Raw genomic sequence first — 144,179 nt, 5'->3', positions numbered from 1 at the left:
TACGCCAACAACGAGGTGAGCCTGGACGAGGTGGACATCTACGGCTTCGACTACGACTACACGCTGGCTCTGTACTCCAACGCTCTCGACATCATGATCTACAACACGGCAAAGGACTTTCTCGTCGAGCACTTCAAGGTGCGTTCCTTCGTCGCGCCGCACTGTCATTACAGCTGTTTTATGTTCACGCGAGTTCACAGATTATTTATTTTCCTCTGCTGACAGTACCCTGAAGGACTCCGCAGATATGACTACATTTCCAACTTTGCCACTCGAGGTCTTCACTACGACATCCAAAAGGTTGATTATTTAAAACTTGTAACAAAGAGAAAGTCTTTACATTTTGCTCTAAATAAATGATGAAAAGTCGTTGTTTCTTTTTTAAAAACAGGGTCTTCTGATGAAGATTGATGCCTTCCATTACATCCAGCCAGGAACTGTGTATCGGTGAGTTCCCAGGTTCCACAGCCACGTAGCCCCATGGTTCTTAAAGCGGAACCAGACCAGAAGTTCCTAATAATGCTGTTTTTTTGGTGTGTATCTGCGTCATTACCTTGTTTATGAAGCCCTGAAGGTTCCAAACAAACAGTTCAGCCACTGCTGAGAACGTTGTGTTTTATTGTAATCTCGGGGCTCAACGAGATCACTGAAAATCCTGTAATAGTTACGTAACCAGCGGTTCTCCTGAACAACCGATCGTCCTGCTCCGGGCACTAGTCCGGGCACATCCGGTTGCGTACATTGAACCGCAGAAGAAGAATAACGTCCGTTGTGGAGGTGTTTCACGAGCAACAGTGTCTTCTGACTCTGGGTCTGACTCTGGTTTAAAGTCGTCAAAGGGACTGCGGCGGGGAGTCGTGAAGAAGCTATTTTTAAACACTGTTAAAACAATGTTTTGATAATGAGGAGCAGTGCATCCACCGTTCCAGAGGGGGGCGCTGCGCTTCTGAGAACGGATGTGCTGGATAGTACTGGCCAATCACAAGACTCTGTCTTCTGGGGGTGAAAGTTCACTCTGAAATCTCGCAGAAGAAAAACACCGTCAGAAAAGAGGATTTCTATCAGCTCGTTTACAGCAACTAGGAGGTTTTTGACCATAAAAACAAGTTAATATATGTAAGTAGACCTCCATAACTAACATTTATGTGCAACAGGACCACTCTATGTGACCTTTAATTGCATGCTACTTTCACTTTATTCAGCTTTTGGTTTAACGTCACTGCCAATGAAAGCAAAGAAAAACCCACTTATATTTGTCGTCTCGTTTGATTTTTACCAGCGGGCTGAGTCCACTCTCGGACGAGGAGGTCCTTCAGCTCTACGGGGGAACGTTCCACGTCCCCCTGCAGCAGGACAGTGGCTTCTATGGGAAGGTGAGGACGGTGTTTTTCTTCACTAGCAGAGTATATCTACACTACCGTTCAAAAGTTTGGGGTCACCTATACAATTTTTGTTGTGTTTTCCATTAAAAGTCACACTTTTATTCATCAAAAGAGTTTCAAAATGAATAGAAAATATAGTCAAGACATTGACAAGATTAGAAATAATGATTTTTATTCCAAATAATCATGTTGCCCTTTCGTCAAAGAACCAGCAAAGCTGTTTCAGCTGTGCTAACATCATTGCACAAGGGTTTTCTAATCATCCAATAGTCTTCTAACACGATTAGCAAACACAATGTACCATTAGAACACTGGAAATGTGCCTCTATACACCTATGTACATATTCCATTAAAAACCAGACGTTTGCAGCTAGAATAGTCGTTTACCACATGAACAATGTATTTCTGATTCATTTAATGTTATATTCATTGTTATATTCATTCCTTCAAAAATAAGGACATTTCTAAATGACCCCAAACTTTTGATAAGTAGTGTACTATGGGATAAGTTAAATATTAGTAGCTGTGGATCTGGGCACACATACCCAGTACACAGTTACACTGGTTATTTGTAGCGCTGCTCTTTTCCTTTAATAAACTACAGTCAAACCGCTCCGGTTTGACTGTAGGCGCGCTAGCTGCGCTAAAAGGAGCTAATGCCGCTAACGGAGCTAACTCGTAAACGGTGCCTGGACTCCGGTGCCGCGGCACGCAAACGTTATGACGTTATGCGCGTCTTTTTCCGCTCAGTCGTCGTTGGAAAGGTGTCGTGCGTTAACGCGCGTTAACCTTTTGCCCTGCACTCGTTTTAACATCAATGTTTATTTTTTGGCCTCAGTAAAAACCTGGTCATGACATTGTTGCCTCAGTTAATCTGTGCTAATCTCATCGAGAAACACATCAGGATTTAATCTGTGCCCGTGTGTCGCTGCAATGTAGCGCGCGCTATTGCACAAGCCCTGATATGAGTGACTTATGTAATCTCATTTGTTTAATCGTGGCTATGAAAACAGAGCTTCTGCCCCCTTCAATGTTGACGACATGAACTCTGCATGCAGAGTATTATTGATGTTTCTTTTACCAGTTGTAAATCAGTTAAGAAAAGTAGAAACTGTAATGAGCATGCCATGTAATCTAATCGGGAAACAGTGTCGGGGTCAGATGTTTTGAGTTCGGTACATCAGGACTTTCTAAGTGTTTTCCTGCAACAGGAAGTTTGTTTGCGTCTTGAAGCTGTCTTATCAAAATAATCATGTGTGCCGGGTCTCTCTGTGGGCAGAGATCGCTGTGGAAATGGTTCAAATGTGATTAAGGAGTCATTTAGAAGAGCACAGAAGCCACAATGAAGCGAATTAACAGTCGATGCACTGCCTCGGAGGTGTTGACACGCAATAAAGCGCATTTTTCTTTCACAGGGTCCCAAAGTGAAGCAGTACATGGACATCTTCTCCATCCCCGAGATGACTTTAATGGCTGTGGCGAATGATTTCTTCATCACCAATGACATCGACTATGATCCAGTTCACCTCTTCAAAGATGTTTCTGTGAGTGTTCATTTAATACTACACACACACACCTTGTTTAGTTATGCTCTCATACTCAGAAACACACAGGCGGTCCAGTTTGTTCCTGTGGTTCTCACACACTGTGATATTTCTGCTGCAAGTCCAGGAATCTGCTGATCTGTGGGGAAAAAAAGAAACAACTCTCATCAGTGGAAGAAGGAACAATGGCTGCCTTTTCCCTCATGTTTTTGCAGAGGTTTCCAGTAACTGCTGCTCTGCACGCCGTCCGTTTCTTCGTCACAGATACAATGTTTCCAAAGATGTTTTTATCAAAAACACAGCATCGTTTTACAATTTAACCCTAAACTAGGACTTCTACCACACTTACATCAGTGTAAATATGTTTGTAAACTGTTCACTGATCAGTTTAAACATCTTCAATAATGATATTAATTTACTATTGCTTAAAAAAAACATACTAATAATTACGGATAGACCGAATATCGGCGCCGATATTCGGCATTTTGACGCGTATCGGCATCTGCCTTTTTTTTTCAAAGGCCGATAAGTACGGAGCCCCCGAAGTGACATGAGAAAAAAAAAAAATTGAAATCTCGAGTTTCAAATCTGGGAAAAAAAAATGTGATTTTTTTTTTTCCTTTTTCATTTTTTTGGGAATGAATTTTTTTTTTCAAATGTTCAATTATTTTTTTATTTTTTTCAGATGTTTTTGGGAAACTCGAGATCTCGACTTTGAAACTCGAGATCTCGAGTTTCCCAAAAAAATCTGAAAAAAAATACAATTGGAAAATTTGAATTTTTTTTTTTTAATGTTTTTGGGGAAACTCGAGATCTCCAGATTTTTTATTTCATTCCCAAAAATATGAAAAAGAAAAAAAAAATGAAAAAATTTTTTTCCAGATTTTTTTGGGAAACTCGAGATCTCATTTTTGAAACTCGAGATTTCAATTTTTTTATTTTTTTTTCTCATGTCACTTAGGGGGCTCCGTAGATAAGAGATTTATTTATTATATTATTTATTTATTTAATTTCAGTTTACTTCATAAGGGATGCTGCTGACCCTGCGAACTACCTGCACTTTTAGTTTTTGTTTCAACTTGAACAAATATAAGTGAAAGATAAAATAACATGGGAGCTATGGGAGCTTCCTGCACATTTTTGTTAGAATTTTAAAATAAAGATGTCTATTGTCTAAGATGATAAAAAAAAAAACTTTAACAAAAGCTGTTGAATAAAAATATGCTTTAAAGGCAATTAAACCTTTAAGTTAAATGTTGGTTTTTCTATTATTCAACATTTTGACGCCAATATTTTCACTTTTACTGGAAATGAATATCGGCTCCAAATATCGGTTATCGGCCTCCTTGACTACGAATAATCGGTATCGGACCTGAAAAAACAATATCGGTCTATCTCTACTAATAATAATGAGAATGCAATTTAAATAGCAGATTTAAACATGGTCTTAAACACTTTAAGATTCTACTCTGCTATACTGTGTAATGCATCAAGAAAATGGGGATGGGAATCGGTATCGGTCAGTATCTGTATCGGTTTGCTATTGGTGAAAATCACTGTATCGGATATCGAACGGATAAAAATATAAAATCCGATACAATCCAAAAATCCTACATATATATGGCATGCTTCACTATGCACAGATGTGACAAGAAGAGCAAAAGCATTTATTGCTGAGTCATGTTTGGGCTTTATTTCTTCTTTTTGTTGCACAGTTGGAGAATGATGTCTTAGCAATGACTCGGCACAAACGCGTCGCCATAGTTGGTTTAAAATTACTGCATCGGAATGATATCGGTATCGGAAGATACTCGAGTTTGTGATGTCGGTATCGGAAAATGTTGAGTACCACAGATCTGTAACAAATATCCCACGCTTGTTTTCTCCACAGGAAGCGATCGGCATGGTTCACATCAAAGGCTTCATGTACAAATGGGTCATGCAAGATCTGGGTAAGAAATCACGTTTCATTATTCAGTCACATCCCTGCAACACTTTAAAGCATTGGCTCTCAAAGTGCGGCCCGGGGGCCAATGGCGGCCCGCAAGAACATTTCTGGCGGCCCACAATCAATTACAGTTGATAGTTTTAATCCAGGAGCTACTGAGCTTGTTAAATGTTTATTGGACATTACTGGATACTAGGGCTGTGAATCCATGGGCGGCTCACGTTTCGATTCAATTCCGATTCTTAGGGTCACCATTCGATTCAAAATCGATTCTCGATTCAAACTATTTGATTCATATGATTCTTGATTCAAAAATTGATACGATGCATAGTGTGTTAAGGCAAATGATGGCATCAAAACAATAGAGTTTGTATAAGATAATGTGATAATGTGATCACACAACGGCAAACTTATGACAAAAATTTACATTTATTCATTCAAAACAAAAAAATAATTTTTTTTTCTTTTTTTTTTTTTTCAAAACCGATTTTTGAAGTTTATAAATCCATTCAGTATCGTGGATGATTAGAATCGCGATTCCTATGTGAATCGTTTTTTTTTCCCCCACCCCTACTGGATACAGACCAATAAGTGTAAACTGTAGAACTGCAATCTGGTCATTAAAATTATTACAAATGGGATTTCTTTCTGGGTTTTCTTCTGATTTTTTTTTCCTTTGGCGGCCCTCAGTCCAATGTTGGGTTCCTAAATTGGCCCTCAGGTATCAAAACTTCGAGAACCCCTGCTTCAAAGCCTTTCTAAGATTTCCTCCTGTCTGCTCATAGATAAGTACATCCTGAGAGGAGAGGAGACGGACGCCGTGTTGCACCGTTTGGCCAGTCAGGGAAAGAAACTCTTCCTCATCACCAACAGCCCGTTCAGCTTTGTGTAAGCGTCGTCGTATCCGTTTACCTCGCGTGTTCGCGACGAGAGCTCACGGTTTCGCGTTCCGTTATATCATCTGTGTGTTTTTGTTGCCCGTCTTCCAGCGATAAAGGAATGATACACATGGTGGGAAAAGGCTGGCGAGACTTCTTTGATGTTATCATCGTGCAGGCAGACAAACCTCATTTCTTCACCGATTGTATCAAGTGAGTAAAATATGTGGAAGCAATGTTTCCTTTTTGCGTCAAAACCAAAGTGATAAGCGCTGAACGAGTTCTTCTTCCTGGTTCCAGGCCTTTCAGACGCTTGGATGGCAACGGAGACCTTCGGTGGGATAAGATCAAGAGTTTGGACAAAGGACAGATCTACAAACAGGTCTGTGTTTTTTCAGTCAAGGCAGTGACGTCTACACAAAACAGCTGTGTTGTTACACGTTGTACTCTGAAGGGGTGGGAAAAATAATCGATTCTTCGATGCATCGCGATTCTCTCTAGAACGAATCCGAATCAATGTGGATAAGTTAAAGGGACACTGTGTAGTATTTATGGGTTTATATGACCCAAAATCCACTTTTTTATACATATTATGTGCTCCTGCATTGTCTAGTCGCTGTATAATAGTTTTTGTTTCATTTTCGTAGTGTTTCAAAAAGTCATGTAAAATAACATGGTCGCGGGCCGCGGTTGCATAGCCACTGTTAGCAGAGAGACGCCATGTTTCTACGGGAGCCTGTAAGGACAAACGCGAGAGAACAAATCAATCGTCTCTTTACTTGTAGCTGAAGTCCCGCCTCCTCTCTCTCCGCTTCGTCTGCTACGGCCGCGGTAGCTCCGCCCTCTCCCTCGCCTCACGAACCTCATCTGCTGACACGGAGAAAGACGACGAAGACGACATTTGACCAGCTGAGGACACCGTAGTGCTCAGGGAAGGGAGGGGGTGAGCAGAGGAGCAGTTCTTTGTTGTAAATTTCAGCCTCTCCTCTAGATGGCACTATAAACTACTTACTTCACCTTTAATAATCGGAATTAAAAAATAAAAAATAAAAAATGTCTTCGCCTGCTGCAACATTCTGTTCGCTTCGCTCGCTGCAAAGCCAGAGATTCCCCCGGTGTAATATAAGCCTAGCGGGTCGCCAGGCTTTGCGTTGCTTGTTTATTTATTTAAAATAGATTTTTTTATACACCTCAGCTTTTTCTATACCGGGGAACAAGAGCGCACGTTACCCCCATGTAACCCGCCCGGCGCACGCTTGTCCAGGTGCCGATTGAAACCCAAGTCACACCATCAAGTGCGTCATTATTACGGTTACGTCGTTCTTGTCAATAAAGATGTTATATTTAGGGATGCACCGATAATTCGGCGGTCGAAACAGAGCGAGTGGAACAGCGCCTGTTAAACGCTGGAAAGTCTCTGCGCAAAAGTGAAACTTGGCTGCGTGCGGCACAGATTATCAACTCCCCGCGACATTCACTTCACACCAGAGAACATTCTCTCTCTTTGAACAGTTAACTCAAGACATCAGCTCATCTGATGCATCTGTTATTCCCGTAATTGCAGCGTTAAAGCGTCTTCTTTCACAAAGATTAAGACCACGGAGTGAAAACGATGAAAAGTGCGCTCTGCTCTTCAAAATCTGTCACCGCTCAGTTTCGCTCGGATCACCTGCACTTCATCGCGACTGTACTCTATCCTCGTCATAAAGATCATTATTTTTATGTGGGGATAAAACGCGTAGAGAAATGATCCAGTCTGCTTTAGATCAAATCAAAATCAAATGAACGCTTGGAGACGCAGGAGCGACGAGAGGGAGAAGAGAACAGCGCAGGGGCGGTGCGCAGAAATAAAAGGGCTGTCTGCACCAGATGAGGCAGATGAGGGGGCACTACCACATTTATATTTATGTTGCTTTATCTTACTTTTAAATGAGTAGCAAAGTATTAAAGTAAAAAAAATTTGCATCGAGATGCATCGATAATCGGTTTAGAATCGAGTCGTTGACCTCTGAATCGTAATCGAATCGTATCGTGAGGTGCCGGGAGATTCCCACCCCTTGTACTCTGTGTGTACTCTGTGTGTACTCTGCGTGTACTCTGCGTGTACTCTGTGTGTACTCTGCGTGTACTCTGTGTGTACTCTGCGTACCTGAATGAACTCACCGCAGGAGCTTGTGGTTTGTGTGGTTTTGATTTTGTGTTGCAGGGAAACCTGGTTGACTTTCTCAAGCTGACAGGCTGGCGCGGGTCAAAGGTGCTTTACTTTGGAGATCACCTTTACAGTGACTTGGCCGTAAGTGTCAAAGAACTGTTTCTACAATGGTGGATGAATCTGCTGCTCTATGTATGTGTGTGAAGTGTGTTTAATACATTTCATCATTGGTAACTTCAGTGACAATTCCTCTTACTCATACATTTTTACCGATTTTACAAACTCATAAACACACACATGCACAGCGCTGCCAAATGCTCACTGTCTCCACCTATTGCACAATTCAGGAAATTTCCATTGTGGCACTCGGGTGTGGCCTGCAAAGAAAACATTTTGAACACCAGAGGGCAGCACAGGCTGTGTGTTATTTCAGTGTGTTTCAGACACGCGCGCCACGTGCAACACGTGCACAAACACATTCTCGGCTTAAAAACACAACCTATGTTAAAAGGACACAAAGTCTTGCAAATATACAGGAAACCCCAAGAAAAGATAAATGCAGAGTTTTATTTATTTTTTAAATGTTTGTTGGATGTGGAAACCAAAAGAGTGTTTAGTTCTGACTCAGCGCAGAGAGATTTCATGTGTTTGTATAATTCAAGCAGAGCACAAAGTTTATCATAAACCAACAGCAACACAGTCGGTCTGTCGTGTTCTCCAGTTTCAATCCTCAGACGCGTTAAAGGTGAATTAAATATTCAGTCTGAATGATTTTGCAGCACGAAGTTCACGAAGCTGTGGATAAAAACACTGTGTGTTAACATGAACTGAAGTAAACCTGGTTCCACTGCACCTTTATTTTGGAGTCCGATAACTCAAGTGGAACAAAAGAGGCTGCACTATCAGCGCTGTACGTCACGCTCGTGCAAACTTGTAAAAATCTGATTAAGAGCCTCGTGAGACCTGTATTCGTGTGGGCTTTTCCTGGGAAGATTTCACCTTCTTACAGTGTTAAAAAAAAAAACATGCTATGGTTAAGTCGACCAAAGCAATTTCACACTGTGTTGCAGGACCTGACGTTGCGTCACGGCTGGCGTACTGGGGCCATCGTACCCGAGCTGGAGTCGGAAACCAAAGTGGTTTGCACAGAGCGCTATGCGCTGAACCTCACCTGGCTTCAGGCTCTCACCGGCCTGATGGAGCAACTGCAGGTGAGGGTTTAATCCCAGCTGTGTTTAAATAACAAACACGACATGGCAAATAGAACGCTGGTGTTCAGGGTTATAAGAAAACACACATTGTTCATTGATCATTGTTAATAGACCTTGGTTTGTTCTTTGCGTTGTCCTCATTATTGTAGACACACCGAGACCCAGAGTCCAAACAAGTTTTTCAGGAATGGCAGAAAGAGCGAGAAGAACTCAGGTGAGTGTCCTCACCTCATCCAAGCCTCCTCCCAATGAACCCTGTGATCCTGCTGTCTGTTTTAGAACATAATGTACAGAGTTACCACAGGTCCTTTTATTTGGGAATTCACCCTAAATGGACATGGGGTCCTTGAAAGTGCAAGAATTTTGTCCATTTAAGAAGTTAAGTTGATATGTAGGTAAATATCTTCCTTGTTTGTGATGTTGCACCTACTGTTTCATGCATCCTGCATTCCGTACATGGCATACGTAGACCAGGCCTTAAACACTGTCCACTGTCACCATTGACGTGAGATTCCGTGCAGAACAACAAGCGACTAACGTTGAGCTAGAGCGAGCAAATGACGCGACGTCTGGGAAATGCAAATTCAAAGATCTCTGGCTCACCAAAGAAAATGACAAAGACTGAAGCCCAATTTATACTCCTGCGTAAAGGGCTCTACGTAGGTTTACGAAGAGCTGCTCTGTGTCGGCCACAGTGCGCACCGAGCGTCCACAGGCGGAGCTGATCACGGCCGACAACGTCGCTGCCAAACTATAAATACGTCACATCTTAATACACACGGCCACTGATATTCCGCTGCAACAACAGTCTTTCTCTCTAGGACGCCATTGCTCACTTTAGTCAAAAGCACAACAACCTTGCGTAGCGACCCCTACTGATCGGACAGGAAATCGCAGCGCGTATCCGTCACCGCGGCGAAGGCTCGAGGGGTCTCCGTGGTTACGGGCAGTCGAATTACGCAGCCGGAGAAGTATAATGTGGCCTTGACTTTGACCAAGATCCAAAGGTACAATCACTTGTCCAGATGCAGAGCGTGATGCAAATCAATAAAAGTGGTAAAAAAAAATGGTACCTTATTTCTGTACTTTAAAATGTTTTTTTCAGTTGTAAAACAAAGTCTACAGTTTTCTGTCAGTTTTTTTATTAAGAAGATTTAAAGGGACACTGTGTAGTATTTATGGGTTTATATAACCCAAAATCCACTTTTTTATACATATTATGTGCTCCTGCATTGTCTAGTCGCTGTATAATAGTTTTTGTTTCGTTTTCGTAGTGTTTCAAAAAGTCATGTAAAATGACATGGTCGCGGGCCGCGGTTGCATAGCCACTGTTAGCAGAGAGACGCCATGTTTCTACCGGAGCCTGTAAGGACATTCGCGAGAGAACAAATCAAGCGTCTCTTTACTTGTAGCTGAAGTCCCGCCTCCTCTCTCTCCGCTTCGTCTGCTACGGCCGCGGTAGCTCCGCCCTCTCCCTCACCTCACGAACCTCATCTGCTGACACGGAGAAAGACGACGAGGACGACATTTGACCGGCTGAGGACACCGTAGCGCTCAGGGAAGGGAGGGGGTGAGCAGAGGAGCAGTTCTTTGTTGTAAATTTCAGCCTCTCCTCTAGATGGCACTATAAACTACTTACTTCACCTTTAAGAACAGTAAATAATGTCATTTACATTACATGTCACGGCTCTCTCCGCGACTACGTGGGGCAACAAAAAAAGACATGCAAATTCAGCTACCAATGCTAGCAGCGCTCGTAGTTGCACTCGCAACACGCTCTCCCAGACATTTCAAGTCACAGAAAATTTGGCACCGATTTTTGTACCGTGTACAAAAAGTACCAGCTTTCAGTACCCAACCCTAGTGGGGAACCTGAGAGCAAATACTCCATTGTGTTACTTTAAATATCCAGTGACTCCAGAGTGCAATAAACTGAAGCCTCCTCCGCTCACTCCTCCCTAGACCAAGTGTGTCTACAGTTCCCTTTTGCATCCAGATAGGATGTGAACACAACCCTCTGCTTCCTCCCTCAACCCTCTCGGCTATTTCCTCCTCCTACTTTATTGGTTTACACATCTATGTGTCCATGCGATGGAAATACCTGGGAGCTGTTCTATTGTGGCACAGTGAGCTTCCGCTTACTCACCTTTGACCCAAATGTTTTTTTGTTTTTCTGTTCCAGGATAATGACAAAGAACCTGTTCAACACTCAGTTTGGCAGCATCTTCCGAACGTGTCACAACCCCACCTACTTCTCCAGGCGCCTGTGTCGCTTCTCGGACATCTACATGGCGTCGCTGAGCTGCCTCCTGAACTACGACCCCGCGTTCACCTTCTACCCGCGCCGCACGCCGCTGCAGCACGAGGCCCCCCTGTGGATGGACCAGCTCTGCACAGGCTGCAGGAAGACGCCGTTCCTGGAAGAGATGTCTCAGATACGATGAGAGCCGAGCTCTCGTCTGATACTGACTGATGGGGATTCAGAATGTTAGGCCTGATGAACACTTGAGCTATATGGAGGATCTTTTATTTTTCATGTGCCATTTTTAAGTCAAGATGGTGCAACTCTCTCAACTCTCTCTCTCTCTACACAGCAATGCTGCACTACAAAGTGATCCATTTACATAGGGCACTCACTAGAGGGTGCTATAGGTCTACTGTTACCCAAAGAGTGTGCAGTTCAGTTTTAAGGTGTTGTGGTACAAGACTGACATACTCTCTGGTTTTGCCTCAATGTATTATGGAATCGCTGAGCAATATTGAGCTGCAAACGCACAAATATAACAAATAAAAGAAATATGACAGAAATCTGTGCTCTCTTATTTACTCGTTTTTTATATATACACTGAACATGAACACAGAATTACTCATTTATACTTCGTATGACAGTGAAGTGTTTTTGTTGAATTATGAACAGAATTATTTCAGTCTGCTGCCAACACTGCAACAATATTAATGCTATGTTTCTTCTTTCTGTTCTTGGTGTAATACAGTCAAAATAATGCAATATATGTATGAACATTAAAGTAATAACTTGAGGTCCATAATTTAATACGGATATTTATGAGATATTGACTAAACACCATTAAATATTAAAATTTGATGGATTTCACTTTTAGTCTCGGGCACTGAGATAAATGTTTTCATCCAAACTGTTTCCATTATCTCCTACATTAAATGTTGCAATACAATATTCATGTAGTGAATTATGGGTTATTTTACTATATCTAATTTTGCATGACTGTATTTAAATAGCTGTGTCATGTTAGCAAGAATTTGGATTTGGGAATTATAAAATTATATATATATATATATATATATATACACACACACACATATATATATACTGTATTTATTTGTTATTGGTACTCGCAAAAGGACAAACACAGAAGTATCAAACAAGAAACAAAAATAACAACAACATATAGCACATATAAAAAAAAGAGTCTCATAGGGGTTTTATTTTAGATTGTGTTGTGGTATATGTACAGATCTGAAAAAGTTAAATATGGGCAATGTCTTTGCATAATTTGCTTTATGTAGTGTGTATACAACTTTGCCAAAAATGATGAGAAAATTTATTATATATTGTTCACTTCTGGAAAAAAAACCCTGAATTTTGAATATCAGAATATCAATATTGGAAAAAAAAGGAAAACAGCCCAAATAAATTAATTTTACTTTTAATTTTTAAATTTTGAATTTAAATTAATTGTGAAATTAGTCCGAATTCTGACCCCCCCCCCTCCTCCTCAGAATTCTGGCTCTTTTTTTGTTTGTTTTCAGTGTTGTTTACAGATGAGTTGATGGACGCCAAATCCAACATGGCCGACTTCCTATTTGGTCACAAAAGAAAAATCACGGAGGCACTTTAAAGTTAATTCAACAAACTCAGCGGACTTTCGTCAAAATTTAAGCAACATTGGAAAATGACAGAGCCGTGGAATAACGATGACAGTAATAAAAAATACATTTGAAGGTGAAGTAAGTAGTTTATAGTGCCATCTAGAGGAGAGGCTGAAATTTACAACAAAGATGTCATCTGTAAGCAGATGAGGTTCGTGAGGCGAGGGAGAGGGCGGAGCTACCGCGGCCGTAGCAGACGAAGCGGAGAGAGTGGAGGCGGGACTTCAGCTAAAGTAAAGAGACGCTTGATTTGTTCTCTCGCGTTTGTCCTTACAGGCTCCTGTAGAAACATGGCGTCTCTCTGCTAACAGTGGCTATGCAACCGCGGCCCGCGACCATGTTATTTTACATGACTTTTTGAAACACTACGAAAATGAAACAAAAACTATTATACAGCGACTAGACAATGCAGGAGCACATAATATGTATAAAAAAGTGGATTTTGGTTTCATATAAACCCATAAATACTACACAGTGTCCCTTTAAAGACAAACAATACTTTTTTTCTGCTCTGGCACTTTCGTGCTCGGGACCGTCTTCTTGCTAATTATTGACGGTTGTGTCGTGAACTGCAGTTGCTACACGAGCACGTTGGTTTACGGTCGCGTGGTTGCTAGGCTGCGCAGCATCCAGTCATTCAGTCATTCATTCATTCATTCATCACTGCCACACACACACACAGCAGTAGCAGCAGCAGCATCACAAACTCATCGCCGTGGAGCCTGAAGACAACACAGAAGGTAAATGTACTCTAACAATAACTCTTCACCGACTCTGTCTGAGGTTTAACGGCGTCACTTCTGTTCAAACCGCCGCAGAAAGAAGAAGAAAAGTGAGAGTTTTTTTAGGGCGAAGTTTTTGGTTCCGTAGAAGTTATATTTCTGGAAGACAAAAAAGGCGAATGTGCGCTTTCCTGCTTTGACTGACTGAGTGACGTGTGTGTGATGTTCAGGTGTCGAAAGTGTAAGATAGAAGATTTAAAGTTCAGACGATATTGTGATTTTTCAGAGACCAAAACCTGGTCCTAATGAGGCAGAATGAGGTTTCTGTGTAACCGGTTGATATTTGTATTGTATTGTATTGTGGTTAAGAATGTTAGTGTTAGACGTTTACTGGTTATGAGTCAGAGCAGAATTAACATCACTTTACCCACATTTAATTCATTCTATTCTATTTACCTTTTATATATATATATATATATATATATATATATAAATATATATGTGTGTGTGTGTGTATATATGTATATATATATATATATATATATATATATATATATGTGTGTGTGTGTATATATATGTATATATATATGTGTGTGTGTGTATATATATATGTATATATGTATGTGTATGTATATATGTATGTATATGTGTATATATGTATATGTATGTACATGTGTATATATGTATATGTATGTATATGTGTATATATATATGTATATGTGTATATATGTATATGTATGTATATGTGTACATATGTATATGTGTATATATGTATATGTATGTATGTATATGTGTACATATGTATATGTATGTACATGTGTATATATGTATATGTATGTACATGTGTATATATGTATATGTATGTACATGTGTATATATGTATATGTATGTATATGTGTATATATATGTTTATGTATGTATATGTGTATATATGTATATGTATGTATATGTGTATATATGTATATGTGTACATATGTATATGTATGTACATGTGTATATATGTATATGTATGTATATGTGTGTGTATATGTGTATATATATATGTATATGTGTGTATATATATATGTATATGTGTATATATATGTATATGTATGTATATGTGTATATATGTATATGTATGTATGTATATGTGTACATATGTATATGTATGTATACGTGTATAAATGTTTATGTATGTACATGTGTACATATGTATATGTATGTATATGTGTATATATATATGTATATGTGTATATATATATATATATATCAGGGATGTGAATCTTTAGGTGTCTCACGATTCGATCAACCGATTCTCGGTTAGAACGTTGATACGATTGATTTCGTTGATTTTAAATGCACTGATTCCAATGATGTAATCACACAAAGGCAAACAAACTGAAGACAAACGTTAACATTTATTCATTCAAAACAAATAAAAACCTACTTACTGTACTAAAAACAACTTGAAATAACATAAAAGCTTAGACGAGCTGCCTTCTTCTCCCATATATTGTTTATATTGTGATTCAGAACTTCGGATGATCAGAATCACCCCTAGTGTATATATACATATATATATATATGTAGTCTTAGTGTTAATATCTTTTTATAGTGTACTTTTCTTGTTAATGCATGGTTATTATTTATTATCCTTATCTTTACTGTCTTGCTGCTGTAACGCTGCGGGGCGAATAAAGGACTCTCTTATCTCTTATCTTATCTCTCTATAATATCTTGTAGTTGACGTCATACATGTAAGTCATACAATCAGAGGTATTTTATTGTCATTGCATATGAATATAAAAAAAGAGAAACGGTGTTAAAATGTACATATAAACTGTGGACGACAGGTCTTGGTCTCCAGTTACCTCACTACAACACAGGGTTTTACTACAACACTGTTGGAAGTAACTGTTTTATTCAAGCATTTAATATAAAATATGAAATTCAAGACATAATGGCAGATCTCGCTGTTTCCAGCTCCTGCAGCTTTACCTCCTGTCCCGTGACTGAAAGTAGTGGTTGTTGTTGTCGTTGTTGTTGTTTTTGTCGTCCTTTATCCGTGAGATATCTCACTCTACAGTCGACGTGAGAGGTGTCAGTGTTCGTCTTCTTCTTTTCACTTTTCACAGAACACTATACGGTGCATTTTCTCTGCGTTTTGAATTTGGCTGAACTTCCCCTCGCGATTGATGTCTCGCGTCACGACTGATGGTGATTTAACGCTCGGTCACACCACAGCCACGTGCTCGGAGACGTGTTTGAAAACACTGATGTGTGTATTTTGTGGCTCATGTGATCTTTTAGCGACGCGTCGTTTGTTCCTGCAGGAGCGACTGGTGTGTTTCACGGCTCTGTGCCTTCAGGGAATGAACGTTTCTTTCTTTGTATTATTGGTTGTCATTTTGTAGTAGTTTTGCTTTATAGAGGAAAGAGGAGCCTTTCGTTGACTTTCATCATCCAGTGTGATTTTATGTAGAGCTGCAGCTAATGATTATTTTCTCGATTAATCGATTAATCGTGCGCTCCATAAAATGTCAGAAAACATTTAAAAAATGTTCATCAGTGTTTCTCAAACCTGGAAATGAGGATATTCGCCAACGTCTTGTTATGTTCACAAACTGGACTAATGACTTCTTTGTTATACACTCTTAGAAATAAGGGTTCCAAAAGGGTCCTTCTGCAAGGGCTGAGGTTCTACCTGGAACCATTTGCTTCTGAAAAAGGGTTCTTAGTAACACTAATGGTTCCAGTGAGAACCATTTTGATCCAGAGAACCCTTTAAAACCCCTTTCCTCAATAAAGGGTTTTAAAAGGGTTCTTGGTGGAACCTTTATAAAAAAGTTCTACCTGGAGCCAAAAAGGGTTCTCCTGTGAGAACAAGCCGAAGAACCTTATATGGTTCTACTTAGCACATTTATTTCTAAGAGTGTGTGGAGCAAAGAAACCAGAAAATATTCATATTTAAGAAGCTAAAACAATCAGAAATCATGAAAACAATCTTCAAACAGATTATTTAATGATCAAAATAGTTAATAATAATTGTTTCTCGCTAATTGAGATTATTTCAACTGGAAAACGTGATTACGATACGAGAGGAAATTATAATTTCGACACAATTATTCGCATTTTCAGTTGAATAACATATTTAAAACGATTACCGGGAATCGGTTATCAGTCTGATAATTGGTCAAAATCACTGCATTGGATTTGACAGATAAAATCGGATAAATCGGATATAATCCAAAATTCCTACATGTTGCACTATGCACACACTGTAAAAAGGTAAATAATTTTTTTTTTATTTTTTTTTAGCAGAGTCATATTTGGGCTGTTTGTGTTACACAGTCAGATAATTCCGTCTTTGGAATGACTCAGCACAAATGTGTTGTTAGCAGCTTCATAAATGGTCTAAAATGACTGTATTGGTATCGGTAGATACTGGACTTTTTGAAATCGTCAGTCTGTAGAATATGATTTCAGGACAATATTTCATCTGAAAGTTCTAAAACTAAAACATTGCAGTATGCTGTATTATGATTGTGATAAAACACTCTTTCCTTCTGCATGCTATTCATCCCACGCTCCTTCTCCCTCTAAATCTCCTCCTCCCCGTCCACATGCATATTCATTCCTTGTTTCTGTCACTGTGCTGCACGCTGATGGGAGGCTACGTCCTTATAACCTCTTCTATTATTAAATGTAATGGGACTTTGACTTTTGCAGCTGTGCAGTGAAGATTCTCTGCTCAGTGTGGGAGGATTTCTCTGCTGCAGCTCCTTCAAGCAGCTTTAAAAAACAACAACAAAGCAAGAAAACACAGACTTTACTTGTTAGTCTTTCTTGTAACGCTGCAAAAAGCATTTTAAATTCACTATATATTTGTTTATTCATGACGTTTGTGCTGCATTTGACCGCTGAACGATGAAGGGAAAGAGAGGGAACGGTCAGTGATGAGAGGCCTCAAGACAGGAAGTAATTGGCCACACCATTCTATTGGACGGGGGGCCGTTAAGTGTGAGCATCAGTTCGCTCTCACATGATGTGAGCAATCACTGTGTGTGTGTTAGATCCTCAGTCACACACATTTTTTAGTTTGTTGCTATTTTAGGACGACATAAAAGTCCTTTGGGTTGAGTTATGAGTGCAAGGAATGTGCAAATCCAATCGTTTATAGCAATAACGTGACATTTAATGTCCTTGATAAACTCCCAGCTAAATTCTATTGACTTTAAATGTTACATAAATAAATCTGCTAATTATACACCGCCTCGGGCACGTCGCTGCTACCAATCATGTTGCGCATTTTGGTGACAAAAAGTGAAATATAATGTCACGTTTTCGGTGAAATACAGCAGCAGCAGCGTGTCTGTGACCAAAAACAATACACAAGATGTCAGCAGCTTTAATGACTTGCCTTTCACCCTCTTATATCCTTTTTTTTTTTTTTTTTTAGCACAACCTATAGACAATCTGATCATTTTCACCAACGACATAAACCTCAGCATGTTTAAAATCGGATAGAATTTATAAATTTGGAAATGCCGCACGATTATCGCTACTTCATATCACTCCAAAAACTCACAAACTTTGACTCAACAACACAAAAGAAGACGGAAGAAACACCCGCATTTTTTTTAAAGGGCCTGAATATGTGACCTATAAACACGCACAGCCAGGAAGTCCATATAAGGAGTTGTGTATTATTCCCACGGCAAATTGCCACGGGTGCGCTCGCGGCACAGATCTGTGCTGCGTGAGCACTAAGGGTTAATTACGCTCGAGCAAATTTTTGTTGATTTTGTTGAACATAAAATAGAACTATAAGGAAAAGAAAAAAAAATAATTTATGCTAACGCACTGATTGCAAATTGTAAACTTGTGTGACAGGTGTTTTCTCATGTGATGAGTCACTTTGCATAGTAGGGAAATTAACTTTAGAATTTTGAATGACAGTGTGTTCCTTGTGAAAACAAGAGATTTTCTTCATGAAAACTGTGCCAAATGCAGAGAATTGTGTGTGTAGTGTTTTGAGAAAAGTGTGTTTTACAACTGCAATTTGAGTGTAAAGCAGGAATTGTGCTTGTAGTTTAGCAGAGTTGGTTCAGGGGGGGTTTGTGCATGAGTTACCTGATGTGGTCGTTGTGTCTCAAGTACCAGAATTTGTGAGTAAACAAAAGCCACTGGGCGAAAAAGGATGAGATGTTGCATGAGATGAAGGCTTTGTGATGACTGACAGGAACACGGAGAGAGAACAATTCACGTGATTTTAAAAAGCAACTTCCGTTCATTTTCTCATCTTTATCAAACCTGCGCGTTGTACGTTTCCATATGAACTCTTAATTATAGAGCTTTTCTTGTGCCTTAGCGAACAAAGATGGAAGCGTGTTGTCTTATTCATGCGCAGACTGTATTTATGTGCTTTCTCTGCTCAGAGGAGGTTGACAGCTGGACCACTGCAAACAGCTTATTAAAGCAAAAGTGTGCTGTCTCTTTGATAGTCTTTGAATGAGTCACCCACTCTGTCTGTGTGAGGAGGCGTCTATATTTGTTCTTTATTTTCATCTCAAGTTGCCTTTGTGCCGTTTCCCATTTATTACTTGCCCTGATGCACATGGACACAGACGCAGTCGCACTATACTTGCATTATTAAAAAGTCTCATCGCCTTTATTTTCTTTGACTAAATAAACTAAATATCTGTGCCAAAATGCTGAGACGCTCAGTCAATAGACCTGCTGTACAACAAAGTCATCTTTTAACCAAAGTTCTTTGACAGTAGTATTATATCACTGTTAGTCTGTTTCAAGTAAAGTATTTTAACACCGATAAGTACGGTGGCCCTGAGGTGCAAAACACAAACCCAACTCAAAAAACACAAACGCAAATCGAAAAACACAAACACAAAACAAAAAACACAAAACAAAATACACAAATGCAAATCACAAAACATGGGCACAAACACAAAACACAACGCGTTTTTTGATTTGCGTTTGTGTTTTGCGCCTCAGGGCCACCGTAGATAAGTGCACTTTGCATTACCGCAATTTACGTGACGGTTTGTGCCTCTGGAAAAATTCCAGCGGTTTCTGAAAGCTGAGAAAGTCGACGTGTGGTTATTACGGTAATTTCACTCGCGCTGTTGCAGGAAGCCCGCGAAACTGTTTTTGGACATTGAGACAAAAAGTCAAACAAATGTTATTTTAAATATGTTTCAAACTGTTTTACAGCTACAGTGTTTTTTCTTCACTTTAAATTGTTAATACACTATTTTAACATGCTGTAAAGTGTAAATAATTGCCAGATATTGAAAGATATTCCCTTATATGATTAAAATTAGCCAAAAAAAAGACAAGATATTTTGGGGCTCAGGTGTTAAAGGGTAAATGTAGCATAGAGAATTAATCTTTCAATTAATTTCACAAATTAAATGAGTAATCGTTTGGTCCAAAAAAAGGTGAAAAATCATCAGTTATTCAGTTTTAACTGTTTCTTTGTTATATGTAGTAAAACAATCACATTTAAGAAGCTGAAAACTTGTTTTGATATGAAAAAAAACCTCAAACCTAAGAATCGATTATCAAAATAGTTGACGATTACTTTAGTAATCGATTAAAAACAGAGAAAAAATGAGTTTTTGGAGAATTCATTAGAAAAGGAAGTGTGACTGATCGATTAACTTTCTCTGCAATTAAAAAGATGCGCTTTTCATCATCAAAACACCAAATACTCCCTTTACTATATGACAAGATTCACATGTAGCACTCGGTACATCCTAAGGTATAGATTTCATCAACTTGCCTCTACTAAGCATCCACTCATCATGCGTAAATAATGGCCCTCCCCACTTCAGATGGCGTGAATATTCATGAGTCATCGTGAGAAGGTTGTCCTCGCTTAAGCGTGAAGTTGACATGAATTAGCCTCACTATGTGCTCTTCCTCTTCTCCGTAATGATTTCATATCCTCTCCTCTCTGCTCCACTGAGCTGGATGACGGGATGACAGAGAATTATAAACACCAGGGAGGAGACGACACACGATCTGATCTGCTCTATTAGATCCTCAGTATGTTTGTTTTTCCTGCAGAATAACATTATCGTTGAGGCTTTAACGTGTAACTACCTGTGTTGCAGATACGGATGAGCTCACCATGACTCATATAGGGGTGCATGATGTTGCAGCAACATTTCCTGACTCGTCACCTCGATACTGCCCTCTGTTGTCCACTTTCTGTCTCTATTTGGGGCCGGACCTGCTGTTTCCATGCAGAGACTCTGACCCCCACCACCCTCACTCTGTGTTCACTCCATCATTTGTCTGACTGGCTAAGAAGAAAAACTAAATCAGAAAGCAGCCGGAGCTTCATTGATTTCATTACATTAAGTCCAACTAATTAATGAAAGGACCAACATTACCCGGAAACTTTAGGGTTTTCTCTTGAAGGGTTTTTAGTGAAATTAAATGTTGTTTTAACCCTTGTGTTACCACCCTGGATTTCATTATCTTAACTCCCAGACTGTTTTTGATATCTTTAAAATTCTAAAACTAAAGATCGTCATTACTGTAGCTCCTCAGAACTTCCGCCCAACCAATCGCAGACAAGATTCACCAGCAGCACGTCACACGTCTGTGACGTCAGCTTCTCAGCACCGTCATTTCTAAACGGTTGAATAACTGCCAGATAATGAAAGTAGTAATAATAATAATAATAATAATAATAATAATGCATTATATTTGGAGGCGCCTTTCATGACACTCAAGGTCGCACTCAAGTGAAAATTATCTTGGGGAAAAAGAAGAAGCAGAAGCATTTTTTGATCATTCTACAGCCATCAAAAAATTCAAAAACGGCCTGATTATCATGATGGTCATAAGAGGGTTAAATGATCTCAAGCTTTGCTCTTTTCTCCTGGAAACTATTCAAATTATACAATTAGTTATTTACACATTTAAATGTGAATATTTTTTACTGGCCATTTACATGTTTTTAGAGGCTTTGAGAATATGGTTACGTGCTGCGATGTTTTAAACACAATCTGTTGATTATTGTCTCAAACCAATCATTTTCTTGTCTCATTCGGAGGCTTAGACACACGTAGAAAAGATTAAAAAGTAAATGCTATTGATTATTGAAATATTTGAATCGCAACAATGTAAACAATAGCTGACTGAGCTGAATAGTCATCATTTCAACTTTGTATCTTTAATTATGACAGTTTATCTCATAATTTCAACTTTGTAACTCACAATTTTGACTTTTTATCTCATAATTATAACTTTTTATCTCATAATTTCGGCTTTTTATTTAATAATTCTGACTTTCTTTCTCACAATTATGACTTTTTTATCTCATAATTATGACTTTTTATCTCATAATTATGACTTTTTTATCTCATAATTTCAACTTTGTAACTCATAATGATGACTTTCTCTCATAATGATGACTTTTTCTCTCACAATTTTGACTTTTTATCTCATAATTTCGGCTTTTTATTTAATAATTCTGACTTTCTATCTCACAATTATGACTTTTTAATCTCATAATTTCGACTTTTTTTCCTCATAATTCTGACTTTTTATCTCATAATTTCGAATTATCATCTTTAAATTTCGACATTTAATCTCATAATTATGAGATAAACCTCTTATTTGCGGAAACAGGCTTCCATAGCGAGCAGATTACCGGAGCAGACTTTGTAGCTCATGTGACATTATATCAGTTGTCCAGTAGAGGGCACCACTTTTCTGCATTCTCGTGAGCATTAATTACAGTTGCAGTAACTCATGAACCATCACTCAGATCAGAAAAGTGTCCACCCTCTCACCTTCTCTGTGATTCTCCACACACAGATAATAAAAGTGGGATAAAAAACAATTTCCACTATGAGTGTAAAGTAAAAGGATGAAACCTCGCCCTTTGGCTTTTGTGACGAAGGATATAAAGGTGAAAGTGTCAGTCACTCAGAGTCTGTTTTCTCCCGTGTATCGATCACCTGACGTGAAGACGAAGGTTCTTCTTCCTTTTCGCGGAGGAACATTCATCACTGAGCTGACACCAGTGCGACACTGTGGCTTCATTATATGTGAAATAGATCTTTCACTTTCAAGATCAATGAGCAACAACGTGTCCCTGTCGCTGCTGTCGCTTCATCCTGCATCACATCTTATCTGTGTGAGTGGAGGACAGACTTCTGTGACTGATTGATGTCGAACCATGTGAAGACGCCCCCTTCGTTGTTGTGTTGTTGTGTTATTGACGTCTCTCCTCGGAAAACACCAGATGAGGTGTGATGAATTACAAAATGAGCTATGTTTTGTCACCTTCTGATGATGGTTGACCACAGAGGAATGTGAAATATAGGCACTGAGCTTCATTCAGTTTATTTCGTTTCACTAAAAAAAAACTATTTAAAGGGACACTGTGTAGTATTTATGGGTTTATATAACCCAAAATCCACTTTTTTATACATATAATGTGCTCCTGCATTGTCTAGTGCAGTGACTAGACAACTATTATACGTATAATAGTTTTTGTTTCATTTTCGTAGTGTTTAAAAAAGTCATGTAAAATAACATGGTCGCGGTCCGCGGTTGCATAGCCACTGTTAGCAGAGAGACGCCATGTTTCTACCGGAGCCTGTAAGGACAAAAGCGAGAGAACAAATCAAGCGTCTCTTTACTTGTAGCTGAAGTCCCGCCGAGAAAGACGACGAGGACGACATTTGACCTGCTGAGGACACCGTAGCGCTTAGGGAAGGGAGGGGGTGAGCAGAGGAGCAGTTATTTGTTGTAAATTTCAGCCTCTCCTCTAGATGGCACTGTAAACTACTTACTTCACCTTTAAAGGCGCCATATGTAAGAATGTGGCCAAAACACTCAAATTCAAAATACGAAGGTCTTTTAGGTTTTGTTTCTCCGCCATTGTAGCTCAGCACGTAACTGGCAACCCGTGGTTGCTCGGCAGCTGAGACTCTACTGACTGCAATGATTGGTAGACGGCGGTAGGTGGCGCCACATGCCAATGAGTTCAGTTTGTTATATGAACATTATTCCTGAGTCTCTGTGACATATTAGGAGGATTTTATGGCCAGTTGCTTTAGAATTATTACATAATGCACCTTTAATATGAACACAAAATTGTCCACCCCTTTATCCCTTTAAGTAATCAATTTATATAGTATACACAAAATAATCAGAGTAAATAAACTGGTCCTGTTGTAAAAAGACAAACAAGCAAATGACCAAATCAAAATGAACACGTTTCATTGTATTTCCTTAACACACTGGTTTTAATTGGATTTTTAAATGTAATGTTTGATGTCGATTCTTTGTTCAGTTTGTTCCATAAACTGATCACAGAAATGAAACGTTCCATCAGTTTTGGTCCTGTGTCTTATACTGTAATCTACTAATTCATAAAATCATAAAAACATGAATATTTGAGGAACCTTTCAAAAAAGTTGTTTAAAAACTAAACATGTCTTTGGTATTTATTTGGCAAATAATACACAGAATTCACCTTTTTATCGCCTGGGAAATTAATCAAGCATAACATTCAACCATTAAAACTAACTTTTCTGTTCAGGAATGCAAGTAAATAACTATAATTTGACGTCTTAATCAAGAAATTATAATAATGTGCTTTACTATTTCTTCTGTTTTTTTTGTAAAACAGTACATTTGATCAGGGCTAACAATAATAATGATTTAGTAGCATTTAATAATTACTACTGCTGTTAATTTAGAGCAGAATGAGGCATAAACCTGACATTGGGGTGTCGGTCCAATACATTTGCTTTTGTCCACTTTAATATCCTGATGAGAATCTATGAAAGACCACTGTGTCCCTGTGTGTGTGAATGTACTGTAACCTCAGTGGGAGGAGACTCAGTCAGTCAGTCAGTCAGTCAGTCAGTCAACAACCTTCACTGTAACATCTTTTCACCTGTGTTATTTTGGTCCGTCTGCTGCGTGAGCTCCACTCTCCACCACGTGAGTCCACTACTCGTGTGAATTTCTGCATAAAAGTAAGAAGGAAGCGCGTCAGCGAAGCAGATATTAAATCAAATGCCCCTCAGTTCCCTTCAAGTAACAGCAAAGTGCAGTCACAGAACCGCGCTTTGTTTATTGTGATGCAAACAGGACAACTGAGCTCATCCTAAACCAAACAAATGGCTTTTAAGTCATTACACGGCTCCAGTCTCGCATTCTTACACTGAAGTTGCAGTTGAAGTGCACTGGAAATGAGAAACGCTCGCAGAGATAAGCCGCGGCTTATTTCCCCTCCGCCGCTTCAAAGCACAATTGCCCTTTGAATATTCACTCCCTTCAAATGTTTGTGTGGAAACCCCTTCCTCTGCAAACCCGGCTTCCCTGAAATAGCCAATCGTATGTGCAAAATATTTACAACATGTATATATATTTACGGCGCCCAGGAGCAGTGTGTTCATCACGATACAGTGAGAGTAAAGTAAATATTGATGAATGATTAACCTCCTTCTTTAGGGGCTGTGTTCACAGAAGTTGACTTCAGACTTTTAAAGTGGAGTTTCTCTACACTTCACCTGATATACTCTATACACAAAAGTACACTATAATAAAGTACATGATAAATTGTACAACGTTTTTGTCAAATTTTGAACCAAAAACTTTTTCCCCAAAAAATTGTCACATTTTGGACGACATAGTATATTCTGACGTTTTTGTCAAATTTTGGACCAAATTTTTTTTTGTTTGAAAAAAACAAATTTTTTTGTTTGAAAAAACACATTTTTTTGTTTGAAAAAACACATTTTTTTTTTGAAAAAAATTGTCACATTTGGGACGACATAGTATATTCTGAAGTTTTAGTCAAATTTTGGACCAAATTTTTTTTTTTTAAAAAATTGTCAAATTTGGGACGACATATTATTGTACAATGTCAAATTTTGAACCAAATTTTTTTTGGTTTGAAAAAAACAATTTTTTTTTTGAAAAAAATTGTCAAATTTGGGACGACATATTATTGTACAATGTCAAATTTTGAACCAAATTTTTTTTGGTTTGAAAAAAACAATTTTTTTTTTGGTTTGAAAAAAACAATTTTTTTTTTGAAAAAAACAATTTTTTTTTTGAAAAAAACAATTTTTTTTTTGGGACGACATAGTATTGTACAACGTTTTTCTCAAATTTTGAACCAAAAACTTTTTTCCCAAAAAATTGTCACATTTTGGACGACATAGTATATTCTGAAGTTTTAGTCAAATTTTGGACCAAATTTTTTTTTGATTTTTTTTTTCAAATTTGGGACGACATAGTATTGTACAATGTTTTTGTCAAATTTTGGACCAAAAACTTTTTTCCCCAAAAATGCTAACATTTTGAACGACATAGTATATTCTGACGTTTTTGTCAAGTTTTGGACCAAAAAAATGTTTTCAAATAAGTTGTCACATTTTTGACAACGTGGTATAATATGCCGGTTTTGTCAAATTTTGGACGCCATATTTGGGATTTCTTTCAGTTTTTTTTCTTTTTTTCCCTTTGGCGCTCCTCAGTCCAATGTTGGGTTCCTAAATTGGCCCTCAGGTATCAAAACTTTAAGAACCCCTGACTTAGATGATTCAACTCCTTTTTTATCACCAAACAAACAAAAGATAAACTACGCCGTGGCTCCGTCACAAAGACCTTTGCATGCGGTTTAATTAACATCTACTTCTCTTTTAGTTTATTCTTCGGGGGGGGGCTAAATTTCCTGTCCCATGAAAGCTGAGCTGAGGATGAATGAATGAATGAATGAATGAAGGGCATTCGCCTCCGTCTGCACCACTCGTCGACTCTGCCTCCACATCCTGGAAAGCAAACTTTAACGTGGCTGTGCCCATTCACACACTCAGATTTCCCACACATGTTCATACATGAACGATATTATACTTACTATATTGCATATTTTGCATTTGCCTTGTTGATATGTTGTTGACGTTACAGTCTGACGACACAATATCGGGGAGGGATCTCCACTTCTTTTGTCCTTTTGAGGGTCTTCCTGTCCGCTCACTTCCTTTAAGACAAAAAGAGGAGCCAAGGAGCTCCTCAGAGGACTGAGACTTGTTCCCAAGGTGATATGATTAAAGGCCTTTTGTCTGCACTGCACACATTCAAATGCCTCACACACACACACACACACACAGCTACTTTACTTTACTTTAATTGAATTGTCAGGAAGGCTGACAGGACTGAAGGTAAAACCAGGACTGATGGACCGGATCAATATGGAGTTGGCCAGCAGTTGTGCCAGGGAGCTGAAGAGTTTTCAAAGACTTTCTGATTTCAGTTAATTAAAAGTAATTGAATTGGTTGAAGATTTCTTGTCATGATGGATAAGAAACAAACACTATCAGTTTCTGTTAGTGCCTATTAGTGACATTGTTTTGATCCAATTTTCTATTTTTATGTCCCGATCAATAAGCATCGTCACTGTCATATAAACTCGTGAGCACACAGTCATAATAGTCGGTGCCTGAGAGGCTGCGCGTCGTCCCAGTGCCGCTTTGAGCAAAGTGGTATCATCGGCATGGCAACAAATGCATGACAATAAAATGGATGATACACTTCCTCCTTCATTTCCTAACAATAGTGGGATTGGTCCCATGGGCTTTTGGTAAGATAATCAGGTATTTTTTGGTGTCTCAACTGAAGTGTTGTCGTTTCCCTAATCTAACCAGTCAATGAGTAAAAAGTGAGAACAATCTAATCAAGGGACTCATTGTTTGACTGACGGTCTGTTTAGCTCCAGCCGTTAAAAGATGATAAGGAACGAAACAAGTTAAACAACTATGAAGACTTACTTATTCCACAAGCAAAGCACCAAAGGCTGATAACACCAGGACTGTTTCCATCTAATTCCAAGAGACGTCGAAGCTTAAGTCGTTGTCTTATCATGAGCCTGTCGCTCTGTTTGCTGACCCAGAGACACGATAAACTAACCCTGCACTTTACATGGACCCCCCTCTGTGCGGGTAAAACCAGCACAGACCAGCATCCGTCGTGTTTTGGTGTGTTTCTTCTTATGTAGCTCTGCTAGTCTATTCTGGTCCATGCTAGTCCACTAGCATCATTATGCTGGTCTATACTGGTCCACTATCATCATTATGCTGGTCTATGCTAGTCTATGCTGGTCTATACTGGTCCATGTGCATCATTATGCTGGACTATGCTAGTCTATGCTGGTCTATACTGGTCCATGTGCAACATTATGCTGGACTATGCTAGTCTATGCTGGTCTATACTGGTCCATGTGCAACATTATATTGGTCCATGCTAGTCTATGCTGGTCTATACTGGTCCATCAGCATCAAGATGGTCTATTCTGGCACATGCTGGTCTGTGCTGGTCCATGTTGGTCTATGGTGGGCCACCAGCATCATTAAACTGGTCTATGCTGGTTTATGCTGGTCCATCAGCATCATTAAACTAGTCTGTGCTGATCCATGCTGGTCTGTGCTGGTCCATGCTGGTCCATGCTGGTCCATGCTGGTCCACCAGCATTGTTATGCTGGTCCATCAGCATCATTTAACCGGTCTGTGCTAGTCCATGCTGGTTCACCAGTATTGTTACGCTGGTCCATGCTGGTCTATGCTGGTCTATGCTGGTCCATGCTGTCTAAACCTGAATCCTCCTGAATGAAATACAGACTACAGCCCCCTGCTGGTAAAGGAAGTAATTCCCTCTCAACACGTGCAGAATGCTTTGTTTGCTAGTTTCACATGACTGTAGTCTGTAGTCAGTGTGGGTGTGTAAGAGTAATTCTTTCCCCTGACACATGCTAATCTCAGGCAGTGTCATGGTTGGTTGTCTCTCTTTGTCAGGACCATGTGTCCTGGGCTTTAAAATCTTCAAACGTATTACTGTGACCTAAACATAAACAAACAGTGAAAGACAAAGAAAAAAAAATGCTTTGTTGCAAACAGTGCCACTTTAAATTAGCTTCATTCTTTCCACAGGAGCTACATTCTTAGCATGTTCTTCAGCGTTGTTGTTGTTGCCATACTTCTGCAGTGACAGTGTCAACACGTATCCCACATACGTATCATGGTCACTATCTAAGTCAAAGGTTGCTATGTTTGCTTCCAGCAGCGTTTGAGGTTTTTCTGTCTGGACAAACAGACAAACAGACAGACAGACAGACAGAGACCAGCATTAGTAGACACATGCTGCTGTCAAGGCTTCAAACAAACCGTCAAATCAAATCAATAACCAATGGAGCTGCCGTCATCCAGACATGTGTTCGGCAAGATTAACCACCACATGGCCAAGAGACGGAGTGTAATCCATTACCAACAAATTCAGAGCCAGGGCTGCTGATGCTGCTTCTGCTTCTGCTGCTGCTGCTTCTGCTGCTGCTGCTGCTTCTGATGCTGCTGCTGCTGCTTCTGCTGCTGCTGATGCTGCTGCTGCTGCTGCTGCTGCTGATGCTGCTGCTGTGAGATGTTTTTAGGGAATTGCAGTCTCAAAGGAAATGGGGTGATGTAATTGTGGAGAGATGATGCAATTGTCTATCAGCGTGATTGTGCTTGTTTGTTAATGTGATGAGGACATTGTCGGCGGACGATGGTCCTCTGCTTGTTGAGAGTTGATTTATTCATGATTGTGAGTAAAAAAATGTTTATTTCTTACTCTTAGTCCATGCATAACACTGAGTCTCTTTTCATCCAAATGAATGACTTATCAGGTAGCTGGCTGACACTCAAGACCGTGACATTTCTTTATTTAATACTCCATGCTATCCTTTTTCATGCATCACGGTCAACGCTGCCAGGTCCTTAAACCTGACAACCTGCTGTACCGTGGCCAGACATGTACTCAGTTTAATCAATGCAGCTATAAAAAAACAACAAAAAAAAACACACCCCATTGCTGCATCAACTTTTGTTTGTTTCTGTGTGCATACCGCGACTGATCCACGTATGAAAAGAAAGAATTATGAGGGAGATGATTGAGCAGATTAGGGAGTTGTTCAGAGGTCATGGTCTTACAGTATGCAGGAGTGGCGCTGTCTCTGTGATCAGGACATTAGTGAAGAATGATGATGAAGTGTTTGCCTGACGACTGCAGCTTGTTTGACCAGCTGTCTCTCCTGTGACAACTGTAGTGTTGCAAGACTCGTTCCGAGATAATTGTCTGTTGTTTTGCCTGCAGCCGTTTAAAAGAAAAGAAAAGAAAATGTAACCAAGAATGCAGCCGTGCTCTTTGGATGATGGATGACGGTAAATTTAAAGGGCAACACATGGCAGCGTTTGTTCACTGTGAACTTGACGTTTCAGAGCGAGGATCAAATCCTGCGCGTGAGAACGCCTGCCACCGCGCTACACTCCCCGGTTCCTCCGGGGGGAGATTGGCATGGTGAGCAGCCCCGTCTCCTCCTCTCCTCTTCCTCCCCCTCCCCTCTTTGCATCCTCCCCTCATCCTCTTGTCGTTTCTCTCCCCTGTCTGCGAAGGAGTGCATGTGAGTCAGGAAGGGGCAGGGCACGTTAGCCAAGGCTGGAGGGTGTGTGTGTGTGTGTGTGTGTGGGGGGGAAGGAGTGGAACTCATACAGCAGGCAAACTAGCATACAAACACACACACACACACACACACATTCACACACATGCTCAGTCAGCGTAAGTGACACAAGTGCTGTGGCTCCATTCAGAGCTCTGAGTTGACTGACTCACTGCTGTCCATTAGCCGATATGCCGCAGAGAAAGAGGAGTTTCACTTTTGGAGCCTATGGAGGGTAAGGAATTCATCTGCTAATGATAATCCACACGAGAGAGGGAAGCTCTCCACTCATGTTTGTAAAAATCTGAGCGTGTGTGTGTGTGTGTGTGTCTCTGATTGATGACTGTGCAGATTCTGCGTCTGTGTTTTCTCGCCTGCACGTCTGCTCTCGGATTCATTCTCTTACGTTTCTCTTCCTTTGGTGATATTTTCCGTGCCTCTCGTGTGTAAATAACACGTATATATAACGGTGCAATCGCTGCTTGATGGTGAATCAATGAGGGGGTTATGTCCTGTACAGTTATGCTCCGAGGTATCAGATGCAGGGAAGCGTAAACAAGATCTGATGACCGGAGAGAAAAGTTTACATTAGATTCAGAGTGAGGTGATGGAAGGTTGAAGGTGAGTACTACATAGTTTGCTTGTGTTATTGTGCTTTATTGTCTTTACAGTTAAGTCCTTGTGCTGCACAGTTGAGCGCTGCTTTAAGTCTGTATTGGAACGTCTCACTTCAGACTTCACAGATACTGAGCAGCAGACGCACAGTCAACAAAGCTGCTTTTAAAAAAAAAACAAACAAACAAACATGATCAAAAGGTAGCTTCACTATAGCTAACAGAGACATTATTTAAAGCTAGAGTGGACCGTGGAAAGATTCTAATATTGTTATTAAAGCCGGTGTATGCAAGTTGTTGGTCAAGTGGCTCTTGAAGACAAATGCACATGCTTTAAAGCGGACCTAGAGTGGTCCTGTTGCACATATATGTTAGTTATGGAGGTCTACTTACATACATTAACTTGTTTTTATGGTCAAAAACCTCCTAGTTTCTGTAAACGAGCCGATAGAAATTTTCTGACGCTGTTTTTCTGCTGCGAGATTTCAGAGTGAACTTTCACCCCCAGAAGACAGAGTCTTGTGATTGGCCAGTACTATCCAGCACATCCGTTCTCAGAAGCGCAGCGCCCCCCTCTGGAACGGTGGATGCACTGCTCCTCATTATCAAAACATTGTTTTAACAGTGTTTAAAAATAGCTTCTTCACGACTCCCCGCCGCAGTCCCTTTTATGACTTTGACCCGGAGTCAGACCCAGAGTCAGAAGACACTGTCGCTCGTGAAACACCTCCACAACGGACGTTATTCTTCTTCTGCGGTTCAATGTACGCAACCGGATGTGCCCGGACTAGTGCCCGGAGCAGGAGGATCGGTTGTTCAGGAGAACCGCTGTTTACGTAACTATTACGGGATTTTCAGAGATCTCGTTGAGCCCCGAGATTACAATAAAACACGACGTTCTCAGCAGTGACTGAACTATTTGTTTAGAACCGTCAGGGCTTCATAAACAAGGTAATGACGCAGATGCACACCAAAAAAACAGCGTTAATAGGAACTTCCGGTCTAGTTCCGCTTTAAAACGATAATATTATTGTTGGTCCTTGATTTTATTTCATTTTTTTGGGGATAATTTCCCAGATAAATGATGTGTCCACTAATGATGGTCTCATTCACTTCACGAGTGCGATTAGAGGAAGTCCTCTGAATCACCTCCGATGCAGCGAGCGAGCGCCGTGCAGTTGCTGTTCGCCGGCTGGATTTCTGTTTTGACTGATTCAAACGTTATCTTAATAACCTTCAAACGTTAAGGTTTTACTTCGTCGAGGAAAGTACTGCTTGTTACTTAGATGCGTATCCTCAAAGCTGCACAGAGCAGGATCACTGGAGAAGTTGTTTATTGTTGAGCTTCTGTCTGACAATCTCTGAAACTCTTAGCCAATATTGACATGCATTTGATTGCTTTCACTGTCTTCCTTTTTTTTGTTTCTTGAAGTTTATTTGCAGAGTTGGAAGTAGTTACCAATTGCTGTATAGTGTCCTCTTTTGATCTGATTGGTCAAAGCCTGCCATGACGCTGCAGATTTGAGGCTGTCATGAAGCGTCATGCTCAATTAGTTATTATGGAAATATTGGTCACATTATCTCAAGCTGAAATGATTACAATTGTGTATTGTCTTAGATTTACAAATGTGTTAGTAATGTGAGGTCCTGTGGGAGACAATGTGGCCTCTAGTGGTCTCTTGTGGAGCTTAATTAAATTTGGGGATGAGCTGATCGGTCCGATACCGGTCAAAATCACTGGACTGGATATGGGACAGATAAAAATGTAAAAACTGATGCAAATAACAATTATTTTCGCAATCGATTAATCTCTTGATTATTTTTCGCGATTAATCAATTAATCGTTAGGTCAGAATATGTTAAAAAAAGTTGATCAGTGTTTGTCAAACCTGGAAATGACGATATATGATTTCTTTGTTATGTGGATCAAAGAAAATGAAGAAAATTTTCCCATTTAAGAAGCTGAAACGATCAGTTCGATCTTGTTTTAATCATGAAAAAAGCTTCAAACCGATTCATCGATTATCGAAACAGTTGACGATTAATAACAACATCTTTGCTGAATTGACTGAATTGTGTCCTTGAAATTGCTTGAAGTGACTCGGCACTAACGCGTTGTCAGAAGATTATCGGACTGAAATCGGCATCGGCAGATCTATACTCTCGATACGTCTGGAGTTGTTGATATCGTATCGGATGTGAAAAAGTGGGCTTATTAAAATACCACATATGAATATAGGTCAGCTCATTTGAATATTCAAAATGTGTAATCTTTCAACAACACAGTTAATAAGACATTCATTTTTAAATAATTGTACCTGGAATAAAAAAAAAAATAGCAACAGGGAGGGAAGTGAGGGTCTATTTTGCATGAGCAGATCTAATGGATGAACATGACTGGATTTATCATTAATCGTATATTTATTTCATGCTCTGTGATGGACTGGTGACCTGTCCAGGATGTACTTGACGAGTAGGAAAATGAGAGGTTTAATCTCAAGGGTGTGAAGCAAACAATGTACCTTTCTCTTGTCTGTATTTGGCATTTGGATAGGTCAGTGTGTCTGCTCACATCAGCAGGTGACCTGTAATACACTCAGCCCTCTGTGTCCTATTGGTATTCACTGGAGGAAACACAGGCCTTTTGCTCTTTCTTTGGCTCATGCCTTTTCATTTTGGCACGAGACATTAATAGAGCTGCAGTTTTTTTTTTTTTCACGATTGCTGGCAGGATATTTTTTAATGCTGAATAAAAAATGACCATGATGTCACAACACAACTCTTTCATATCCTTTTATTGCAAAGTCTCTTAAGTGCTCCAACCAATTAAAGGGTCCCATATTATGCAAAATGCAACTTTTTTATCATTTGGAGCTCCTATCCTGTCGGCAAAGTGTGGAAAAAGATGACTCAGTCGTGTTTTTGTGGTCCTCCTCAGTCTAAGTACAGGAGATAAAACACGCGATGTTGACTTCCGCGCTCTTTGGGACGCCACAAGACGCTAACTTCCTGGAATTGATGGAATTGTTAACCGATTTGTCCGTAAAACGCGAGAATGCTGGTGAGGGCAACGGTATCCGAAAACCCACGAAGTCCACGAAAAGTTCTATTCTTGGCTCCGCAGTGCAGCACAGAGTTCTACACAAACTTCCAGCCTCAGAGGATTTAGAGGATGTTTAAATGTTTTGGCATGTGGCGCCACCTACCACCGTCTACCAATCATTGCAGTCAGTAGAGTCTCAGCTGCCGAGCAACCACGGGTTGCCAGGTACGTCTGAGCTACAATGGCGGAGAAAACGAAACCTAAAAGACCTTCGTATTTTGAATTTGAGTGTTTTGGCCACATTCTTACATATGGCACCTTTAAAGGTGAAGTAAGTAGTTTATAGTGCCATCTAGAGGAGAGGCTGAAATTTACAACAAAGAACTGCTCCTCTGCTCACCCCCTCCCTTCCCTGAGCGCTACGGTGTCCTCAGCTGGTCAAATGTCGTCCTCGTCGTCTTTCTCCATGTCAGCAGATGAGGTTCGTGAGGCGAGGGAGAGGGCGGAGCTACCGCGGCCGTAGCAGACGAAGCGGAGAGAGAGGAGGCGGGACTTCAGCTACAAGTAAAGAGACGCTTGATTTGTTCTCTCGCGTTTGTCCTTACAGGCTCCGGTAGAAACATGGCGTCTCTCTGCTAACAGTGGCTATGCAACCGCGGCCCGCGACCATGTTATTTTACATGACTTTTTGAAACACTAGGAAAATGAAACAAAAACTATTATACAGCGACTAGACAATGCAGGAGCACATAATATGTATAAAAAAGTGGATTTTGGGTCAAATAAACCCATAAATACTACACAGTGTCCCTTTAAGTTTCGTTTTATTTATTATTATTATTATTATTTTTTAAAGAGATACTAATAAAGAAAACGTTCTGAACAGGGTTAGGGTGATTGAACTGCTGTGATTCTTCATTCTTAAGGTATTTTGACCAAAGCACATCACAGACATGTTCAATAGGACACCAGGGAACACGCCTGTTGTCACATGAGACATTATACCGTCGCAACTTTACACTTTATTCCTGCTTGTGTTGCTCCGTAGTTTGCGGTGGCTTTCACCTCACAGTCCATTAAATGGTGAAATAAACACAAAGCTGTGACTTGTTTGCTGAATGTTTTTTTTCTCAGTAAGCTCAGTGACGAGGCCTTCAGGCAGCAACGAACAATGGCCGAGTGTATAGATGTGTTCCATAGGACGGAGAATTCATGTCAGTCCTGTTTAAAAACGGCAGAGTGGAAATACCCACGCTGGTGTTTGATTCTCTGGTCAGCTGATTTGATCATGACAATGAGATTGTGTGAATTTAAAAGTGTAGGATCCTCTGGTTTGTTTTTGTGTCATTTCCATTAGATAATGAAAAAGGTGTTTTTTCACTCCTGAAAAGAAAAGGGCGGGGGGGGGGGGGGGGGGGGAGGTCTTTGTTGATTCAATTTTTGAGTAGCTCGTGTCTTATTGTACAGAGAGCAGAGGTTTGCATGACAAAAGACGAGTACACTACAAGGCAGGGCTCCTCCACAGGAGGAGGCTATTCAAGTACCTTGTCCAAGGGGCAAAACAAACCCGCAGATGTAGGGCAACAGGAGGACTCTTGATTGTTTACTCAGTCAGTTCACCTCGCATATTTACTCCGGCGTTCGCACTCACAATGGCGGGGTATCTCACGAGCGACTCGATCAGCTGCGGTTAATTATCTAATGTCCAAGGGCTTGCGATCATTATCTTAATTTTGCCCTGGTTAAAAGAATAAGAATATTAAGGGATTAGTTTTTTTTATTGTTATCACAGGATGTTTTGTTCTGCTGTGCTCCTCGGCCCACTTTGAGAAGGTATTGTGAATCAGGTTTTTTCTCTTTTTAAATACACACAAAACACGATGTTTGACTACTGTAGATTTTATCAGCATGTGTATGAATATATATTACCTGAGCCTTCAAACAAAACATGTTTATCTTGATGTACACCTGTCTTTTTTCTCGTCCCGGTGAGTCACTGACGACCTGACCTAACTCTGTCAGCAGGTCACAGCTCCACTGATCAATATCAACAATTACCAACATAAATGTCAGATGACTAATGATTGAGTTACGTCCATCACTCCGTTCAGTTAGCGCCATCACGCAGACGCTATAATGTCCTTTTATTCCCTCTGCAATATCCACCCTGAACACAGTCAAACAGCCACCACACTCTCATCTACTGAGAGAAACCAGTCCACTGTTGGGTTTTTGTCTTTTTGGACAGAAAACGGTCATTTACTTATTTAATCACATTGCTTGTCTTGTTTTTTTGGTGTGTATCTGCGTCATTACCTTGTTTATGAAGCCCTGACGGTTCTAAACTAACAGTTCAGCCACTGCTGAGAACGCTGTGTTTTATTGTAATCTCGGGGCTCAACGAGATCTCTGAAAATCCCTTAATAGTTACGTAAACAGCGGTTCTCCTGAACAACCGATTGTCCTGCTCCGGGCACTAGTCCGGGCACATCCAGTTGCGTACATTGAACCGCAGAAGAAGAATAACGTCCGTTGTGGAGGTGTTTCACGAGCAACAGTGTCTTCTGACTCTGGGTCTGACTCTGGTTTAAAGTCATAAAAGGGACTGTGGCGGGGAGTCGTGAAGAAGCTATTTTTAAACACTGTTAAAACAATGTTTTGATAATGAGGAGCAGTGCATCCACTGTTCCAGAGGGGGGCGCTGCGCTTCTGAGAACGGATGTGCTGGATTGTACTGGCCAATCACAAGACTCTGTTTTTTGGGGGTGAAAGTTCACTCTGAAATCTCGCAGCAGAAAAACAGCGTCAGAAAAGAGAGATTTCTATCGGCTCGTTTACAGCAACTAGGAGGTTTTTGACCATAAAAACAAGTTAATATATGTAAGTAGACCTCCATAACTAACATATATGTGCAACAGGACCACTCTAGGTCACCTTTAATGCCTTTATATACCTTACCTAACTGTGATCAATGGTACCAATATGTGATTAGTGTGTGTGTAACACTCACCTTTTCAGGACTCGTAGTCCTTATGAGGACCACAGCCTGGACCTAATGAGGCAGAACCTCATTTCTGAGTCTCTGATTCAAGTTTAAAGGTGCATTATGTAATAAATCTAAATCAACTGGCCATAAAATCCTCCTAATATGTCACAGAGACTCAGGAATAATGTTCATATAACAAACTGAACTCACCAACAACAACAGTACAGACAAAATATTTGCATGAAATTTTTCTTTTTTGCAGACTGGAAATAATGTTTATGTTTTGAAATCATGTTTCGGCATGTGGCGCCACCTACCGCCGTCTACCAGTCATTTCAGTCAGTAGAGTCTCAGCTGCCGAGCGACCACGGGTTGCCAGTTACGTCAGAAAACGAAACCTAAAAGACCTCGGTATTTTGAATTTGAATGTAGTAACCGTTTTTGGCCACATTCCTACATATGGCACCTTTAAGTTATCGTTTGCTCCAGGTGGGGCATCATGCCGTGGTCAGACCACACGCTTTGGAGCAAAGTTACGCTCTGCTCTGACGGACTTTGGACCGACAGAATGTCGTACATGTTTGTTTTTCAGTGACGTGTCCAGTTCATTATCGGCGATGTTGACCAAGCTGCACACGAGCGTTTGGAACCAGTGTAAACAAACAAAAGGGTGAAGCAAAAGAGAGGCGATTAATCCACCTCAAGTTCTCTTTGAGGGATTGACATTGTCATACACACCGCTTTGGATGCCCGACCATGTTTGTTTTATGGTCTTTCTGTGCCCCCGGTTCCTCTTAACGTCAACACATCTGCTGTGATGATTGGTTCGGTCATGTACCGACGTATATTACGTCAAATTTACGGCTCAGTGATCAACTCGTGCATGTGCAAAGTCATAGATCAATTTTGCCTCATAAATGCATCGTAAACCCTCACACGACACAGATTTGTGCCGCTGGTGCACCCTTGGTAAATTCCAGCAGGATTAATACATAACTCCTTATATGGACATCCTGGGTGTGTGTCTTTAGGTCACATCTTCAGAAAATGCATTTATTTGTTGTCGAGTCAAAGTTATGATTAATTTTGAATTGCACATTTTTCCAGTAGCGCTAATTTATTGTGCAAAAGTCACATAATCTATCTAATCTAATCTAATCTAATCTAATCTCTATAACGAAAGTTGTGTCTGTGTGTGTGTGTCTGTGACGGACATATCTCTTTGACCGTTATTCAGATCGACCGAAATCGAAGATTTTGGATATGAGTTGAGCATGGCCCGATGGTGTGCGTCCTCATAACTTTAAGGACTGATGAGTATTTTATTGTGACAAAACATAGTTTTATTAAATTATTAAATTCCTAGTAGTTTTTGCTCAGGTGTGTTTATATAGTTGGTGAAAATGTAAAGAAATCTTTTTCATCAGATGACCTATAGGTTGTGCTGTAAATAAAGATATAAGGCACTCTATATTCCACATTCTTAAAGCCCCTGTATACATTTCTGTGTTCTAAGGGTTAATGTCAACTATATATCGTTCCCATAGACTCTTTTATTTTGAAATACTTATAATTGTAATGTCATGATGGACCACTCCTACTGAACAGTTGCTTTTTCCCCCTCAAAAAATGTACTTTTTCACTTGACCCCTTGACACCCCTGACCTAATGTGACAGACCAAAACATTGTGTATTCAGACCCTTGGCATTAGCCATTTATTGTTATGGTAAAGGTTAGGGATAGCGCTTTGTTGAGTCTGTCCAAATGAATGGAAATCAATGCAGTGTATGTGTGTGTGTGTGTTTATACAGTGTCTTACTGTACCACGGCTAAATGAGAACAGTCGACCACTTTATGCTCATTTCTGTGTCAATAGAACCTATTCAGCCCACGATGGTTTGACATACAGGATACTCGCTACAGTACATCAGGTCATGTTCAGTATTGTTTGACGCGGTTATTTACTGTTACCCTGAACGGTATATTTATAGAGATATTGTTCATAGCTCGAGGGCCTTGTTTGACTCTTTGTGGCTCTATTTTCGGACACTGTCCGGTGCTTTGTGAATGTCTTATTGAAGAGTCAGATGTAGGTGGAGATGTGTTTACATGCTGGCATTAATGTGATAAGATCTCATCACGTATTCCTCCAGGCATCAACCTTTCTTGCTTTTGCTGAGCGTATGCTGGTTGTTGATCAGCTGACGCACTATTCTGATCTGGACAAAAAAAAATGTCTCAATAATTGTTTGATAGATGGAGACACTCGTGTTCCTCAGAGGATTAAATTCTGAGGGGATGACCTTCTGACCTTTCCTGTAGCGCCACAGGCAAGTTGACATTATGAAATATATATGTATATATTGGCTGCTAGGGTGCAATGACATTTTCTCTTAAGCCTCTTAACTTTACATTAACCATTGCTCAAAACTAGCTGGTCCTCTACGGTTGGGGGTTTGATCACTGGCTTGTTGAATTGTTCTTCTTAGACTTCCAAAGGTTTCTGAGAAGCTGAGAAGTTGCACGTCAAAAAGACAACGTCTGGTTATTACGGTAGCAATTTCACTCCCGCCAGTGCGAATCAAGGTCTTTGTCGCCAGACAGGACAGAGTTGGAAAAAACGGCCATTGAGACAAAAACTCAAACAAATCTTACTTTAAATATGTTTTATTCTGTTCAAATTTCATTTTAAATTGTTAATACACTATTTTAACATGCAGTAAATTGTAAATAACGGGCACATAGAAAAAGTTATTCTGGAAAAATGGGCCAAATGGACATTTTTGGGCCCTTTAATGGTCAAAATAAGCAAAAAACAAAGTTGACATTTTGGGGCTTAGGTGTTAAAGGGTTAAAGAACCAAGCTCTGCTGTAACACGATAAAGCTTTTAACCATGAGAAAAAAGTGTTGAAATGCAACCGAAACTGCCTTAGATTACTCGGATGACGTCAGCTGAGGAAGCAGTCTCTGATGCGACCTGAGGACAAATCATATTCATGCAGCTCAGGTATATGGCCACATGCGTATTCAGTAAAAAATGGTGTACATATAGATGAAATCCGGCAAGCTGTTTTGTGCTTCGCCATCTAGTGGCGCCTCCATTACTGCAGTGGCATGTCGTCTGTTACTCACATTGCAGTGTAGGTACAGGGCGTAGGTACATTTCTGCCAACTTGTGAGAAAAGGTTGGAGTGAGACATCGGGGCGTGCCGGGCAAATGGATGACTGGCCCAAGGTTACCAACACACACCCAATATATTTATTTATAGTATTGTATGCATCCCAAGCTTATTAATGCTGTATACAATATACTTTATGTATTATTAATGCTTAATACTCATGATGCTTTATACAAAAAACAAAAAGTATCTCTGAATGATTTGAAATTTACAACTATAATAGTCGGCATCGCCCTGAACAAGGATGCGTTGAAAATATTTTGCAAACCTCTTAAGGAATAACTTTTATGATTTTTTTGAAATTCAGGAAATTACCCATTTTCCCTGATGCACTTTGACAGTGAGCTGACTTTAGTCTTAAAAACAAAAAGTATCTCGGAATGACTTGAAATTCACCATCATAATAGTCGACATCGTCCTGAACAAGGATGCGTTGAAAATATTTGCAAACCTCTTAAGGAATAATTTTAATGAATTTTTGAAATTCAGGAAATTATCCATTTGCTCTGATGCACTTTGACAGTGAGCTGACTTTCTTCAAAAAAACAAAAAGTATCTCAGAATGACTTGAAATTCACCATCATAATAGTCGGCATCGCCCTGAACAAGGATCTGTTGAAAATATTTCCAAACCTCTTAAGGAATAATTTTAATGAATTTTTGAAATTCAGGAAATTACCCATTTGCCCTGATGCACTTTGACAGTGAGCTGACTTTCTTCTAAAAAATAAAAGTATCTCGGAATGACTTGAAATAATTAATGCTATAGAAATCGATAACCCCCCCACGTGACCCTCCCATGGAGAATAAAGCGGTAGAAGATGAATGAATGGATACTGTAGTGATTCTTTCCCGAAGCGTACTCTCTGTGTGAATGTTGTGAATCGAGTGAAATAAACATCGGGGATGCTGCGCTTCAGCGGTGAATCAATATTATATTCTTAAAAAAGGAGGGTCACGCATGATTTTTCCCTCCCATGTTTTATTTGGAGACTGTTAAACCCAAACTCGGTGACGCCAAAGGATTCTGCTCTCAGTGGGGGGTTTTCCCCTCGTGCTGGGTGAACTGGGTGTAACACTGACCATGACTCAACCAAAATTTATTGTAGCCCGAGGGATAGAGAAATAATATCTGTGCAAGCTGAGTATTCTTAACATTCATTTCAGCACATTATATATTATAAAGGGCCCTCATTTAAAACTCATCTCATGATACGTGGACGCACAGCGGTGGCCTTATATTTGCACATACATGCATGTTCCCTAATGGGTGTTAATGTGAGAGGGTTATTCTGGAGTGTATTTACTTTATTCAGTGTTTTTTTTTAAATACAATACACACAGTGAAAGTGTGAAAGGCTGCATTGAACAGCTGCTCTAAGTCATCTTTCAGATGCAATCCCAAGATAATTTTGTCGAAGGGTGTGTTGGTCTGGGTTATTGTATTGAATTCATTTAGTTCTTCTTAGATTTCAGATATAGAGTTTCTTTCTGAACAACTAACCTGTTTGCTTCAAGACTCCACTGCTCCGTCTGCTGACCTATTTGCCGCGAGCAGTGCTGCAGACTTAATATACTATATCACAGACCGCAGCTGAAGTGAGGGAACATATTTTTTAAAGTTCATCAGTTGACGCAGGAGTCGCTTCACATGATGTCAGATTCAGCTGAATAAACTAATTGTCGTGTGTCATGGCTGCTGACATGGTTAGGATTCTTAGGACCGGGACCCACCCTTCGCCTCTTCTCCCAGTGCTGGCGATTGTTGCCATGGAAACCGGCAGCTAGTACTCAAAGCCTATTTGAGAGTGTCGGAGGAAGCATGAAAAACAATTTGTCCACCACAAACTGAACTGTAAGACCCCCCCCCCCCCCCCCCCCCCTCCCGTCTCATGCCGCATCGTGTTTGTGTGAGTGCACAATAAATAAATACATAAATGAAATGAAACAACAAGGCCGGAACACAACTGTTGTGTCCTGTGCAAAAATGTGAGTCACTGCACACAAATGCATTAGCACGAGGGCATTTGTCGAAGCCGCTACTTCTGTCCACTCCAACCGTTCGTCTGTCACAGGATATTCTTTGTCTTGGGAATAAGACTGAGAGCTTTTCCCAACTCGCTGTTGTCAGCTTTATCTGAATCCAGGTCTAGGTCCAGGTCCAGGTTTTGCTAACTCAGGGAAGAGTTAGGTTTGGTTTCCCATTGGTACCAGAAGGATACGTGTAGTATTTTAATGATTTTTTAGCATAGGACTAGCCTTTTGTGTGAGTTTTTGTAAACGGTTATAAAATGTATTAATTCATCATCATCTTCTATCGTTATATCCTCCACATGAGGGTCTTGCGGTGCGCTGGTGCCAATCCCGGCTGACAATGGACAGGTCGCCGGTCCATCACAGGGCGACATAGAGACAAACAACCATCCACTCTCACTCTTATGGTCAATTTAGTGCATCCAACGCTGAATCTGCATGTCATTGGACTGTGGGAAGGAACCAAAAATATGTTTGTTTAAAGGCCACATTATACTTCTCCGACTGCGTATGCGTTATCCGTCTGCGTCACCACGGAGACGCCTCAGACACGCGCCGCAATTTCCCGCCAGATCAGTAGGGGTCGCTGCGCAAGGTTGTTGTGCTTCAGGCTACAGTGAGCAATGGCGTCCGAGAGAGAAAGAGAGAGAAAGACTGTTGTTGTTGAAACAGTGGCCGTTTCTCACTTTTCTGTGTCACGCAACGCAGTTTTGAGATAATTTGAGGTGAGAAATTGGCCATTTAGAGTCTAAACATGTGCTGTGTGTGTTAAGATATGACGTATTTATAGTTTGGCAGCGGCGTTATCGGCGGTGTTCAGCTCCACGTCTGTGGACGCTCGGTGCTCACTGTGAGCCGGCACAGAGCAGCTTAGCTCGGCCTGTTCCTGAGGACCAATCGCAGCTCTTGCCATCTCCGTTGTCCCTTGACGGAGTGACGGACACTTAAAAAATATTTCGTGCAGTCGGAGACGACGCAGAGGCTCTTCGACAACCTTCGTCTCTGCGTAACCTACGCAGAGCACTTTACGCAGAAGTATAAATTGGGCTTTACATGTGCTTACAAAACCTTTGGATACGTTTTACAAACTAAAAAAGCAGAAATCATTCATTTTTCTAACCCCTTAGTTCCTTCTTTAGCTTGTAGCAAGATTTTAGCACAATATTAAGTCTGTATTTTAATAATAATAGCAGCTTTTGACCGTATGTCGATAGGAACTCTCTGCTCTGGTAGCTGCTGTCTTGCTGCAAACATCCTTTATTGTTTTTGGAATTCCCGTTTGCAGCTTTTATTCAATCACGCTGACACACCCCGGGTGATTTAATTTCATGGGAATTCTATGAAACCTGAGAGTGGGTGAGCAACACAGGATGAGGTTTAGCGAGAATGTTATTCTCAGTGATGTGAACACAGCTTTCACCTTCTCACAGCTCGGCGTCGCAAGAGCCATAAGTATTTTGGCTCCCTCCCAAGGCCCAGTATGCATTCCACTTAAGATAGAGCACTGATTTATCTGCACATCTGTCAGGCCTCGCCGTAATCAACACTGGCGGTGGAATTGAGATGCAACACCCCAAAAAAATCCATCTCAATGTCAGGCGACAGCCTACTGTTACAGAACGACTCTGTTGCTTCTTAATTCCACCTCCGGGGCCTGTTTCCTCTCACAGATTTCGCAGAAGGAGGAAGCAATAATTAACTTTCGTTTATCTTTTTGAGAATGTCTCAACAACAAAAGAAGAAGTGCAGGCATTTCTTTGACTGTTGGTCCTCACGTTACCTCCGTTCAGCGATTTCTCAGAATCGGTGACATTTAGGGATCGTAATGAATGAAAACCTCGGCTCCTCCGGTCCACGTGCAGGACACTGAGCTGCCTCTGAAGTCTGTATAAGTGAAAAAAAAGCACTGCAAATACAGTAGTTGTGCTGTGTGAGCGTGCGTGCGGATGCGTGAATGTCAAAACTGTGCAGTAGAGCAGCTTTGAGTAGCTATCAAAACTAGAAAGTGCTACATAAACACAGATCATATGAAAGGGAACAGAGGCTCCTTCTGTAGCCTGACTCATGTCTCTGCGGCTAAAATGGCAGCATGCGTCAGCTCTGGGTCCAGGAGACTGAAATATCTCAACACCTGTTAGATTAAAAGCATCCCTGGATCCCTGAGAGTGACTCACAACAACCCCAGGTGACCTTTTTTCTTTGTGACGAACAACGGGTTGTCATTTTTCGTCCAAGTAGTGAAAAGTCTTTGCAACTATACTGGGTGAATTTACTACGCAGCTGGGTTCATACGTCAGTGTTTGCTGTAAGGTGGATTTAATCTACTTTGATGATCTCCTAACCTTCTTTGTAAGGATGGTATGACGCTGATATTGGTCCGATACAGTCATTTTAGACCATCTATGAACGTATGAAGCTGTTAACAACACAAGTTGTGCCATTGAGTCATTTCAAAAACATCATTCTCCAACTGTGTCGCAAAATATTCTTCTCCCAAAAAGATGAAATAAACAGCCCAAACATGACTCAGCTGAAATACTTTTGCTGATTTCTATTTACATTTTTACAGTCTGTGCATAGTAAAGCATGCAGTATACATATATATATATACATATATATATATATATATATATACATATACATATATATATATATATATATATATATACATATATATATATATGTATATATATATATATATATATATATATATATATATATATATATGTATGTAGGAGTTTTGGATTGTGTTGGATTATTTAATTTGTCCGATATCCGATACAGTGATTTTGACCTGTATCAGACTGATACTGACCGATACTGACCGATAGTAACCGATACTGATACTGACCGATACTGACCGATAGTAACCGATACTGATACTGACCGATTCCGGTAACACTTTAGATTAGATAACACATATTTACCATTAACTAGGTGATTACTAACATGCATATAAGTAGCATACTAGCCCTTTATTAGTAAATATTAACACCTTATGTAGGAAAATGTTACTTCATGTCATAATAGAGGTATAATAAGGTATAAGGTAGAACAAGGTGTTAATACCTGCTTAATGATTACTAATAAAGGGCTAGTATGCTACATATATATGCTAGTAAGCACTGAGTTCATTGTGAATATGTGTTCCCTAATCTAAAGTGTAACCCCCATTCCCATCCCTATACCTCTTTCTTGTGCCACCATTTAGTGAAAATGTTAACTTCCTGGTACATTATCGGCACATTTCTCATGGAGTGACATCTCTTTCCAGAATTGTTTTGACCCTTTGAGGTGTTGAGCTGCGTCATTTAAAATGAAGTGATTGCAGGAGTTCTGCTCAGGGGTCAGTCAAATGTGGCTTTTAAGGGATGACTGCAAAAAACCAAAAGCAAATATTATCTTAAATTAACTGCAGTAACCTCTGTATTATTTGTTTCATGTGTCCGTTGTTTGGACTTGATCATTTCTGACACACTGGCAAACCCTGAGAGACAAAAATTGCTATAGACAAGGCCACGGCTATTGACTGGACCATAGGTGATAGGGAGTGTATAGTATTGTATCATTTGTTGACTCAACTTTATTTAGTCAATTCATTTTGTAGCTTTAACTGAATTTGAAGTTATGAAGACTGAACCAACCAAGATTTAAATACATATAAATAATGTACTAGCGTACAGCAAACAGTCCTACACACTGATTTCAGTGATGTTAACAGTCATTGATACAGATTGTTTACTAAACCTGAGTTTGGATTTTTACCCGACGTGGTAGCTAGATTTTTGAATTCTGTAGAGACAATTGTATATTTTAGTAATAATAGTATTCATATGATTAAATACTATGAATACTATTATTACTAAATTACAAATGTTGTGTCCTGTTGCCAAGTTCTTACTATCACTGTGAAGGTATTTGCTGCCTCTTGTTTGTCTGGTTGTCACAAGCTGTTCCTTCCTTCACTAAATATCACGATGCATATCTTTCATAGTCGATGGAGCAGAGGTGAAACTTAGTTGTTTTTTGTGTTGACGTGAGGCTGCTGTGTCTTCTGCTCACACAGTGCCCCCTGTCGGCAGACGCCGGACCCTGCGCTCTCACCTGATGAGTTTGCAAAACGCTGCATCATGCGGTTGCTCTTGTAACTTAAGGACAGATGAGAGTTTATTGTTGACTGTCAGTGAGGAATGAGCCTCTTAAGTGCAGACGTAAAGATTCAAGCCAGGGCAAGATTAATTTTGTCTCAGGAAACTCCAGTCTAGTAATCATGATTTCATCCTTGGATGCTACTATGCTACTTGGACAGATGGCAGGAGTTATTTCAGGATAACCCAGCGCTCTGAGTAACCAACTTCTCTCTCTCTCATCTCATCATTGTCTCTCTGCACTATTCACGCTTTTGATTCAACTAAATGAGGCTTCATCATGTTTTCAAAATGCTTGAACTCACAATTATAATTGTGTCTGAGAAACTCTACTGTTTTTTTTTCAATAGCTTCTGTCTTTATTCTTTTCAGGGTGGACAAGACGTTTTCAAAAGCCAGAAGCATATGGTGAGTCATTCTGTTTCTCCTCTTCTTGTCATTTTGAACAAGGTAAACTAAATTGAGTGTAAATCTCTAACAAGGCTGATTCCCCAGAGCTACACCGAGATTTCATGGAAATCTGGTCGGTAATGTTTGTGTAATCCCACTGACAAACAAGCAAACAAAAACGGTAATGAAACATAGTCAGGATTATAATACAGGGGTGGGAATCACAGGGTATGATACTATACCATGATACCATGATACGATGCAGTACGCTACAACACAATATTGTACGATACGGTGCGATATGATGCAATACGCTACGATGCGATGTGATATGATGCAATACGCTACGATGCGATGTGATATGATGCGATACGATGCAATACGTTACGCTACATATGCTACGATACAATACGATACGATACCGTATGCTACAATATGATACGATGCGATGCAATAAGATACGATACGATATGATACGATATGATACTATATTATATGATACGATGCAATACGATATGTTACATATGCTACGATACAATGCGATATGATACAATATGATATGATACGATGCGATACGATACGATACGATACGGTATGATATGATACAACACGATATATGATACGATGCAATATGATATGATATGATACGATGCAATACGATACGATACGATGCAATACGATGCAATACGATGCAATACGATACGATACGGTACGATACGGTACGGTACGGTATGATACGATACGATACGATACGATACGATACGATGCAATGCAATACGATATGTTACAATATGATACGATGCGATACGATACGATATGATACAACACGATATATGATACGATGCAATACGATACGATACGATATGATATGATACAATACGATACGATACGATGCAATACGATACGATACGATATGTTACAATATGATATGATACGATGCAATACGATACGATATGATACGATATGATACAATACGATATGATATGATATGATACGATACGATACGATATGATATGATACGATACGATACGATGCAATACGATACGATACGATACGATGCAATACGATACGATATGATACGATATGATACAATACGATACGATATGATATGATATGATACGATACGATACGATACGATACGATGCAATACGATATGATACGATATGATACAATACGATACGATATGATACGATACGATACGATACGATACGATACGATGCAATACGATACGATATGATACAACGCGATATATGATACGATATGATACAATATGATATATTACGATACGATACGATACGATATGATATGTGATACAATACGATACAATACAATATGATACTATATTATATGATATGATACAATACGATATGATACTATATTATATGATACGATACGATACGATAGGATACGATACGATACAACACGATATGATACAACACGATATATGATACGATACACTACAATATGATATGATACGATGCAATACGATACGATACGATACTATATTATATGATACAATACAATGCGATATGATACGATATGATACGATACTATATTATATGATACAATACGATACGATACGATACGATACGATACGATACGATGCGATATGATACATGGTCCACGATACAAAGATTCTGTGATAATCAATACAACACAACACGACCGCATATCGATACATCACGACATCTGTCTGACTGAAGGAAACGATAACGATAACGTGAAAAGTTGAAAATGCAGGATTTCTCTATTTATTCACAACACGGAGAACACGGGGCATAAAGTATGTGTATTGAACGTGAACGGTCGCATCTCTTAACGTAGCTTTCTCCACCGTTATCCCGCTGTAAACGCCCTCTTCTTCGTCCAGATAACTGGCAGAGACTGTTGACTTTAAAGCACCTTCATTGGTGGATTAAAAAAATCTATATTTTTGCTCGTGTATCAATTAAGGACGACGATATATCACAGAATCGATTGTAAATTTATAACATATATAGAGAACAGTACTTTTTTTGAGACTAAAGACAAATGTTACTATTAGTGTCTAATTTTAATGAATGCAATTGATTGCAGTTCATGAGGCTTTTAGCGTTCTGGATTGATGTTCACACTGGCCTCAGCCAGTATAGGAGTGTAAGTGAGATGAATGAACCGCTAAACGGCTCCAGCAGACGGGCAGCACTGTGCAGACATGCACCTGGCTCATCCTGCCATCTCTGCAGTGCTGGCAAGCGCTGAAGTACTGCTGTGCGTGGCATGAGGAGACAGGCAGAGCTAGGTGAGCGTGCACACCTCCCGCCACTGCGGATACACCGCTCTGGGTCTGATAGATTTAGGAGCAGTGGCATAAATGTCTGGCCCTGGAACTGGCGTCGTCTGACTGCTAAACAGTGCGTCGCTGCAGCATCGCCGCGGCCGTCACTCAGGTACAGGAGGATATTTTCTTACCGGCGAAAGGCCTGCGTTCCTCTGCAGTGGCCGGGCTCGTTTGCAGAGACTGGCTTCAGACTGGCTGTCGTTCTGCTGCACTGCAACAAACTGCACCTCGTGTTAAAGGAGAAGCCGAGGGACCGTGCTGGGAAATAAAGAAGAAGAAGAAGAAGGAGAAGAGGAAAAGAAGAAGAAGGAGATAATAACAGCACAGGAGATGAGAGAACTGTGTGTGTGTGTGTGTGTGTGGAGAGGAAGATAATGGCTGAAGGAAGTGCAGGGATGTGACTGGAATAAAAGGGAAGAGAACATTAAAGTGTGGTGTCTGCAAAACAAAATGCATATAGTGTTTTGCAGAGTCACACTTTTTCCTCACAGGAAATCGTTCCTAGCCTTTGTGACTTTGCGGTCACTGCAAACTGCACATTTTTCACGACATTAAGACGACTTTACGTTAAAAAAAACCTGCAGAGCACAAGTCGAAACCCTAGAAATTACAACGTAGCAAACATTTGCAAGAGCAAAAACAACCCCGAGAGCAAAATGCCGTGCTCACCTTTTCGCATTGGAAGGCCAAGAAAGTTCTGGTGAGTTTCTTTTTTTTTTTTTTTTTTTCAATGCTGCTTAGAGATGGTGTGGATGATGCCTGCATGTGCTTCAAGATGTGGAGACAATAATATACGCCGCTCACATTAGCAATGACGCCTAACCTGTATGACGTCTTTGATCCCTCGGCTCAGCTCTCGTCATTGATTAAGTGCAAAATGATCATCGCTGTGGGTCAAACACAATAAAAAAAAAAGAGAGTCTCTGCCCTCTCTGAGGGAGGCCGGCCTCTAATTGGATGTAATCCTGTCTCCTTAAGCTCCCATGATGAGAGGAAATGGGAGAGTGGGGCTAGTGTGGATAATGGTTTTTTGCTAAGATGCTGTGTAAGACCCTCCCCTCCCTCTCGCTGCCTCACATACAAACATACATATATATCCAGACACTGAGTGCTCGCTGCCTCTCAGTCTCTGGAGCATGATGGATTATTGTTGGATTACTGGAGCAGCCTGTCCATTGATTAACTTCCTGTCCATTCTTTAATACAACCTGGACACTGATCCCACTGTGTTTTCATCACGCTCTGAGCTCACTCAACATACATGCAGCACAGGTGAGCTGTTGTCTCAACACCCAGGTGGTGTGCGCAAGTTTTGTTTTTCCAGCAAGGAAAGAATCCAGACTATAGTTGTTGTTTTTGTTTTTGTTGTTGTTGTTTTTTTAATTAGGTTAAAAAATAGCCAGAAATATTTAGTTTAACACATTTTGTTAACTGAAAAACCTGCATCTCTGATAGAGGATGGTTGTATTTATTGATATATACCATAACATCTGCCCTCTAGTGACAAAATGATGAACACATGATGTAGGGACAGCAGTAGTTCAATGTCAAAATTAGTAGATATTACTACTTATTGTATTATATTATATTATATTATGTTATGTTATATTATATTATATTATATTATATTATATTATATTATATTATATTATATTATGTTATATTATGTTATATTATATAATATTATATTATATTATATTATATTATATCTATATGGGTGTACCCCGCCTTTGCCCTATGTCAGCTGGGACCTCATATGGAGGATAAAGCAGTATAAGATGGATGGATATTTTATTATATTATATTATATTATATTATATTGTTATTATATTGTTATTATATTGTTATTAGTGATGATTTAAATACCACATTTCATACAAATAAGAGGCCCAAGGTGGTTTACTCAGTCAATTCATATAAACAATCAATCAAACTATAAGGAAATAAAACAAGTAATAATAATAATAAAAAGTGAAACCTAATTTAAAATGCACACACTTTTTATTCCAAACTTTGTGATTCGGGTCGATCATTTTATTTTCATAAAGCTCTTTAAGTTCTAGGCATATTTTATTCCCTTGCTTGTTTCCATTACCACCTACTGTATGAGGTGTCACTGTAAAAGCCCTCCTCTGTTTGTGTTCACTGATTTCCCATGAGATGTCACTCTGCATCAGCCTCTGTCTGTTAACCCCCCACACCCCCCCCCCCCACACACACACACACACACACACATGCACCCACACCCTGGTGTCACTTTGCCCGTGCCCACTCATCTGTGTATGTCAAGCTGCACTGTCTGGAAAAGTGGACATTATGGGATAGCGGTGCTGTCAAAGCGGATCAGACGAGACTGTCTCTCTGCGAGTCTCCTGCTGTCTGACTAAATATAGCAGCAAAGTGACAAGCTCGCCCCTGGTTCTGCTTGTCTGAATAATCCAAAATCCTAACGTGTCATCCATCACCGAGCACAGGCACAAGATGTCGTAAAAAATATATAGCAGACTATAGTCGAGGGTTTGAGACGACTGTCGGGGAACTTTTGACGTGACGTTCCTCTTCCACTTTATCTGATTATCGCAGCTTTTCCTCGGGCAAAGTTGTCCTGACAGCTTTTCTTTACAGCTGTAGTGAGACAAGGTGTTTGAGGCTAAATCCTCTTGTGTGAATTTCGAGGATGTCCATTGTGGAATGTTTGGTGTGAAGACGAGGCTGAGTCCAGTATCTCTTAACTTCTTGCATTTTAAAACCACAGGGTAGGGCAGGGGTCTGCAACCTTTAGGATGAAAAGAGCCATTTTTGTCGCCTGTCGGCATGTGGATCCAAAGATGGACAGGACACATCCAAATGTGTACTTAATATTGCATTTTAAGTCGACGTTGGATGTGATGCACAACATTTTAAAACACTTTTATCTGTCGCCTCTAAATCTACAAGGAGCCACTGCAGAGTGGCTGAAGAGCCACATGTGGCTCGAGAGCCGCAGGTTGCAGACCCCTGGAGTAGGGCATTCTCACCTGATCAAAACCCTTTGTATAATGCTGCTGCTGCTGCTGCTGCTGCTGCTGCTGCTGCTGAATGCACCCGCGGCTCTTATTTCAAACACAGAGGAGGACAAACTGATCCCTCGGTGTCCTCCTTGTCATGTTCAAAAGCCACATCTGCATTACTGTGATTTCCCCCGGGGGGCGCCGAGGTTTCCAAAGAAAATCTGGACACTGAAAAATTGTGGGAGACGAGCAGCGAGCGGGGAAAGGAAATCATGTTTTATTCAAAAACACCTGCTGCACCTTACCTTTTTTTTTTTAATGCTGAATTAATAAAACTGAACGGGGCCAACTGTCGAGAAGCCTCCTCGCATCAGTGCGTCAGGTCCTGGAGATATTTTATTATTTATCATTCTGTATTTGTTTCAAGTGAAACCAGTTTTTAGTAGGGATGTGAATCTTTGGGTCGATTCTCGATTCATACGATTCTTGATTCAAACCAAAAATTGATACAATGCATCGTGCGTTAAAGGTACAATGTGTAGTATTTATGGGTTTATATGACCCAAAATCCACTTTTTTATACATATTATGTGCTCCTGCATTGTCAAGTCGCTGTATAATAGTTTTTGTTTCATTTTCGTAGTGTTTCAAAAAGTCATGTAAAATAACATGGTCGCGGGCCGCGGTTGCATAGCCACTGTTAGCAGAGAGACGTCGTGTTTCTACCGGAGCCTGTAAGGACAAACGCGAGAGAACAAATCAAGCGTCGTTTTACTTGTAGCTGAAGTCCCGCCTCCTCTCTCTCCGCTTCGTCTGCTACGGCCGCGGTAGCTCCGCCCTCTCCCTCGCCTCACGAACCTCATCTGCTGACACGGAGAAAGACGACGAGGACGACATTTGACCGGCTGCGGACACCGTAGCGCTCAGGGAAGGGAGGGGGTGAGCAGAGGAGCAGTTCTTTGTTGTAAATTTCAGCCTCTCCTCTAGATGGCACTATAAACTACTTTTTTCCCCTTTAAGGCAAATTATGGCATCAAAACAATGCAGTTTGTATCAGATAATGTGATTTTCAGATAAACTTCTTCCAATGATGTGATCACACAAAGGCAAACTTAAGACAAAACATTGACATTTATTCATTCAAAACAAATAATACGTACTTACTGTACAAAAAAAATAACGTGCTTAAATAAAAGCTTAGGCTTGTTGTCTTTTTCTCCCGCAAGTTACAAAAATAAATAACTGATGTTTTGTGTGGTTTTGCAAAATAGAAACTTAACAAAAAATAAATAAATACATTTAAGAAAATCGATTTTTGAAGTTTATGAATCGATTCAAAATTGTCGATGATTAGAATCGCGATTCTTATGTGAATCGATCCCCCCCCCCCCCCCACCACTAGTTTATAGTGGATTGTCTGAAAGGACATTTAGAGGTACAGCATATACTGCCTCTCAGACTTGATCTGCTATTTTGCTTTTACCTGATTATAGCGCCAATAAACTTTTATGGCTCAAGGACAAAAAGGCAGCGGAGTGGATTTTCTTTAACTTTCCCCTGGCACACACAGAGACGAACAGCTAAATATACTCTGTGTTTTAACTCCAGATAAAATGTCCTGCACAGATTTATGTCGCCGAACTTCCATCCGACAGAAAGCATTTTTGAGAGGAAATCAGATCTTGTTGTCTGGAGAGATTGCCTCTGAGGCGACGGAGAGGAGAGTGCAGCCACATACTATCTTTCCCCCATTTGTCTGAGTGCATGGGGGTCAGCAGCCTGAGGGGGTCGGGGAGGACGGCTCAGAACAAGCTTCTATTTATGTGATAATTCTTACCACATGTGTTCCTTGTATCTCTCGACTGTCGGAGAACTGCGGGCAGGCGTGGCAGCAGGTGTCGGCCTCATGACAGATTTGAAAAAAAAAAAAGGAAATCATAAAGGCTCCATTATGTCTGAGCTCTTCACTGTTATCACTGTAATAAATATTGACTATAGGAGGACACAAGATCACTGTTTACCTGAAGGTGTTGCTTCAGTCGTCTTTATATACTGTACAGTACATACATACATAAAGTATGTTTGAGGAACTGCGATGGTGCTTATAGATCATTGGTTCTCAAAGTGCGGCCCGGGGGCTGATGGCGGCCCGCAGAATAAATTCTGGTGGCCCGCAATGAATTACAGTGGATAGTTTTAATCCAGGAGCTACTAAGCTTGTTAAATAAATATTATTTACCTGGTTTCTATATGGTGAATTTTAGTGTATTATTGGGTTATAAGCTGGTAATAAGCAGGTAGGTACAGCCCCCAATTACTAGCTATTTACCCAGTAAATATATGGTAACAGAAATGTGTTACTTGGTATTAACCTGTAATTAGAAGGTAAGAACAATGGCCAAAATACTGGGTAATTACACAGTAAATTATAAAGCGTTATTATATTAATGCTTAAATTACATTATATTAACGCTAAACTGTAGAACTGCAATCTGGTCATTAAAATTATTAAAATGGGATTTTTTTCAATTTTTTGGGGAAAAGTTTTTGGTCCAAAATTTGACAAAAACATTGTACAATACTATGTCGTCCCAAATTTGACCATTTTTTTCAAAAAAAATTTGGTCCAAAATTTGACAAAAACGTCATACTATACTATGTCTTTCAAAATTTAAAAATTTTGGGGGGAAAAAGTTTTTGGTCCAAAATTTGACAAAAATGTTGTACAACGTCGTCCCAAATTTGACAATTAAAAAAAAAAAAAAAGGTCCAAAATTTGACAAAAATGACATATATGCTGTCCCAAATTAGAAAAGAATTTTCCAAAAAAATTTGGTCCAAAATTTGAAAAAAACGTCATACTATACTATGTCGTTCAAAATTTTACAGTTTTTGGGGAAAAAATTTAAATGCCAAAATTTGACAAAAAAGTCATACTATACTGTGTCACTATGTCGTCCAAAATTTGATGACATAGTAAATACAGTTGTACAGTTTACACTTATTGGTCTGTATCCAGTAATGTCCAATAAACATTTAACAAGCTTAGTAGCTCCTGGATTAAAACTATCAACTGTAATTCATTGCGGGGCCGCCAGAAATGTTTCTGCGGGCCGCCATTGGCCCCCGGGCCGCACTTTGAGAACCAATGGTTTACAGGCTAGAGTTGCCCATACCAAGATGATGGATAAATTGACATTGTGATGTAATGGGTAAATAGTCAATAATGGTGTATGCCAATGGGCATAATGGTATGATAATGTTGGTATGATGATGACTGGCAACAAATATTTATTTAATATCCATCTTTGGATGAATTAATAAACTTGTGCCACCAAAACACTTTAAATATGATTGAAAAGTTAAAGAACAGTTAAAGAACACCACCTGTACCATGACCTGAGGTGAAGACCACCAGTGAAGCTTCGTTACTCATTTCAAAACAATGCATTTAAAATGATTATTACAGGGACGTAACCAGTCACAATCACAGTCACAGTGGGGGCTCAGGGTGAACTGCAGTGAAAGCATAGCTGGACGCGAAGTTTCCCCCGAAGTTCGGAAGCAGTCGGCACGGCACGCCTGCTTTGCCTTGCAAACAAAGTGCGGCCTTGATTAAACACCAAGCCAATTTGTTTACTGGGGACGGGATTCAACAGATCTGAAAACAGCAGGGGAAACGACGAAGCCACGGCACCCAGCGATGACAATTTATCATAGTCATGAATGATACATGATATCAAGTGTGCGGGACCTAAAAACCTAGTTAGTAAGACAATACAGTCAAATAATCACATATAGAATATAATTTTCCCCATTATAAAAGCACAAATATCAAGATCTTATGTATATAGTGTGAGAGTTGGACTCTCCAGCACATCCCATAGATTCTCAGTGAGGTTGGGGTTTAGAAAATGATGACTTGAGTTTGAGCTGGATGAATCCTGGCATTCTGGTGTGGAAATATGCCCCCAAAAACACACGCTCATTCAGTATATCTGTGTTGTCAGCTGACTCAGCTGACCTTGTTTTTTTTTTTTGGGCCCATAATGTTGCTGAACCTAGACCTGACCAAGCGAGGCAATGTCACGTTAAAACCACGCCCCCCGAGGGCTTTGTCTGGTAAACACTGAGATAGATATTACAGATTTGTTTGGGAGGGTCAGTACGACGGAGTGTTAGGGCCAAACTGAAAAGAAAATAAGGTTAAATCTTTTTCGAGAATAAACACGTAATACTGGGCCAATAAAGTCGTAATGTTATGAGAATAAAGTCGTAAAGTAAGAGAATATAGTCGCAACATTATGAGAATAAAGTTGTAACATTGCGAAAATAAACACGTAAAATTGTGAGAGTAAAGTCGTAATGTTATGAGAATAAAGTTGTAACATTAAGAGAATAAAGTTGTAACATTAAGAGAATAAAGTCGTAACATTACGAGAATAAAGTCGTAACATTACGAGAGTAAAGTCGTAACTTTACGAGAGTAAAGTCGTAACATCATGAGAATAAAGTCGTAACATTACAAGAATAAAGTCGTTACATTACGAGAGTAAAGTCGTAACATCATGAGAATAAAGTCGTAACATTACGAGAATAAAGTCGTAACATTACGAGAATAAAGTCGTAACATTACGAGAATAAAGTCGTAACATTACGAGAATAAAGTCGTAACAATATGAGAATAAAGTTGTAATATTACGAGAATAAACATGTAAAATTGTGAGAATAAAGTCGTAATGTTATGAGAATAAAGTCGTAACATTACAAGAATAAAGTCGGAACATTACGAGAATAAACATGCAATATTGTGAGAATAAATTTGTAATGTTATGAGAATAAAGTTGTAACACATTGCGAGAATAAAGTTGTAACGTTACAAAAATAAAGTTGTAACATTATAAGAATAAAGTCGCAACGTTACAAGAATAAACTCGTAGCCTTATGAGAATAAAGACATAACATTGTGAGAATAAAGTTGTAACATTGCGAAAATAAACACGTAATATTGTGAGAATAAAGTCGTAACATCATGAGAATAAAGTCGTAACATTACAAGAATAAAGTCGTAACAATATGAGAATAAAGTTGTAACATTGCGAAAATAAACACGTAATATTGTGAGAATAAATTTGTAATGTTACAAGAATAAAGTTGTAACATTATAAGAATAAAGTCGTAGCCTTATGAGAATAAAGTCGTAACAATGTGAGAATAAAGTTGTCACATTACGAGAATAAAGTCATAGCGTTACGAGAATAAAGTCGTAACTTTACAAGAATAAAGTCGTATCTTTAAGAGAATAAAGTCAATAAAGTAAAGATTGTTGCAGGCAGATGAGTTTGTTTGGAAGAAAGAATCACACAAACTTTGAGGAAATCATCTCTTTTGTGGAGGAGGAAATGGCTTGTAAATTTTAATGACTTTATTCTCGAAAGATTAGATTTGTTTTTCCCTTTGTTGTTTGGCCTTGATACATTTTGAAGCAAAGCCGGCAAAAGTCTGCTGCTCTGCTGCCGTTAATACGTTAAAAAAGAAGCTAATAAATTCAGATATAATACCCTCCCCCTCCCCACACCCCCTTTCCCTCCCACTCCCTGCAGGTTGACCACCGCTAATTAAACCTCAACCTGTGAGAGACGCTCGGCGGTTTATGCATTAATAACAACTCATTCATATTTCAGAGCAGCAGCCCTCGCTGTGCCTGCACAACTCAGCCTTACAATGGTCTCATGAATGCATGCATGGACGCAAACGCACGAGGTTTGCATGAGGTTTAAGGTATTTATTGTTTAAATAGTAGAGACAGGTAGAGAGGAGGGAGGGCGATCGGGTGAGAGATGGGGGCGGTATATCTGTGTTGTCAGCTGATGGGGGGGGGGGGGGGGTTCAGGAGTGCACTATCCAAATGATGTGGTGTGGAATTAGGAGATGGGAGGGGGAAGGGGGAAGGGGGAAGGGACCACAGGCCATTTCACCAGGGTAATGGGATGTGAATCCCTGATAGAGGGGGCTTTTTAAAGGGATTTACTAAGGGTTTCTGCAAAGGACTTTAGAGCAGGGGAGGACACTATCAGTTTGAAACCAGTATTGTCTTCTTCAACGTGAGATAAAAGATGAATAAATAAATACAGCAGCTCTGCGATTTTATTTATTTAGGGGCCGCGAGTCCCACAGGGACGTTGCAGAGTGTCGTTGTAAATGCATGTGGCGTTGATTTGACAGGAACCGGCTGCAGCGATCCGTTTTAAAAGTGACCGTTCTGTGCTAATCAGATTTGAAACAGGACATTAAGTGAAATCTGCCCGTTCTTATTTGATATAATGTTATTTTTATATATATATATATATATTTATATATATACAGAAAAAAAGCCCTCACAGAAAACATTTTTCATTCTGTGGTCTTTTCTCCAGGATTAAAAAGCAAAAGAGACATTATTGTCTCATTACAAAAGGACGTGGCCACAGTCCGCTAATCTGGACACTGTATTGTTCGGCGGATTAATGGAGTATTTTTCTATGGGGACAGTGATATGATTGTTTGGTTCCGTTAATCACAACACACAGCTCGTAATGGTGCACAGTGTGACGGCTATGCTGTAATTCCTCATTATCTCTTCATGCCTGACACATACAGCCCACACACACACACATCACACAGGTTCATACATGTATTCTTCTTAGGACACTGCTCTGACAAAACCTTAACCATAACCAATTAATTCTCTTCCCTATCCTCAACCACAATTCAACACCTTTACAAAACTTTACCTCTTCCTCTGAAATGAGGTTATGTCTCATTAGGACCACGTTCTGGTCAACATGAGGACTAAGGTCAGTGTTTGTACTAGAAAAGGTCCTAAAGAGTATAAAAGTATACACTAGGGCTGGGCGATATGGACCAAAAGTCATATCTAGATATATTGAATATCGATATACGATATATATTGCAATTTTTTTTTCCACAAAGTGAGAGCTGTGAAATGAATGTCGAGGGTTATCGGATATCTCATCCAAACAAATAGCGATAGCAGCTAGCTAACCACTTACGAAAGGAACACCGGGATATTAGCATCGGCTACGACTAGCTAGTAATTCAAAACAAACTTGACTAGTGATTCAGAAAAATCGTTGACAATTGAAGAAGACCGCAATAGCGTCATTAGAAGTTACTGTCGTGATTAAAATGCTGAAAATACATTTGTGCTAGTCCTTGGCTTGAGCCATCGCTTCCGAAAAGATTTACCGGACGGCTTTCAAACTTCGCTGACGGGTGACGCGGGGCATGCTTGGAAATTCCTCAAAGTGCAGTCCTTTGGAAGCTTCATTTCAAGGGCTACGTAGCCCTGTGGCTAGGCCCTAGCCCTTAAAGGTGACATAGAGTGGTCCTGTTGCACATAAATGTTAGTTATGGAGGTCTACTTACATATATTAACTTGTTTTTATGGTCAAAAACCTCCTAGTTGCTGATAGAAATCCTCTTTTCTGACGGTGTTTTTCTTCTGCGAGATTTCAGAGTGAACTTTCACCTCCAGAAGAGTCTTGTGATTGGCCAGTACTATCCAGCACATCCGTTCTCATAAGCGCAGCTCCCCCCTCTGGAACGGTGGATGCACTGCTCCTCATTATCAAAACATTGTTTTTACAGTGTTTAAAAATAGCTTCTTCACGACTCCCCGCCTCAGTCCCTTTTATGACTTTAAACCAGAGTCAGACCCAGAGTCAGAAGACACTGTTGCTCGTGAAACACCTCCACAACGGACGTTATTCTTCTTCTGCGGTTCAATGTACGTAACCGGATGTGCCCGGACTAGTGCCCGGAGCAGGAGGATCGGTTGTTCAGGAGAACCGCTGTTCACGTAACTATTACGGGATTTTCAGAGATCTCGTTGAGCCCCGAGATTACAATAAAAAACAACATTCTCAGCAGTGGCTGAACTGTTTGTTTCGAACCTTCAGGGCTTCATAAACAAGGTAATGACGCAGATACACACCAAAAAAACTGCGTTAATAGGAACTTCCGGTCTAGTTCCGCTTTAACCCAAATGAGAAACGAGACAGCCCTATACCACTCACACGAACGCGCAAAAACAAGGGGTAGATGTGGAATTGGGATTCAGCCTAAGTTGTTTAAAAAGTACGAATATTGCTACTTACCTGGTATCAAAGTGTAATAACTGACATGTCTATTATGAAATCCTAAATCCACATCCGTGAGATTCTCAACTTAAAGTCTCTCAAAAGTCAACATGTTCATTCTGATGTCACCTGCGTCACACGCGCACGTCATCAAAACAATCAAACAAAAAAAGGCACTAGTGATGACTTATTAAGCGCAATGCTGTTGTTTTGTAAATTCTAATCCCCTACGCTGCTTATAAAGTGCTAATATTACAGTAGTGTAACATGTCAGCGGCTGTGGGTGAAGCTGAGTCGACGCTCTCGCTGAATTAGAGCAGTATTTAGCAGGGATTTAGCAGCAAAAGGGCATCGGTGGTGACACTCGTCGCAGGTTCTGCCGCGTGGCGGGAAAAGCTTAGTGGACGAAATGGACACTTGGGACTGAATGAGACTCGTTTCCTCATCTCTGGAGCACAATTACCTCCTTTTCTGTCATATCATAATGAACCCGAACGTATGTGAACGTGGTGTTATTTATTTATCCTTAAATGTGTGCGTCTGGTGCGGTTGCCACAGCAACCGTCCTATCTGGCTCTCGAGGCTCGTGTGGGTACTGAAGGCAAACCCCCCCATTACCCTAACCATCCATGAGTGGCAGATTTCAGTTGTGCCCTCTGAATGATGGGGGGTGGGTCTCCTGCTTTGAAGAGGATAAGAGTGGTGGTGTGTTTGTGGGGGGCTCAGAGCACGGATTAGAGTTTAGGATTTTAGGCGTCCAGATCGCGTGTGTGTGTGTGTGCGAGATTAGACAAAGAAAGTGGAAATGAATGGAGAGGAAGTGACAGCTTAAGAGTGCATATGTGTGTGTGTGTGTGTGTGTGTGTGTGTGTGACAGAGGCAGGAGTGGGAGGAGAATCAGTGGCAGCAGAGGATGCTCTCTCTACTGAGAGTGTGCAACACTCCAAAGAGCTGAGAGTGAGGGCAGCAGGTGAAACACCACAGCCACTGAGCTGAGCTGGAGCTGCACACAAAAGAGGAGTAAATGTAGAGAAAGAGAGAGAGAGAGAGGAGAGAGACAACTGTGGAGGAGAAAGAAGAAGAAGAAGAAGCACAGAGAGAGAGTGAGTCATCTGAACCGAGTGCTGGCCACACTGTGCCGACTTCACAGGAAACCATCCCGACAACCTGCCACTGTGGCCACTGTGTGAGTAAGTTTCGCCGCTCGGCTCCTCGCACTTGGTCCAGGTGACACGTTGTGACATCTGTGCTGCTGCTGCTGCATCATCATCATCCTCATCATCATCCTCATCCTCATCCTCGTCGCTAACCAGCTGGGCTGTGTTATGTAATTTGTTGTGGTGTGTCGAGATGAAGCTGCTGTGGCTTAGTGCTGCAAAACTGATCGGGGAGGAGGAGGGCTTATATGGTAACTCTATACGCAGCACGGGCAGGTGTGTGTGTGTGTGTGTGTGTGCGTGTGTGTGTGTGTGTCCACCGTGAGTAACTTGTGCTGCACCACATGTTTGTGATGATGAGGCAATTAGGTTTTTTTCTTTTCTCTTCTCTTCTTTCTTCTATTCCTCAGCCTAGAGTGGAATATAGATGTGTGTGTTGTCATTAATTATTATTTACCATGTGTGTGTGTGTGTGTGTGTGTGTGTTTTTGTACAGCAACAAATTTGCATAAAGACATTGCACAGACACGTGCATAAATGTCCCCGTCTGGTATGTAAATGTGCCGTTGAAACCAGAGAAACGAAAGCTTTTTCTTTTCCCCCGTAATGAAATAAACGCCACGTTTGTGTGTGTTTGTGTGTGTGTGTGTGTGTGTGTGTGTCCTGCATCCATCTATTGCACATCAGTTCTAATTAAGAGTTCAGGGCAGCTGGTGCTGCAGCGTTACCCCCCCCCCCCCCCAACGCTCTCTCTTGGGAGAGCTGCTGCTGGGGCACTTTGCCTTCTTCATGTTCAACTGAGTCTGCTGAGAAAAGGCGTGTGTTGTGCATAATTGTTCCCAGTTTCCTTTTGATCGAGGATCCACTTGTTGTGCAGCAGTAACGTGTTGATGATGGTTTATGCTGGATGAACACAGCGACTGTGCCCCCCCCCCCCTTCATTCACCATCACTGAGCGTAATATGCTGCATATTTCTCACTTTCTCACCATTTCAGCTCCACTTTCATACTGTGTGCGTGTGTGTGTGTGTGTGTGTTCTTGTACTTGCGGCATACTGAGGACCAGTGCGGGTTTTTAACCAACAAAGTGAGGTCATTTTTACGGAGTGAGGACATTTTGGCCGGTCCTCACTTTGTTTTCATTGAAATCCCCTCCTTAGGTTGCTATAACATGCTAAACTCAATTTGTCAAAAAATAATTTTTTTTCAAATTTTAGACAAGATAGTAAAGTTTTACTTTTTTGCCAAATTTTGGACCAAATTTTTTTTTCCATTTTTTTTTTTTTCAAATTTTGGATGACATAGTATAGTATGGCGTTTTTGTCAAATTTTGGACCAAATTTTTTTGTAATTTTTTTTTTACAATTTTGGTTGATATAGTATAGTATGACGTTTTTGTCAAATTTTGGACCAAAACATTTTTATCAAAGATTTTTTCAACTTTTGGATGACAGTATGGCGTTTTTGTCAAATTTTGGACCAAATTTTTTTGTAATTTTTTTTTTTTACAATTTTGGTTGATATAGTATAGTATGACGTTTTTGTCAAATTTTGGACCAAAACATTTTTTGTCCATTTTTTTATTATTATTTTGGATGACAGTATAGTATGACGTTTTTGTCAAATTTTGGACCCAAAAATTTTTGTCAATTTTTTTTAAAACATTTTGGATGACATGGTATAGTACGACGTTTTTGTCAAATTTTGGACCAAAATTTTTTTGTCAAATTTTTTTGTCAAATTTTGGATGACAGTATAGTATGACGTTTTTTTGTCAAATTTTGGACCAAAACGTAAAAAAAAAAAAAAAATCGAAAAAGTTTTCCAGCCCTTTTTGCTCTGGGGCTCCACCTGCAGACATTTTATGGTACTGCAACCAGTAGTTCTTTATAGATGTCATTCGTGAAGTAGATATTTGTAAATGTGTTGATTTATAAAGTGGAAATGCTGGTCCTCACTTTGTCAGCAACCCAGTCCTCAGTATGCAGCAAGTACAAGAGTGTGTGTGTGTGTGTGTGTGTGTGTGTGTGTGTGTGTGTGTGTGAAATGACTGAATTAATCAAACAAATTGAAAAGCCGCTCTGCAAACAGGCCAGTTGTTGGTGTCAATAGGCCACCGTATCCCGCAGAGGGAATGGATCGATCAGCGATTCTCTGGGGATAAAGTCATCCAAGGCAAGCTATTGAGTTTAGAAGAAAGGATGCGTGGCAGTACTATATATATATATATTTAGTTTCAGATTAGCCATGTGTCACTCTCTGGAGTTGGACAGGAAAAATTTGGATTAAATTTATTGAACTGTGTGTGTGTGTGTGTCGTTGTGGCCGGCAGCTGGTGCTACAAAAGCAATGAACCTTAAACTGCAAGATAAATGGTCAGATGTAATATTCCTGCTCAGTTATGAGAGGGAAAACATGTTTTGTGTGGAAATGAATCTGTCACTGCACATTAGACAAAGTAGAGTAACTCATGGTATAGAAAATACATATACTATATCATTTTCCATGTTCAGCTTTTGTTTATTTATACTGTAAAAGTCAAAAAGAGGTCTTTTAGGTTTCATTTTCTGACGTAACTGGCAACCCGTGGTTGCTCGGCAGCTGAGACAAAACATAAACATGATTTGCAGTCTGCAAAATATTTTTTTGAATGCAAATATTATTCCTGAGTCTCTGTGACATATTAGGAGGATTTCATGGCCAGTTGCTTTAGATTTATTACATAATGCACCTTTAATATCGACATATATTGTACTTTTTTGCGCGGTAATGCATGTTTATTATATATATGTCTTCAATCTAAAGACACGCCCCCTCACTGTCCACTTTTTAAAAAAAATAGTTTTATTGTGACCTGTTTATTTGTGTCATTTTTTTTACATCTTCTACATCATTGTATTGTTTTACTGTTTGTTCTTAGGTCTATTAGGTGACATGTTTGTATGTTTTATTTGTTTTATTTCTTTATCTTGGCTGTACAGCACCTTGTTTCAGCTGTTGTTTTTTTTAAAGTGCTTTATCAATAAAGTTGGATTGGATCTTTTCTGTCTTTGCTGCTGTAAAAAATGCAAATTTCCCCACTGCGGGACAAATAAAGGACGATCTTATCTTATGTTTTGAACATCAGTCTTATTTCCAATTACCACAATATACACTTTAGATCTTTTTGAGATTAAAAATAAAACGGATTGCTAACACAGACTATCATTAAGCTGAAAACCTTTATTCAAAGACCCGAAGCCTAACCCTTACTCTCCAGGTTTAAGGCCTGTTCCCCCCGGGCGTCAGAACTCTAGTCCTTCAGAAAAGAATTGTGTTGCTGAAAAGAGAGCGACGTCTTTTCTTTATCGTCCTCCTGCCTGATCTCAAACTGACTGACCTTTTGTGACCGGGTGTTCTCTTGCTTTTGTCTCGTCACAGGAAACAAGATGGGAGTGAGCCGCGCATTTCTGCAACACTAGAGCCCCAGCTGTTCCAGGCGACGCTCCCTTACACCACCTCGCCGTTCCACAAAGTAGGAGGAGTTTACACTTTGACCTCTGACCTTATATCTGAGGGACCCTTGTGTGACCTTTTTCTCTGTGATCTTTTGTCCGGTGTCTCCGCTCATCTCGCCCTCACACCTGCTCCTGTTCTGTATTTAGACTCTCACGACTGTGTTTTGGACCCACGCTCACTTGTCTCACGCTGATCTGAATTTCTTATCTCCTTTTAACTTGTATAATTAGACCGCACGGCGCTCCGATGATTGTTTCCTGATTCGGTTAACGGGGACCTATTTTTAGATGGCTGTCATGCCAATAATTTATCCATCAAAGCAAACAAAACACAGCATGCGAGAGCCTCGTGTCGTCACTTTTTAAATCAAAAGAACGACGGCTTCACGCCCGCGACTATTTAGGATGTGTCATTTAATTGGGAAGTTAAATTTAGTTGATATGCGCGGTTTCATTGTTTTCGAGCTATTTTCGTACCATCAAACGTCAACGGAAATGTGCAGATTTCCTCACTTCCAAAGTGTCATTTTTAAAGGTTACGATATACAATTTACAATAAGTATATATGTACACTACCGTTCAAAAGTTTTTGTTTTTTTTAGTGTTTTCCATTAAAAGTCACACTTTTATTCATCAAAAGAGTTACAAAATGAATAGAAAATATAGTCAAGACATTGACAGGATTAGAAATAATGATTTTTTATTCAAAATAATAATTTTGCCCTTTCGTCAAAGAACCAGCAAAACTGTTTTCACCTTCTAATGTGATTAGCAAACACAATGTACCATTAGAACACTGGAAATGGGCCTCTATACACCTATGTACATATTGCAGCTAGAATAGTCGTTTACCACATGAACAATGTATAGAGTGTATTTCTGATTCATTTAATGTTATATTCATTGAAAAAGTAATTTTCCTTCAAAAATAAGGACGTTTCTAAGTGAGCCCAAACTTTTGAACGGTAGTGTAGATAATATATAAGAGATTTTCATTAGCCAGGTTTATTACCCCATGGGAAACGCACTATATGACAAAAGACTAAATTGCCGTAATTTTGAACTCATAATGTAAAAGGACAGTATTTGAACACGAGTAAGGACGGAAACTATTTAGGTTCTAATGGCACCTATTAAAACCATATCATGGTCAGAATCCTCATGTCTGATAGCGGGGGAATGAAAAGAGCATCTGGCGCTGGACAAATCTGTGCGGGATATTTCAAGAACCTAGCAACTGAGCAAAAGTGGACACTGAATCTCTGGTGGGATTGCTTTCATAAGGCCCCTCTTTTCACATTTCGGATCGGGGACTCAACACTTCTCGCAATCTGACTCTGATGCGCGTTGAGCAGCAGCAGCAGCAGCAGGAGTGGGAAGAGCCAGAGCGATTAAGGGAGAATTTTGGAGAATGGTTCGTTCCGCAGTCGTCGTCCCTGATCCCTGCAGCTCACGCCATCTGTAGGTGCCTCAGACTTACCACTTACAATTAGTCAGACACGAGGAGAGGATTTACAGATTCGTGCCTTGTGTTGTTTGTTTTTTTTCCCCGACATCCTGGAGGACAGTTTACTTTTCCCTACACTTGTAATTATCCAGTTTTCTAGTATCTATTAACACAAGTTCCCTATTGGGGAACAGCATGTTAATGTGCTGTGCGATGGCTCGTGGGGCATTACTCACAGGAGTGTATCACTTTAATCAGAGCCCTTTGAAAACCAGGTCAATCTGCAATTAACCCCACCAGGTCTTATTGACGCCGCCTGAGTCAAACTGCACGACTAAACTGTCATATTAATAATTTGTCATGTGTCTGGAGGGGGCTTGTTGCTGTCACTTGTCAGCAAGGAGGTTCTGGGTGTGAACCTGAGAGACACCCTGGTTTAAAAGACAATAGACCATATTTAAATGTACAAGTAGTAATGGTTTCATTTAATTTTATGTATATTATTCATGCAATGTGCAAATCCATTGAGAAAACCAAAAACCATTTGTACATTCCATGTTTAGAAAGGAGAGTTAAAGGGACACTGTGTAGTATTTATGGGTTTATATAACCCAAAATCCACTTTTTTATACATATTATGTGCTCCTGCATTGTCTAGTCGCTGTATAATAGTTTCATTTTCATAGTGTTTCAAAAAGTCATGTAAAATAACATGGTCATGGGCCGCGGTTGCATAGCCACTGTTAGCAGAGAGACACCATGTTTCTACCGGAGCCTGTAAGGACAAACGCGAGAGAACAAATCAAGCGTCTCTTTACTTGTAGCTGAAGTCCCGCCTCCTCTCTCTCCGCTTCGTCTGCTACGGCCGCGGTAGCTCCGCCCTCTCCCTCGCCTCACGAACCTCATCTGCTGACACGGAGAAAGACGACGAGGACGACATTTGACCGGCTGAGGACACCGTAGCGCTCAGGGAAGGGAGGGGGTGAGCAGAGGAGCAGTTCTTTGTTGTAAATTTCAGCCTCTCCTCTAGATGGCACTATAAACTACTTACTTCACCTTTAAATTACATTATATTAGTTAACGCTAAACTGTAGAACTGAAATCTGGTCATTAAAATGATTACAAATGGGTTTTCTTTCAGTTTTTTTCCTTTGGCGGCCCTCAGTCCAATGTTGGGTTCCTAAATTGGCCCTCAGGTATCAAAACGTTGAGAACCCCTGGTCTAGACACTAGAAGCAAACGCTAGAGCAGGTGAAAGGTCATGTCACGTAGTGCAACCTTGAAAATTATACTATAAAAGTGCCTGTACAGGACAGTAGGGGTCGACTTCAAGCACTAAAGAAAACTAGATGTTAAAACACAGCACACGTAAGGTCCAGTCGGAGCGCGGTCGCAGGTGACGTCTGTGCTCATTTGCGGTAGGAAAATCTCATGGTGGCTCAGATTCTTGCGAGTGACATCATGACCAGTTGCCACTTGATTTGACTACAAAACACACACACACACACACATAAAACCTGTGATATACAGGCCAGTGCTCACGGGAAGTGTTTCCTCGCCACGATTGGACGGGCTTTCCGATCAAACCATATATTCCGGCATGAATAACAACCCGCTCTTCCCAAATATTGCACCAGTCAGGCAGAATCCTTATAGCCTCCCATAAATTAGAGATGCAGTTGAAACCCTTTTACGGTCATAAAATAGAACCAGACCTGTTGTATATCAAAGAAAAAGTACAAAAATAACCCCATAACGATCCATCTTTATTCTCACGGAGCCGCTCCAAGTCTTAATGAGCTCTGTGAGGATGCACAGCAGCACAGTATTTGAAGACAGAGGAGTTCTTGTGCATTTAATCTGCCCCATGTCACAACAAGGCTCCAATTAGCGCTCATAATGAAAGGTCTCAGTTCTGACGCCTACACTGATCGCTAACCTGACGCCATGCGGACTTGGATGTCTCCTCTCGTCTGGTCAGTTCTGCGCAAAAGTTCTGTCCTTGTTGTCGCTGCTAATTGTGTTTGCTTACTTTTGAAATGTGCGGCGTGTGAGAATTAGTGACATCTAATGGTGAGACTGCAGACTGCAGCTGGGTTTTTGGATTACAGGGAGACTTTCAAAACTTCCACTGGTGTCCTCCTCCTCCTCCTTCTTCTTCTTTGTTGGCTTTTATTTTGGTACTTCCGGTTACTGGCAGTGTGATTTATATTTTATATATATTATATTATATTTATATTTATATTTATATTTATATTTATATTTATATTTATATTTAGCATTTAGCATTTAGCATTTAGCATTTAGCATTGAGTTTTAAAATGTATATTTTATATTTATATTTCGCATTTAGCATTTAGCATTTAACATTTAGATTTAAAATGTATATTTAGCATTTAGCATTTAGATTTAAAATGTATATTTATATTTATATTTATATTTCGTATTTAACATTTAGCATTTAGATTTAAAATGTATATTTATATTTCACATTTAGATTTAAAATGTATATTTATATTTAGCATTTAAACATTTAGCATTTAGATTGAACATTAAACATTTAGATTTAACTATTTAATACATTTAATTTAAAGTAAAAAAAAATATTGTTGTAAATGTGCTAAAAGGTGACTTTCAAATTTTCAAATTCAAAAAACATTGTTTGAAGCTAAATGTGACAAAATGTTGCACTTATTCTCAGCATGCGCTGCTTTCCAAAACGACACCCCGTATCATACGGCCAATCTTTGTGCAGCATATTTTTCACTCATCGCTCATTTTTCATACCCATTCACACACCGCCATAAGCAGCAACGTGGGGGATAAGTGTCTTGCCCAAAGACACATCGGCATGTAGACTAGCAGAGCTGGGAATCGAACCCACAACCGTCAAGCATGTCCAATAACGTGGGGCGTAACCATTCGTCTTCTTTTGCGTAGGAAGCTGCAGCTTCAAAAACGCAAAAATTCACATCCGTTGGAGCTGCTGTAGAAACACGACAGCACAACCTCTGAACAGCATCAGAGTCGGACATAATGTACGAGACTAAAGCAATTATGCACTTATACACACACACACACATATGGGTATTATACATATATACTGTATAATTTCAGAGAACACAACCCTGCTAAACACACAGGATCTTAAAGGCGTTTGTGATCTCCTTATTCTATGGATAATTTTATTTGCGCAGCTGCGGATCTTCCTAGTTTGGAGTGTCACTCTGACTGTTGTCGTGCTTCCTGTGCAGCTTCTGTGAGAACTGTGAGGTGTTGAATGACTTGAGTCTCTGACTCCACCTCTGGGAACCTGTCAACTTAAGTCACGACAGTGTGTTTGTGAGTTCAGAGAGACGATGGTGATGATGATGATGTTTGGATCTCCTCCCGAGGCGCTTTTTTAAACCAAGACAAAGAAAGACTAGGAAGACATCAGCTTCTTATCACAGGATTATAACTTATAACATCTTTAATCGTCCTGTGCTGCTTTTCATGGAACCTGAGGCTGATTGTACGCACTCTCCTAATCTTGTATATTTAAATTTCCCACCGGGAGAGCCTGCACATCTCGTTTCCAGTCATGGTTGCGCTTCACGGTGATGCAGCTTTGCGTTTGGTGTCACAGTGGAACTCGACTGTCAACTGTTTTCCCGTGTAACCAGTGCACAGCGGCGCGCCAGAGACTTTAATCCACACCTGGCGAAGTGTTGCCGCGTCGTTCGATGCTGCAGTTTTGGGACACTTTAACTATGGCTAATAGACCCAACGTTAACCCCTTCAGTCCTCCGATGATGACAAAGGCACATTGGAAGAAACCCTTACATGTAAGTAGAATGCTGTACGGAAAGCAGAGAGGCGTGTTAGCGCTGTCATGCTTTATTTATTTATTTAGTAAAACTCACAAAGTGAAGTTACTGTTGTGAATGCAAACCCTGACAGTTGTTTGTTGTAGTTTGTTTAGAGCGATGACCTGAGGAAATACGTGTTTGTGGGGGATGTATTTTACGATTAAAGGCAAAAGTCTTCTTCTAGTGTAAAGAAACTGATCACATGGTTTGACTATATCTATGCTTTTTGAACACGGACATACAGTCCCATGCATAATTGCTGTTTAAACCCAAAGATGATATGAGGCTGAAGGATGCAACTCATATTGTTCTAATCCCTGGCTAATTGTGTGGAAGCTGGCCTGTTTACTTTCAGGGTTTGTGGCAGCCCGTGTTTGCACATGGTGGAGGACTTTACTCAAACTCACACTGGAAGCTGAAACACAACTGTTCTGTACACAAAAACTGCGGTCGCGGCTATTTCAAGCTTTACTGGCTCGGCCTTTCTCAGCCTTTTATTTGATTACAAACCAGTGCACCTGTGAACCATTGTGACCGTGCTCCTCCGCAGTAGTTGCAGTTATGGACACGGTCGAAAGAATGCACGCTGGATTTGCATGAGGCAATTTAAAAAGGACAATAGACCGACAGCTGTGTTTGGGGCTTTCAAAAAAACGAGCGGGTAAGTGTTGAACCTCGAGTCAAACTTGACTCTGCAAGACCGTGACTTACAGAGGCGCAGAGATCGCACGCAGCGAGTAGTAAATATTGATTCAGTTAAATATGCGTCTGAACTTTGCCAGTGTTTGGATTAATGGGAACAGTTGACAGATCGTGTGTGTGTGTGTGTGTGTGTGTGTGTGTGTGCCCATGACATCTTAACGACTCCCATCATAGTTAATACGAAGTGAGTGTTGGGACAACATTTGTCCTGAAAATACCACAACTTTTCTATTTTGGTTAGAGCTCTGAAAGTTAAATTTGTGTTTAATTACTTCATAACTTTGCCAATTTTTTTTTAATTCTTTAAGCCTTAATGATGGATACAGCTGATTCTGATGTGCTTCATATACATATTGCACACCTCTATGTGTGATAATTAATGTATTTTATTCAGCTGCCATGAAGAAATAACCAAAGGAATAACAAACTGAAAGTAATTCTACTTAAAATGAGTTGAAAACGGGTATTTTATGCTTAATAAATATAGCGCGTGTTGGGTCTGAACCTTTCCATATAACATAAAATGTGAGAAGAAAACATAGTCGATAATGATCATGTAGCTAATGGAAGAGTTAACGCTTCAGTACTTGTATCTAGATTCAATATTCAAATAGTTAATTGTCCTATGTACAGGAAGAAAACAATCTAATAAATGTAAATCAACTGGCCATAAAATCCTCCTAATATGTCACAGAGACTCAGGAATAATGTTCATATAACAAACTGAACTCACCAACAACAACAGTACAGACAAAATATTTGCATAAAAAAAAATATTTTGCAGACTGCAAATCATGTTTATGTTTTGAAATCATGTTTTGGCGTCATGTGGCGCCACCTACCGCCGTCTACCAATCATTGCAGTCAATAGAGTCTCAGCTGCCGAGCAACCACGGGTTGCCAGGTACGTCAGAAAAGGAAACCTAACAGACCTCTCTTTTTTTTCCCTTTTTTTTTTGAATGTAGTAACAGTTTTTGGCCACATTCTTACATATGGCACCTTTAAGTCATAAAATAACACAATAAGGGCAGTATACCTGGAAATGCAATAGAAATAGACAAATGTTATATACAATGAATTATGCAACATGACAATTATATGTATATCTGTGCATGTTGTGCAAAAAAATTCTATACATTGAATTTAATAATGTCAGAGGCAAATAAAGCTAATATATACAGTATATTGGGGGGGGGCGGGGGGGGGGGTTAAATCTCATAGGAGTTAAATGTGTTTTCCTGTCAATGCACATAGAGATGGGGCAAGAATCAAACTGGTGTAATGAGATTCATTCCTGTAGATTTTAAATGTATGTACTTGTTTTATTGAACCTTTGTTTACCTGGGAAACTCCCACTAAAATAAAAAATAGTTTATTTATTGAACTGGAGACCTGGCCAACACAGGCCAACAAGTAAAACAAATAAAAGTTCCACACACAAACACAATGTCAAATAAAATGAAGAGAGCTATCAATCAACAGGGGAGGTTTAAAAAAATGCAGTACAGCATGCTCTGTACTGCAGGTGCAAAACATACACAAAAGCCATTTTGCTAATTTTCCCTGCAGGCATTTGAAACTGACTGTTGTTCAGTTCTTCGCTGCTTAACACAGACACATGAATGATGAGGGAGTAAACCCAAATAAACATCAACATTCACCAGTAACAGTGATGAGTCAAAGCTTGAACCTCGGTGATGCAGGGATGAACTACTGTCGAGCATACAAAGTATTCACAAAGCGGGGAATTGACCTTAAAACATTTCACTCTCCTCTCCCCAGACCACAGACTTATTTGCAATGATTGAAAAGATGCAGGTAAGAAGATGATGATGATGAATTCATCTTTCTGTCTTTGTCTCAGGACTCTAAACGTTACTCACCAACCAACCAACCAACCAACTAACCAGTCGGCGTGTCTCTAACTAATCCCACAGCACTCTGACCCTCTGCTCCCACGACAGAGTCTGGGGAATTCAGAGGGAGTTGTCAGTGGATTTAACATCGTCTCACTGTCTCTATTAACATTCAGGTTGTAACACTGGCTGACAGCACTGTAAAGCTTATTATCTCACCTCAAGAAAAAAACCGTCTCCTTGTTTCTCGAGGCTGAGGACGGATGTTTTCTTTTGCGCAGTTATGTTATGTGTTACCAGTTCATGCTGTAGCGCACACAAAAGTAAAACAAATGAATAATAAGTCATAATAGCTTTCACTGTCTGGCTGTTCACTGTATGTATATTTTCAATATTAACTTGGGATGTGATGCTTATATCTGACATGAGTACACAGTACTGTGATTACAGCGCGCTAGACTGTCACCGCCTTTAGTCATCATACATCATTATAAACACGGCTGATTGATCGCTATTGGCGCTTTTCCACGATACAGTTCCAGCGAGACTTGGCACGGCACAGCGCGGCACTACTCGTTTTTGTTTTTTTGTAATGCTGGGCACGCGTGACGCGTTTCCACGACGCGTGACCGAAAAAAGACGCGCGGGACTATCATGTGTACGTGACTCCCGATTGTTAAAATGAGTCTCTAACCCAACGCTAAACTTTAAAAACAGAGGCGCACATGCGCGGCACACAGGTACGCTGGTTATTTGCAGCGCTGCGCTTTTTTCGTTGAATAAACAGACCGCGACTGTAAGCGCTAAAGGAGCTAACGCTGCTAACGGAGCTAGCTGGTAAACGGTGCCTGGACTCCGGTGAAAAACTGCGTTACTTTAGAGACTCATTTTAACAATCGGGAGTCACTTAAACATGATGTCACTCGTGTCTTTTTCCGGTCAGTCGTCATGCATTAGCGTCGACTCCGTTCATGCCAGTAATGCCGTTAACGTGCCCAGCACTAGTTTTTTTTTTGCTTTTCCATTAGTAATAGTACCTGGTACCTAGCATTTTTTTTTGTACCTGCTCTGGTGAGGTTCAAGGCGAGCTGAGGCGATACTACAGGGGACATCGAACGACTGCCGGCCCCTGATTGGTCACAGAGTGTCGTCACCGGAATAGTCATGAGTGCAACGTCCGACACAAGAATCAAACCGAACCGTAGAAAGACTTAAAACTCCTGAAAACATGTCTAATGTAGAAAATATTTTAATATTTAAACAGAGAAGTCTTGTGAATTTAGTGACCACAATCCCAAATTCCCATATTTCAGTTTAGTGAGAGTCTGTGCATGGAAGTGCTGAACAATTCTGTGAACAAATCTTTTTATTTAAATGAGTTTAATGAGTTTAATGAGTCTAACAAGTCACTAGTCACGACAGGTTCATGCAGCCGTGCTATGATGACTCCACCCACGTTGAGGATGTACTATAGTAATGGAAAACGATACCAAACGGCTTGTAAAATCAAGCCGTGCTGTGCGGTGCCATGTCGTGCTGGGACTGTATCGTGGAAAAGTCATTCGTGCTACAAAGCAAACCCCGAATGATTCCTGCACTCCTGTTTTTTTGAAAAGTCATTAAAAACCGCTCACACCTTAGTCTTGGTTTTGATACTTTGACGTTATAATACCACGATAAACCGGCCCAGACATGATACAGGGTACGATGATATACTCTATCTGCTTCCTCGCTCTTGCAGCGACACCTCATCGTATCGCTGCACCTCATCTGCATCACTCCCTCTTATTACTCTCTTTCATGAGTATCACTCAGCTCTGCATCTTTGTAATCACCCACAATTTTCTTTTTCATTATCACACTTCTTCCTGATGTGCGACGACAGACTTTCCCATCAAACGCCTGCTCTCTAGTATCCTGCAGTTTGTCTGTCAGTGTTCCCGCTTCCTAATGTCTTTCTTCACCCGTCTGTTCCTCTCTGACTTTGCCTGCTTGCACAAATCTACTGAGGGACTGAGAACACGTTCTGTTACGTGACACGATCGAACATTTATGTTCCGTTTGTATGTGCGGTTGTTTTGTATTGACTTTTTAAATGCGAGGCCAATGCTGCTGTTACGGGGCGTTGAGCGCCGACACTTTTGCGTGCGGTCGTCTTATCCTCTCCTCTCTTTCAGGGCAACAGAATGGATGAACAGCGATGCGCCTTCCCTCCCCCGCTCAAGGTATGACTGTGCACGGAGAGACGACACATTATTGTGGTCATTGTTTACATCTGTGTTAGTCATAATAAAATGAAATGTTCTCACCATTTGTATTTATTTAATAGAAAGTGTGTGAGTAATAGAAGATATAAGACAATATGATGTTTGTAGGTCAAAAACTCTGCATATATGTAAATATATATATATATATATATATATATATATATATATATATATATATATATATATATATATATATATTATGGAGGATCATGACGTCTATTAAACATGCATCACTAACACATTTCTAAGAGGCTGAACTGACTCCCATTGCATAACAGTTGTGCAGTTACTGAAACGGTGTCCTGCGGGATTACAGAGTTGGACTGACTGCATTGGTTATTTTCTGCATTTGATGTCAGAACAAACAAACACTTGTTCTTGTTTTTTTCCTGTTTTTGTTTTTTTTTCCTTTTTTCTCTTTATTATTTATTCAGACTGAGGAGGACTACATTCCATACCCAAGTGTCCATGAGGTACGATGTGCTGCAGTAACACTTCATGGGAATGTGTGTATCTTTCAGAAATCAATCCAGTTTCCTCTCACCCTCCTGTCCTTATATTACTGTTACACCCGTCTATAAATGCAAGGAATGTCTGTCTGTCTGTTAATAGCATAACTGTCCAATGGGACAGGCTTCAAATTTGGCACTTTACACACACACACACAGTATTTGTAGTGAGGACACTCCTTTTAGCCTATCATTAACCATCACAACTAATGGCGTGTTTCCATCGAGTAGAACAGTTAGTAACAGTACGGTATGTACCTACTTAAAGTAGACGTATTACACCCTGTTTCTCCAAGTTAACCTAGTTCCCTGGTGTCATAATGAACATGTCTGTGACGTGTTTTGGTCAAAATACCTTAAGGATGAAGCACCACAGCAGTTCAATCACTCTGCCAAAACAGCCTTGTTTCAGAACGCTTGCTTTCGAGCGCCTGTCTCTTTAAATATGCAAATGAGACACAGGAAACTACGTCAGCGTCACTGAGGCTCCACTGGATCCACGTATCCACTGGACACGTAAATCCTCTGAGGCTGGAAGTTTGTGTAGAACTCTGTGCTGCACTGTGCAGTCAAGAATAGAACATTTCGCCGACTTAGGCTCTTCCGGATACTATTGCCCTCGTCTGCACTCTCTGGTTTTTTAGGGACAAAGCTGAGCTCCGTGAGACAACAATTCCAAGAATGTCTCACTGTGACGTAGCAACGAGTGCAGAAGTCAACGTCGCGTGTTTTAATCAGAATCAGAATCAGAATCAGAATACTTTATTAATCCCCGGGGGGAAATTGTTTTTGTTCCAGATGCTCTGTGCAAAGTAAGAAGAAATACAGCACGAGGAAACGAGAGCTAGATATACAGATGTAAATAATATAAAATAAAATAAAATAAGACAGTGAAATAGACAATAAGCTAAATAAATTAAAATAAAATATACAATAAACAATAAAACAATAAAATAAACAAAACTAAAAATAAAATACAATAATAAGTAGACAATCTGGGAATATACACAATATACAGTGAATGTAAGTATAAACAAATGAAAGAAATGAGATGAGAATGGGTAAAGTTTGTTTGTTGTTTGTCACTTTAGGGCCTCCAGAGTCACAAAGTATTAACATGATTAAAACACTACATATTAACATGGAAATAGAACACAGTACACATCCTGTTTTCCAAGTAAAGGTGCTGTTTGCAGTTGAAACACAAGCCTGACTGAGGGCTTTACCGTTCCAAACCGTACTGTACCAAGCTAAACTGTACCATAACCAAACCCTAATCCTTACCCTAAAAACCTAAAGTCTTAACCCTGAAAAAGCCCCTTTTCAACAGGCTATTAATCACATATTTGTGGGACAGGCTTCAAACATGGCAGGTGACTCACAAAGGTCACCCGTGTCTGCATTGTTTGTTGACATTGTTTGGATAAGAGATGCAAAGGGAACGGGGGGGAAGTTTGACATAATTCTGTGTATCATCCACTTTGCTGTGTTGCATTTCCGTGACAGGTGTTGGGCAGAAGAAGCCCCTTCCCTCTCATCCTCCTGCCTCAGTTTGGCGGATACTGGATCGAGGGCACCAACCACGAGCTGAGCGACGCTCCGGACTCAGAGCAGGTGCAGCCTCTGTCGCCAAACAGCCGCACCAAGCTGGAATGTAACACGACTGCCACGCTCTACCGGAAACACTTCCTGGGCAAGGTGAGTGACGGGAAAAAATGTCGGCTGAAGCTCAGTTTCTTACCTGCGCAGAAGAAAACTACACAAAAAAATCAAAATTATAAAAATTAAATTCCTCTTATTTTCTTTGTGCATCTAAAAATTTCAAGCATTTTAACGGCAGACCCTCGTTTTCCCTAATCCTCTGGTTAAGACATGTGAGAGGGGTAGTAAGGCATTTAAGATTTGGTATTTTGTTTTGTTTTGTTACCCACAGTTCACTCAGTTTAGCGATTTCAATAGCAAAATTGTTTTCTATAGATCTCCATCCATCCTTTACATTACTTTTGTTGTTGGAATAATACACATCCCCTTATATGGACATCCTGGGGGTGTGTGTGTGTTAATAGGTTACATATCAGGCTTTATAAAAATGCATTTTTTTCGTCTTGAATCAAACTTCTTGATGATTTCTTTTAAAACGCATATATTTTTTTAATATTTTTTTTTTAAATCGGGAAAAATTAATTGTGCAAAAGTCACAAAAATAGACTGTTTTTCTTTTATTTCTGTTCCTAAAAATGAGCCAAACAAACTTTGAACTGTGACGTATTATCCAAATTTCACTAATTCCATCTGATTTGGATTAGTTTTTTGTAGTTTTTGCTAGTGAAAATTAATGATTTCCTATAGTTTGTGCTGGAAAAAAAAGATGTTACCTTATACTGCACATTGCTCTGTGTTCTAAGGGTTAAGGCTGCAGTTAAATACAATGACACAAAGATCAAACAATCATGTTTTTCTTTTCATTAATTAAGTCACATCTATTTTAAAAGGCGTCCTCTATTAATTCTCTCCACACGACTGCAGTTATGTCCTCGTTACGACGGCTCCCTCCTCCTCAAACGAGCCACGCTCCTCTAATAGAATTTTTCATGATCAATGTCAATTTCACTTCTCGCTCGGTGCAGTAATCAAATGAAGATGCAATGAGCAAATCCCGGCGGACAAACTAACCACTGACGGGCACCATGCACTCTCACTGTCGGCCACCACATACGATGTTATAATGAAGATGCATTAGGCTTTGGCCACCTGCGCTCTCTCCTCTGTCTCCGTCAAACACACACATACGAGCATGTCTGATGTGACTTTAGTCTGGGATGAGCTGCAGAAGAAAAGCTGCACAGAATGGAAACGTGTAATGATTTGAGTGTTGCACATACACACACACACACACACACACACAAGCGTGTGACTGTATCTGTGCTCTGTGCCCTCAGGAACACTTTAATTACTATTCAGTGGACGGTGCCCTCGGACACATGGTGTTCTCCCTAAAGTACGATGTGATGGGCGGGCAGGAACATCTCCGGCTAATGCTCAGGTAAACGTGTGTTATGCAAACCTCACCTCTGGGTTATTGTAGTTAACCAAAACTAAGTCTAGAACTATGGTGAAACTGTTAGTTAACTGAAATAAAAAAGAAAAACAAAGCAAAACAAAAACCCGAATTATAGATAAATTCAGCTTCGTCTTCGTTTTTCCACAACTTCATTCTGGAATACAGACCATTTGAAGTTTTACGTTTGATGAACAGAAATTAATATTTTTATGCTGCGTCCCCCATCTGAAAACAGGCTCTGTCAAGCAATACTATCAGACCTACCTTCGTTTTTTCCACAACTTCATTCTGGAATAAAGACCATTTGAAGTTTTAGGTTTGATGAACAGAAATTAATATTTTTATGCTGCGTCCCTCATCTGTAAACAGGCTCTGTCAAGCAATACTATCAGACCTACCTTTAATTTTTCCAAAAACTTGACGTTTTTACTTTTGATTTAACTTCAGGTGTTAAAGGTTAAAGAATGAAATTAAAGGATTTGATAATCCATATTTGGTGTCACACATTCTTTCATCTTGTTCAGTGTCTACAAGTCAAGGCTTTCTCTTAATACCTGAAAAACTAAACTGAAACTAGTAAATTCCTCAGAATAAAAAACTAAAACGACTAAATCGTTTGTTGAATGAAGTAAAACTAAACTGCAATTAAAAAAAAGCAAACTCAAAAACTAAATAAAGATAAAAACTAAACTACATTTCAACTACTATATTACTATAATAACCTTGATACCACAGTGTTTCATGTTGGGGGGGAAAAAAACATCTGCCATTGACTGAATGAACAAGCTGCACGTTAGTTATCGTAAGAGTCGTAAAGCTGGAGTGTGTCAACATCACGGTGGCTTTCACAGCAGGGGAACAGATGGACTATTTAGTCCACTGAGTGAGTGGAGTGGGTGGGGGAAGTCAAATGATAGTCCACACTAGATCATGTCATTTCTATCTGACACATTCTGTTTTATGACTTCACTGTAGGACCAAACTGAAAACCTACCATGATGTGATCCCCATTTCCTGTTTGACAGAATTCCCTAATGTGGTGCAAATGGCCAAGGTGAGACGAGGACACTTTTTTTTCTTCTTTTTTAAATGATGACGATGCAAAGTTTGTCTGTTCGATGTTCTCATTTATTTGTATTTTCTTTTTTTAATCCAAGCTTGTCTGTGAAGAGGTCAACGTGGACCGCTTTGTTCCGGTCCTTTATCCAAAAGTAAGATCTGCTTTGGTTTTTGCAGTTGCATCTGCACTAGAAACATTAATTGTCAGTCAGTCAAAGTGTCATCTTATATTTGCTCAAAGTGTTTGAAGATTGTGGATTTCAGTACATGAAGAAAGCCTCTAATATTTGCTTATGATTCATTTACAGGCTTCAAGACTTATAGTCACCTTCGATGAACATGTGATCAGCAACAATTTCAAATTCGGGGTCGTCTATCAAAAGTTTGGACAGGTAAGCTTCTTAAATTAATGTCCGTGTAAGCCAACAGTAAAGATGGGATTGTTCTGTAAAAAGTAATCCTTCACTTTCACAAAAGCATTGGTTCTCAAAGTGCGGCCCGGGGGCCAATGGCGGCCCGCAGAAACATTTCTGGCGGCCCCGCAATGAATTACAGTAGATAGTTTTAATCCAGGAGCTACTAAGCTTGTTAAATGTTTATTGGACATTACTGGATACAGACCAATAAGTGTAAACTGTACAACTGTATTTACTATGTCATCAAATTTTGGATGACATAGTGACACAGTATAGTATGACATTTTTTGTCAAATTTTGGACCAATTTTTTTTGAAATTTTTTTTCAAATGGGACGGCATATGTCATTTTTGTCAAATTTTGGACAAAAAATTTTTTTGAAAAAAATTGTCAAATTTGGGACGCCATATATGTAATTTTTGTCAAATTTTGGACCAAATTTTTTTGAAAAAAAATTCAAATATGGGATGGCATATATGTCATTTTTGTCAAATTTTGGACCAACATTTTTTTTGAAAAAAATTGTCAAATTTGGGACGGCATATGTAATTTTTGTCAAATTTTGGACCTAATTTCTTTTTTGAAAAAAATTGTCAAATTTGGGACGACATAGTATTGTACAACGTTTTTGTCAAATTTTGGACCAAAAACTTTTTTCCCCAAAAATTGTAAAATTCTGAACGACTAAAAATTGTCACGTTTTGGACAATGTAGTATAGTATGTCGGTTTTGTCAAATTTTGGATGCCGTAGTTATTACAAATGGGATTTCTTACAGTTTTTTTTTCCGTTTTTTTCCCTTTGGCGGCCCTCAGTCCAATGTTGGGTTCTTAAATTGGCCCTCAGGTATCAAAACTTTGAGAACCCCTGCTGTAAAGCATCTACGATACACTCTTAGAAATAAAAGTGCTCAGTAGAACCATATAAGGTTCTTCGGCTTGTCCTCATAGGGGAACCCTTAGTGTTACCAGGAACCCTTTTAAAACCCTTTACTCAGGATAGGGGTTTTCTCTGGATCAAAATGGTTCTTACTGGAACCATTAGAGTGACCAGGAACCCTTGACAAAACAAATGGTTCCAGGTAGAACCTCAGCCCTTGTAGAAGAACATTTTTGGAACCCTTATTTCTAAGAGTGTACATCACCTTGAGTCTTAATTATGTCTCTCGGTGTAGCCCAACACTCCCTTTTGTCTCGTTTTCTGGGGCAATCACAGCCTTCTTGTTTACTGCGCGGCAGACGGACAGAAGACGGAGGATCTATTAAACGCTTTTGCTGAGAGCACTTTGCCTTTAAATAGAGAACCTGAATGTATATTGATCTGCACTGTCGGTCCCTTAAAGCCTGGAGCAGTTTAAGTGTGTTGATAAATACACTGCGAATGAGCCGAGCGTCATTTCACGACGGCCCCTAAGGACCCGCTGGTCACCGCTCAGAACGTTTTCTATTCTAAAGGAGTGCGATGGTTGGGTTAGCGTCGCGCATAAGGAAATAAAAGAGAAATACTCAACAGGAAACAGGAGCTTCTCCTCGGGCAATGTTTCAGTGTGTTTATTTTGAGGCCATGTGACGATAAGAACTAATCAAGCCTCCATCACAGATGATCGTTACTGCTCCTAACATGCTGTTATCTGCCGCTTTAATTGATCGAAGCCTCATTCGTGGTCTCAAATGCAAATTCAGTGTGTTTGAACAAGAGCAGCGTAACACAAAAGACACGCACTTTACTTTACCGGCTTCCTGTTATTGACCTCACTGACGTGTTGCGGTAAAAAAAAAAAACACACACCTGATATAAAATTCTCAAAAAGAAAAACTTTTTCTTCTTTTTTTTTTTTTTCAGTCTGCTGCTTAAAAGTTTTTAATTTTTAATGCGCGTCATTAATAATGGAGACGACTGTGCAAAGCTGAGGGATTTAAACTGTGAAATATAATTTGGTCCTTAAAGCCGTGGGTTTTATGTGGGTTTTTTGATTGATTACAGACTTCAGAGGAAGAGCTGTTTGGCAACAGTGAAGAGAGTCCTGCCTTTGTAGAATTCCTGGCGTTTTTAGGAGAAAAAATTGAGCTGCACAACTTTAAAGGGTAAGAAGTTTGTTTCTTAGCGTTGATTATGAACAGTGTTTTTGTGCTGCAGTGTTAAACTTTTGTAGTTGATGATGTTTATTATTCTGCCTTCGTGAAGAGAAAGTATCATTTGTATGATGCGTCCTTCATCTGAAAACAGGCCGTGTCAAGCAATACTATCAGACCTGAGGGAGAGTTTGTGTGGGAATTCATTTTTAAAACATTTCATGGCCAATTCTTTGTGTTTTCAGTCATGCTTCTTACTTAACTTTCACCATTGCTGTTGCCTCTGTCTTTCTTGGCCATAGATTGTATATAAAAATGGACGTAGTTTTCTGGTTTCAAAACAAATTGCGATTTTTGAAGCCTTGAGATTGAGAAATTTCACCTTTACTATGACTTTTTGTTGTCAGTTACACTGGTTTCCACTTGTATGAGCTGTGTTTTAAAGTATTTTCCTCTAAAGTGGGGCCGACATTTTCAAAATAATCATTATATTCTATTGAAGAAATACGATAACTAGTGATTTTGACCATTCATGCCCTGGGAAAAAAATTTTTTAACGACATTGGGAATCAAGTGAGAAGTTGGCTTATGTTTCAAACATTTTTTGCGAAACATAGATGATTGAAGAGTCATAACTAAACTGTAGACATACTTGCTGACTAGACAAATGTAATTATTTGATCTGTTTTTCCTTTTTTTTTTATATATTATTTTTCTTTATTTATTTATATATAAAAAAAGTTATTAGTATTATTTTTGTTATTTATTGTATTTTATTATTTATTTATGTATTTCATTTCTGCCTATTCTGCCTTATCTTACTGTATTTGAAGAAGTATGTAAGTATATTTCTGTGGATATATATACCAGTAATGGGAAATGGGGGGAGGGAGTGGGAGAGGGGCTTGAGTATGTTTTAAAAAAATATATATATATAGTTGTGACCAGTTGAGTCACCCCCTGGTGGCTGTTCAGTATAATTCTTACTTCTGGGTTGGCTTCAGGCAGCAAACTACATTTGACAGCGTAAGCTCTGCGAATGCTGGTCGTGTCCCTGCAGCAGTGGAGCTGCAGTGCTGTCCTTTTTTAATCCCCGCGCCTGTGTGTCTTTTTAGTTTCCGTGGCGGGTTAGACGTGGCTCACGGACAGACCGGCACAGAATCCATCCACTGCAACTACCGCAACAAAGAGGTCATGTTCCATGTGTCCACAAAGCTGCCTTACACAGAGGGGGACACCCAACAGGTACTGTAACACAACACCGGACGAACACACCTTTAATGATTCACTGCAAGCTGCCAGACAGGTTCCCTCTGGCTATTATACCAGTATTTTTGCATGTTGTGCCAAACTGCAGCTGCAGCACACATTTGCAAAGGAAGGACTCGGTGAAAATGTAAATCACATTGTGTTTATGTCTTATTTTCTGCTTATCTGAACAGCAGACCTCCCTCGTAGTCACTTAAAGCTGCATTGCTCAGATAGCCACGTCCTCCTCCTCCTCCTCCTCCTCCTCTACTGCACATATTCATAAACCTGATAAGGCTGATTAATAGCACAAGCCTACACACCGTTTGCTATCCTGCTTTTGCACGGGATGAACAGTGGAAAAGGTGTTGAACACTGGCTCCTTTAGTGCTCCTTTGAGCAATCTTAAGAGGAAACAGCGCTCCCTAGAGGCGCTTCACAAACTCACACGAAGACGAGGCACTGCACGACAACAGCACTGCAGCTGCACTAACCAGTGGCATCTTATGACAAATGTAGTACTATATATATTTACACTGTTTCATAGGGTTTCCTTATGATGTTTCATATGTAGTATTTGCACTGTGGTTCTGAAAAAGTATACAGTATTATTTTTTGTTAAACTTATATTAAATCAGAATCAGAATTCTTTATTGTCATTGTTTTTAGGACAATGAAACACAGTTTAGCAGCTTTCAAGTATAAGGCAATAGGCAATATAAATAGTAAAAATATAAAATTTAATTAAATTACAATTATCTATATATATCTGGTAGTCTGGTGATCTGGTAGTTTTTCCTTACCCTGGTCGAAGGTCTAAGGACAGAGGACGTTACCAACCCTGTGAAGTCCCGTGAGACAAACTATGTTTTGTAAACTGTGGGCTATATAAATAAAGATTGATTAATTGATTGATTGATTGATTGATTGATATATAAGTTGTGTTGCTGTCGTGTTGCAGTTACAGAGGAAGAGGCACATAGGGAACGACATCGTGGCCATCGTGTTCCAGGAAGAAAACACTCCGTTTGTACCGGACATGATCGCCTCCAACTTTCTCCACGGCTACGTCGTGGTCCAAGCGGTCAACCCGTGTTCCGACGATGTTCTCTACAAGGTGTCGGTGACGGCGCGGGACGACGTCCCTTTCTTTGGCCCGGCCCTCCCGAACCCTGCCATCTTCAAAAAGGTGAGCAAACTTGTTGACCGCCTGAACCACCGCGTCTACATCTGCATTTTCTCCCCGTTTATCCTCCTTCATGATTTATGTTGTCATTTGTCTCTGACCAGGGTCCTGAATTCCATGATTTCCTATTCACGAAGCTCATCAACGCTGAGTATGCCTGCTACAAAGCGGAGAAATTTGCCAAATTAGAGGTGAGTTGTTGAGAAAAAAAACTGCATTTGCAGGCCACACATCCATACTTTCAAGACATCCTCTTTGTTTCATGTGCGTCTTTGTTTGTGCGTCAGGAGCGGACGCGGTCGGCCTTGTTGGAGACGCTGTATGAGGAGCTTCACGTGAACAGCCAGGCCATGATGGGAGTCGGAGGAGAGGACGACAAACTTGAAAACGGGAGTGGAGGAGGAGGGGGATTTTTTGAGTCCTTTAAGGTAACTGGAGCGGCTGCAGCAGAGACTGGGGATTCGCACTGACGCACATCTAGGCTTTAGACGCAAAAAAACAAAACAAACGCAGTTTTCTACACAGATTAAAATGTAATTTAAAAATTTCGAACATAGACTTACGGCAACTGGTTAACTCAGTGTAGCATCCATAGATTTTTTTGCTGCATATCCACTGTTGGTTTTCCAGATTCTCTAGGGGGCGACAGTGAAGTGTTTCCAAGACAGATTATTTGTACAGTCTCTCCAGTGCGTGTGTGGGTTTTGTCGATATTTCCTTCTTCACGCCTCCAACAAAACCCACAAAAGACCTCACGTTATCATAACTCACAACCAGGTAGTGGATTAGTTCTTCCTCTCTTTCGCCCCAAAGAAAAATCATTGAAACTGACGTCTATGGTGTTATGTTACCAAATATACTTATATATGAAATGCTCCAATGCTTAGATGGTCAATTCAGAGTCCAGTAATAAAAACCCACAGGTTCAGACGCGGTGGCGTGTTGCTGGGGAGAGAGATTTCATGACCTGTTTACATGCAAACAACCTTGGATAAGTGGCAAAGAATGAATGGATGTGTTTTCTCATCTAACGCTCAACAAGCAAAAAACAACGATGTTATTTATAGAAATATATTCACCAAATGTCATTGTTTCTCGTGTTGCACTAGCATCTACACCGGTTGGCACATGTTTTGTTCTGTGGATGTAACTTTCGGAATGATTCTATGTGCAAAATGCAGGCTGTAAGAGAGTTATTCATCGTCCTCAGAGAGGAGACACTCTGCTGCTCTGTCCTTCTGGCGCACATCACTTGTGGCTTTTTCCAGCTTCCATACGCTTTCTAGCTTTTTGTGCTGCTGTGCTCTCTGCATGTCCAGTCACTTATTAATTAAATCCTTTTTTTTGTTGTTGTTATTGTCCTCATAACAAAGACAATATGGTAGTTATTTTCCACCTTCAGATGCCTCTAACTCTTCACTCTGAAGTGGAAGCTTCCACTTCTCCATGGCTGGTGTTCAAACTCACTGTGATCCGACCTCCGTAGGCCACTCGGCCTCTTCCACGTTCCCCTCTCTCTTCTCTGACTGTCTAACCCTAAACATAATGACTCACGTGAACCTTCCCTGCAGCCTCTTAACCTCAGCCTTGTTCTCTGTCGCTTCGTTGTCTGTCAGGATTAGCGTTAGCCCTGCGCTCTCCTCTCTCTCCCTGTAGTGGTCAGTGTTCGGGGGGCAGAGCTCTGTAGAGCCAGAGGTCTGTACCTCCGTACGGCAATGTCACAGCGGCCGGCGACCATCTGACTGTGTCTCCTCCTCCTCGTCTCTCTCCGTAGCGAGTGATCCGCGGCAGGAGCCAGTCTATGGACGCCACGGGTTTTACTTTCAAGAAGCCACACACAGTCTCCGCTAGCCTGAGCGCCAGCTTATCCCACAACCCTGCAGAGAGCCCCAAATTCCCAGGGATAGTAAGTACAGTCACGCTCCTCCTGGTCTGGAGCTTCCCCCGGGGGCAGCTCTACCAGAGTTCACGCTCTCTCTTCCCTCACTTGCCTGCTGCACTAACTTCTCACGGAAGAAGCGTTGCATAATTTGGTGGAGTGGTTCTGGTTCTGGCTCTCTTGCTCTTACATTGAAAAAAACGGCTGCATATTTTCTGCTACTTCGAGATGGGGTATTTTTGGGGGGCATGAGGTGAAATTCTACTGTTTAATGGTTTTCTTTTGTTGTCTTTACTCAAACTCTCCGTGCATCTGCGGCGCTCTGTTGAATTTTGACGAATGTTGGTTTGTGTGCTCGCACAGTGGTTGAAATCAGAGGCCTCAAACTCAAAATCACCAAGGGGCCAGTGAACTTCCAGGCTGGTCACAAAATTAACTGTTTAGTGTTTAGTTTAGACATTAAATGTATATCTGAAAGTGTTTGATATATAGTACCAACAAGAAAAAAAACACAAGTAAAGAATGAAAACATAAAATCAAAATAACATGTAGATAAAGTGTACTTTTAAAATAAGTGTAGGGCCGCAAGACATCCACTCGGGGGCCGCATGTGGCCCACGGGCCGTGTGTTTGAGACCCCCTGGTTTAAATCATTATTTCATATACTCAACAAAAATATTGTTCTAATGCTCTTTTATACGAACAAATGGTAACACAAATTTTTTTATTAATTAACTAGGTGCTTACTGACATGCATATAAGTAGCATACTAGCCCTTTATTAGTAAATATTAAGCACGTATTAACACCTCATGTAGGAAAAATCTTAGTTCAAGTCGTAATAGAGGTAGAATAAGGTGTTAATATGTGCTTAATGATAACTTAGGGCTCGTATTTGTATTATTGAGCTTCACTTTAATAGCTTTAATACAATAATTCATCCAACTGGCTGGTGACACACACGTATCAAGATGCAGATTAAAGAGTATGATTATACACAATAAAAGGCCACTCTAAAACGTACAGTTCTTTCATGCAACACAGTTTTACACATTTCACCACCACAAGCTGCCTCCAATCCATGAAACACGACAGATGCTTTTTAATTCCTGCCATGTCCGGCAACTTTGTGCACCGTTATTCCACAGAGGCCACAATCAATAACCTGATTAACTCTGACGGGCTCGTTATGAGGCTTTAATTCAGTGCCTAATGAAGGTGTTTCCTTTAAGATAAACTGCACATTTTAGAGTGGCCTTTTATTGTGAAAAAATCATGCTCTTTAATCAGCGTGTCAACATGCAAAGGTGTAGATCTCACTAATGAGAAATAAGACTTTTGTTGGCAGCATATGCAAATCTTACATATTTTACTTAGGGTTAGTGTTGCAATTATTTTTGTTGTTGAGTATACATTGATATTAACATATAATACGGCTCAAATTGAAGGATAAAGGGAACACCTAACACCTAAATCACACATTTATTTTATCTTTAATCGTCCTTCAACTAAAAAAAAAAAAAAAAGGAAAAGCAATATTCAGAATGTGTAGTTGTAGTTTCTTTTCTCATATGATCAGATTGTTCCATATACACTTTAAAATTGTTAATGAATTTGAATTTGGATATTGTGTTTAGCGTATACTGAAAAACCTCTGCACCGGTCATTTATCTTAGTATTTTTATTGTCATTGTAACATAAAATTTAAAATAAAATTTAGTGCAATAATAATAATAAAAAAGATATATCCTAAAAGACACTGCAGCATCCCTTCAGGCAGGTTTGACAACTGTACTCTGTGTGTGTGTTTTAATACTCTGATGGCTGTGGGGGTGAAAACTCTTCTTTCTTCTGTTTTTCAAAGCTCTCTCTCGTCTTGTCTGAATAACTAAAACTTGACTTAACCCCCTGTTGCATTATTGCTGTAATTCAGATTCCACGAGTTGTCAGTGAACGTGACTGACGCTCGCTTTTGCCCATAACCCAGCCGACGTGTAACATATTGTATATGTCGGCCTCTGTTGTTGTTGTTGTTGTTGTTGTTGTTGTTTTTATTTATCTCTTCTTCATCTTTACTCTCACAGGCTCACATGATATAACCTGCTCATCGTTTCTCTCTCTCTCTCTCTCTCTCCATTCAGCTGCCTGTGTGATAAGAAAAAACAATACCTTATATTCTCCAGTTAACATATGCCTTGTATTTTTGTTTGATCGACATGACTCACTGCATGGATTCACATATATATTTGTACTCATGTTTTACCCCCCCCTCTCTCCCCTTTTGTCGTCTCTCATCTCACCCCCCCCCCCCCCCCCGCCCCGGTGTATTCCCCCCCTCTCTCTCTCTCTCTCTCCTCCCTCTCTGTGGCTCAGTCATTGCTTGTTCCAGGCAAAAGTCCCAGTAAATATGGACGTCGAGGCAGTGCCATAGGGATAGGAACAGTAGAAGAGGTTCATGTCTTATTCTAACTTCTCTCGCTTGTCCTTTTTTGCTCCTTTTTGTCTGCATGGTTTCACCGCATCGTGGCTTAGTCCTTAGAACGCAGAGCGTTTCGGGCTGCTTTTTTGTCCCATGATGCTAAAATGGACAGTTAATACAGAGGCTATAAGAATTTAAAATCGGATTGAATTTGGGAAATGTGGGAAACACGTCACAGTTCAAAGTTCACTTGAACAAAAACAAAATAAAAGCGGGTTTATTTTGTGACTTGTGCACAATTAGTGTGACTTGATATCACTGCTAAAAAATGCATTATATAAAATGAATCATAACGTTGACTCGGCAACATAAGACGACACAGAAAACGATTTTTCTGAGGCTGGAACTTTGTGTAGAACTCTGTGCTGCACTGAGCAGCCAAGAATAGAACACTTCCCAGACTTCCGCTCTTCCGGATTTTTTAAAAGCCTGAATATGTGACCTATAAACACACCCCCCCCCCCCCCCCCCCAGGATGTCCATATAAGGAGTTGTGTATTATTCCCATGGCAAATTACCATGGGTGCACCTCTGCGTGAGCACTAAGGGTTAACACTATCCTGGATAGATTTCAGCACTAATCAATATATTGAATAATATTAATATTAATATGATTCTATATTATATGTAACACAGTGTGTATTTTATTGTACAGACAAGATAACAAAAGAAATATTTTCCACATTTTCACACACAACGAACGGCTCTGTGATGTGAGTGTTGCACCTCGTCATTATTGTGACGTATAAAGTCCATACTTTTCTGCACTGTGGGACTTTCCTGTATTGTCACTTTTCCTATGTTACCGTAGTACGTCTTTAGTGTCTGTAGTATTTTTTTTTTTTATGTTTTTGCCTGTGTTGTGTTTTAATCCGTCATTCTCTAATCTGACTAACATTTATGTTAATGACCAAGTTGTGGAGAAATTATGAAAAAGAAAAAAAATCCCCTTCCTTCTCTTTGAAGACACGTCAAAGACCTTTTCAAGTTTTTACATTGAAAAAAAAAAAAAAGGAGGTCGATTGTACAAAGCGGTCGCTGAGATGCATATTTAGTGGTCGGTCCCTTGGGGGCCTTTAAATCCATCTTTCATCTACATCTTCACTGTGCTTTGCTCTTGCTGGAAGACTGACACCAGAGCTTGACATTAAGCTGCTCAATGCATATTTTAACGTTTCCTTCCATCGTAGTAACAAGTCGAGGGGAGAATAAATGATAATAACCACGATTGTCACTCAGTAATGCATAAATGTATTTATTTAAGGTCATGAGATTGATTTTTTTTTGCTACTGTGAGATATTTAAGCGATTAGAAGTGTGTTTATATATCCCTGACGCTGACTGCCTCTCTTCTCTCCCTTGACAGTCTTTGATAATCCCGGGTAAAAGCCCGACAAGGAAAAGATCTGGTCCTTTTAGCGCCAGGCGAAGCAGTGCCATCGGGATCGAAAACATTCAAGAGGTCCAGGAGAAGATGTGAGACGAGACACCGTTTGTTTATCTTTTTGTAAACATTTAAGTAAGGATATAACGACACAATGTCTTTTATTGGTGTCTTTCGTGGCAGTAGAGAGAACTCGCCAAACACCCAGAAGACGCCGGACAGCGGCCACGCGTCTCAAGACCCCAAGTCCGACAATTCGTCCAATCAGAGTTCTCCGGAAGTTCTCACGGCTGCCATGAACAGGTGTGTATGACGCACGTGGTTTTTACGAGCGCGTGCTGCTGCGCGGCGAATGACTGTGTCTCGTAAAATAAGATAAAGGTTTGGCCGTGGTGGAGACTGGTTAAGGGTTTGGTTCTTATCTCGGTGTCAGGGCCGCGTCCATCCCCGAGGATCAAGACCTCTCACGCTCGTCCTCCAACGCCAGCAGCTTCGCCAGCGTGGTGGAGGAAAATGAGACCGAGGCCACAGAAGACTACGACACGGGCATGGTGAGGGATACAGTAGGTGTATATGTGTGTGTGTCATTTGTGTTGGAGTCATGTGTTTGTTTTAAAGTCTAACAGGCGTGTGTGTGTGTGCGTGTGTGTGTTCTTGTACTTGCGGCATACTGAGGACCACTGAGGGCTTTTAACCAACAAAGTGAGGTCATTTTTACGGAGTGAGGACATTTTGGCCGGTCCTCACTTTGTTTTCATTGAAATCACTTCCTTAGGTTGCTATAACATGCTATACTCAACTTTTATGTCAAATTTTGGACAACATTCTTTTTTCAAATTTTGGTCGACATAGTATAGTATGATGTTTGTGTCAAATTTTGGACAAAACATTTAGGGTACATTTTTTTTTTCAAATTTTGGATAAAAAATTTTTTTTAAATTTTGGGTAAAAAAAACATTTTCAAATTTTGGGTAAAAATTTATTTTTCAAAGTTTGGTCGACATTATAGTAAATTATAGTATGACGTTTTTGTCAATTTTGGACCAAAAATTTTGGGTAAAAATGTTTTTTTTAATTTTGGTCGACAGTATGAAATTTTTGTCAAATTTTGCTCAAATTTTTTTTTTGTCAAATTTTTTTTTTTTAAATTTTGGTCGACATAGTATGATGTTTTTGTCAAATTTTGGACCAAAAATTACAACAACAACAAAAAAAAATTGAAAAAGTTTTCCAGCCCTTTTTGCTCTGGGGCTCCACCTGCAGACATTTGATGGTACTGCAACCAGTAGTTCTTTGTAGATGTCATTCATGAAGTGGATATTTGTAATTGTGTTGATTTATAAAGTGGAAATGCCGGTCCTCAGTATGCAGCAAGTACAAGAATGTGTGTGTGTGTGTGTGTGTGTGTACTCTCTATAGGAGAGTTTGTCTTCTGCAGGGACTCCACACAAGCGAGACTCCTTCACCTACAGCAACTGGATGATGGAGGACAGCATCAGCAGCGCCAGCACTGCTAGTTGTGGGAGCTCCCCAGGTGAGACGGGAAAGTCCACTCCTTCATCTCCGATCCATCCAGATCCTTTTGGTTTCACGGGTTCTTCCTGGGGAAACAAACCTCATATTTCAGTTTCCTGAAAAAAAAAAAAAAAGATCATAAATTAATTCTGTAGAAAACAGATGATTTAGAATTTAGATACAAGTTTTTAGCATTTGTTCAAACATCAGGTAAAATAAATACTCTGAACTGTCCCTTTAAGGACCGTAAATATAGCAAGACATAACTTTGAGCTTTGATATAGTAAACATTCATTAACTTAGTCCTCTTTGCGATAACTTAGTCCTCTTTGAGCTAACTTAGTCCTCTTTGAGCTAACTTAGTCCTCTTTGAGATAACTTAGTCCTCTTTGAGATAACGTAGTCCTCTTTCTAACTTAGTCCTCTTTGAGCTAACTTAGTCCTCTTTAAGATAACTTAGTCCTCTTTGAGATAATGTAGTCCACTTTGAGATAATTTAGTCCTCTTTGAGCTAACTTAGTCCTCTTTGAGCTAACTTAGTCCTCTTTGAGCTAACTTAGTCCTCTTTGAGATAACTTAGTCCTCCTTGAGATAACGTAGTCCTCTTTCTAACTTAGTCCTCTTTGAGCTAACTTAGTCCTCTTTGAGCTAACTTAGTCCTCTTTGAGATAATGTAGTCCACTTTGAGATAATTTAGTCCTCTTTGAGCTAACTTAGTCCTCTTTCTAACTTAGTCCTCTTTGAGCTAACTTAGTTCTCTTTAAGATAACTTAGTCCTCTTTGAGATAATGTAGTCCACTTTGAGCTAACTTAGTCCTCTTTGAGATAATGTAGTCCACTTTGAGATAATTTAGTCCTCTTTGAGCTAACTTAGTCCTCTTTCTAACTTAGTCCTCTTTGAGCTAACTTAGTCCTCTTTAAGATAACTTAGTCCTCTTTGAGATAATGTAGTCCACTTTGAGCTAACTTAGTCCTCTTTCTAACTTAGTCCTCTTTGAGATAACATAGTCCTCTTTGAGCTAACTTAGTCCTCTTTGAGATAATGTAGTCCTCTTTGAGATAATTTAGTCCTCTTTGAGATAGCGTAGTCCTCTTTCTAACTTAGTCCTCTTTGAGATAACGTAGTCCTCTTTGAGATAACTTAGTCCTAATTGAGCTTAATTAGTCCTCTTTGAGCTAACTTAGTCCTCTTTGAACTAACTTAGTCCTCTTTGAGCTAAATTAGTCCTCTTTGAGATAACTCAGGGTTAGGGTTAACTCTTTAAAATACCCCATAACCCCATAATGCTATATTTACTATAATACTCAAACTACCAGTCAAAAGTTTAGACAAACGTTTCCATGTACTTGAATTGAATAGTAAGTATTTTCAAAACTTTTGACTGGTAGTGTATATTTACTTGTCTAACACATTGTCTGGACATATATTACTCAGGACCTGGTAAACCAGAGCGAGGAAAGGTGACAGACATTCGAATCAAACTGGAACGACCTTATGATCATCAGTCCTCGTCGGTAAGAACGTCGTCTACCTCCAAATCTCTTTTTGGTCCGTGCATGTTATTTCCCCCCCGAGTGCTTGATATACTTCTATACACCACAGGTTTACTCTCACACTATAGATGCTGCACTGAATCTGTACTGCTGTTTTGCTTGTTTTGCGTGTGCGTTTGCTGCTCTGTTTGTTTGTTTTTTATCAATGTTTGTGCATCTCTGTGTGCAGAACTGTTAGCTCCACACACCCGGTTGTGTCCTGGATCTCCATCTTCAGGTTAGAGTCAATGAGTCAATACTACTTTCATAGTCTGCACACTCCATGGAATTAAACAGTGGAGCAATGGACTGTACAGTATATAACTCAACAAAACAAACCCAATGCTGCTTCCACACTTCATCTGTAAATTGGTGGGATTTTATGTGCAGCTGTTAAAGGAGACATATTATGCAAAATCAACTTTTTAATCATTTTAATCCTTATATTTGGGACTCTGGAGGCCCTAAGAGTAGGCAAAGTGTGAAAAAAGATGACTCACTCATGTTTTTGTGGTCCTCCTCAGTCTAAGTACAGGAGATAAAACTAAGTACAGGAGATATTATTGGCTCCACAGTGCAGCACAGAGTTCTACACAAACTTCCAGCCTCAGAGGATTTACGTGTCCAGTGGATACATTTTATATGTGACGACAATGTGCCGGCAAGAGTCGGCAAATGGTGGCTTTTCCAAATGCTAACTGCTGTTAGCTGCCTAAAGGCCACATTATACATCTCCGACTGCGTATGCGTTATCCGACTGCCACGGAGACGCCTCAAGCCTTTATACTTCTGCGTCCTGGTGACGGACACGCGCTGCAATTTCCCGCCCGATCAGTAGGGGTCGCTGCGCAAGGTTGTTCTGCTACAGGCTACAGTGAGCAATGGCGTCCGAGAAAGAAAGAGAGAGAAAGACTGTTGTTGTTGAAACAGCTGCCGTTTCTCACTTTTCTGTGTGACGGAACGCAGTTTTAAGATAATTTGAGGCGAGAAATTGGCCATTTAGAGTCTAAACATGTGCTGTGTGTGTTAAGATATGACGTATTTATAGTTTGGTGGCGACATTATCGGCGGGGATCAGCTCCGCCCTCTGTGGACGCTCTGTGCTCACTGTGAGCCGGCACAGAGCAGCGTCATCTCGGCCTGTTCCTGAGGACCAATCGCAGCTCTTGTCGTCTCCACACTTAAAAAATATTTCGTGCAGTCGGAGACGACGCAGAGTCTCTGCGTAACCTACGCAGAGCACTTTACGCAGAAGTATAAATTGGGCTTAAGCCTCAGTGACGCTGACGTAGTTTCCTGTGTCTCATTTGCATATTTAAAGAGACAGGCGCTCGAAAGCGAGCGTTCTGAACAGGGCTGTTTTTTGGCAGAGTGATTGAACTGCTGTGGTGCTTCATCCTTAAGGTATCTTGACCAAAGCGTGTCACAGACATGTTCATTAGGACACCATGGAAAGAGGGTATAATATGTCTCCTTTAATATTCTGCAACGGTTTTTAGCAACATTCTGACACCATAATGTGCATTGAGGGCTTTTAGTCTAATGTTGTGTTTCTGTCATGTCTCCAAAGCATTCCCATAAGCCACAGTCCTTCTGGGAGATGAGACAAGTGCAGGTGCTCGCCATGGCCAGTGATGAGAAGGAAGATGATGAGGAAGATTAAATGGAAAGGAGAAACTGCAGGCGGAGCCCGGCCTTCGCCGGCTTCTCAACGAGCGAAACCGGAGGGGAGGAAATACAGAAACCTGGATGACACTGGAGAGAATGACGCACAAAGAGGGGCCAGCTTTTGCACAGTGTCGTTTCCTTCCACTCTTTTCTTTGCCTGTTCGCACACCTGATGCCTCGTCGTACGTACATTTGTTTGTTTGTTTGTTTTCGAACCTGATCGTCGTGTCAAAAAACCTCACATTTGATTTACAATCGTTTTAGTTGTAAAAGATATTAACCCTGGTTTAGTTCCTCTTGTACACGGGGGTTAAGATGGTGCCATTGACGTCTCTGTTGGAAACGAACGTAACGAGATCACTGTTCGGATGGTTTTAACCTCGAGGTTTGAGCTCAATTAAGTTCCTCTGTGATTACATAATACCAAATATTCAGCATCAAATATGAGTATTTTTTCCCATAAAATATCCAATTTTGTGATATCTAATTGTAAAGTCTGTTTCTCCGATGCTTAAATGTGGTAGGACTCTGTAGCTGCAGCTCTCTTCTTTTTAACCTCGACGACACAAATCGCCATAAGATTAGATTTCAAACACATTCACGGCAAGGATAGGAGTGTAGTATAAAACTATAAAGATGAAAATGCCTTAAAGCTTAAACATTGTTTTTACCTCACTTCTTTGACACACATGTTCTGCAGCCAATCATAGAACAGATTTGAAATTAAAACATTGAAATATGTGTGTACTAAACCCTTTTTTTAAGCACACTAGAGGCTCTAGAAAAAAAAATGGTGCAATGCAACAACGATGCTGTCAGTATATAGTCTACATATATATGGATGTGTACGTCTGACGGTGATTTTACTGCTTTTTCCACTGTGTTTGCTGTTGTGGACGCCACAAGTCGTTGCTTCTTCTTCTTCTTCTTTTCCTCTAATTTTCTTGATTTAAGTCCTGTTGAAGTGGCATTTATGTCTGTCACGCTTGTACCTCTGTGGTGACTACAATCAGCAACCTGCCATGTACTGTATGTGTGACTGCTTTGGAGTAAAAATATAACGTCGCGTGAAGCTCTGGGTGTTTCAGGGGTCAGATCTGTTTCTGTGCGAAACGCAACGGCCACAAAACGGTTTATATATTTATTGGAGGAATATGAAGAGGTAACTCCGAATACAACTACTGCTTTTTGTAAATAGACATTTAGTTGGAGTACATTGTGTATAATGTATAGGTCATCAATTTCAGATGGGGTCGATCAACGCAACGAAATAACTGCCAAGGTAACAATTTATTGTTGTTTTTATTTCCTCATACACTTAATTTAATTATTTTTGAGAGTTTTATAGGATGAAATTATCATTTTTACCCCCGACTGTTCTGTAAAAGGGAAGATCTCACAGCACGTCCTGCTGATCATTTAAGTTGCCTTATCATCTCGAACCGATGGTGTAAGTATACGTGAACAGTTAAAGAGCCAGCCTGGTTTGCAGTGAAATTAATGTCGTGTTGTGTTTTGTTTTTATTGTAAATAAATGCTCAAACAACTTACCGGGCTATTGTACTCATCGTCTCTTTCTCTGCCATCACATCGCTCAATGAAAACTCATTCCCCTTTTTCTTGTTTGATCGTTTTTTTTTTTTTTTTAAATGAGTATTCTATCTATTTTTCACCACCAAAGTCAATGTTCTGAATCCCACATCGTGAAAATCCCCACAGTGAAATCGCTCCACACGGTAGATGTTCCATTTCCCACCATCTTAATGAAAGCTGAGCGAGAGAGAAAGCCCCATGAATAAATGATTTGATGTGGCTCCCCACAAGTGTCTAAAACTAGAGCAATCTAAAAGTAGAGGCCTCCTTGGTTTACACAACTGTGCCACATGGAAGAAAGAACATATTCACTTTTAATGAGTCAGAAGGAGAAAATAATTGAATCATATCTGAAGCAGGCCTTCCATATATATTAGCTATTAAAACAACGACGAACCAATTTAGCAGATAATGTGTGCCGGATTTCAGTATGATTTCAGATTTAGAAACTAGTCTCTTTGATAAGTGCCCACATTTATGTTCATGATAATACCAAAAATATGGCTAATAAAGTAAAACTGAGAGCATAAAAAAGAGTATTTGTGGTTTGTGAGGACCAAAAAACTTATTTAAAGGTCTTTTTGGATATTTTTGGGGTTAGGGTTAGAATTGGGTTTAGGTTAGGGTTAGGCACGTCGGGTAAGGTGAATGAATTATGACTATGAGGGTCCTTTTTTGTATTTGTATGTTTTGTGAAATAGTTCATGTTTGACAAAAGTAAAAAAAAAATAGGTATCATTTAATAATTTTGTCTGAAGTTAAAATATTCAAAGCACTGCCGATGTAAATAAAATACATAAAAAGTCAGTAAGTAAGTAAGCTAAGGTCACACACATTTCTGGTCTGTTTCATTCGCACTCCATACTGCCCTCCAGTGGAATGATCATATGAATGATCATATGCCCTCAGTTTATGCATATACCTGCTGTATGTTGCTAAGCATATCCACACAGTAGTATATAGTTGTGGAAAATAAAATTATATATCATATATGGTCCGTGTACGTTTTGATCGTTTGTTTTTTTCATTGAAACCAATAAACAAGAAACGGAAATACCACGCTTGTTTCGTTTTTCGTTTTGAACCAAAAACGAGAAAACTACTTTTTTGTCGCCGTTTTTTTTTTCGTTTTTGGTTCAAAACTAAAAGAACGAAAAACTGCACAATTGGGGGGTCGTCTCGCGACCGGGTTCGCCAAATCATTTTCGAAAAATATATAAAAAATTATTATTATTTTTTAAAATATTTTTCTTGGGGGTCGCCAAATAATTTTCGAAAAATATTTTTAAAAAATAAAAAATAAAAAAACAATTTTTTAAAATATTTTTCTATGATTTGGACCCCCAGAAAGCATCTCGCTTGGGAGGTCGCCAAATCATTTTCGAAAAATATTTTAAAAAAAGATTTTTTTTTTTTTTTTTTTTAATATAATTATTTTAACGGACCATATATATTATATTTATTAGAAATAAAAAAGTAAACAAACGCGATAGCCCAATTTACATGACTTTTCGTGACTCCAAACATGCTGACCGTGAGGAACCTTTCTTCCTTCTAAGAAACAGGAAGCGCAGTAGATTGTGTCGGACCGGCCGGAAGTGGCTTGTTGAAGTCACATTGAAAAAGAAGAGCTCCGGTCACTGTATTATCAGGTAAGACAACACTGCTGATGTAAGAAACAGTGTTGTATTTTTATTGTAATACAGCTCATATGAAAAAAAACGTCCTTTGCTTGATGCGTTGAAATGTATTATAGAGACATTTTTACGTCCATAGCGGACCTGCATCGCTAGTTAGCATTAGCGACAGCCCATCGCAATGCTGTGTTACGGAGCGCCAATATAACGTCTCCGTCTGCTGTTTGCGTTAATATCTTTTCATATTAACTTCCGTACTGCATCAAGAATATGACCGAGCGTCTGTGAAAGTGTCTTTAGGGTTGGACGTGTTGACACTAATGTGATTCAACTGATAGTCCGAATCAAATGATGTGATGGCTCAAAGCTTTATATGAGATGTACAACAAACACGCAATACTATTTTTCTCTCCCACAGGTCACGTGACACGTCAGCCCATTCCCGATGACTTTATTTTTGGGATGATAATTTGCAATGTTTTCTTCAAAAGTTGTCCCCCCTCTCGGTCTATTACGTAGAGCAACCTGTAAGTATAACAAAAATATTTGTACGTGTATGTCAATTTGAACTTTTAAACCCTTTGTGATGACATCATTTCTTTTTTCCATGTATATATCCAGTTGCACTGCAAAGCCATGGAACCATTTTGAATGGCCGTGTACCTCCAAGCCCTCCTGCTTTCTGCCTCTCCCTAAAACATGAACTCAGGACGTATGTGACGGCAGCAGACAACACATCGCCTCCTCGATGGGCGCAGCTCGAGCCAGAGCTGGAGGAGGCTCTGGTGCCACGTAAACTGTCAGTTACTCCCCTGGAGAGTTGGCTCTCCTTGCGTTACTCCCTCCCTCCCCTGCTGGAGGCCGCTCAGCCACAGGAGGATGTCGAGCTGCTGGAAGAGAAGATGCTGCCACCCATCTCTATCCCTGTTTTGGGGGATGAGACGGGCTCGGCTACACCCTTGCAATGCAAGAATGTTCTTAAGATCAGGCGACGGAAGATGAACCGGCATAAATATAGGAAGCTGCAAAAACGGATTAAATTCTTAAGAAGGCGAGTGCTGGAGGGCAGGAGGAAGAAGAAGCAGGTGAGTGTTTACCTAACTACAAAATTATTAATTTTAAATAACGTTCTGATCAGGTGATTTTGAAATGTTTCTTCTTCCTGTTACTGTAAGCAGATAACATGTACGATACTGTACCTTTTCATGCTATTTAAGTACATTTTATGCAGTTGCAAGATGGTTGACTTAAGTAAATGTATGAATAAGATATTTCATTTTGTGTACAATCACTGCAAGTCTATACCGACTATACTACTCAATATTGCTTAACTCGCGGGACATGACTGTTTTTGTTCTGGACAGAAACGATTTGAGGAAGATTTGAAGAGGATTTGGACTCGAGCTGGACTGAAGAAGGCTCCAGAGGGATGGACCACGCCGAAGATCTTCATTAAACAGTATACAAGCAAAAGGCGTTGACAAACGAACACTCACTCTGGTTTCAGATTGCGTTACGGTGTGTATGTACGACGACATCATGAAAACGGGGCAAACGGCTCTCTGTGTTTTGCTGCTTCTTTGCAGCACGATTCGAGATGAAGACGGTGAACCCGTGTACAACTGTTTTTTAACAAGTAATAAAGAGCCTTTCCTGTCGAGACCAAATCACGGCGTGTGCTGTATTTTTTCTGTTGACACGAAGACGGTAGCGTGACAGTTGCTGACACTTCTTTTTTGTTACTGCAGGTGGCAGTATTGTGCAAAGTGGGGCCTTGATGTGGACATAACACAACTCAAACTATTAGGAGCATAAGAATTAGACAAGTTCACTGTTTTATCTTTTAACATACTGAAGTAGAACTACTTTAAGAAAACCAGTCTTCATAAGTCTGTTAATTTCTCATTTTGGCCTCTTCAACTTGTGATTTATGGAAGGCTTGAAAAAAAAAGAAAAAAGATTGTGTATTTTTATTTGATCTTCTTTTTCCAGCTCGGCTCCCGCGGTAAGACAAAAACACACCATGTACAAACAAGTGTTACCTCCATTAACACGTGATTCATGATGGATTTTCCTATATGTTTATTATATCTGCCTTTGGATGTGATCATTCTTTCTACTCTCCACCAGATGGCGACGTAGTTGGATATTCATGACGTGGAGACAAAACACCCCCCCCCCCCCTCCTCCCTCTCATTGACATATCCCAGACTGTAATAATTCAACACGTTTTTTTTTACTTTGTATGTAGTATATTGAAAATAATTTACATATACTCGGGGGTGTGGGGTTTATCTTGAAACATGGCATTTAAAGCGTTTAAATCTTTGAAAGTAATAATTTGTTATTTATGTCAATAATTAGATGTAGTTGGGGAAAAAAATCTCAATGAAAGTAGAATAATGTATAATATTTTCTATGGCTTGCTTTTTTTTGTGCTAAGCTATGAGTGTGACAAATGGCAAACAACGTGAACACATTCAGTCTTGTATGAAGTAATAGTACCTTGAATGGATACTTGAGTAATAGTACGTAAGTATCTTACCAGAAAATGACTGGTAGAAGTTGAAGTCACTTTTTATAATATTACTAAAGTAAAAGTCTTAAAGTTTATGACATTTACTTACATGTATCAAAAGTCATTTTCTGATATTTAATTTTGTAGTAACAAGTAACAAAGACAGTTAGAGTAGGAGTAAAAGTTGCCAGAAATGTAAACAACAAAGTGCATATACATGAACTTTGTACCGAAGTACAGTAACAAAGTATTAGGACTTTCTAATTTGTTACATTACAACCTGCACTTTCTCAGAAAGATCAACTTGGATTCCAATTGTAGAAAGGTTGGTACAAATGTAACATACTGACATTTTCTTTTCATATCCATGTGTTTTGGTGAAATCCTTGCAGCTTCTCTGGTTGTGGTTTCCATCTCCTCTGCTGCAGCAGCTCAGGTGTTGGGTTTCACTGGTGTCGGGGGGGGGCGGAGCTTGTGCGACCTCCATCCAGACTTGTGTCGTTACAACAAAACACAGCTGAACTTGAAGCTTTTCTCGTCTCTGTCGTGTCTTCACATCAGTTTCTCCTCTGACTGACTGACAGACTCTCACCTCCGCTGTGTGGACAGTGAAGATGCGCCTCGACATGTCTCTCCTCCACAGTGAGTATCCTCCATGTTCTCATGTCGACTTTTTTTTAAAGAAGAGCTCGCGCAGACTTTCTTTGTGCCATAATTGGATCCAGGTTACATTTTTATATGTCCGCCGGGAACAAAAGAAACAAATCTCCTCTGATCTGCACTAAAATCATCTCCCTTTAGATTATACATCTAAACGATTTTATGACATTAACTTTAATGTTGAAACTAAAAATATTCCTTTATTTACTTTTTTCCAAACTTGTTTTTGTTATGATGCGTGTGTATTATTTCTGTATTATGTAGGTTTTAATAATTATTAACCTTGTAATTTTCTTGTAATTATTATTCTATTGTTTTAAAACCAGGTGTGTGTATGTGTGTGTGTGGATATTTTTATGGCCTCGTCCCAATGTGTTTCTGGTTAATTGCGGTCTGAGTCGTGGAGTCAGCACAATTTCAGCAACCAGTCATTTTATGTGTCAGTAATGAGTGTTTCACCACGAGTGGCTCTCTGGCCTGTTTTAAGTCTGGACGCCTGAAGGAGGGGATTTACCACCAACAGTGTTTATGGGCTCTGTCTTAATTAAGGGACAACAGCAACGTGGCACTGAAACACTGATCAGTTTACTTTAAAATGATGAAAAAACATTTATTCACACTTGGAACTTAACGTCACTAACAAGAGACATTTCTTTTACTTTCTGATCCCTGGCAGCCTTGTATAAAGAACCTTAAAGAGATACTGAGGTAAAAGTATCTTACCAGAAAATGACATGACAGAATATGTAATATTACTTAAGTAAAAGTCTTAAAGTATATGACATTTGCTGTACTTAAGCGTCATAAGTCATTTAAAGTAAGTATTAAAAGTGATCGATCAACGAGAAGGTTGTGGGTTCAATTCCTGACCCTGCTCGTTGATACCTGTCATTGAGCAAGATGCTTAACCCCATGTTAAAGTGTGTGTGAATGAGTGAATGGCAAACCTGTAGAGTAAAGCAACTCGTATAAACACTGACCATAATACCAACTCTTCTTCTTCTGATTTTATTTGGTAGTAATGAGTAACAAGGACAGTTAGGTAGTTGCTAGAAAATATAAATACAGTACAAATATGTGACTTTTGTACTTAAGTACAGTAACAAAGTATTTGTGATTATACTTGTACTATCTAGTAATAAAGTTTTGTTTTTACTATGCAGTCTTTCATATGTAAGGGGCAACATAACTACTACTAATAATAATTAGTATTGTTGTTGTTTAAAAGCAAAATCAGCATTTAAAATGGAGGGATTTTGTAAGGGATCGCCATTATTTTATTCTTCAAAGGTATAATGTGTCTTATTTAATTGTAGGGCGTTGTGATTTATTTAATTTTGCAAACTTTATTGGAAAAAAAAGTCACTCATAACTTTATCTGCACATGCAGTAGAATTAAAAAGTCTATGCATGGAGTGGAGTAGAAATAAAAAAGTTAAATATTCACATGAATGAGTAAACATGCATCATCGAAAAGCACATTAATAGAGTAAAATAGCTGAAAATCTTATTTAACATCCCCCCTTATTAGCCTCTCTCAGCCTATGAGTGTATCCTCGTAAGTTTTTGCTGAGTCTGCACGAACCTGTGAGTAAACCTTACTCCTCCACAACAGCCGTGAATCACTGCACTCACACACTCACACACACACACACACACATCCACGAATGACTGAACACACCGAGTAAAGTCAGTGCCTTTATGTTTCAGTCATTCATATAGACATACTGTTGTAGTGATTCTCCATGTGTTTCCTGGGGGGGGTAACAAATGACAACAGTGATTTTGCAGGTCATTTGCTAAATGTGTGTTATTATCACTGGTAAATCACAAGCACATTGTTAAGTCTTTAGTGTGTGAGTCACCAGCCCGCGTGTGTGCGTGTGTGTGTGTGTGTGTGTGTCTGGAGTAGAGATGAGAGAAAATTACAGAGGCTGAGCTTTACCTTCTGCACGGAATTTTATACCCCTCAATAGAAAACCCACCAAAGTTTTCCAGCATGAGGTCTCCTCGCTGACACCGGTGTGTATGCCCGAGCCATTTATCTAACGCTTTTGTTTATACTAGTAAAATCACTGCTGCACACAAATCACCCTAACCCTTATTACTGTGATGTGGCCAAATTAAGCGCGTGTCTGTTACCTGAGATCACGCAATGAATCGGTAATGTGCAGCCATGATAGAAATAAAAGTTGGCTGTTTATGCAAAAAATGCACACAAGCTCATCACATTCAAGTAAATTAATAATATTTCATTTAATAAGTATAGCGGTAAAAGTACATGTTAGTATAGAACTGAGGTGTCAAATTATATCATGCAATAACAATACTAACTGTATTAGCCAGCAATATTTTCATAATTGTTAAATGTATTATATTCAATCCAATCCAACTTTATTTATAAAGCACTAAAAACAACAACAGCTGAAACAAAGTGCTCTACATCAGAGATACATAAAACAAATAAAACCCCCCAAAAAAACGCGTGACCTAATACATATAAACAATAATACGTACAATAAACAATAAAATAAATATATAATTCTTCATTTAATAAATATAGCAGTAATATAAATGTAGTCATGTTAAAAGCCAGTAGAAACACCTCAGATTTGTAATTAATGAATAATAATAAATGTATAATAATTAACAAATAGATCAACTATAAAAGTGAAATATCTGTGAAATATCATCACGTATATCTATAGACTAGACGCTCATTGACCCCCCCCCCCCGTCCATTTTGGTCACCAATGATCTTTTTGCTCAAAAAGTCCAAGATGTAAAACTTGTGCAGCTTCACAAAAAAACCCGGTTGAGTGCTGTCCACAATTCAGCTGCTTGGCTTCACACCAGAACCACGCTGAGTCATGTCCACGTCACGACATGTTTACTTCCACAGGCTCCTCGTCTGTTTCAGTCTTGGATTTCAAGACATACTTTGAAGGCGTTTCATGGTTTCAGGTCTTGGCTGCGCTGTGTCCCCCCCCCCCCCCCCTTACCTACAGCATACGCCCTACGTAGAACCACGTGAGCCTGTGGAGAGTTTAAGATCATCTCATAACTGCAACTGTCCCCGAGGCCTGACTTAGCGTGAGAGGATGCAGAGCGTTATAAAAGTCGGAGGGCGGCCTCAGTGCTCTGGAATGAAACTGCCGGAAGGATCAAATTTGCAGAGTCAGCGGTGCATTTTAAAGACTCTTCTTTAAACAAACATTCAACAAGCATGTTTATCTGGATTTCACTTTGCTGGTGTCGATCAACACATCTGTTGGTAATGCTGAGTAATCGTTATAAATGCATATATCCACACCTTCAGAGCAAGGAAAACAAACGGCACACTGAAGACTCCGCACTCTCTCTCTCTGCCGCTAACTGTAGCCACGAGACACGAGCAGTGCCGTAAAAACACACAGGTGTTTGGGGCCGTCTTCCTGGACTTTTGACAGACACTCGGTCGTGTGGGAGAAGTGAGCTGAATAACAGCCTGGTTCTTCGTCCCCTCAGGATCACGGCCCTGCAACAAGCCAACAGCAGCTGCATGAATAGAGGCTCTGTATGCTTTGGCTGAATGCGTCTCCACCGACCCCTCAGTAAACACACTGTGAAATAGCACTGTGGGAAACAGGCTTTAGAAATAGCAAAAAGCTCTGCAGGAAAATGTCCTATCTACAGGATCCGAGGTATTTTCAGAGAACGTGAACTCGCCGTCCTGCGTTGAACTTTGCATTTTCAAGTCTTGGCTTTTTTTCCGACCGTGTCCCAGTTTCCTAATTGTTTTTGTTTTTGTTTTATCTAAACAGTTATTTCGACTAAACTAACATCGACTCCAATTGTGTCATTTACCCCTGACGAGTCAATCCAGGTCATATTTAAGATCTCATCCATTTATGCTGGTTTCAATCATGAGATTTACTCTAGAAACCACTGGTGAAAAACAAACAGGAATGAAGAGATTCTCTCATGAAATCTCATCTTTTGCGCTTTTTTTCTGTTTCAGTTCTTGCTGTGGTCTTCCTGCCCGGTGGTAAGATATCTTCATTTCTCTATGATCCATCATATTTTTGTTCTTACCTGCCATCTAAGGCACATCGTGTTGGTTGTTTATCTGTTTCAGCATGGAGTCAAAGCGGCAGCAGCAGTAGTCTCGGCGTGGTGGTGGAGGCTAAGAACATCACCCTCCCTGCAGGCTCTCAGGCCGTTCTGCCCTGCCACAGCCCCCGCATGGTGTGGACGCGGGACACGCTGAAGGACCGACAGAGGGTGGTGCACTGGGACCTGGTCCGCAGCAGCCCAGACTATTCTGTCGAGCGAGTCCTGGACATGTCACCCGGAGCTCGCCAAAGGGTCTACAACGGCTTCAACAAAGGACGCGTCTCCGTCTCCGAGTCGGCGTTCAACGACGGCAACTTCTCGCTCATCATCAACAGTGAGACTCTCGCCGCTGTCCTAAAGCGAGCTGAACGTCGTCCTCTCCCGTTATTAACGTCCTCGCTCTCACATGTGCTTCCTTTTCAGACGTGGTGACAACTGACAGAGGAGTGTATACGTGTAATCTGCACCACCATTACTGCCAGATTCACCAATCCATTCAAATCCAGCTCAATGTCACTAAGTCAGGTGAGACCAGAGCAGTGTTTTTCTTGATTTGTCGCGACGTATCAAATCAATTTACACGACCGTTCATAAGTTTTCCATTAAAAGTCACACTTTTATTCATCAAAAGAGTTGCAAAATGAATAGAAAATATCGTCAAGACATTGACAAGATTAGAAATAATAATTTTTTTACGTTAGCGCATGCCGCGTTTCCACGACGACCAGCTGGAAAAAGACGTGCGCGGCGTCATGTTTGCGTGCCGCGGCACCGGAGCTCCGGTAGCTGCGTTAGCTCCTTTAGCGCCTTTAGCGTGCCTGCAGTCGAACTGGAGCAGTCTGTTTTTTAATCGAAAAGAGCATATAACCAACAAATAACCAGCGTACTTGGAAACTCGTCGTACGTTAATGTTAACGCCGTTAACTGCCGCGCGTTCACATGCCCAGCATTGTTTTTTTTATTCAAAATAATAATTTTGCAAGTCAAAGAACCAGCAAAACTGTTTTCAGCTGTGCTAACATCACTGCACAAGGGTTTTCTAATCATCCAATAGCCTTCTAATGCGATTATCAAACACAATGTACCATTAGAACACTGGAAATGGGCCTCTATACACTATATATGTGCATATTCCATTAAAAACCAGACGTTTGCAGCTAGAATAGTCGTTTACCACATTAACAATGTATAGAGTGTATTTCTGATTCATTTAATGTTATATTCATTGATAAAAAGTGATTTTCCTTCAAAGATAAGGACATTTCTAAGTGACCCCAAACTTTTGATAATGTAAATGTGTTTCAATATGTTTCATTTTTTTCATCACTTTTTTTTTTCCAGTGCGGAAAGAGAAACGTTACTGGGATGGAGAGAAGACAGTGTTTGTGGTGTTGCTGGGCAGCTCTGTGGTGTTGCCTTGTGTGAACCGGCGCCCCCTGTGGAGAGACGGTCTACAGGAGGACCAGCAGCAGGTGGCTCACTGGGACTTCCAGCCACCGGGTGTGCGCCCGGATAAGGCCGACCGCCTGATAGACCTCTACGCGTCCGGAGAGCGCCGGGATTACGGACTGCGCTTTGCCACGAGCGAGATGAGCGTGAGCGAGGACGCGTTCACGTTGGGCGACTTCTCGCTGTCCATCGCCGAGTTGAAGCCGGTGGACAAAGGCCTGTACATCTGCCACCTGCACCACCACTACTGTGGACTCCACGAGAGACGCATATTCCGACTCTCTGTGGGACCTCCGCTTCCAGCCACCCCCGCTGCAACACCCAGAGTTTTCCACAATGACGAGCCAGAACCAAGTAAGTGCCTCAAAATGGGCCCTTTTGCACTGCAGCCATTTTATGTGAGTCACAGTAGGAAAATAGCACATAATAAAAAAAAAAAAAAGTATATGAAGTGCTTAACAAAATTATGAGACCACCACCCAAAGCCACAGCTGCCCTAAAGTAACAGCATTGGTAATTATCACAATATTCTATATTTTTTATTGCTAAAGTTACAGTTTTACAAAGAAAAATAGTAAAGCAGATTATTATTTCTTCATTAAGATGTCAAATAGTAGTTATTTACTTGCATTAATGAACAGAAAAAATAGTTTTAGTGGTTGAATGTTTTGCTTGATTCATTGAACTGGGCTTAAATCTGGGTATAAAAAGTTTGGTATTTGACAAATAACATTTTGTGTTTTTATGATATTTGGTCTCATAAATTTGATCAGCTTTGCATACTGTATATGCAAATAACGTTATCAGTCACACTTGTGCTTTTCCTACTAAAACGCATCATAAAAGACCCTCTAAAAACAAAAAGACACACCAGTAAAACTTGGTTTTTCCAGACACAAGTCATGAAGGAAGTGAATGTTTTTTCCCCGCATATGGTTTCTTGGTTTCTTGGTGCTTGGGTTCACGGAGAAGTGAGAATCGCTGCTCCCGGTTTCCTTGTGTTGTATTTATAGGCATAGTTGGTCAGTGAAATCAGTTGCTCTTCTTGTGCCAGTTTCTTCTCCTCGGCCCTCGCTCTGTTTTTTTGTGTGTTTGAGCTGAGCAGGGAGGGGAGGACGCAGAAGGAATGTGGGAAGAAAGGAAAGGAAAGAAAAGAAAGAAGGAAATAAAGAGGGAAAGAAATAGAGATAAGCAGCAATGGATCGAGAGGCTGCATCTACAGTAAACGGCATCTAATTTGCTCCAGCGGATGTGGTTTCATTTTCCCAGGCGATCCGAGCTGGAGACATTTTAACAACACGGAGCAGATGAGTGGGCTCCAACTTAATTCAGGGCGGGGTTTTGTTTTTTTCCTTCTATTTGACCCCGTTTTTCAGAAAGTCCCGACCACGTGTCCAGACTGGTTCCACCGTATCTGCAGTTCACTTCTGTTTGTCTTTTCTTTTCTCTCCCGTTTCTCTCTCGGCATGTTCAACAGTGGTCAAAACAGACACAGACACATCTGTGTAACATCAGGACCAGCTGTGACATGAAAGAGCAGAGTAAGGGGACGGTGGGCGTGAAAGTATGCATCGGACTATAGATCTCCCTGCCGTTTTAAAGAGTTGACAGCCCATTTCATAACATCTAAAAGAATGTTTTGAAGAAATGCACATGGGATCACCTCAGCTGGGAAACATTTCTTCTTAAACGACACTGATCTAAGTTCCACTCCACAGTCGGCATTCCAAACTCCTTTCGCGTAAATGCTGTGATTATTTATGGATGGAGAGCAAACACAACATTGTCTCTCTGTGATCATAAAGTGAAGCATTTGGTGAGCTGTCAGTAATTCAAGATGAAATGTTTCCCCCCCCCCCCCCCTTTCAAAATGAAGACGCTTCCCCTGAAAGTTCATTGACTTGCAAATGATGCACGACTCCCTGCGCGCGCAGAGTTAACCTTTGTGCGGCGCGTGTGAAGAGGCCGTTAACACCTACGCACTTGTCAGATCTGTCTGGGAAATGGAAATGGGCGACTGCTGGGACCCGGCGACAACGACCTTGGACGCGTCTTTGAACATTCGATACGTTGCACAGTCGTGACAGGCGATAATGACCGACTCCCCCGTGTAGGAAGTGTGTACTACGCCAGAAAACTGTTAATGACGAGGTGTTTTTGAGATGCTAGACGGTACACTGAACCTTCTCCTCATCCGCCTCGGGAGTGTTTGGATGAAGTTGTGTCCAAATTAGCTGCTTAAGGAGCAGGTTAACCTTTATTTAAAAGAGGACTTTTTAATGTGATCTAGCTTCTGGGATTCTGCTGCTTCTCTTGGAGATACTATTGCTCTGTAAACATGCGTAAAGCAGTCAGGCAAAAGTAGGTAACTGTATAATAGCAGGGAAGCACAGTTGATGGGTTTGTATCCAAGTGGCAACCAGTCGTGACATCACCCAGAATTATCTTAATTCTGGTTTTGGAGCCTCCAGAATCGCAATTTGGCCCGAAACGACAACCAGAGATTCAGAGGCGTCTTCTGCAACCAAGCACACACTATTATCCACTCATATGTGTCCTATTTTATGGTCTATTTTACAATTTACAAAACTGACATCATGCCCCCCCCCTGAAAATGTTTCCTGACACTATGAATTAAATTAAATTAAAGGAGTTTGGCTCATTTTCTCATATACTTCCTTTCAAACTGAATTTTTTTATTTTTTTTTTTGCAACCAGCAGAGTCTCCCCCTAGTGGCTATTGAGTATATTCTCATTTCCTCGTCGGCTTTAGAGGAGATTGATATTTCTGAGCCCAATTTTCTGTATTTGTCGTCTTTAGGGACTGTCCACACGGAAACGAGTCTAGGTCAAAACAAAAAAAAAAATATATATATCATATCTGCTTTTCATCGACATAGAAACAGTGTTTTGACAGCACTGGGATGCTATGTTTGGAAAACAGGTCCCAGAGTGGAAATAATCTAAAAACACCACCCATGTATTTTGATGTAGACAACCTATACTTTGTGAAAACGATGATGTCATAATCCCACATCATTCTCTGTCACTTATCTTGCCATGTTCCTCTTCTTGTGTTTGGAGATCATGTGATCAATTCGCTTCATGACAAGTTTCATTTTAATTTCGTCTCTGCTTCTTTCGTTGTGTGCATTGTAATATGTACTAACTGTGCTACAGTGCCACTCACGGGCCTGGCATATGTACTACAGCGGTTTTTAGAGTCCTTTTGGGTTAGCGTCGATGCAGACGTTTGCCGGAACGATGCCGCGTTTACAGAAAAACGGTCTTTTTTGCGTTTCTTTATGTTGTGCTTTCGTGTGACGCTCACGCGGTCATTGTGATAGCGGCGGCTGCTCCGTATGAAGACCGGTGGCTCGTCGGACTGAAGGTGCCACAGATTTGTTTTCCGTGCGTGCGCAAAAACTCGACTTGTGTGTTTGTCAGAAGATGGAAAAAGTCCCAAATGGAAAACTAATACAGACACACTGACAAAACCACATTACAGAATTCGTCTCCCTTTCCTCACACTTCCCCTCCTACTTTCTGGTCGGCCTCTGTTTTTTTGTCTGAGAGCGAGAGAGAGAAAACAGCTGCATGACATCAAGTCTGCGAGTCATTAGTGCCAAACAGCTTTTTGACATTTAACTCCTGCTCTCCCTCCTCCTGTGTCTGGCTGTTGGACACAAATATAACAAAATAAACCTCAGATTAAATCAAAGTCTTAAGTTGCAGAAGCACATTTCACATTTGTTCCGTTTTATCACCATTAACTTCATTCTCCACCATGTCATTGTTACAATATCGGGATAAAAACGTCTTCATCTGGAGTGAACCTTGCTGTTTATTTATTTATTTATTTACACACACATCTTTTCTCTTTTGTCGTTGTCTTATCTCCAGGGACTAACGAGGTGGAGAGCCCTCGCGTGGTCAACGTCATCCTCCCCGAGCAGCGCAGCTACATCATGCAGCACCTGGGCTACTTCCTGGCGACGCTGCTGCTGCTGGCGTTCGTCGTCGTCGCCGTCGTTGTGCTGACGCGACGGCGGAAAAAGAGAGGTTTGTGTGTGTGTGTGTGAGCGTGTGATGAATCCTACCCTACTGTGTACTTTACTTGTACTTTATAATTATAGACGGCGTGTTTAATAATAGCTGCTGTCGTGTTACGGATCGCGTTTCGCGGTTTGAATTCATGTCTTGAATTTTCTTTGCAGGGCTGGATTACGATCTGCGCAGATTTGAACAGTAAGACATCATCATATTGTGAATTGTGCACCATTTTTCTTTGCATTAAATCCAATTTTAATTAAAAAAAACATTGCTTCTGTTGCAGAGGAAATGTGATCCATGGAGGAGAAATGTCCTTAGACTGCACAGAGATGAGGGCCTGCAACCAAGAGCCTCTGAATTCAGGTAAGTCGGTCCTGAGCCTTCACCTGCGCACACATGACATTATGTACCTCGACATTCATCACAACATTGTCTGGCGCGATTCCACAGACTACAAAAACAACCTTCTCAAAGAGAGAGACATGAGCAAAGACTGCAATAAGGGTGAGTCGACTCTCTACGGTTGAAAAAAAACAAACAAAAAAAACAATATAAGAAACATCATGTTTTATTGATCAGACGTCTGTCGTTCAGATTGTGACGGGAGGCTGTGGAAGTAAAAAGTGCAATGTTTCTGCTGAGATGCTGCTGGCAGGTCCAGGGCAAACGCCGGAAGAGCAGAAGAGGAATCGTGGAAAGAAAGAAAGACAGAAAGAAGAGGAGGGTAAAAAGAAAGTAAGAAATTGCCAGAGAGGACAGGACAGGAGGAATGTTCCCTCGGCTGTAATATTAGCACACCAGAGCAACACATCATTTTGTTGTGTATTTTTAATATAACTCGCATCTTTCACCACTTCTAAGGTTACAACAATAACAGTACGGTTAAACACGCATTAGCTACCCACTCTCTGCGTTCATTATTTGAATATAAGACGTTTTTATCTCACTCTTTTTTTTTCTTTTTTTTTTACATTTTGTAATTAAAGTGCATGCGTTTTTAGCTGATGACATTTTTATAATAATATTCCCTTTAATGCAAATCCTGCTGTACCTTTGTAGAAGGTATTTCACATACAAATGTAAACTTTTTGTTATTATGTATCGACATGAGCTTTTCATTCAATTATTTCCTCCAGTTCCTTAAGATGAATCACGTGATTGATAAACGTATCAGGTGAAGAATTATTCCATTAAAGGCTCAGTCTAAAAACCCCAACACTCAGGAAGAAAAAAAAGATAATAATACTAATGTTTTAACCATTTACTTGTTTGTAACGGGCTGTGCAGTAGGTGACTTGTTTGCATCAAGCATGTATTATCCTGCTTCATGAAACACTGAATGTTCACTGTTGAAACAAAACTGCTGGTTGGTGATACAGGTAGTTACAGCTCTGCGAGGTGGATGCAGGAGGACGTGTGTCTACTATCTCTGTCATGGTAAATCACAAACTGTAGTTATTTTTTTTTATGTTTTAATAAACGTGCCTGTCTCTCGCTCTCTGTCTTGCTCACTAGCACACACTGTGTTGATCTCTTCTAATAAAGTACTTCTATTACAACAGTGGTCACAGACTCCTGATTTACTCTGCGTTTCATAAAGGATGTTAACATGTATGAGAAATTCTTAAAATGTAATTTTTCCTATAACAGATATGTCTTTTTTTTGTCGATTTCTTTCTTTTTCTTTAGTTACATAGACCGAGGATGTAGGAATTATGGCAGCCCATGGCCACAAGGAGAGGAATTCAATCCTGGGATGTGTCGTCGCTCTCCAGGTACAGAAAAGTGCTGCCCACTGTTACTGGTGTGTAAGAAGGACGGGTTAAATGCAAAGGTCAAACTCACTATCATGACTTGGTTTGTAAAATGACTCTAATTCTATTAGATTGTTGGCGGTGATGTGGGAAAAAAGTTGTGTTGTGTTCTCTCAGTGCTTTTTCTACTCAAACCTATAATTTCACCCCAGATTATGTTGTGTTATAGTTACACAAGTTTCGTACATGATACTTTTAAGAAAAGAATGAAACATAATCTGCTAATGGACTGTTTCTAAATGACCCCAGTGCAGCACACTGTGGAATGGTGGCACACACATTGCTGTGCAATATTGATTCAACTATTTATTCTTTGCTATTTGATACTGTAGTAGTGTATACTCTATTAGAAACGTTGGAACCATTTACCTGTGGAAATTAAATCTGCCCCAACCACTGAACGTTTTAAATCACTTTTAAAGACCCACCACATCTCCTTATTATGTTACTGTTATACTTTTACATTGCTGTGCCTTTAACTCTGTAAAGTACTTTGGTCAACCAAATAATATTTGACCAGATGCATCAAAATCAAAAAAACTGCAACAGGTTTTAAAACCATGACAAAACCCAATCACAATATTCACATGATATTACCCAGCCCTAGTTCACGATAATAATATGTAAAGGGCTACAGTATCCATAATTATGGAAGAGTATTAGGGCCACATGTAAGAAATATTTAGAAAGAAAATAAAATGCATGAATTCTGAGAAGTCAGAATTCAGAGTTTAATCTTAAATTCTGACTTTAATCTTGAAATCTGACTTTAATCTTGAATTCAGATTTTAATCTTAAATTCTAACTTTAATCTGAACTCTGACTTTAATCTGACTCAAAATGTTGACTTTCATGTTGAATTCTGAATTTAATGTTGAATTCTGAATTTAATGTTGAATCCTGATCCTTTTCTTAGAATTCAGACTGTGATCTTAGGTTCTAACTTTAATCCTGAATTTAATCTTGAATGCTGACTTTAATATGAAATAACTAAATTTAATCATGAATTCTGACTGTAAAATTATGATTTTAATCTTAAATTCTGACTGTTATCTTGAAATCTGACTTTAATCTCAGAATTCTGACATTTTTTCTCAGAATTCTAACTGTGACCTTGAATTCTAACTTTAAACTTGAATTCTGACGTTAATATGAAAGTCTAAATTTAATCTTGAATTCTGACTGTAATCTTAAATCTGAGTTAAATCTTGAATATTGAGTTTAATCTTGAATTCTGACTTATATATGACATTCTAACTTTAATCCTGAATTCTGACTTTAATATGAAATTCTAAATGTGATCTTGAATTCTGACTGTAATCTTAATTCTGAGTTAAATCTTGCATTCTGACTTGAATCTTAAATTCAAAAATGTAACCGATGCTGTTTATTTTGTATTTATTTTATTGTGTGACCCTAATACTCTTCCGTACACGTTCCACCTCTCCCCTCTTTTGTTCCTTATATATATTTATATAACACACTCATACACTCGAGTGTGTTGTATAACATGGGCCCGAAGGCCTGCGCGCAGCCACAACACACCACCAGATGGCAGCACTGTCTCACCAATTAGCTCGTGAGAAAAAAAAACAAAAAAAACAAGGCAGCAGCAGCAGCAATATTCCCAACTCCATATCGCTGAAGGATGTGGACTGTCCCTTCCTGTTTCAGTGCCGACAGAGCCACCGTAGCGAGACTCGCACCGGAGCAGGAACAAACCACCACAGGCGAACCGGGACCGCGATTATGTCTTTTCGGCTTTCGCCGCGGAGCCTCGTTCCCCACCTCGGTCCGCGCAGGTTTCTGGTTTAAGGGACGCGGTTGATATGTTATTCCGCGGCTGACTGGGGTAACACAAGCGGGGCCTGTTTACTGCGCTGCCAGCCCTTGCGTTTCCTTCGCCGTGTCAATGATTGTCCTCCCCTCACTCTCATGGCGGAGACTAAAATCATTTACCACATAGACGAGGAGGAGACTCCGTATCTGGTCAAACTGTGCGTCTCCCCGGAGAAAGTCACCTTAGCGGATTTTAAAAATGTCCTCAACAATCGGCCCGTCAACAGCTACAAATTCTTCTTCAAATCCATGGACCAGGATTTTGGGTAAGTGGCCACCATTGGCGACGATTATAATCTCGTTATTGTTGTTGTTGTTGTTGTTGTTGTTATTACGTGCTTTGCGAGCTGGCTGTTGTTGTTGTAGCGCGTGTCTAAAGAGTGTATTACAACCGTGACGCGACGCAACATTGTTCCATGTGTGCCATGTCTGCCTCCATGCTCTCCTCCTGGCACCTGCTCATTATTCCAGGCTGTCCTGTGCGCAGTGGAGGACGGACACACACACGCACACACACACACACACACGCACACACATTCTTGTACCTGCTGCATACTGAGGACTGGGTTGCTGACAAAGTGAGGACCAGCATTTCCACTTCATAAATCAACACAATTACAAATATCTACTTCATGAATGACAAAGAACTACTGGTCGCAGTACTATGAAATGTTTTTTTTTGGTCCAAAATTTGACATAAACGTCATAATATACTGTATTATAATAATAATGCATTATGTTGTCCAAAATTTGAGAAAAAAATTTGACCCAAATCTTTTGGTCCAAAATTTGAATTTTCATCATACTATACTATGTCGACCAAAATTTGAAAAAAAAATGTTGGTGCAAAATTTGACAAAAAAGTCATACTATACTGTCATCCAAAAATTGAAAAAAATAAATAAAAAAAAACATTTTGAAAAAAAAATGTTGGTACAAAATTTGACAAAAAAGTCATACTAAACTGTCATCCAAAATAATTTTTTTTTTGAAAAATTGAGTATAGCATGTTAGCAAACTTTTTCGATTCTTTATTTTTTTTTATTTTTTGGTCCAAAACTTTACCAAAACGTCATACTATACTATGCCGACCAAAATTTGAAAAAAAAAATCTGACCCAAAATTTTTTGTCCAAAATTTGAAAAAAAAAAAAATTTGAAAAAAAAAAATTGAAACAAAAAATGTGAAAGTTTTTTTTAGAAAATATTTTTAGAAAAAATTATTGAAAAAAAAAATGTGAAAAAAAATTGTGAAATTTTTATTTGAAAAAAAAATGTGAAAAACTTTTTTGAAAAAAAAATGTGAAAAACTTTTTTGAAAAAAAAATGTCGTTCAAAATGTTTTTTTTTTTGGACAAATTGAGTATAGTATGTTATAGCAACCTAAGGAAGTGATTTCAATGAATACAAAGTGAGGACCGGCCAAAATGTCCTCACTCCGTAAAAATGACCTCACTTTGTTGGTTAAAAACCCTCACTGGTCCTCAGTATGCCGCGAGTACAAGAACACACACACACACACACACCGAGTGTTTGAAGTGATACCGGATCTGTCCAGAGCTCTAATGACGCAGCCCTGCATGTATTACACACATCCAGACCTCTGCTCCATACAGCCACTGCAGCCAGCCCATAATAATCATAATAATCATAATAATAACGTCCATGTATGATATGAACCAGGCGGAAATGTAAATGTCAAAGCTAAAGTGTTGACACAGTCCACACGTTTAACTTCTCAGGTTTCATGTTGTTTGTTTTGGTTTCCTTGTGTGCCTAAAGGTGAGTGAAGCATGTGTTTATTCCTATTTTTTATATGTATATATATATATATATATTCTATTTAAATTATAATTTATGCACAATAGCCCGGGCAAGTTTTATTGCTTCGGAGACACTTAGAAAGTCAGACATAATGGACTGCAGGTGAAACCCAAGAGAGCACAGCAACCGCAAGTAAGTGGTTGAGACCATTATATTATCAATGATCCATTTACTGTAATTGCACCCAAAGGAGGAAATTAAATGTCAAGTGGTCAGCTGTCAATATAACATTGTTTCTTTTTAGTTTTTATATTTTTCCTATGGTTTTTCTCAGTTGACTGAGTTGTAAATAATGTATGTTGATGGGACGGCTGTTTGACTCAATGTTGCTGAATCTAAGAATCTTTAATAATATAATATACAATAATGTGATGGGGACGGAGAGAAATTATTACCTTTTTTTACGAGGAGGTCATATTTATTTGGTCTGCGAGTTGCAACACAACTCATAAAAGCAAAATTACAGATTTTTTTTTTTTTTTTAATTACATTTCCTGTGAATGTAGGTTATGTTGGCCTGGGAAGAAATCATTATATTTAGGTGGCGGTGTGGGAAACTGAAAAGGCCTTTTGCTTTATCACCTTTTTCTGTTGTCGCAGAATTTATGACACACACGCACACACACACAAATATTCACCATTAAGTAGGTGCTTACTAACATGCATATAAGTTGCATACTAGCCCTTTATTAGTAAATAGTAAGGACATATTAACACCTTATGTAGGAAAAAATCTAGGTGGAGGTAGAATAAGGTGTTAATATGTGCTTAATGATCACTAATAAAGGGCTAGTATGCTACTTCTATATGTTGGTAAGCACCTAGTTAATGGTGAATATGTTTTCCCTAATCTAAAGAGCAAAACATTTGAATGATTTCCCTGAAATAGAGGGAAATGTAAAACATTTAAATAATAGCCAATGTGAGAATAGCAGCAGCGTTTCCCCGTCTTCCCCCTCTCTCTCCGGCGTCTTCTTTGTGCGGTCTGTTGCTCTCCTCACGCTCCCATCTGCAGCGTCAGGACTTACACACCGGGTCTCCAAAGCTCTTGGTCTCCGTCGGTCAGCGAGATCCGCTCGTATCAGGCCTCCGTTTGAGGAATGACGTGTTTGTGTCGGTGCCCATTTCTCATTCCGATCTGAACAGTCATACGTGGGCCCACACACACACACACACACACACACACACACACACTAGTATCTCGCACACATGTGATTGGAGGAAATGCATCGTCTAAAGAGTCCCGACGTCACATCATTTCCACTGCAGCCTGATTCCTGCGAGGGAAACTTGCTTTTCCTGGTGAAAGGCTATAGGCTCGGTTTCTCTGCTTTGTCCAGCCCCCCCCAACCCCAACCCCGGCTTCCTGCCTCTCTCCTGCACTGCAGGCTGCTCGCTGGGCCTCAGGTGACCGACAAGCAGATTATGGAAACAAACAAAGTGTGTTTGCTCTCACCACATAGTGAACATGGCTCCAATGTTGCCCGAACACACTGCTACAGTAGGCCCCCGGCTCCTGCATCAACAAAGCACGTGGAGTTATAAATTGGACATGGTCAGAGGAGTGGTTCTTACATATTCGTCATACACCGTTGTCTTCGAGGTGTCTTCGAGAGCACGCGCGGCAACGGCCGCGGCGCCTTTGAATTAAGGTTGAATTTTTCCAGCGCTCTGCGAGTTGCCGTCTGTCACTGGCACAGTATGGAAGCAAGCGCAGTCAAAGGCACAGCGGCTTTCGGTGGTAGCCGTCGTGCCGTCTGTACTGCAAACACACACACAGACAGACAGTATGGCTGCTGGAGAATTAGCTGGGGAGGAATAAGACTGCTGAGCCGAGAGGGAAAAAACATCAAATCCCTCGCAGTTATAGACGGCGTTTGAAATGTAAATCAGCAGTCAGCGCAGGGTCCTCTGTAGTAGACCCCCTGCTGTGCAGGGGAAAAAAAACTGCCATTTTCTTATGAGATGGTGGTGAATTACATTTGTGCAGGGCCTTATCAGCTCTTTAAGCAATGGCTACACAAAAATTGTTAAATGGCTTCCCTCTTCCTCCCCCCCCCAAAAAAAATACAGCACAGTGAACCTGCCATTTCAGCTCTATCATTTCTGATCGCACAATAGAGGCTAGGAAATTAAATGACGGATGTTTCACCATCCATCAGACAGGAAGTCAATTGAGGCTTGGGTTTTTGAAGTCACCTGCTCAACTTTTTTCCTTTTTTTTTTTTTCCCGGAGACTCTTAAGCCGATGATGATATGGCGTTTTGTCGTCGCACACTGGTGGCGAGTGCATTCGGGAGCTCACTATAATGCAAGTCACAGAGGCGCTGAGGAGCTGAGGAAGCAGCCAAGCTGAAGCTCTGAAAGGAACAGACTTGTTTGTGCCTCCTCGGAAAATAGGGAACTGGTTGAGGGATTTTCTTTTTCTTTTTTTTTTACTCCCCTCTGCCAGTTGGTCGACAGGAATGAATAAACGAGCAGTGTAGTGACATACAGTGGACAACAAAAACATCTGTTATTGTAACCCGAAATTGAATCAGGCTTTTTGACTGAGTCCGACTCACGTGTCATATTAAAATCCGTCTATCCACAATCTTATTTGACGACAAACATTTTCCTTCCGTGTCATTAGCGTCCGTGTCCGTTGGTGCCGCCGGCTGACGTTGGCTCCCGACTCCTGCCTCTGGTTTCTGGATTAGACTGTAACTCTCCGACCCTCCTCTGTCTCTCGCAGCATAAACAAACACAACGTCTAATCTCCTCCAGCTACACAAACATTGCCCAGCAGAGGAATATTCAGTGTTCGCCGAGGTACATCTCGTGTCATTATCCTGTGGAAATCCTTTTAGAGCTATTACGGCTGTCAGCTCCTAAGGAGTCACATCTGTGACAGCAGCCCAGACACAAGCTCCTCCTGGTACCTGGAATTTTGTTATGTTGTGGGGACTAAAAATCTGATTTGTCCCCAAAATGTGAAAATGCCCTTTAAAGTTAGGCTGAGATTAGGTTCAGGGTTAGGAATAGGCCCGTCGTGATTATGGAAATGAATGTAATGTCCTCTGAAGTCATGGAAACCAGTTTGTGTTTGTGTTTAGAGTTCAGTCGTGGTGGAATCAACACTCGGGCTCCTGATATCAGATGAAGCTCAAAAGAATGCAGGCCAAGGGTTTTTCATGACACACGTTAAAGACGTCATCTGTTGTAATTGGCATTGTTTCCCGGCTTCCTTTGCTTTCGGGCCCATAATGCAACAGCCAGACGAATATTAAAAGGCTTCATTTTGTACGTTTAGTTCTTTTCAGACATCATAACACGCAGTCTTGAGTGGAACAGCCTGTCCTGTCAGGCACTAGGAAGAAGAAGAAAGCTTGGCTGATATTTTATTTTTATGGGCCACTCCCACATCCTCGCAAGTCACCTTACAGCTGCTAATGTAGCTCGAGACAGGATGCACACTTCCTACCTCACAAGTAGCCGGCGGAGTCAACCTTGGCCTCCTTCCCTTTTCCTCCCCGAGGAGGAACAGGCCGCAGCAGCAGAGTCTCTGGACGTCAGCTCCCGACGCAGGGCTACGTTATCTCTGTCCACCACTCCCTGCAACACAGCAGCAGAAGCAGCAGCGAATATAACAACACAGCTAGCTTGGCTAATCATTTCAGTAGCAGGGAAGTTCAAATAGGAGGGGGAAGGTGGAAAATAAAGCTGTAAAATCACTCTCAGAGGCATCACTGCATAAAATCTTCTTACACTTTCCAGTTTTCCTCAAGTCATGACTTTTCCCTTTTCATGTACATGTTCAAAGTCAGTATGAAATATCTGCAGCAGCGTCTCAGAAATGCTTGGTTATATCATGTCGGGGGAAAACAAAAAAAAAACAAAACAAGACATAAAGACATCAGCTTCAGGGAGTTTTAATGGAAACTGGTTACTATAATCAGGACGTTTTAGCTCCACGTGTGTCAGTGTGTGAAGTGTTGTATCCACTCTCTTACGTATCTTACTCCTCAGCTAGTTACAGACTCTCTCTCTCGCTCTCTGTGACACGAGCCTGGCAGGTGTGATGAACTGTGTCCCAGCAGGTCAAAGGGTAACTGCAAGGCATTTCTGTAGGGAATTTACAGCCAGAGAGGAACACACTGAGGGAGACTTAACACACCAGATCACTCTATTAATACATGCTCTTCTTCTTTGACACCATTGACCACCATTGACCAACTGTCTGTCTGTCTGTCTGTCTGTCTGTCTGTCTGTCTGTCTATCTATCTATCTATCTATCTATCTATCTATCTATCTATCTATCTATCTATCTGTCTATCTGTCTATCTGTCTGTCTCTGTCTGTCTCTGTCTGTCTGTCTGTTTATCTATATGTAAGCTAAAAGAAGACATTGCTAGCTAAGAGAAGACATTGCTGTCTATCTATCTATCTATCTATCTATCTATCTATCTATCTATCTATCTATCTATCTATCTATCTATCTATCTATCTATCTATCTATCTATCTATCTATCTATCTATCTATCTATCTATCTATCTATCTATATGTTAGCTTAAAGTTAGCTAAAAGAAGACATTGCTAGCTAAGAGAAGACATTGCTGTCAGTCTGTCTATATATCTATGTCTGTGTGTCTGTTTATCTATATGTTAGCTTAAAGTTAGCCAAAAGAAGACATTGCTAGCTAAGAGAAGACATTGCTGTCTGTCTGTCTGTCTGTCTGTTTATCTATATGTTAGCTTAAAGTTAGCTAAAAGAAGACATTGCTAGCTAAGAGAAGACATTGCTGTCTGTCTGTCTGTCTATATATCTGTGTGTCTGTTTATCTATATATTAGCTTAAAGTTAGCTAAAAGAAGACATTTCTAGCTAAGAGAAGACATTGCTGTCTGTCTGTCTGTTTATCTATATGTTAGCTTAAAGTTAGCTAAAAGAAGACATTGCTAGCCAAGAGAAGACATTGCTGTCTGTCTGTCTGTTTATCTATGTTAGCTTAAAGTTAGCTAAACGAAGACATTGCTAGCTAAGAGAAGACATTGCTGTCTGTCTATCTATCTATCTATCTATCTATCTATCTATCTATCTATCTATCTATCTATCTATCTATCTATCTATCTATCTATCTATCTATCTATCTATCTATCTATCTGTTAGCTTAAAGTTAGCTAAAAGAAGACATTGCTAGCTAAGAGAAGACATTGCTATCTATCTATCTATCTATCTATCTATCTATCTATCTATCTATCTATCTATCTATCTATCTATCTATCTATCTATCTATCTATCTATCTATCTATCTATCTATCTATCTATCTATCTATCTATGTTAGTGTAACACCAACACCTCTGTCACTTTACTGTTACTGTTAAATCCATCTTTACTGTTTTATGACTCTGTCCTTGCCAGATGGAGTCAGCCGGCCCTTATCACATTAATGTGCTCAAAGTAAGTGCGGCGTGTCCATAAATCAGCGAATACAGACTTCGCCGCTGGCTCTTTTTTCACTTGCAAGGCTTTAACAGTGGTTTGCAACCTTTTTTGAAAGTCGCCGAGAGAGCGTGAATGTATGTCTGAGTACGTCTGGTGTTGTGTTGTTCGGCTGTCGCCGGGTTCTTCTCCTGGTTGGTGAAACTAACTGTGTCCGTCTGCCTCTTCTCCAGGGTGGTCAAAGAAGAGATTTCCGATGATAACGCCAAGCTGCCCTGCTTCAACGGCAGAGTAGTGTCCTGGGTAAGTGAGATTGATGGTGCACCCATTCATGCTGTACCTCTGTGTATATGTCTCTCTCTCATGTGGCTGTGCAGCTTCATCACTTACCAAAGATTATGTGAAGCACTCGTGGATCATGTAAATGTACCATGTAACTCCCCCACAGAGCTTTTTACACACTCATCATGCTGAGATCACTGCATAGGTGCAAGTGCGTCCATTTGATGTTAAACTTAGCCACAGTTTGAAAAAAAAAAAGAGTTTAAAGCGGAACTAGACCGGATGTTCCTATTATCGCAGTTTTTTTGGCGTGTATCTGCGTCATTACCTTGTTTACGAAGCCCTGACGGTTCGAAACAAACAGTTCAGCCATTGCTGAGAACGTTGTGTTTTATTGTAATCTCGGGGCTCAACGAGATCACTGAAAATCCCGTAATAGTTACGTAAACAGCGGTTCTCCTGAACAACTGATCGTCCTGCTCCGGGCACTAGTCCGTGCACATCCGGTTGCGTACATTGAACCGCAGAAGAAGAATAACGTCCGTTGTGGAGGTGTTTCACGAGCGACAGTGTCTTCTGACTCCGGGTCTGACTCCGGTTTAAAGTCATAAAGGGACTGTGGCGGGGAGTCGTGAAGAAGCTATTTTTAAACACTGTTAAAACAATGTTTTGATAATGAGGAGCAGTGCATCCACCGTTCCAGAGGGGGGCGCTGCGCTTCTGAGAACGGATGTGCTGGATAGTACTGGCCAATCACAAGACTCTGTCTCCTGGGGGTGAAAGTTCACTCTGAAACATCGCGGCTGAAAAACACTGTCAGAAAAGAGGATTTTTATCGGCTAGTTTACAGAAACTAGGAGGTTTTTGACCATAAAAACAAGTTAATATATGTAAGTAGACCTCCATAACTAACATATATGTGCAACAGGACCACTCTATGTCACCTTTAATATCACAGAGGAACGAGAAATCCACTATGACTTATCTGGTGTTGTCAATATATGCGATAATAAGACAGATTCGTCCTCAAGAGACAATAACGTTTGTCCAAATCAAATATATCCGTCACGTTAGAGGTGCATTTAATCATTGCACCACAGAAAGTGAATAGAATATTTATAGCATGTTCTCCCACCTCTATAGGGAACAGGTCCTCTCCCCGTGGAGCCAGCATGTTTTTACAGCTAGTCCAGAAAGGACGAACACACAATAGCCTCAGAAAGGCCATTTCACATATTTACATGCTGTCCTCCATTGTAAGGTCATGAGTGAGATACAGCCACACAGTGGTGGCTACACAGATGCGAGGGACTGACTTGTATCTTATAAATGTTATCGAATAATAGGGATTTAAATTAAAATTTCAGTATTATTGCAGTCTAATTTCCTTTTAATATCCAGTTAGAATAAATGTCGACATCTTTATATTTCACATTTGGTGGCGTAGAATTTAAGATGTTTTCTTTTGGCTGCTCATTATGTACATAATGTGAGCAAGATCAGGGCTTTAATAGGAATTAATGAATGGAAATAACACATGTATAAAAAGCCTGTGATAAAAATGAGAAAGCATAAATATTTTAGAAATCTTTGTATTAAAGGTGCCATATGTAAGAATGTGGCCAAAAAACGGTTACTACATTCAAATTCAAAATACTGAGGTTTCGTCTTCTGACGTAACTGGCAACCTGTGGTTGCGCGGCAGCTGAGACTCTACTGACTGCAATGATTGGTAGACGGCGGTAGGCGGCGCCACATGACGCCAAAACATGATTACAAAACATAAACATGATGTGTCATCAAGTCTGCAAAATATTTTTTTGAATGCAAATATTTTGTCTGTACGGTTGTTGTTGGTGAGTTCAGTTTGTTATATGAACATTATTCCTGAGTCTCTGTGACATATTAGGAGGATTTTATGGCCAGTTGATTTAGATTTATTACATAATGCACCTTTAACGTTGTAACTATGTATTTGGCAAATAACAAACTCTATTTACCTTTTTATACCCAAATCTGAGTCGGCACACATCTTCTCCGAGATATCAGAAATTAATCAAACATAACATTCAACCACTAAAACAAATAAATATAATTTGACATCTTAATCAAGAAATAATAATGTGTTGTTACTGTTTTTTGTCTTTTTTTGTTGTTAAACAATACATTTGAAAATTAATGGATAACAATAATAATGATATTTTAGCAGTAAAAAAATAATTTCAGTTAAAGAGCTTTTCCATGGTGTATTACAGAAACTGTTAATATAATTAACATTATATATTAATATATAAAATGTTTCAATGCACATCATTCTCTGTGTATTTCATCCACCTGAAGGTGATGGAAACTGCAGAAATACGTTCACTCTTTGAGAAAAGGGAAGACTCATAAAATGGGTTCATTTAAGTATCCACCTGAGCTTCTTGCATTAGAATAATCACGTATAGTTGTTAGCCTTTCTGTGGCCGCATGCTTTAACGTTCATTATTCTGGTGCAGATGAAAGGAGAGTCACTGAATCTATGGGTCTATTATAGTATTATAGGTCTTTCAAGTTTCTTTGTTGTTAAATGCACAGTCACCAGTCTTCTCTGGGCCTCTCTTTCTTTCTTTATTTATCTTTCCATTGTATAGATTGATCCACACGTCCAATCCAAATATACATAAAACAGACAGGATGTGACGCACTGTAAACTAATAAAACCCAAAATGTAAAACCAATAAAACAGAAACAATAAACAATATAAATATCATATATATGTCTGTCTTTGAGTGTCTCAGTCTATTGAGGGTGTTTTTGATCTTCCTCCTCTCTAAGATACCGGGTCTATAATATTTTTTTTATTGTTTTGTTTGCTCTCGGAGCTGAATACGTCTGATCTATAATGAATCTTTCCTTTTTTTTTTTCCTTCTATCCAACGTCTCTCTCCCTCTCAGCTGGTCCTGGCAGAGAGCGCCCACTCTGATGGAGGATCTCAGTGCACAGAGAGTCATCCAGAACTGCCTCCTCCTCTTGAGCGAACAGGAGGCATCGGAGACTCGCGGCCCCCGTCCTTCCAGTGAGTAGGCTAATTACCGTTTGTCGTGTATGCACAATTACACACACGCGCAGTTAGGCAGATGATGTAGTCGAGCGCACGCGGTCCTCTCAGAACTGGGTCGGCTCTTCTTTTTTCTTTCATTTCACAGCGCCGCCATATGTAGTGATCAGAATGAGGATTGCTTATCAGAGCTCTTCATCATCATCACCACCAGGCAAAAGTGTTAATACAGATCGCTAGTCCAACTCATAGGTGACTATAAATCAGTATAAAACCCATTACTTTTGTTACGTAATGTTTGAAATCTCAGACATGAAGGCACAGACAACCACACGTCCTCAAAGTGTGAAACTGTGTTAAATTTGCTTGTTTCTTGTTTGTCATGATTTGACCACTCCACACTTCCTCCAAATAACCCGAGTTCTGCTTGGTTGCTCTGATATCGGTAACAGATGGATGGTGCTCCCTGTCCTCCGTGCTGACCGAAAGGCCTTTGGGGTCCAATTACTGTTTTATTAAAAGGCTTCACTGAGTGGGAAGCAAAGCTTACATGTTTCTATGCAGTATGGCTTCAGCCTTCCCGTGCTTCAATACCATGCCCTTTTCAGTGCAGCGAAAAGAAATGAAACGTTTTGTTGATCTTCTCTGCCTTTTGAAGTTCAAAATGACGTAAAATCTCCGAAATGTGATTTTTTTTCTGATTATTTTTACCTGAACTCAGACCATTTTTTTTTCCAGACTTGCAGATTAGAGTCACTGCACCAGCTGAGGTAGAAGTCCTATGCTAAATATAACTGGGAGAGCTGGGGTGGACGAGTGAGTGTTGTTGCCGTTGCTTTGCTCTATATTCAGAACAAGCTATCTGTCATGTCTGAGTGTATCTCTTTATCCAGGGTTTGACATCTCAGCTCGCTTTTGCCCTCTATGGGCTGCTGCCTGCTGTTTGGCTGTCAGCTGTCCTGATGATTTTATTGTTCCCAGCCAGCCAGCCTTTCGTTGGGATTACTGCCACCTTGTGGCGTGAAACGAAACACTGCCAGCCCCCTTATCCCCACGTCATCCCCCCCTTCCCTCTCTCACTCTCCTGTTTTTTTTTTTAGTCAAACAGGCGAGCCTTTCTCTCAGAGAAACAGTGTGTGGTGAATCCCCCACTATAGCAAACGCACTCTCTCTTTCTGAAATTAATCCAGCCTTTCACCTTTTACTGCTCTCTGTAAATAGCGAGAATATTATTACCACTTCATTTTCCCTTTGTGCTTTATTCATGCGTCTCGCGTGCGTTTGTCGGCGTGAATGGCCGCGTTTGATGAGCCACACACAGAATAGGTGTTTTGGGGGGGGGGGGGGCTGAGAATGGACACAACTGATGTGCTTTTGCCTGGTAATCCGGATTAACGCGCATTGAAAGCACCCATCTCCCTTTCCCAAGAGGGAGGGGGTGGGGGGGGCGATTGGCATTATTGGTGCAGGGATTGAAAAGGTGGGGGGGGTGGCATTTGTTCCCAGCTGCAGCCTCTTGGTGCCTTTGATAGTCGGATCAGCAGCCACCGATTCACCGCAACACATCGGTCACCCACACTGCTGCCACATCACTATCAGCAGGGGGAAAAAAAACACCCAAAACTCTTCATCATCATCATCATCATCATCATCATCGTTGTGCTAAATTTGCATAAATGTTCTGATCCGTGCTGGTGAAGCCCGGTCCAGGTGCAGCCGTTAGATTCCCCTGTAGCCGAAGCATGTGAGCAGCTTAATCCCACAGAGACGACGCAGGGAAGACACCACTGCACTGTCTGCTGTAAATTGCATTGATCGTCTGCGCACAGCTGCTGAGGTGTGTGTGAGATTATTATTTTTTTTTTTTAGCGTTTCTGTTTCTACAGCATGAACACGGCTAGAGCGGCAACTAACCAATCGATTGATCTGTCGATTATTTTCTCGATCAATCGATTGGTCCATAAAATGATTCTGTTTGAATGATTTCTGTGTTATGTGGGGCAAAGATACGAAAGGAAATGTTCACCTATAAGAAGCTAAAACGATCGGAGATCTTGTTTTAATCATGAAAAACGATTAATCGATTAACTGTTTCAGCTCTAAACTCGACACTCCTTACGCACGGTACGCATCGCGGTCGGTGACACGTCAGTGTGAGTGGGCACGGATGCGTTTTCTTTTTCCCCTCTTCGTGCAGGTGTAAAGTACATGTTGCACACATGCTTAAGTGTGTGTGACAGACTGACAGGCCTGAGTAGAGTTCTCACCAGCTTCGGGTTTCTTCGGTGCCTGCTGGCTGTGTGTGTGTGTGTGTGTGTGAGTCCCCTTAACCCTGCTGCCCTGAGGCCACAGCGTCTCCAGCCCTCTGACAGAATAACAATCTGCCCTCTCGTACCCCCCCCTCCCCTCCAGAACCCCCAGACTCCTCCCAGACCACAAGTACACAGACCCCGGCTTATTGCTCAGCCCACACCTGATCTAACACTTTTTTTTTAATTATTCGATCTGTCACTCTCTCCTGTCCGTCTGTCTCTCTCTCTCCCAATCACGCTGCAGGCACCATCTGCGCTTTCAATAGGTCTCATTAATGCAAGTACTGTCCAGAGTGGCTCCCTCTCAGGGTATCTGGTCATTAATGACACTTAGCGAAAAACACATCACATACCGCAGAACAATGAAACTGCCGTTTTTGGCCAGAGGGATTGAATTTGAAGCAGTCATAGTACGAGTTCCATATTCCCCGAAGGTGCAATGGCAGGCAGAGGGATATTACAACAGACAGAAGTATATCGTAGGTGGGGATTAAGTTCAGGTGCGTTAATCAACCTGAAAGACAGAAACTCTGTGTGTGTTTTGTGCATCATCACGGAGCTGACAATGTGCGTCTCTGTGTGTGTGTGTGTGTGTGTGTGTGTGTGTGCGTGTTTTGCAGCGCCAACGCGGTTAGCAGTCGAGACGGCCTGGACACGGAGACGGGCACCGAGTCGCTCCTGAGCCACCGCAGGGAGCGCGAGAGAGAGCGAGCGCGGAGGAGAGCTCGGGAAACGGAGCGTAAGTTTCATCACCGTGTGTGTGTGTGTGTGTGTGTGTGTGTGGGTGGGTGGGTGGGGGGGAACAGCTGGATTATTTAATGTACAATTATCCTGTCATTTCAGAGGTGATTACATTTCAGTGCCTCCAACTGCACACACTCACTCACTCCCCCGAAGAAAGCATCCAAATCCTCATTAGAGCAAAGGAAGCACGGGGGTGAATAAGTTCACCTGGATCTGCTGTCTGAGCGTGGATCAGGTTCATGGTCACAGGCTGTTTTATAGTTACACTCGGATGTCAGAGAAAACTGTGTTGTTGTTTGACAATTTACACGAGTGCTGTTGTTCAGATACACTTACAGACAACTTTATTAGGTACACAGGACACCCTTTTTGTTCAAAAGCTCCCTCAAACACACACTTTTTTAAACTTGCTTTTAGTTTGTAATTGCATTGTTTTTACCAGAACAACTGAATATATCGTTTTAACTTCACTGTCTGTCTGCACTGAATGTTTGTGTCCGTTTTCAACCACGTTTTTTTTTTTATTGTAAAGTGACCTTGAGTGACAGAAAGGTGCTTTTACATAAAATGTATTATTATTATTATTATTATTATTATTACCTAATATAGTGGCAGGAGTTGCATCCAGATCTTTTTTTTACATACCTTGGTTGCAATGAGTGGTCATTTGTATTATTTTGATCCAGCCGCAGAACTAACACTCACTGGATATTTTTCTCTCTTTAAACCCTACGATCCCTTAAGATCACAGTAGATCAGCTGTTCCTAAAATACTCAGACCGTCGTCCTCTTTGCTACGACAAACCATGTCATTTTCATAGTCACTTAAATCACTGTTGTGCTTAATTGAACCACAGCAGGTTGCTGGCATGTAATCGGCTGATCAGATGTCTGCGTTAGCAGGAAGTTGAATGGGTAATGGTCAACCATTGAGTGTATAAATCCTGTCAGAAATCTGAGTCCACCCTCACTCACTCATCTTCTACTGCTTTATCCTGCTTTATCCTGGTTTATCCTGGTTTATCCTGGTTGGCACCGGTGCCAATTCCAGCTGACATAGGGTGAAACTGGAGAGGTCACTAGTCCATCACAGGGCCACATAGAGACAATCAATTCAATTCAATTCAGTCTTAATTGTACCAAATCATAACACATTATCTCATCACGAAGAGCAGAGAAACCCAACAATTCAAACAATGAGCAAGCACTAGGCATCAGTGGAGAGAAAAAAAACTCCCTTTTAACAGAAGAAGAAATCTCTGACAGAGCCAGACTCAAAGATGTGCAGCCGTCTGCCTCGACCGGTTGGGGTGAAAGGAAAAATAGGGGACAAAGGAGATGTGGGGGACAGAAAGTAACAGTAGTATTAGTAGTTAAATCTCACACTCACAAGTGTCCAATTTGCCTAATCCCCAAATCTGCATGTTTTTGGACTGTGGGAGGAAACCCACGCACACACAGGGAGAACCTTCGACTAAAGCATTTTCTATTAAAACTACTTATGTTACTTCAAAAAACAGCTGAGTGGCACCTGCCAAACTTTAGGATTCCGACATTTCAGCAACGTTTTGCGATGTCCACAACACAAAACAGGATACTGGAAAAGTTTTTTTATCAACAGAATCAACTCTCCAAAACTTTTACCACTCCTCTGCTCAGCAGGCAGCGATTTTTAGCAAAATGAGTTGAATTTATGACAGGAAGTTATAAAGAAACAGTCTGCTGTAGCAGAAAAAAAGCCACTTGTCTCTGCTCCTCTCTTTGTATCCTGAGCTCCAGGCTCATTAACCAAACACTCTGCAATTAATATCTCATCGTACAGGTTGGGGTTTTTCGGGAGAACTTTACTCTAATAAAAAAACAAAAAAACACATAATCACATTCACTGATTTAATCACAATCCCTATCTGCTCTGAATCTTGTGACTGTGCTTTTGTTATGACTCGGCTAAGGACGCCTCGTCGCTGCTGTTGTTGTCGCCGGGCCACCGCATCAGAACCACAGCTGACAGCCGACTGCCAGCTGCACATCTGTTGCCGTGTGGGCGATAATAACCTCACGTCTAATGAACTCTGTGTCTTGTCTGTCGTTCTCCACCGCGTTTACACCGAGCTTGATACGAAACAGACGCTGACAAACAGATGACAATGTGTCCCTCACACACACACACACACACACACACAGCTTCACACACACCTCACGTACTGTATCTCCGCCTGCTATCGTGCGAGACGACTTGTTAGCTGATTTCATGGATCATAAATGGAGCCCCGCGGTGACCCCGTGAAGTGTAATTCAATTTGTCTCCTGGTTTCTGTCACGGTCACGTGGTCTGGATGCGGTAGCTCCGCCTCTTCGCCTCGCTGCCTGCAGCATCAGCAGCAGCAGCAGCAGCAGCAGCAGCGGCAGCAGCAGCAGCAGGAATTCCCCTGTCACCTTATACACACGCTTCGAGCTGCTTTTGCGTCTCTGTGTGAACACTGGCTGCTTGACAGCGATCAGTTTAAGTGCCGGTAAACACATCTCTTGTTGTTTTCTGCAGCCATTTGAGTTTGAATGGATGAATAAAGTTGCAGTTGAAGATTTTTTAGGAGGGTGAGCCGGTGAGCCGATGTAAGACCCCCCGAGGGCAGCAGCGGTGTTATGGGATATGATCGGTTTTCAGGTCATGCGTCTTCAGCTGCTGTAAGACAAGACTCTGATATTCTGTTATTACTGTACTTTGTAGCAGAGGACATGAAATATCAAACCCCCCCAAAAAACAGAAGAAGCTTTGCCACTGGATTACTGGCATTATGCTGTTTAGTGCTGGCTGGGATTTTGTGTTTGAGGTCAAAGAAGTCATGGTTAAGCCAAAGCGCTTCTGCTTGTGTTACTGCTGAAACTACTGCTGGTGGTGGTGGTTTCACCTGAGGCAGGGACCGGGGGAGGACGACGCGTCATCTCGAATCCCGTATTATCTTCTCAGTTATGGAGCAAATCATGAAGTGATTGGTCAGAGGAGACAGATTAGCAGTCATTCTATAGCTGTGCACCATGGGAGGGAGGGAGGGAGGGACGAGGAGATACTTTCTCCTGACTCTGAGCTCAGTTTCTCTGTGCGTTCACATGAGACAACACTGTTGTCTTTGGTGAGACGGATTTGTTGTCTTTTCTCAGGTGATGGAATTTAAAAATCTTATATTTTCTATAGCACAGATAATAGGATTTTTTTACTTAGTTTTATGCTCCTGGATTGTACGACTTTAAGGGTAATATTACTACCTTTATTACTTGTTAACCTTTATATTGTTTATTCTTTTAATGTGTTGCTACATGATAGAGTTTATCGGTTAAAATGATGACATCTGTCTGTTCTTTTATTGCCTTTTAAATGTCACAAGATCACAAGTCCTTTGTGTCTCTGAAGCGACTTTTCTCTACTTCATAGTCTGTATTTGTGTGTATTTCCTGCCTTGTAGACAAGCTGTGAAGTCTGTGAGCGGTCGGCCGGTGGGCAGGGACCATCTGGGGCTTAGGCTGCGTTTTAGGGAAGCGATCGACACAGACTTAGCAGAGAAACAAAGGCACAGATTTCAGTCTTGACTCGGTGACCTTTTTTTTGTTTGTTTTGTTTTAAGAGCGTGGGAGGAAATATGTTTGAGTGAATCCTCTCGGTGGATGTCCTGTCTCTGTGCTGGTTTGAATGTGTGTGCGCGCAGTAGCTCGGCTTTCGTAAGAGCACCTGCTGGGGCGGAGCTAACGATGGGAACGACCACATTGCTGGAATGTTTTGCTTGCTCTCGGCGAAAGCGCTGGCTGCCACGCCCTCTTTGCCTCATGAGATCTTTCCAGCCGGTTCGCTGCTACCCCGAGACGTCACCACCTCAGTGGCAGTGTACGTATGGATGTGGACAAGGCGGTCGTTGTCTGCTGAGAATTCTGTTTCCTTCTGACACAGATCTAGGTTTTCTTTGTAAGAAAGTGATGTAGAGCTGTGTAGGACAAAATAAATCTCATCTAGCTCTCAATCTGCTGTACTTTCTAATGGAAATCTCTTAATTTACTCCCTCTGCCCTGTTCTGTTCTGACCCCATGATGAAGAGCGTGACCTTCCGCCGCACTCACGGCCGCTCTATCCTTTTCTTTCTCCAGTCCCTCGCATCAACGGTCACTCTAAATCAGAGCGCACCGCAAGGGATTCGGCCATGGGTTACGACAGCGCCTCGGTAATGAGCAGCGAGCTGGAGTCCAGCTCCTTCGTCGACAGTGAGGAAGACGAGGATGCAAGCAGGTAACACACACTGCTCGTACTGAACACAATGTTGAATCATTAGCTGTTGTGATCTGTTGTTTTAATAGTCTTTAAAATAATAGCAACATATCTCTTCAATACTTCTGCAATAAATGTCATCCTTCTGTGTGTTTTCCTTGAAAATACATTACTTTTTTTGCCTTTATTGTGGCAAAACCGCCAGCATTTCAGGATGCAGCAACGTTAAATCACAATTCACGACAGAAGTGAATCTTATTTCATAAGATATCATCTTTTTTGAAGGCAAAATAGATGTGCTTTAGTGGGATCCAGTTTGCAGTTTGAATAACAACACCTTCAAAATTAAACAAAATATTAAGAAAAAGCACATTGCACTGCAAACAACGATCTATTATCGTTTGGTCTATAAAGTGTCAGAAAACGTTAAAAATGTCTATCAGTGTTTGTCAAACCTGGAAACAATGATATTCTCAAATGACTTGTTTTTGTCCACAAAATAATTCACTTTTAATGATTTATTTGTTATATGGAGCAAAGAAATGAAGAAAATACTCAGATTTAAGAAGCTAAAATAATCAGAAATCTTGTTTTAATTATGAAAAAGCTTCAAAATATCAAAATAGTTGATGATTAATTTAGTCGAGTAATTGTTTCAGCTCTAACTGCAAATGTCTATACTTTACAGGTAAACAGAAAAATGTGGAAAAGTGTTTTTTTTACCATACCATATATTCAAAACGTAGTCCATTCTCTTATTTTTTATATACTTATCTCTTTCTCTCCTGTTTCCTCCTTATCATTTCATCACTCCCCTCCCTGTGTTTTCAGGCTCAGTAGCTCCACAGAACAGAGTTCCTCTTCACACCTGATGCGCCGACACAAGCGGACAAGACGGAGGCACAAGGTGGCCAAGATAGACCGGGTGAGACTCGCCTCAAAGACCCGTCACCGCTCCTGCTGAAATGAAAATTGACGCCGTGCGCGAGGAAAACAGACGGCGAGAGCTGATTGATATCGACTTTGTGCCACGCTGACTTAAACCTGACTTTGCCCTTCTTCTGCTTTTCCAGTCGTCGTCTTTCAGCAGCATCACAGACTCCACGATGAGCCTCAACATCATCACGGTCACACTGAACATGGGTATGATGTGATTTGATTATTCCAACCACAAATACTGCACTGTGTACGCATGACTATAGTTATAATGTCTGACAATATAACTGTGCTTCCTCCCTGACAGAGAAGTACAACTTTCTGGGTATCAGTATTGTTGGTCAGAGTAATGACCGCGGCGATGGAGGCATCTACATCGGCTCCATCATGAAGGGAGGAGCTGTGGCTGCTGACGGCAGAATAGAACCTGGAGACATGCTCCTCCAGGTAAAACAAATGTGTTTTTTTAAGCTTCACAAATTGATCATACAACTAGTTTGCGGTGTGAACACTCGCACATAATGAGATCAAAGTTTTTGTGGCCTGTTAGAATCCACTTCCATTACAAGGCTGGTTCGTAAAAAAGGCTGTAATGTAATGTCTGCCTCTCCTTTTCCTTCCTGTTACTGCCTCTCTTTTGATCTCCGTGGCTCCACTCACTTCAGCTGATTACAATTTGTTATTGCACCAACACTCATAATAATATAGGTTTTCACTCATGCATCCCATAGCAAGCAAGCTTAGGATTTGCAGGCATCTGAGCACTGCGGAGATTAAAGTGTGTGTGAGCACATTTGAGTCCTCTGCAGATTTCAGTATACACCATAAGTCATCGTCACACAACATATATACGTATGTGAGGCACGGAAGTGGAAAAGTTGATCATGTGTTGTCTGTCGAACCAGGTGAATGACGTAAACTTTGAAAACATGAGCAATGACGACGCGGTGAGGATTCTACGAGAGATTGTTTCCAAAACTGGGTAAGACCATTAAACTCACGCCGAAGGGGCTCCCTCTACTGATCGGGATCGAAAGTCATCTTACATACTGAAAGATTGCTGTTGGTGTGGCCCCTGATTGATCAAATTTGGGTAGAAACTAGTTGCAAAAATCCCTGTATGCCAAGTCTCATATGTGATTCATACACTGACTGTGTACGTCTGATCAGCCTTTGAATTTGAATACCACACTCCTTATATTTTCATGGTTTTCATGGTGTTGAGATCTCATCCCTTGAGTTTACAACACTAAGATGTGGAATATGACCAAGAAGAGAAGCTTCAGAAGCTGAAAATAAGTATTATTATTAACAGAATAACAATGTTATTCTGTTTGTCAGCCTGCAAAGTGGATTAAAAGGGAGTAAAATAAAGCAACAGTGTAATCTCTGGATGGTTATACATGTTCAGAGCAACAGTGTATACACTAACCCTCTATAACAGGGGTGTCAAACTCAAATACAGAGTGGGCCAAAATGTAAAACTGAACAAAGCCGCGGGCCAAGGTTGAACAAATTAACCTTTTAATAGGGACCCAAACAAGTTTTGCATTGAATATTGAACAAGCAAGGCTTATATAACTTTAAAGTGACATGCAAAATCGAGTTTCAAATAATAATAATAATAATTAAAAAATATCAATGGCATATCAAATAAAATTTAAATAAAAATTGAATGCACCCTAAATACAGGATAAGTGGTAGATAATCGATGGATAAAAATTGAATGCCTCTTTTCTATTTGCAGCCTTCTGAGGTAAATATCAAAATAAACTTTTTCCACAGGCTAATAATAAATTTGAAAATAAAATAACATTAATGAATGAATCAAACATTCAAGCCTTGAAGTAGCAAGAGAAAGTGCATGAATAAAACGTTAATTATTGCTCAGTTTGCTCCACTGATTTGCTTTAACAATGAATATGGAACAAGCAACGCTTATATAACTTAATAGTGCAAAATCAACTTTCAAAAAACAAACGAAAAAACATCAATGGCATATTAAATAAAATTTAAATAAAAAATTGAATGCCTCTTTTCTATTTCCAGCCTTCTGAGGTAAATATCAACATTAACTTTTTCCACAAGCTAATAAATTTGAAAATAAAATAACAATGAATACAAAACAACACCCAGAGCATTATGGGATTTGTAGTATTAGCGGTGAATGCGGTGTTACAGCGGCGGTGCTGCTGTATAATACCGGCAGGCCAGCTCTAATGTTAATTTGATATTGCCTCAAGGGCCAAATGAAATTACACGGCGGGCCAAATTTGGCCCGCGGGCCAGAGTTTGACACCCATGCTCTATAAGATGAACATACACATTATCTTGTGGTGTCACCTTGTATTGATTTGGTGTAATTAGGCTTCTAGAGACTGAAAACAACAACTTGATTTCTGTTTGCAATCTGACTGTTTAATAATAATAATAATTATGTGTGGATATTTGGCAAAAAAAAAAAAATTCTTTCTTGATACTTATTTTCCAATGTTCTTCTCTAGTCCTATTAGTCTTACTGTTGCCAAATGTTGGGACCCGTCTCCGCGGAGCTACTTCACCATCCCTCGCGGTAAGGCAAAGCTGTTTTGCAGTCACACGAGCAGATTTATTAGCAAAATACCTTCTTTAGCAGATTGTTATTACATTGGGAGCAGTGTAACTGATGCCACGTCCTCAGGGCTCAACTGCAAGTTGTATCATTTTGCAGCTGAACCAGTGAGACCCATTGACCCTGCGGCCTGGATTTCACACACCACCGCCCTGACGGGACCTTATCCTCACTACGGTAAAAAACAACCACTGCCTCGATCACAATATCCTCTCTCACGTAACAATTGTGACCTTTTTTTTCTTTTTTAACATTTCAAATGTTCCGAATTTTTCTCAAACTCTTCTGCCCTCACAGAGTTTGACGACTTGCCTCTGTCCGTGAGTAAAACAGACATGGCGACCATCGTCAAGGTGATGCAGTTGCCCGATTCTGGCCTCGAGATACGAGACAGGATGTGGTTGAAGATCACGATCGCCAACGCGGTCATCGGTGAGAAAAGCTGAAACGGCTGAAACCTAAAACAATATCTATACAGATCTAAATATGATTAAATCTCTAATCTCGTAAATACAGTGTTGTGTTTTGGTGTTTTGTAACCATAGATAGATAGATAGATAGATAGATAGATAGATAGATAGATAGATAGATAGATAGATAGATAGATAGATAGATAGATAGATAGATAGATAGATAGATAGATAGATAGATAGATAGATAGATAGATAGATAGATAGATAGATAGATAGCAATGTCTTCTCTTAGCTAGCAATGGCTTCTTTTAACTAACTTTAAGCTAACGGATAGATAGATAGATAGATAGATAGATAGATAGATAGATAGATAGATAGATAGATAGATAGATAGATAGATAGATAGATAGATAGATAGATAGATAGATAGATAGATAGATAGATAGATAGCAATGTCTTCTTTTAGCTAACTTGAAGCTAATAGATAGATAGATAGATAGATAGATAGATAGATAGATAGATAGATAGATAGATAGATAGATAGATAGATAGATAGATAGATAGATAGATAGATAGATAGATAGATAGATAGATAGATAGATGATAGCAATGTCTTCTCTTAGCTAGCAATGGCTTCTTTTAACTAACTTTAAGCTAACGGATAGATAGATAGATAGATAGATAGATAGATAGATAGATAGATAGATAGATAGATAGATAGATAGATAGATAGATAGATAGATAGATAGATAGATAGCAATGTCTTCTTTTAGCTAACTTGAAGCTAATAGATAGATAGATAGATAGATAGATAGATAGATAGATAGATAGATAGATAGATAGATAGATAGATAGATAGATAGATAGATAGATAGATAGATAGATAGATAGATAGATAGATAGATAGATAGATAGATAGATGATAGCAATGTCTTCTCTTAGCTAGCAATGGCTTCTTTTAACTAACTTTAAGCTAACGGATAGATAGATAGATAGATAGATAGATAGATAGATAGATAGATAGATAGATAGATAGATAGATAGATAGATAGATAGATAGATAGATAGATAGATAGATAGATAGATAGATAGATAGATAGATAGATAGATAGATAGATAGCAATGTCTTCTTTTAGCTAACTTTAAGCTAACAGATAGATAGACAGACAGATAGATAGATACCAATGGCTTCTCTTAGGTAGCAATGCCTTAGCCTAGCATTGGCTTCCTTTAGCTAATTTTAAGCTAGCGGATGGATGGATGGATAGATGTTCTCAGTACAACACAAGTATATCTCTGGATTTTAACACAACAATTTTCATTACCGTCCTGCATTGAACTGCTGCTCTTCGGCCTTATATCTATTCAAATCCTGTATTTTGTATGCTCTTCTAAATTGATTTACATTAATTCATCTGTTAGACTGTTCCATAATTTAACCCCCGAGATTAAAACATCAACACCTAAATGCCTCTGTGTGTGTGTGTGTGTGTGTGTTTCTGTGTCAGGTGCTGACGTGGTAGACTGGCTTTACTCCAGAGTAGAAGGATTCAAGGACCGCAGGGATGCGAGGAAGTACGCGAGCAGTCTGCTGAAACACGGCTACCTGAGACACACCGTTAACAAGATCACCTTCTCAGAACAGTGCTACTATACCTTTGGGGACCTCTGCCAAAGTACAGCCACTTCTCTCACTGTGTCACTAGTGCATCTTCTTTTTTGTATGAATAGAGCGATTGTACTAAAGCTCACTCTCTCTCTCTCTCTCTCTTTCTGGTTGTGTTTTTTTTTTTCTCCAATAAGACATGGCATCGCTCAATTTGAACGAGGGATCCAGTGGCGGAGTTTCTGAGCAGGACACTTTGGCACCGCTCCCTCCCACCAGCAACCCATGGCCCCTGGGCGGGCAGCCATTCCCCTACCCTCCTTTTCCTTCTGCACCCCCAAGCTTCCCGCCAGGATACTCAGACCCATGCCACAGTTTCCACAGTGGGAGCGCAGGAAGCCAGCACAGCGAGGGTGAGTAATGAGGACGAGAAAGACGGGCCTTTGAGTTTTCCAATCAGGTTTTAATTGATTAATGTGATTATTATTTCTAATCAAACTATTTCATAGTGATGTCACGTACACATCCTGTATTATTACGGTCCACTCATGAGCATCTTGAGCTCTGCAGTACTGGGTGTGTACTCCAAAAAAAAATCAGCTTGAGTCGATTAACACCTCATCATTTCTCTCCATCAGTTTCTCCGACGATCTTTCTGTTTTCAAATGTGATATTGCTTTCCGTGGCTGCTGCATGGTTTTTGATACCTGCATTGAGAGTTTTTTTTTTTTTACATTAAGTGGGTGGCTGTGATAGTGTCGATCGCGGTATACGGTACATTTGAAACCAGATAATACGAGATAATGATCCGTTTCATGTTGCCATGATCTCTCAGTAACTGTCGTTGTTTTGAGTGATTCATCCAGACATATTCATATCATTCTCTCAAGTGGTTTATCGGCGGATTTGTTTTTTTTTTAATGAGATAAATAGCAGTTTTGACACTTGCAAACAAAGTGACCAGTGTTACTTGTTTGTTTAAATATGTGCATGTGATTTTTGAGGAGCAGATTCATCATAACTTGGAAGATTTTTTTTTTTTTTTTAGAGTTGGAGCAATAACAGCTACGAGCTGATGGGGCCAAAATGTAGGAGGTACGCGTTAGTTAGAGTGGGAAGCACTGGGCTGGGAGGTGTGTGTAATTCTGTTGTTCCCTCTGTTTCTGCTGGGCAACGGTAGACTGAAGGAGGCGGTAGTCCCAGGACACTGGGGGAACCGGTAAGCCTGCTAACCCCCTCTCCTCTGCTCTCTCTGTTTGACCATCTATGCTCTCAAATTTTTTTTTTATTCTGTTCCTCCTACTTTTCTTCTTCTCCACTGTAGCTTTAAAATATATTTTTTTAATGTCCTCCACCCATCCCATGTGTCTGCCTTTGTCCGTTTGTGTCCTGTGTGTGTGTGTGTGTGTGTGTGTGTGTTCTCCCTCTCTCTGCACCTCGCGGTGCATGTGTTTCGTTCTGTGCTGGGAGGTGCATGATGCAAGGATGATCACTCACACAAACTGTGTGCTATCATTCCCACAGAGAGGGGGCGCTCATGCACCACTTTACCCAGTACTGTTGGGCTCACTGCGGCAGGGGAGGCGGCGTGGAATGTTTGATTTCGCAGCGGCTTGTGGTACACCTCCATCAGTATGACTCCGCCAGTGTGTATTTACCAGCACTGAGGCCGACATTTAAATCAAAACTGAAAATGTGACTGAACTGAAAAAAACTGTCATTCTGCATTATCCTCACAGTGCTGTGTAGCAGTGTCTTTCTGGTGCAGGTGTGTCATGTGTTAATCTCTAATCTGTGAATGTTTCAGTATTTGTATGAACATCAGGATGAGGTCCGTGGGATTAGCTGCTGCAGGTGGAAACGCGGGGGAGTTTGGAGATAATCATGTTTGACTGTTGTTAAATTGCATTAGACAATAACACGTCACACCTTCAACAAAGTAACATGGAATCTATTTAGTGGCATTAAAACAAACAACACAACTACAGTGTGACACCAAGTCATCTTGGACTTTTCTTATTTTGTTTAACGTGTGACCTTCCGCCTTTATATGAATCAGTGGCAAAAGCAGCTGATTCTGAATCAGCTGTCGCTCATGAGTTGGAGCTGCTGACTGTGTTTTCGTGTTTGAGTGCACGTGTTCTACAGAAGGCCACGCTTCCATGTTTATTCCTTTCTTTCTTTCTTCCTTTCTTTCTCTGTCCGTCTCAACAGGAAGCCGAAGCAGTGGATCCAACCCCAGTGCGGGCAAAGGTCGACGCTCTTCCCCGCAGGAGAAAGGTCACAGGTCAACATGCAGCGAATCGGAGCCCGCTGTCCGCGGGGGGCGCCGCGGCGACCGGTCGGCGAGCCAAACGAGCCACCACAGCCACGCCGTCTCCAGCCACAGTCACGCCCGCTCGGGTCTCAGTCACAGTCAGTCCCACAGGAGCCACACGGTCTCGCAGAACAGCCACCCGTCCTTCACCTACAGCCACGCCCCGTTCACGCAGCCGGCGCGGCCGGGCGGCTCCTGCGCCCACAGCGAGCGGAGCCACGCCTCCTCCTACGGCCCCCCAGGTTTGCCTCCTCCCTACTGTCTGGCCCGCCTGGCCCCCAAGACCTCGTTCAGCAGCAGCACGCCCCCCGGAGCGCCCCCTGGGAGAGAGTTAGCCGCCGTTCCTCCAGAGCTCACCGCTAGCCGTCAGTCCTTCCAGCATGCGATGGGCAACCCCTGTGAGTTCTTTGTTGACATCATGTGACAGGACAGTGCCTTTAAAAGTCATTGAGCACAAAATAATTCTCTGACCCCACTCCCTTTTTTTTCCTCTCTTTCCTCTCAATCTTTTGCCTCTGACCATCTGTTAGTTTCAGAATGCGGACACTGACAAGCCCTCTACCTAAACCCCACCCTCTCCGCTATCTGTCTGCCCCTCTGATGTCCACACAAAGGATTACAGCAAGGCAGCAAGAGCACAGCAGAAGGGCGTCCTGTCACAGATGCAAAACACGGGTTCCTCTGTGACTGAAAATCTGCTTTCGTATCGATGTGACATGTACAGTTTGTGAACCGTGAATGGTATTCAATGTGGTGATTCTTTAAAGTTGCCATGCAGACGTTTTTTTTTTTTTTTTTTTCTCTTTCCCCTGGGAGTGTGTACTTGATGTAGGATCTTTTCTGTTTTTTCTGCAAGACCTTTAAGCTGACTGGGCCTGGAACTCAATCCCCCAGACCGATTACCTTCAGCCTGCACTTAGGAACTTTTTATTTTTCTGGGCCTAGAATCTGGATAAGAATTAAATCTGTGCATACTGATAAAAAAAAAAGAATTAGCTTGTTGCAGCAAACATGTGGCCCCATTTCTCTTTAAGCTCTTACCTGCCAATTCACAGACAGTGGATTTCATCCGTTTCATAAAAAGGAGGCCCTGAAGTCAGCCGTCGGCCTAACTCGGCTGCATATTTTGCATGATTGTCTCAACTGCTTTAAAGAAAAGAAATTTTTATTACTACGTTTTCGTTTTAAAGTATTACCATGACTGGGAAAGGGGAGGGGTTATCTCTTGCCAATGTTCTAAAGGAAGAATCTGTACACTGGATGATTTTTTTTGTTTGTTTGTGATGTTATTTATGTGCATTAACGGTGTCATACATTGGCTGACTGACAGACAATCAGACATCACCCTTTTGTGAATCGGTGGCCAGCGTCCGCTGTCCTAGCTGTGCTTTGTCGAATGTACGATAATTAATTCCCGTCAGTGATTAAAAAGCCTGACAACTCCTCTAACAGTTTGCTTCAAAAACTTAAACTAAAAAAAAAAAATGATAATCTAATCAACTCTCAGACAGGATTGCAAACAGTGGAATAAAAAAAAACAAAAAAAAGAAAACACGGCCACAGCAGGGTTTGATGTGAGAGAAATCACCGTCGTCGTCGTCGTCGTCGTCTCCTTTGTGGCAAAGTGTGAGCTTCAGTGCGATAAAAGCCAAAGCCTCGCGTCGTATGGTGGATGTTTAGAAGTCGTTAATAATTGAAATCTCTCCACGATCATCGCCAGACACTTCTCATTTTACAACCAAGTGACTTTAAGGGGAATCCTTTGCCTACAGACTTTCATACCCTTGTACAACAATGGCAACCCCCTGTTGGATCTACCTAAAATACAGAAGGGAAATAACACACACACACACACACACACACAGGTTCACGCAGCTGTCCTTGTAAGGACTTGCATTGACTCCCTAACCTTAACTTTAATGAGTCCATGCCTAACCCTAACCTTTAAATCTTAGCCCTAATCTTCCTCAGAAGTGAGGTTTGGCCTCATCAGGATCAGGTTTTGGTCTCCATGAGGACTACTGGTCCTGACAAGGTCAGTGTTTATGCCAGAAAATGTCCTAAAGAGGTAAGAAATACAAACACACACACACACACCATTCTTTTTTTTCTTTTTTTTAGCTGTGTGGACCCTCACTGACATAATGCCTTACCTTAAACTTAACCAACTCGGATAAATGCTTAACTCCTTCCTTAATCTAATGCTGCCTGAACTGTAACTGGTCTCAGGCAAATATTTGTCCACAGAAATATTAAAAAACACACACACGCACACACACACACACACTAGTTTTATGAGCACTTTTCCATTTTTGTCCCTCCCTCCCTTTAGTATGAAACACTGATTGCAATCAAAGATTCTTTTTCTTCCTCTTACATTTTTTCTTTACAAAAAAAAGAATGAAATTGTACATAAAAATTTATTATATATGAATAAAAAAATATATATGTTCAAAATTGTGTTGCATTTTCCATTCCTTGAAGGTCCAGTGTGAAAATCTTACTTTTTTATATATATATATATATATGAACAATAAAAGGAAAGAGAAAGAGGAAAGAGAAAGCAGCTTCTGCAGATCTCTTGTGACAGAATTTTTAGGAATATTTAAAAACAGATGGTTGCATGACTCATGATTTTTATTACCCGTTTCTAGTGACATCTATTGGTAATACTGCAGATTGTAAAAAAAAAAGAAAAAAAATCCTCTGCTCTTTCACCTTTATGCGTCAGGGGGAAGTACAGTAAGCGTCATATGCCACGTTCAAAGGTCATAAAACTATATATATATTTATTTTTTATTCATTTATTGTGAGTCATGTTTATATTCACTTATCCAAACATGAAAGTATAATCAGTTGCTGCTAATAAAACCTCCTAAATTATACACACTGGACCTTTAACACAAACATCTCACAGCGGTAAAAATAACAACTTTTTTTTTTTTGCAGAGCCAAGACATGTAAACACATTTGTATTTGCACTTTTTTTTGCATGTGTATGAAATGTCTTTTTTTTTTTTTTTTTAAACATTTAATTTGCATTCACATTCAAGATGTTCCTTTTACTTTTCTCAGTAAAGTACTGTACTTCAGTACAACATTTACAAGTAACTGTACATTATCAAATGTGTAAGGCCCACTCTGTTTGACACTTTGCAGTTCACACCAGTGAGTGGAACTTCCGAGGTGCAGTGCTGTCGCGTACTTTCCCAGTGGGCTGACGTCGCGCTCTACAGGCCTGACTGCAAACCAGAGACGCTCTCTGACAGTGGTGTCCCACTCACCCCCCCCACGCACCAGAGGACCTATTATTATGAGTCATCCTTCAGGAAGGAAGTGATGTCACAGCCCCTTCAAACCTCTTGACGCACGCGGGGGCCTGCAGAAGCCGATAAGAAAAAGTGCAGAAAGACGCAGTAGTAGCCGCCTGCTTAATATTCAGTGCAGAGCATGAGTTGGGAGTACAACAGACTGTGACACGTCTTTCATTAGCAACATGTCATTTGTGCAGTTTGCCTCTCACTGAGTCTGATGTCAGCCTACAGGAAAAAGCACACACATGCACATACTCGTCACAGAGCAGCAGAGTGATTACCAGCACTACGTTACTTACCGTACAACTCCAAAGCATTTCCCAAGCTGGTATGTTAATGAAGCTATTGGGGTTTACTGTGCTGCTTCATAGCAGAATTTTTTTTGGGGGGGGTAAGAGAATCATCATCATCATCAGCTAAGGTTGAAAAAGAGCAAGTGTGGGAGGTGTTTCTTGGTCTTGGACGTGTGGGTAGAGAAGGCGCTGACTTCTGACATCACAGCATCAAACGTATACTGTATGAAAGGCCGAGAACGGTGTGTTCAAAGACAACAGCGACCAAATGTCA

General features: G+C 40.4%; 5 protein-coding genes across 6 annotated transcripts in view; all 5 read left to right on the top strand.

The window, feature by feature from the left end:
- The window catches only part of nt5dc2 (5'-nucleotidase domain containing 2), an 18,523-nt gene extending 6,582 nt beyond the window's left edge, over nt 1–11,941 (top strand). The window contains exons 2-14 of the mRNA XM_083895325.1: nt 1–138; nt 226–300; nt 392–447; nt 1,280–1,373; nt 2,798–2,926; nt 4,818–4,878; nt 5,660–5,762; nt 5,864–5,965; nt 6,053–6,134; nt 7,959–8,045; nt 8,975–9,115; nt 9,265–9,329; nt 11,298–11,941. The exon at nt 1–138 is cut by the window's left edge and continues 47 nt beyond it. Coding sequence (XP_083751451.1) covers nt 1–138; nt 226–300; nt 392–447; nt 1,280–1,373; nt 2,798–2,926; nt 4,818–4,878; nt 5,660–5,762; nt 5,864–5,965; nt 6,053–6,134; nt 7,959–8,045; nt 8,975–9,115; nt 9,265–9,329; nt 11,298–11,559 — 1,395 coding nt within the window. The 3' untranslated portion in view covers nt 11,560–11,941. The remainder of the gene's footprint in view (nt 139–225; nt 301–391; nt 448–1,279; nt 1,374–2,797; nt 2,927–4,817; nt 4,879–5,659; nt 5,763–5,863; nt 5,966–6,052; nt 6,135–7,958; nt 8,046–8,974; nt 9,116–9,264; nt 9,330–11,297) is intronic.
- Nucleotides 11,942–30,436: 18,495 nt separating this feature from the next.
- LOC310932258 (rap1 GTPase-activating protein 1-like) lies at nt 30,437–94,872 on the top strand (the record flags this gene model as incomplete). The annotated part of the gene is made up of 24 exons (XM_083895551.1): nt 30,437–30,480; nt 46,624–46,659; nt 64,670–64,763; nt 72,530–72,565; nt 74,781–74,828; nt 75,305–75,343; nt 76,886–77,077; nt 78,319–78,422; nt 79,416–79,494; nt 79,598–79,651; nt 79,808–79,891; nt 81,898–81,998; nt 83,102–83,231; nt 84,196–84,423; nt 84,525–84,611; nt 84,708–84,848; nt 86,195–86,326; nt 88,672–88,749; nt 90,144–90,253; nt 90,345–90,464; nt 90,595–90,712; nt 91,581–91,695; nt 93,112–93,191; nt 94,780–94,872. The coding sequence occupies 24 exons, from the start codon at nt 30,437–30,439 to the stop codon at nt 94,870–94,872; spliced, it is 2,343 nt and encodes a 780-aa protein (XP_083751677.1).
- A 3,188-nt stretch (nt 94,873–98,060) lies between these two features.
- aurkaip1 (aurora kinase A interacting protein 1) lies at nt 98,061–99,765 on the top strand. Its single transcript, XM_083895398.1, has 4 exons — nt 98,061–98,122; nt 98,526–98,634; nt 98,729–99,192; nt 99,472–99,765. The coding sequence occupies exons 2-4, from the start codon at nt 98,583–98,585 to the stop codon at nt 99,586–99,588; spliced, it is 633 nt and encodes a 210-aa protein (XP_083751524.1). The 5' UTR covers nt 98,061–98,122; nt 98,526–98,582; the 3' UTR covers nt 99,589–99,765.
- Nucleotides 99,766–101,131: 1,366 nt separating this feature from the next.
- LOC310931924 (matrix remodeling-associated protein 8-like) lies at nt 101,132–112,435 on the top strand. Its single transcript, XM_083895170.1, has 10 exons — nt 101,132–101,267; nt 105,286–105,312; nt 105,403–105,714; nt 105,804–105,905; nt 106,722–107,183; nt 110,733–110,891; nt 111,047–111,077; nt 111,166–111,245; nt 111,333–111,386; nt 111,477–112,435. Exons 1-10 carry the CDS (start codon nt 101,240–101,242, stop codon nt 111,500–111,502), a joined length of 1,281 nt encoding a protein of 426 aa, XP_083751296.1. The 5' UTR covers nt 101,132–101,239; the 3' UTR covers nt 111,503–112,435.
- A 1,941-nt stretch (nt 112,436–114,376) lies between these two features.
- On the top strand, nt 114,377–140,722 carry LOC310932312 (segment polarity protein dishevelled homolog DVL-1-like; the record flags this gene model as incomplete). Of its 2 annotated transcripts, XM_083895612.1 has the most annotated exons (15): nt 114,377–114,801; nt 122,015–122,084; nt 125,004–125,125; nt 128,040–128,158; nt 132,298–132,436; nt 133,247–133,340; nt 133,489–133,558; nt 133,659–133,798; nt 134,257–134,333; nt 135,856–135,923; nt 136,062–136,139; nt 136,260–136,394; nt 137,884–138,051; nt 138,179–138,394; nt 140,196–140,722. In XM_083895612.1, exons 1-15 carry the CDS (start codon nt 114,632–114,634, stop codon nt 140,720–140,722), a joined length of 2,193 nt encoding a protein of 730 aa, XP_083751738.1. In that variant the 5' UTR covers nt 114,377–114,631. The 2 variants fall into 2 exon arrangements, with proteins under 2 accessions (XP_083751738.1, XP_083751739.1); XM_083895613.1 differs by having other exon boundaries at nt 135,856–136,139.
- Between the last annotated feature and the right edge of the window lie 3,457 nt (nt 140,723–144,179).

The sequence above is a fragment of the Microchirus variegatus genome (genome assembly GCF_963457635.1).
Source record: "Microchirus variegatus genome assembly, chromosome: 9".
NCBI classification, from domain to species: domain Eukaryota; kingdom Metazoa; phylum Chordata; class Actinopteri; order Pleuronectiformes; family Soleidae; genus Microchirus; species Microchirus variegatus.
Note: the sequence above shows the minus strand (reverse complement) of the source record. Positions and strands in the feature narration are given on the sequence as shown.

Coding starts and splice junctions, on each gene's coding strand:
- aurkaip1 (XM_083895398.1), top strand. CDS start 98,583: ATGTTTTCTTCAAAAGTTGTCCCCCCTCTCGGTCTATTACGTAGAGCA. Junction 98,635..98,728: donor TCTATTACGTAGAGCAACCT/GTAAGTATAACA, acceptor GTATATATCCAG/TTGCACTGCAAAGCCATGGA. Junction 99,193..99,471: donor GCAGGAGGAAGAAGAAGCAG/GTGAGTGTTTAC, acceptor TGTTCTGGACAG/AAACGATTTGAGGAAGATTT.
- LOC310931924 (XM_083895170.1), top strand. CDS start 101,240: ATGCGCCTCGACATGTCTCTCCTCCACA. Junction 107,184..110,732: donor CAATGACGAGCCAGAACCAA/GTAAGTGCCTCA, acceptor TCTTATCTCCAG/GGACTAACGAGGTGGAGAGC. Junction 111,078..111,165: donor GATCTGCGCAGATTTGAACA/GTAAGACATCAT, acceptor CTTCTGTTGCAG/AGGAAATGTGATCCATGGAG.